The sequence below is a fragment of the Corvus moneduloides genome, chromosome 1 (genome assembly GCF_009650955.1).
Source record: "Corvus moneduloides isolate bCorMon1 chromosome 1, bCorMon1.pri, whole genome shotgun sequence".
Taxonomy (NCBI): domain Eukaryota; kingdom Metazoa; phylum Chordata; class Aves; order Passeriformes; family Corvidae; genus Corvus; species Corvus moneduloides.
The window spans coordinates 90,752,846-90,897,024 of NC_045476.1; the positions used below are offsets into that span (position 1 = coordinate 90,752,846).

The 144,179-nt window shown below is 40.4% G+C and overlaps 4 protein-coding genes across 7 annotated transcripts in view; 1 reads left to right on the top strand and 3 right to left on the bottom strand.

Annotated features, from left to right (window-relative positions):
* Nucleotides 1-1,987: 1,987 nt before the first annotated feature.
* Nucleotides 1,988-59,776, bottom strand: TENT4A (terminal nucleotidyltransferase 4A). Of its 4 annotated transcripts, none has more exons than XM_032118284.1 (12): nucleotides 58,568-59,776; nucleotides 44,839-44,962; nucleotides 43,333-43,379; nucleotides 42,270-42,390; nucleotides 40,640-40,747; nucleotides 39,799-39,927; nucleotides 38,517-38,730; nucleotides 31,926-32,052; nucleotides 25,738-25,838; nucleotides 25,314-25,486; nucleotides 13,804-13,962; nucleotides 1,988-4,235 (listed from the first exon to the last, which is right to left on the bottom strand). In XM_032118284.1, the coding sequence occupies exons 1-12, from the start codon at nucleotides 59,383-59,385 to the stop codon at nucleotides 4,059-4,061; spliced, it is 2,298 nt and encodes a 765-aa protein (XP_031974175.1). In that variant the 5' UTR covers nucleotides 59,386-59,776; the 3' UTR covers nucleotides 1,988-4,058. The 4 variants fall into 4 exon arrangements, with proteins under 4 accessions (XP_031974175.1, XP_031974166.1, XP_031974194.1 ...); XM_032118275.1 differs by having other exon boundaries at nucleotides 1,988-4,238; XM_032118303.1 differs by lacking the exon at nucleotides 13,804-13,962 and having other exon boundaries at nucleotides 58,568-59,775.
* A 19,087-nt stretch (nucleotides 59,777-78,863) lies between these two features.
* Nucleotides 78,864-91,797, bottom strand: SRD5A1 (steroid 5 alpha-reductase 1). The gene is made up of 5 exons (XM_032118326.1): nucleotides 91,415-91,797; nucleotides 88,543-88,709; nucleotides 84,529-84,630; nucleotides 82,246-82,396; nucleotides 78,864-80,104 (listed from the first exon to the last, which is right to left on the bottom strand). Exons 1-5 carry the CDS (start codon nucleotides 91,738-91,740, stop codon nucleotides 80,038-80,040), a joined length of 813 nt encoding a protein of 270 aa, XP_031974217.1. The 5' UTR covers nucleotides 91,741-91,797; the 3' UTR covers nucleotides 78,864-80,037.
* Nucleotides 91,798-91,919: 122 nt separating this feature from the next.
* NSUN2 (NOP2/Sun RNA methyltransferase 2) lies at nucleotides 91,920-112,255 on the top strand. Its single transcript, XM_032118313.1, has 19 exons — nucleotides 91,920-92,133; nucleotides 92,215-92,372; nucleotides 92,563-92,667; nucleotides 92,777-92,882; nucleotides 93,505-93,576; nucleotides 96,153-96,237; nucleotides 97,041-97,233; nucleotides 97,608-97,682; nucleotides 98,771-98,901; nucleotides 101,983-102,056; nucleotides 105,048-105,178; nucleotides 105,750-105,846; nucleotides 106,942-107,117; nucleotides 107,636-107,728; nucleotides 108,125-108,260; nucleotides 109,492-109,572; nucleotides 109,786-109,924; nucleotides 110,856-110,895; nucleotides 111,554-112,255. The coding sequence occupies exons 1-19, from the start codon at nucleotides 92,044-92,046 to the stop codon at nucleotides 111,957-111,959; spliced, it is 2,388 nt and encodes a 795-aa protein (XP_031974204.1). The 5' UTR covers nucleotides 91,920-92,043; the 3' UTR covers nucleotides 111,960-112,255.
* Nucleotides 112,256-136,557: 24,302 nt separating this feature from the next.
* Nucleotides 136,558-144,179, bottom strand: part of UBE2QL1 (ubiquitin conjugating enzyme E2 Q family like 1) — an 18,126-nt gene continuing 10,504 nt past the window's right edge. The window contains exon 2 of the mRNA XM_032118338.1: nucleotides 136,558-137,893. Coding sequence (XP_031974229.1) covers nucleotides 137,762-137,893 — 132 coding nt within the window. The 3' untranslated portion in view covers nucleotides 136,558-137,761. The remainder of the gene's footprint in view (nucleotides 137,894-144,179) is intronic.

The following is a 144,179-nucleotide window of genomic DNA, read 5'->3' on the forward strand; positions in this document are numbered from 1 at the left end:
TCTTTCCTGACCTCACACACAGACATGCATATCATCAGTATGCACTGCACAAGGGCCATTCATAATTTCTTTTTATTCTCAGGCAACAATCCGTCAATAGAAAAGGATTATGAAGAAAGCAAATGGTTGGAGAATCCTTGATTGATATGAAACCAAAAGGCTACTCTGCCATAGACAGCTCTAAGCTAAAACTTTTGCAGTAGCATAACCCTGGGAACTGTGACCAGCTTTAGACAGGCACTATCAGTTAAGGTTCTGAGGCATTCTCTGGTATTTTTCTTCATACAGCTTCCCGATCTCCAAGATGTTTCTTTTCAGGCTTTTCTTCTAAGGCTACTTCCAAAATCCTCCTTATGTGGCACATCTGCTTTCCACACTTCAAGCCCCAATCAAAACAGTGCAAATGCATACAAGCAGCCACCTAATTGATGGCTCTGTCATGTCTTTCAGTTGAAGAATTCAGGTCATAACTTTAGTTTAGTCCAGGTATTATTAAATTTATAACCAGACTTCACTGGCAGCAGTCAGCAAGTAGGCAGCTTCTTGTCCTTGAAAGCACAGAAGTTGACACATTTACTTCTCCACACATATACACCGAGTGATCAGTTGGCTGTTAGCTCACAATTTAGGCTTTTCTTTTACCCACAAGTGATGAAGAGCTCACATTGCCTGAAGGTGTGCTGTATTCCAATGCTACTCTGACTATTGCTATGACCGTTCTCAAGAGGCTGTTCCCATGGCTGAACCAGCAGCACAGTACCAGTAAACACATTTCTGTCTTCTTACCCTGCCCCAGTGCACTGGGATGGAGTTACAGGGAAAGTCCAATGCAACACCAGCATTGACATCTCTTGTAAACAGGAATAGATCACAACTGAGCTCTTTCTATGATGCACTCTCTGGGTCCCATCCCTCCATTCAATTTGCAGTCTCTTCCTTCCACATCTCAAGTCCAGGATTTAAGAAGTCTTTTGAAGTTTTGCCTATGAACAGTGTACAAAATAGTCACTAGGGCTGGGATCAAGGGGATAGCTCAGATTTTTATCAGAGAACAAGGGTTCAAGGGAGAATCCTAATGCATTAAATGCAGACCACTAACAAGGATAGATAGTTGAGCAGAACCTGTGGGAAGAATAAAGCAAAATCATCACCTGGACAGAAAGAGGGAAAAGGTGGAGTCTGGGAAAACAGAAGTTTCAAAACCAATGCTGCTGCACTTAATCTTTGTGTCTGCAGAGATTATATATCCCTCTGTCAGCCATGTCTCACTGGCTAACTGACTTGACAGAAAAAATGATTGTTATTATCAGAGCTACTACTGAGTGGTTATTGTTTTCCCTTCCCACCACTTCTCTGCTTTTCTCCAGCACAGATTCATTAAGATTGAGCAAGTACCACAGACCTCTCTGATTGTCACTCCCTAGCCTTGTGTTGCTATTAAAAACACTTCAGTTCCCTTTCTCAGCATTTACAGATTTATACTAGTTCCTTCCAAAGACCCATTTTTTAAAATTTTCAACTAGTCAGTTGCTGACACTTCAGAGTCCTCTCAGAGGGTTAACAGAACTCCACAAAAAAAGACAAGATACATCCAATCTTTGAGGACGCTGAAACCTAGATGAAGATTTTGAAAGGAATTTAGAAACGACAGGAAGCAACTAGAAAAAGAAGAGTTAATGAAAAGTTAAGATATCCCAAGGAATTAGTCAGTCAATCTCCTCTTGAGAATACTACGGGAACCACCTCCAGCTCCTCTGCTTTCTCATTATCGAGAGATCAAATCCACAACTACAAAATCCATGCTCACTACTCCCTTTAGAAACACATCACCATCATTTGAGGGCACCCATCCATCTTCCAAACACATTTTGAAGGTGCTCAGCATGAACAATTTAAAGTAGATGTTCAAAGAATACATCAAAGAATGGGACAATGTCAACTGTCACTTCATCCCTTAAATTTCCTATTAAAAAAAGGTACAGAAGAGTGACTGGTCTCCAAAGTTTATTAAAAATCAAAGAATAGAAAACTTTACATAAAAATATGTCAATTTTAGCTTCCACATAGTTGTCCACACAAAAAATTTAAACATTTTTTTAAACCTGTAGCACATAACCACAGTGATAGCCAGGCCAATTCATTTGGTTCACCATGACTGAAGTGTTACATGATACCACTTTTCAAATGAGTTTTGCTTTAAAATGGATGCTAGTATAAGACACCAATTAAAGCCTCTGAAGGCTCTTTAATGTAGTTATGCTCAATATTGCTAGTGTGTGAAGACTAAGCAGTACAGGCTCATGTAACAGCCCTTAGATATTATTTATGAATCAGCTCACAATTTTTAGAACTTTTTTTATTGTGATGAGTCTGGAGCATTAAGACAAACTTTCTGCAAACAGATATGCACTACTCTGCTTTGGAATGTTGCCCTCTCTCCCCTCAAGGACCTGTTTGTGTTTGACAGATTCAGTAATAACATGAACTACTTCTGCTTCAAAGGCATACAGCATATTAAAAAGCCTCATGCTTGACACCTCATTTCAATATTCAGATACCAGTTTTAAAACCTTCTCTATCTGTACACAGTATAGATGTCCTGTTAACAGGATTCTTCAGCTTTCTTTGCTAGTGGACTTACATAACTTACCTGTAGTTTTCTGTATAGCTTAAGAACTCTCACTTAAAAAAAGGGAAGTCAGAGGGCATGAGATGTGACCTACTCCCAGGACAACTGTGGTGCTTTAAAAACTCAGGGTTAGGCAGGATGTACATTTTTCAAAAAGTTAAAGACAGTGTTTGTCATGGCAATACACACTTGCATAGTATACCTGTATGCATCTGTAAATTAAGTGCCAGCCACTCATACTGTGTACAACACTGGGCTGTGCTCTCCTGCAACACATTAAAAGATACTTCTTGTAATGCTTAGAGCAGCTGAAGTACTTTTTATATATTTGCTCTTAACAGAACTAATGCATACTACTATACAGATTCCTTAATGGAATCAACATATTTCCTTTCTCCACATTCCTTAAGCCGGGTACCTCTGTTTAATAGTGTTGTTTCAACCCCAACATTAACAGGTTACATTACTAAAATGCATCAAAGCATGTAGTTCACAGCTTTTTAATTTCCTATCAGGACTTGAACCAACCTTTTTCCCATTCCTCTCAAAAGGTTTGCTTCTGGTACTATAAATGTTGGATTTGTTGTCTAGTTAAAGAAAATTAAAACTCATTGGTCAGAGCAAGACAACTGATAGAGGCCAGACAATGAGCTAAAAAACACCGGGTCAAAATGCTTTGGAGCTTCATAAATTCTTAAAACTGTAAGCCAAATCGCACTTTCATTGTGAATCAAGAAGCCTCAAATGTTACCAAATGTCATGTTTATAACACTGCTCAGACAACCTGCCAAAACTATGACCCCAACTTAGATAATGCAACCTGGGAAAGGATCTGTAAATTAAAAAACCTCTTCCCCTTAAATATAACTTATGTGATAATATGAAATTAAATTAAAAATTCCAAGTTATTGCACAAATCATACTTCCAATATTTACAGAGAAAAAAAATTGAGCTTTGGAAGAAAAAAAAAAAAAAAAAAAAAAACAACAAACAGGAGAGCAGCAAATTTACTTTTATGAATTCCCAACTTGATCTGCTGCAAAGAAGAAGAAAAAAATAATAATTCCAAGGGGCTGAAGTTTCCTTCACTTCTAAAATAAAAGAAAAGGAACAGATACAGCCACAGCAAAAAAGCTACAGCATTTGTAAATGTCCTTGCAGTTCTATTGTCAGAGCTGCTTCGGCACTGAATGAACCATTGTGGGAAGGCAGAAAACAAACTTCCACATTTAATAAGGCTTCACAGATAAGCACAACTACTTCTTGAAGATGGATTGAACCACCACACAAAGAAACATGCAAAGAAGTCAGCTGCAGATATTTGGCAACACCAATAAAACGATGTGCTGGACGCTGGTCTCCATCCCTCAAGTCGAGTGGCACTCACTCAGTTTGTCTGAGCAGGGAAGGTCATTTTGGCATCTGCCATTATCTGCTCAGACTGATAGGCAAACTGTCTCTGTGTTTTTTCCTTCTCCATATATTACGATTGTACTGGTGGTGTCCTCGGTTACCAACTGGTTGCCTCATACCTCCACTGCTGACAGGGCTGTAGCTGTTGCCTTGGTTATGAGTTCCTTTCATGGAAAACTTCATTCCACTGTGCTGCTAAAAAAAATAAAATAAGGTAAGCATTCATTTAAGCATAAAAACAACAGACAAAACATATATTACCAGTTGTATTTCCTCAACATATAAGTCACTTCCACAAAGCACTGCTTGAAGCAACTGGTCTTTTCATGTTTGTTTAATTGTAGCTGTGCAAGTCGCAAGGCACTAACAACTTACTAAGTGTTTTCTGAAGAAAATGTCCTGCAAATGAAATGGTGTAGATTTCAAAGTATCTTTAAAACCCTCGGATCTCAGTATGAAATATACTCACTGTACAACTTCTTTATAAAACCAGAGAACTTCCACATTAAATACTAATTGTGAGAGATGTGTCTATTTTGGAGTATCTTAGCAAAAGCATGACCAAGTGAGATACTTAAGTCTTTCAGAAACATCATGGACAAATATAAGGGCATGATCACATGAGCTGATGCATGGGGGGTACAAGTCTGCTTTTCCCATAATCTCAAGTCAGTGACAGGCAAACTAAGTATGTCTTGTGAGGAGCTTGTAAATCCTACTGGTGTGATCATCAGATTACACAGCTCCTAGACTGTACCTCATATGCAGACCAAGGCAAAACAATTAAGCGATCAGAAATACAGCATGACACTTTCTTCAAGGGATCTCCAATAACTTGGAACAAAAACTGCCCAGAAGGTTTAGCAGCAGCCTGAGTAAACCTACCACACCATAAGGCACTACAGGCATCACTATCACTATAGATGTATACACTAAGTTGGCATACAGTAAGTTGGTATGTACTTAAAATAGGTACAAGAGTTTCAGAAGATGAAACTGAAAGACTTCCTAAATACTGAGAACATCAATGCAAGCAACATTTCCTGATGTCTGACAGCAATAACTCAACAGATAACTGATTGCCTGTAGCAAAAGCTAATTCTAACCTTAAGTGATTAAACAGGAACACAGAGCTAACATTTGAGACAACTGCTTAGAACACTAAAGTAGCTGCAGGTATTTCATGTTCTGTATTTCCAAACAAGTGTGAAGTAGAAAGAAAGGAGAACACCAAGCCGCCCTTAAAATTGTATGTACAAAAAAACCCAGTTATTGAACGCATAATGCCATAAGCAACATTTTACTGTCAAACTGTAATTGAAGAGACACTGAGCATCCAGAAAGACAAAGTGGTGAAGACTGGTGTTGAGGAACAACCACAGTTAACTGCAGGGTGGCAAAAAACCTTTAAAACTATTTTGGATTTGTACAGTTTCCTACAGCAACCTAATTAACCATCATGGAACTTCTAAACTCTTAAGATAGATGCACTAAGTATTATCGTAAGACTACCAGTGGCAAAATACTTCAAGGACAAACAAGAAGAGGAAATGCAGGTTGAGACTTTTTCATTAAGAGAGACAACTTCCCAAACATAATTTACTGATGTACATTTCATAAATAGCTTCTAGTAGATGTTTTAGGAAGTCAACATGAAACGAAAACAAAAAACCAAAAAAACAAACAAAAAAAAATTAGAATGTTTTAAATTTTTGGCAAATAGTCCTTCAAGCAAACACACCATCTTGTCACATTTTCCTACGAAGTTTTCTAGTCCAGTAAGTATATCTCTGACTCAATTATATATAAACATTTACTTGAAATGACATCAAAACACTAAAAATGACCCTATAATAGTCAAAACACTAAAAGTAGCCAGTCATCACAGTTACCGTCAACTATATACTGAAGAAAGACAGAGGAAAACTTCAGTATTGCTACTGAACAACTAGAACAAAAGTCTGATCAAGCAGCATACAAACTTCCAGGAACCTTATCCATCCACTTCAGCTGAAAATTTGAAAAATCTGGCAATTTCTTCCTCAATATGAGTGAGGATTCACAAAAAAAAACCACTGGGGACAGGATGACAGGTGACCCCAAGACAACACAAGGAGCACAGCAAGTATGACAATTAAGTGCATCTACCTGTATCCTAAAAGATGTCATACCCCTTGTTTGCTCAAAAGGTAAACAAACTTTCAAAGAATGATAAATAACTGAGACAGAACGTGAACTCTAGCTTGTGATGAAGCATTTTGCATTGTTCTTAGGCCATCAAGATAAAGACTGTTGATCTATTGGACCAGGATCTGAATCCATCAGTCTTATGATTCATCAGCTGAGAGAGGTGCTTAAGGAAGTTGACTCAGGGACCACTTCAGTCACAGATGATACCTTTATACTTACTAGTTCTCAACTACATTTTGTTCACTAGTTTGCTTGGTTTTTTGAAACTGTCAGCTTTTAGCATCTTGCATCCTGTGCTATGGCATTTCACAGCTTAAATGAGCATCACATTTAATTTGAGCCTACTACAGGATGATCTATCAGTTCTTGGGAGTATTGTCATTCTGCTCTCTAACTTTTGCATACACTGCTGACAATTACACAGACCTAGATCATATACCTCATCTTGTCAAAGTTAAACAATCATTCTTTCTTCACACAGAAGCAATTCCATGTGTTTGATTACTATTACATCCTTCCCTATTCTGCTTCCATTTGTGTTTTGACTTTCCCCAATGAGGAAAGAAGCAGCAAAATTATACCCACTGTTGGTGTTCTGCAAAAACATCACGATGTCATCTTTACAAGAAACTGCTGGCTCAGGGCCTACCACTCTCTGCAAAGTTTAAATTATTTCTCACCCTCCTGACACATCACCTTGAAGGGTCCTTCTGCACCTCTTCTCAGGCAGACCTTACAGTGCTTCACACTGCCAGCAAACTCCATCAGGCTTCATCCACTGCCTTTTAGACATTAGGCAGCACAAACTCCACCAGGCTTCATCCACTGCCTTTTAGACATTAGGCAGCACAAACTCCTGCAGGGCTATCCTGGTGACCTCCATTTCTTATAAAAACCGAATTTTAGTTCCTCATCTTCCCATTAGTTAACTGTTTAAAAGGGGACACACATGATTCATTTAGCTTCTTTCAGGATCTTCGATAAAAGGAATTTGCTTCATGTGTTTGTAAATCTCAAGAGGCTGTATCAAACAGCTTTCTCTTGTGCACTAACTTCTGGACATTCAGATGCTCAGGAGTCACACAATCACTGAGAGGTGGCATGTCTGTAAGCAGATGATGGCTAGAGAGAGATCAGGTAATCCAAGAAGAAAGCCCTTCGTCTGTGATACGGCAGATAAATCTTCGATTTAGAAGTTTCAATTTCTTTGGATCTATTTCTCTAGATAGAACAATCTCTCCCATCTTACGACTACTTATTCAACAACTGAATGATTCAATTGGTTTGGTTTTTAGCTGTGTTGAAAAATCTGCTAGATGTGGAGGGAAAACTAAAGAATTCACATTTAAGACAAGCCTGGGGGTGGGGGTAAGGTGCAATCCTGCATCACATACCAGGTTAAATAAGTTTCCAGGAGAAAAACAACAACAGAACATGGAAAAAAATATAAACAAATAAACAGAAAACCCCAGAACTTAACAGGAAATAAAAAAACAGGAGGGGAAAAAAAAAAAGAAAGAAAAAGCCCCAGAAAAATCTCAAGAAAAGAAATTTGGTTGCAATAGACATACCAAGTAATTATTTGCTAAGGAAACCAAACTTCTATTCTTAAATACTGGCAAATTTACTATACAAAACTGCTGACATTTAAAGACTGCCATTATTCAAAAAGAAAATTTATAGCCAGAAATCAATCCCCTACAATTTGAAATAACACAAGTAACATAACAGAGCTAAACTCTAAACATAAACAGGCTTCTAAATCATTTTGGTCTTTTGTTGGGTTTTTTTTTTGCCTGATAGCATTTCTGAAGTAAGACGACAAAAAAAAAAAAAAAAAAAAAAAAAAAAGACAGGGAAATGTTGATAATAAAGTATCTGTACTAAGATTCAAAAGAGATTATACATACAGTGCTCCAAAACAATTGGTAAGTACTTACAGAGGTAAACAAAAAGCTTAGAAAAGGCGTAAGACAGTTTTGAAAGATTACATGTTTACTATTTTGTTGTTAAGAGTACAAGATTAAAGGCCATGACTGAATCTAGTCTGCAGTTGATCAGACTTGTAATCAAATTCATATACCTCAAAATCATTTCATGTGAAATATCAGAGTAGTATTCAGAGTTACCTTAATGTACCATTAATATTTTTAGTATCCCTTAAATAACCTAACATGCAGTCTCAAAATATTTCACAAAGTTTGCAGTATTTCCAAATTCTCTATTATAGGCTTGTAGCACTCACTTGCTCACTTTCTGAGCATAATGTCTGTAAATACACTAAAAAAATTTTATCTTCTTGTTCTTTATGAAATAAATTCATTGTTTTGCAGAGAAATAATGGACAATGACCTAACCAACATTTTAGTCACAACTGCATAAGCAATAAGCCAAGTATTAGGCAACCTAGCCTCATTAAATTAGTTAACAGGATTCTACAAGATAACTGCACATGCTACCTGGGTGTACTCTTAACCTGGTAAGATTTCTGTGTGGTTTAGATATCTAAGCTGAAGTAGAGAAAAACCAAAACAAGTTCTTCCAAAAGTTGTTTAGTACTGACAATCTAGGGAAATAAGGCCCAAAGCACTACAAAGACACTTCTCTTTCTGGGACCTACAGGCCACTTTCAGCTACAACTGATTAGATCTTGAGTTCTGAACAGATTTTATAAAATGAGCCCAAACTCTTTACTGCTGTTATTAAAAGGGGAAAACACCATTTATGGAGATAACTATGTGAACAGCAAAGAAAAGAAAAACCAACATGGAGACTAGAAAGAGCTCAAAAGCAAGAAAAATTGTACACAATTCCAACACAAGAGAACTGGAAAAACAAAAGCTGCAAGGGAGCAGATTATATCAATCCTTCATATCTTATTTCACTTCATTACAGGCTACTGGCAGAGCTACCACACAAATGTCAAGGTTCTCTTCACCTTTCACAACAGGCTAGGCAAGACTAGTATGAGCAGCTCCAAGACAAACTAGTATTTGAGAGAGCAGAGGGCCTAGTCCCCAAAATGAGTGACTGACAGTAGAGACTACTGTCAGCATCACAGTAAATACTGAATTATGTTATGGCAAAGAAAGTAGAATGACACATGAAATAAATACCCTTTTTGATCTTGTCACTACCCAGGTTTCAAAACTGAGGGGCAGGAGTCAAAACAATGCTACCAGAAGACAGAACTCATACTTCAACTTTGCTGCTGTTGTGACACAGGCCATGAAATGTATCTGCATACTTGTCACTACAAGGAACAAGAACTTTTTTAGCACAAAGCCGACAATTTCAGACCTTAAAGAGAAATCTTACCTCACTGAGAATTCCCACTTTTTATTTGGAACAGAAAAACTACTACTACAGTAAGAAAACCTCCTTCCAAATGATGAGGAGATACCAATACAGTACATGTGAAAAAGTCTGCAGAGGAAATGAATGTGTGATCATTCAAATCCATCTCAGTTTGTGAATAAAAATCTGATTACAATGACACTGGAAGATAAAGGAGTACTATGCAAACAAAAGGAAGATATGACTCCTACATTTCCGTAAGTCTTTTATTTATGGTGAGTTTGTTTATGTTTCTAAGAAACTACTATTTAGACTTTACTTTGTCTTTCCTGCAACTCAAAAAGTGCTCAGGAAGCAACTGCCAATGTGGCCAATGAGGCTCTCATACAGTCCTATAGACATCTAGACTGTATGTTTATATGGAGACCTCTGGAGACCACTTAAGCCAACATTCTGTTGTAAGCAGAGTCAGATCAGGTTATCCAGAGCCTGGTCAGGCTAAGTCAGTTTCTATAGTTGGAAGGATAACACCACATAAAGACTGCCTGTATAAATACAGGACAACCTAAATGAAAAATCTCTAGTACTGCTTTCAGCTGAACAACCTCTGAAACTCAGATGCAGTTTTTCCTTCTCTTCTTTTCTTAGGAAAGGAAATAGGACAACATGATGTTTTAAGTTCTGCATGTGTTAAAAACCAAACAATGTTCTGTCATACATGGAAGTTGGGAGTCTGACACTGAGAATCAAAACTCTTTCCGAAATATACAACTGTAGCCTCCTTCCTATGACAACACACTGGCTCTGAAAAATTAATCCACCCTAAATGAGAGCATTCTCAATAAAACAAAATAACAAAAATGTCATTTGGTTGAGTGAAGAAACCTTCAGTACCTAAACAGCTTATAAATGCCATTGAACAAATCAGGTCATTTCTAAATTGAAGCTGACATACCGAAAACCATGGAGAATCGCAATATATGAAGGGAGTTCAGCATATTTGTACACTGGCTAGTTGATGACACCTGCCTTCTCAGAAATATTTGGTAAAGTTCTGCACTGACATGAATTAAAATATGTCTTTACAAACTTATCTTTCATCCAAGTGAACTACACTTAACTGTTTACACTCAGAAATATATTTTTGACTCAAGGCCTGACCAATTTTGTTTGCAATGCTGCTAACCTTTCAGCAATTATTTCAGAGATACTAGCAGTATCAGCTGTACTAGTGAGACAAGGCAACACCATTAACAGTTGTTCTGAATAAAAGCCAACTCTGAAGCAAAGTATGTTGACCACATAAGTGCCTGTAACCCCATAAAAGACTGTTTAAAAAAGCAGTATAAAACTGTAAAAAAGCAGTTTATAAGTTTAAATGTTCCACCTTATTTGGCCAAACTCAAAAGAATCTGAAAAAAAAAGAACTTACTCCCACAAGTCCTTTTACAAGTTTTGACTGTAGTATTTCAGCACTGACATTAAGGTTTCATTTCCTGGTTGTCTCCATAGCAACAAACATATTCCCAATCAGACATCACTAATCTTTAGTGGAGGTTTTCTCAGACACACTAGAAGCCAGCCAGTGCAGCAGAGGGACTGGCTTTAGATACTTTGGAATCAAGACACAACCCCTTGGGGAAAAAAGAAAGCACCTTAAATGAAAGAGTTCTTCTGACCTAAGAAAAGGAAGTTTCTTCTGTCTTCATTTTGGTAACCTAGAGAACAGCAATCCAGCATGAATTAAACTTGTCTCAAAGGAATGGGGAATGTAGTCCCCTCCTCTCCTTGGGAAGTTACCAAGCAAGCAATTTCTGCCCCCTCTACTCATCTGGACATACATGTCAACATCTGTTTTTCTGCTTATTTTTAGTGGGCAGCTTCATAAACCGTTCTGCTCCTCCAAGTGAAATTTCAAACTGCTGCCAGCAGAGTAGAAGAATTATTACCTTGGAAAAATGATGGATGATGATGATCCTGAAAAGCACACAGACCTGTGCCAGGAGCTTCATCAGTCCCTGAACTATCTGGAAATTCTTCAATGCAGTACATAAATAGAATTGGTAATCACACCAAACATGTTTCAAAAATGAAAATACCAGGAAGATTTAGCAGCAGCAGCAAACTTGCCTAGAAGGCTATAATTTGTTCAAAATACAGTTAGTGCTCTTGGCACCTCCTGCTTTTTAGAGTTGTACTCAACACCTAGGTACAGCTTTCCAAGCTGAACTGAGGTGGAAAACGTTGCCAGGGAGAAAGCTGAAGACACCATGCAGACAAATGAATCCCTTTCAAAACTTCCTTCTGAATACGAAAGAAGACTTGCTTTTAAGAAAGTCTAGCACAAGTTCAGATTTATCAGGGCAGGAGTCCTCTAAGATGGCAGAATGTGCCTATTAAGAGTTATAAGCTAGCTGGGTCTCAAGTTACATCAACTCAAAAGAAAAGCCTAATCTAGCAAAGTCATGCTCCAGCAAGTTGGAAGTGGAAAGAAGGTATTTACAGTATTTTGGGTAAAATTATTTCATTTCCTACCTCTGACTCAATCATAAACTTTATCAAAAAAGAACACTCCTACTTCACAAAATATAAGCTTTTGGTAAATTCAATGCAAAAAATCCCATTATCCCACTTCTAAACTATAAGTAGCAAGATATTATTCTGATTTAATGTGATTCTCAAAGGCACATCTTTGTTAAGAAAAGCCACAGAAAAATTCCCACTTTTAAACATGTAAGTACTATAAAACTACTAACAGAACAGTTAACAATCACTTAAAAGGACAGCCAAGGAACAGAAAGCCAGAAAAAGTGCTACAAAGCAGTTGTCTTCCAAGATTCAAAATTCCAACAGAGATCCAAAATTCACACAACACACTGCCTCTTCACAATGGTGGCAAACACTCTGAATGCCAACTTGTTTGGTACTAACAACTGCATGCCTCCTAACTAGCTCCAGGGTACTTCTTTAGAAAAGCAGAGCTGTTAGGGAAAGAATCATCTACACTAGGTTTGTATTTTAGATGAACTTTTAACTTAAAATAACTCTCCAGTTTTATTCTAAAAAAACTTCTAAAGTTTCAGACTGTACTGTATTCACTAGGCAGTGAATATTCACTAGCAGACACTAAAATAGAAATACATTATTCTATTAGCTTCTCACTAATACAACATTTTCTGTGCAGGTAAGTGGGTATTGCCTAGGTGGGACTGAGCAGTAGGGAAAGTAAGGAGGGGAAGAATCTGTGTAATCAGTTAGAACATTAAAACCAAAGGCAAGTCAAGGGAAGTGATCATTTCCCCTCTACTCAGCACAGGTGAGGTCACACACGGAGTGCTGGGCCCCATCTGGGCTCCTCAGGAATCGAGATGTGGACAAATGGGACAAAGTCCAGTGAAGGTCCATGAAGATAAGTAAGTGTTGAATCAAATAAAAAAAGGCAAAGTCATTAAGTTGAAAATGTCTTGGCCTAGATTCCCATGAACTCTGCTACAAGGACTTGGAGAAGAAGGAAAACCTTACAAGAACTTGACCAAAACTAAGTTTCAAATGAACCAGCTCACAGTTTTGTTATCATGTGCAACCTACAATCCACAATTTGCATTAAGCCTCATGTGAGGCATGTTTTACTAATAGCTGTAATTATCAAGACTGAGGGAATGTTTTCCTGCAGAAAGATGCACTGAGGTTGTACCAGAATAGATACATTAGCCAAAAAAATTCAGGTCCCAGCACATTTATGCAAACATTTAATTTTTTGGTAAAAATTCTTGTACACTTGTCCATAATTAATTTTCTGTTCTCTACCTTTAAAATGTATTACAGAAAATTACAAGTATAAGAAAATCTGTTCTAATAATTCAAAATCAAGACAACTAAGTAAGCCTAGAAAGGTTAATACTATTCCTTAAAATTCAAAAACTATCTTACACCTCCACCACATATAAGGTGGTGGGAATTAAACAGCCTAAACAAATACCCCACTAGTTGGGCACCAGGATTCTCAAACACAAAGAGTCAGACACCTGACACTCGTTCTTTAACTTACTCCTAGGTGTCGATGCTGTGGAGGGGCTCTTCTACTCTAAACCCTTTCCCACCCTTTGCTCTCCCCGCACCTCCGACACAGCAGGTGAGTACTTTTATGACCACATGAAGCTTAGCACATGCTACATGAAGGTTATCCTCAGAGGCTTTTAGACTGACAGCACAGTGCACATGACCTACACTTGCGATGTGATCGCCTGCTCGTGACAGAGTTGCTGGCTCATACCTGATTACTGGCGGCCATTATCAAGGTTCTCGGAGGCGCAGATTGGGGTTTACCACTTGGCAGGGGCAATGCGGGTGCTAAACTGGCCATAAGCTGAGTCGGTGCTTGAAGACTGAACTGGTAAACATTAGGAGCTGTGCAAGGTGCTGTATCTGATTCCTTTTGGCAGAGAAAAAGGGGAAAAGAAAAGCAACTTTACAGAAAGTACAGTATATTCAGACTATGCACGTGAAAATGCACCCAAATATCAACTCAAGTGAATACTACAAAACATAATGATTTTTTTCAATAGTAAAAAATAAAATAAAATAAAAGCCAGCACTATGTTTATTTTATACATCCAGCAAAAGTTTAACTGAACCTCTATTAAGAAGAAAATGTCAACAGGTCTATGGCAATCACAGGTCAGTTCCAGTCAGCACAAATCTAAAGCCAAAGTTATGTCTCTACCAAATTCAAATTAAAAGATGAGAACTAAGGCTGGGAAAAAACAGAACAAGAACAGCAACACTGTAGGTGATAGAAGGGCAAGAATTTTAGGTGTCAAGACAGATTCGGTCCCTTGAACAGTGTTCTGGATTGTACTTATTTATATGGCAAAGTTGCTCACTGTAATTGCTACATTCTTCTCCCACCCTACCCAGCAACAGCAAAGTTAGGGCTCCACCTGCCAAGAAACAAGTTGATGCTCTGCCAGCCAAGACCAGTATACACACACCAGTCGCACACACCACTGCTCACCGGGAGTTCTGCTCCCCTCGCTTTCCATCTGAAATCCAAGGGAAATTCTCCAGCGAAAGCAAGATGGATACAGGATAACAGAAAAGATACTGCAAATGAAACTGGTATCACTGATTACTACTCTTCCTCCTTCCAGCCCAATCACCAGCAATTTCAGATGCATCCTAAGCAGACATACTGGTGATGCTAAAGTACTGTGTGTCTGGAGCACTTAACAAGGAGGCAAGCACGGATTCAGGGGTTTACAGGAATTACTTAAGTCTGAAAATACCTGACTACATCAGTTCTTAAATGACCAATTATTTTCTAAGTTGAGAAAGGTGGAAAGCAAGCTACAGCCTTTTAGAACAACTTTGAACACAAAAAAATCTTGTAAAACTTATTTTTCAGCCATAACACAATGGCAGAAGTAGCTTTCCCTACATTTTACTGCTGCTTTTTACCACGTTCTTAACTCCAAAGAATTCTGAACTTAAAGACAATGGAAAAACCTATTCTTTATCCCAAACCACTAGTGTTTTTCCCACTCCCAGCCGTCTGGTTCAAAATATAGCAAGAGATGGGGCTTGGCCAATTAGCAGTTTAGAAGTTACCACATTAAAAGGCATTATTGGCTCAGGTCATCACAGATCTTTACTGTTGAAGTAATTACTGAAGTATTCTATTGCTCTGTCTCTAAAGATTAATTGCCTGGAAGCAAAGAATCTTCACTTAAATCACACAAACTTTAAACAGATCTCCAGCACTAGTACTTGCCCTCACGTGGCCTTGTTTTCTAAATTAGATTCTTCAGTTAGAGAATCGGCTGCTCAAGAACAGAAACAAGAAAATATTTCAAAGCTTTTCCTGGGGAAAAAGCCTATATAGGTGAGACGGACAACTGTGAATACTGAGCAGACTAACCAATGAGCTACTACAAAGCAAAACTTGCATCCCAGCTGAATTGAATACTCATAGTAGAAAGAGCCCTCAATAAAACCAGTCTGTTAGAACAACCAGTCTTTTACTGGTCTCTATAAAGTTGTGCTTACTAAAAAATAAGTTCTAGAAAGAAAGGAGCTGTTCTCCTATTAGTTCAACTAGTGATAAAAGTTAGAGTATGCCTTTGTGAAGCAGATAACAGCATCATGAATTCATCAGAGACACATCATACTCGTAAAACAATCTGTGCAGAAAGTTCTTATTTATGGGATCAGATAATTATTCTTTAATAAATATGTTCATCATAGTGGGAAACTACATGTTGTAGCACTGACCAAAAATTAAGCTTAGTTGATGCCTGGATTAGATGGCATTTTTCTCTTTTACCCAAGCCTACAGTATCAACACTGTGGGAACAGGCTAAGGTCTCCACAAAGACTGGATACTTTGGGTCATGGAATTACTAAAAAGCTTATGAGAAGAGGGGGAAATGAACAGACAAGTTCTAAGCATGCTCACCATGTACCCATGTGCTCAACAGGTACCCATGAGCTAGCAGATGGGATGGAAAAAGGGATCTTATTGTCTAGCCAAACCAATGTGCAAATCCACTGCAATGCAGCCTTCGCAAACCTGACCAAAGAACAATTTTAGTGTCTCCATTCAAAGGATCTCCCCTTTCTCTTCTACTTAGATACAATTAGATCCCTGACGGTGAACACACCTAACCCAGATGGGACACTTCTCATTAGTGAGACTTCTAAGGGGCTTTTGAGCAACAAAGAGTTGCTCAAAAGAGGAAGAGTAGTAGATGGAAGAGAAAAGTGTCATATAATTTAACTGAGATTAGATTTCACCACCAATGAAGCTTGTGTTGCTTTATTTTAATTTTGTAATAGGTATGTTCTTCTGCCTCAAGGGTTATTCACTGAAACATCTCATACAAGCAGGTTATTTCTTTCTGCTAAGGCATTCCTGGTTTGCTAATAGGATTACTGCATGGAGTTGATATCATGACTCCTCAAGAGCAACAAAATCTTTCTGTGAAGAGCAGCATTATCCTTCTTAAACTGAAAGATTAAGATCTGATCAGAAAATTGAGCCCAATGTTAACAAATCTGATTTTCCATATGCACTGCCTACACTGAAGGATTAAATCTTTCTTGGTCTTCTGGACCAGATTCTTAAGTGTAACATGCAAACTTGAAGCACTAAAGAAGTTCAGATGACCTACAAGTAAACACATGGGAGGTAACACTCTCGACACATTAAATACGCATCTGGAAGACAAAAGCTCTGACCACTACTAGGGTGAGGGCTACAGAGGTCACATCAAAAAAGATAAATGTTCACTAAAGGGGTTAAGATCCCTCAACTGATTTTAGCAGATAATGTAGGCATAAAGCTACAAGCTGCACTAAGAGCCAAGATAAGTTCCTGATCTCTTGAATAGTACTACTGTGAATGCCTGTCAGAGTACCTCATCCTGCAAGGAAAGTATCTTCTAAAGATATGCTTCTGGAAACCAAGAAAGACTACCACATGCAGGTGTATCCTCCCGGGACATTTCCATTTTAAAACATGCTCTTTAATCAGTTTCAACTTCCTGATTAAGAACTTCGTACCCAGAAGGAAGATTTCTACTTGTCATAGCCCTGATTACCGAGAACTCTAATTTACTTTAATGCTGGAAAAAAACAAAGTATGGAAGATACCTAGAAACTCAAGAGTTACTGATGAACTTCTGCCTAGACACAGTGAAACACTGCAGTCATATGACAGATGAAGAACTGAAGCAATCTTAAAATGCAGACTTCTCTTCCTGACACAGGAGGAGAACAAAATAAAATCCTTTATTCTTCTGCAGAATGCATTTCCCATCATAAAAAGACCCAGGACCTCATCACCAAGAGAGTATTTACTTGTCAAAAACTCATTACTAACTAGGTCAGGCCATAAGAGGTTATTTCAATTCCATTAGTAACTCAAGGCTTAAGATACCTGGTAAACTTTTTAGTTAACAATAGCTACCATTTCAGAGCTTTCCATTTCCAAGACAGTATGCTTTCTTAAAAGCTGAAGTCACCTAAGACTAATTCATGACCCCAGTTTGTTTAAGTCTGGCTCAATGCTAAAGGAGTCTAACTATCCTAAAGTCAGTATTCAGAAATAAGAACTTAAACAATAGAATGCAAGTCGCCTGATAATGGGATGTATTTGGGTTTTCAGCCCTGTCTCCAAGAATGAACTACAGAAGTCTTGGCAAAAAATCCTTATTGTTTCCACTCTCAAAATCTCTTCCACTAATTAAACAATTTTTTTTTCCTCTTTCCCATAACATTCAGGAGCTGGAAGCTGTGAGAGAACAATGACCAGTACAGTAAAAATCATGTTCCATCTTTGAAAGCAAAGAACTGAAAACTGCTGTTTATAGTTAACACTTTACATTGTACATTTTCAAAGTGTTCCTCTCCTTTCTTATAATTACAGTGATTTAACAGATTACTGCTGCCAGTCTAACTCCTTCTGCCTCTTTTCCCATTCTGGCATTCTCTATTACACCTGCATTAGAATCTGACATTATTATGAGCTAATCCACAGAGGTGAACCACAGAAACAGTAATCCCCTTCTTACTAGTTTTACTTTCTGAATCAGTTCACCACAAGATTAGGTGAACACCAGTGCAGAAATGCTGAAGCAGCTAATGAAAGGAAATTTGGCTAGCAAATACATCCTGTTACTGAATTGGCTTAGTAAAGTGTAAAACCACACTCCTTTGAACGTAAAGCAACACCAGAGAACTTCAGACATGTCATAGTTTGGGGCCATGCGCAGGAGAAGAACTTCAATGCACGCTCTCACTTGAACGGTTTTAGCCCCAGCGTACTTAACTCTGCTTGATAAAACACCGCGCTTCCAAGGTGACTTTATGATCAACCCCCACCCTCAACCCACTTCTTCCACATTGTGTGCCATTTTCCTTCTTGGTAGGTGGAGCCATAACTTCAATTATGGTGTAAATAAAGTAGAATTGAGATGAACAAAATTTCTACTTCTATGGAAGATCACAAGATAATTTGCATCAATACAGTTGCTCCACTTCCACTGGCCAGCCTATAAACAATACAGGTCTTGAGTTGAGGTGAAATTGGTTGGTTTTTCTGCCTTTCATTGCAAAAAGAAATTGGTCATTGTGACTACAGAAGGGGAAAAGTGAAAGAATATAGGACACACAAGCAAACTGAAAAATATGCATCCTCTAAAAGCATTCATGTTTGTTTTACAGAAGGACAACTGAAAACATTATCTAATTAGTATCTACCAGATTAAATACAAGTACAGTACCCCTTCAGTCACAGCTCATTATATCCTGAGAGGTCTGACTGCAAGCTTTTTCCATGTTTTATCAATACTCACTGTATTTCAGATGAGCCATCTTAAATAAAAAAGGCCCCAAGAATGTGTGATTTAAAACTTCCTTTGTTGCCCAATATTTTCATTTCACAGGCTTTCAACTGGTCTGTATTGTTAACAATATAAAAATATTTCCAGTTTAATTTTCAAGTTATGCATTAAATTATAGGACTCATTATGAAAGCTGAACATGCACCATACTAGACTACAAATACTGTATTTAGGTTTTCTTTCATCCTAAAATTACTTAGGTACCTCTCTGGGGTTTTTTTTTCATGGGAGGGAATGTTAAGATATGGCAAGATTACAACTTAAGACTTTGGCACCAGAAACTACTCTGAAGTCGACTCTTTCAAAATTATGTGCTTCTCTCCTTACTTCACTGACCTCACATCAGAAAAATCCCACTTTACTTGCTGAATTACAAATTCCCTCTGCATCCTCTACTGCTTAGAACAACTTATTGAATAAAATTACTTTAGAATTTTGTATTCAAAATTGTGCCTCCTGCAGCTTTGCAGAAATTTACTCTTACTTCAAGTGGATATGGAGAAGAGACTGCTCAAGGAACTGATACAGAAGAACCGAGGAAGAGCACGAGACAGTATAAAACACCACACTGTCAGAGATACAGGTTAAAAACCTCAAAAACAAACATGGGGCCATACAGTGAAAGGAAAATAGGCAAAAGCAGCACTAGAAAAATATGTTCCCTTCTGGTCCACAGGAAGTGTTAGTAATCTGCACAGCAAGAAAAAGAAAAAAGAATGCAGTTTTAAAGGATCTGGGGGCTTACACTCTTAAATGCCCCAAATCAAATGTCAATTAAATGCTTTTCCCCACTAACACCAGGCTGTCCTGCACTTAGGGTTGCCACTGCTTTATTTGCAAACAACCTATCTGCAAGCCAGCACTTACATCTCTCTGAAAACGAAACATTAAGAGGCTTTTTTAAGAGTTTGTCTCTATTTGTTCAGGAAGGGGAGAAGCTTAAGACAAAACTTGCATTATTCTACACAAAGATGATCAACTATTCATACATTTGAACAGTTACTCTGGTTAGGACACAAGAATATTCAGGCATATAGAAAGAAGAGAGAAACGTGTGTAGCTCCTGCTCTCAGGATGAGAATTTTATGTGGCAACCTCCTTTTGCCCCCACTCCTTACACATACAATTTCAACTACAACTCTACAAATTAATCATTCATTAAGATGGATTTAACAAGACTACAAGAGCAGCTGTTACATATTCTGAAGTGTCTGTCTCTCTACTGCAGATAAGCATGCCTTATGCCTGCAAATTTCATCACTTTAAAAAAGCACATTTATCCAGACAAGGTACGTCATACACTCTATTACCTCTCTGTGAATATGGAATCACAATAGTTCCTGCTAATAAACTGAAATTTAGTCTGGCTAATAGGAAGGAAGGTGAGATGGTTGATAAATTCATTAGGCATGTTGAGTTCAAGTACTAAGCCTCAATTACTGTAAAGCAAGTAACAGTTCCAAAAATAAGTGTGGATCTTGTATGCATTCAGCAGAACTGTAAGAATAATGAGTCTTATTCTTATCAGTCATATTTATATATTAGTCTCAGAATGTAAGCATTCAATCAAGATACTGAATACATAATACAATACAGTGACAAGACACATTCACAAAACACTGAAGCTCAGCATATTCTCCAGCTGATGGGGCTGAACCGTGGGGAGATTACGCACTGACATTCTGATGAAAGCTTTTTATAACCCTGCAAGGGTTACAGTTAAAATTTCAAAAAGAGTCTGAAAGAAGACACGGTAAATGTTAAGAAGTTAAAAAGAGGCAAGGACTGTGTCACCTCTAAAGCTAGACTACAGGGGTACCTTTTTCACTGAAACTTCAACTACCTTGGCATGACTGCATCGTTTTGAGAACTCGAAGGTCTTCACGAAATTATCTCATCTTAGAAGCCCACACAACATTATCACCAGAAACATGGAGAAGGTGTATGAAATTTGTTAGAACCAAACTTGTAGCAGACAACTTGGAGTTTCTGTGATGGATATGACATTATCTATCCATAAGGTAACAGGAGAATTTCCTATGAGCCATTTTATCTGCTACTGATATGCAGGCATCACTGTCACATAAAATATTAAGCTTTATTTGGCATCACATCATCAAAACTGCAAAGCAGTTAGCACCAGAAAGTAAACCAGACCAACATGAGACTGCAAAAACATACCTAGGATTATTTCTTACTTGGCAGAGACTGTTGATCAAGCAGTAGATATTCTCTAGCACTACTCTAGGATTTCCTGAGCTAATGAAAAGCATTTTTCCACAATGCTTAAGCAACAAGAAATCCTGGTCACCAGTTATAGAGTGCAGGTCCAGAATGAAAAAAAAAAAAAAAAAGCGCCCAGAAAAAAAAAAAAAAAGCCAAGCAAGCAAGCAACCAACGCAAAGAGCATTTTCAAGAGGAATTTGGTCAATGCTTGGATTTTGAGACTGACATCTCCAACTAGCCAAAACAAGTAGAGAGCTGGGGGTGAACATAGCTCATTCCCATCTGGTTTCAGATTCTCATAACAATCACTTAACTCAGTGTGAAGGTGAGATTTTTTAATGCCAGAGGCTTGTTTTCTGTTGTGGAACAGTTTGATTCTTGCTTCCATACAGTAAAAATTCACACCCTTTTCACTGTCCTTGATGACAAAGACATTTATAAAGCATCTTCCTTTATTCACTTCAACATTTGTTGGATCATGTGGGAATGTATTGTACAACTTACCTGTTTGCAGGAGTGAGGAATATACACAGCATTTTTTCAGGCCAGCATAGGGTATTTGAAATCAGCAGAAAGCTTCATTGAGAGAAGACTTACTACACAGATCAGTTTGATAATTAGCATAATTGAGAAAAATATGTGTACAGTCTAATACGATCTGATAACCAGATTCCTTGTATCCATAAGATTTTTTTAATATGAGTTCTTTAGTTTGCTCCTGATCACTAATATTTACATTCTTCACAGATCCAAGGTAACAAGGCAGGAATTTTAATACTCAGTATCTTGAGAAGAACTGTATTAGAAGTACTGGTGAGTGAGTCAGAGCTCTGTATTGACACGTGCAGTAAGGCAACCCCATAAACTGAACAGGTCTCCCACTAACAGTTACAGTGACACCCGAAGAACAGGCTTCTCTTGCACAAGGTCTTTGATCCAAAATTTACTGGCCCTTTGAAAAGATGCCCTTTGTGGTTAAGATTTTGCAGTTGGCTAAGACACCTACTAAAGACAGCATGGCTAGAATTTCATTGGCCAGAGAGTGCTAGATTAAGGCATTTTGTAAATAGCTTTGCTACTCCGGGAAATCCGTAAAAGGGTACCTTTTGTTCAAATTATGATTTGGTCTCGTTAGATCCAATTTTGGGCTGTGTAGACGGTAGCCCAGAACTGTGTTCTCCTGCAAGCTAATCCTAGATGTACAAACATGAAAGCCAACATCCTCCTGAGTTTCAGATGGTATGCTGAGAAAAAGCACATAAATCTAAATTATATGGGGAAAGAGAAGAAAGAGGCAGTTCTCTTGTTCCCCAGTGGTACCCAAGTTCTCATCTTCAAAAGGTTGCCACCAGTATGGAGAACTCAGGGTAGTAACTGTAGGCTCTTATATTCCTACACTTCCATTTTTCTGAGCATATACAGCCATTGAGAGGTTGGCTTCTGAATGTTAGCTCTGGTTAATGCCAATCCAGTCTCGAGAAAAACATGCTCCTTGTTTTTGTTCTGAAACCTGTTCTCCTGCTGCCAGAATTAATCTATACTCATTGCTTCAGCTGACAGACTCGCAAGTCCAAGACACCAGAACCCTTATCTATTCAGCTGCTGAGTCATATTTACAGATTATTAGTGCAAAATCTGTAATGCTGTCAGAACTCCAAGGAAGCAAATCTTTAAAAACCATAGAGCATGCTGTATTGCAACCAACTATCCAATTATAGGGTTTAATAAAAATTCTAGGATCCCTATGAGCAATACTGCACTGCTCTGATAACGCCTGCACACTCAATATATGCTGCCAATATTGTTTCCAGGACATGTTGACAAACACACGCCAAGACCTCCAGACTTATCACCAGTGAACAGTGATGTGATGATTTCAGAATACAACTACTACTGTGCTGGAGTGGATGGCTGGAAAGGGGCAGCGTGACAAAGTAATGTCACAAGTTTCCAAGTCTATTACCTCTTCCTCAACACAAGTAAGCTGACTTCTATTATATTAGTAGGAGAACTCAGAAAGGACCAGATGCAGCTGATCACTATTACCAGTGAAACTTTAGCAGTAAGTAGAAAAGCAAATACACTATCTAGTCCCTCCAATTTAGCAGATACGATCTTGCACCTCATAAACAGCAAAAGATATTCTGCAGTCATGAAAAATGCACCTCCTGAAACAATGTCTTAATGTAGACTTTGTATATAAGGTTAATAGCAACATAGGGAATAACATCTTGCTATTAAAATAAAACTTTAATTATTGGGAAGAGGTCAGCAAGCTGTAACTCTATGGTCTCCTTGTCACCTGCATTTTCTTTATAATCTGTACCTTGCCTTCAGTCTTCCAGTATCGGAAAAGTTTAGAGGATTTAACTTTAAATAAAAACAGAATCCTTCCCAAAGAACAAGCCTCCCACAAGATCAGAGGTAACACTACATGTAACTCCAAAGTGATGAGATGCACCACATTCATAATTACCTTCTTCTGAAGCTGATAGCAAAGCTCACCACATCATGCCTATTAATACTGCACCAGAAGTTTTGGCACGAACACCAAGTTGGCACACATGCCAGATGTTCCTCTACTGCAACCCGGGCACAGCATTATGCCAGATCATGGCACAGATCACCTGACTATGGCGGAATAGGATTCTCTTCCTCAATCAGGTGCAGCTCAGGACTGCACAGCCAGAACTTGCTCTTCCTCACACATCCAAGTAAGAGTAGGATGAACTCATCAGTCATTTGTCAGAAACCTACCATTCCATTCCAAATTAAGATAACATGCCACCACAGTCTGCTAAGGACATATGACCTGGCCTTTCTCACAAGGACATGGTTTTTTATTTTGTTAGAAAACGTAGCATTTCCTTTTACTTCGTGAATGCCGAAGTTGATTTCAGTTCTATTTTGTTGAGAGCTTTCTTTTCACTTTTCATTAATTTCTCTGGCATCAGGCAATGAAGTTTCACCTTCAACATCAGGTTAAACAGGACTAAGGGGAGTTCATAATGACTCACCACACAATACTGTGCACTCCCAATGTAATAAGGAAATACTTGCATTTTTTCATAAAATTTATTACAGCAAAATCTTTCCCACTGATATACTTAAACCAGGAGCATGGCTAATAGTGTCACTGGCAAGTATCATGCTGTTCTTTGTTCATTAGCCAGATGGTACAACTAAAACATTTGTCCTGTTTACTGAAGGTGGCATAAAAAGGCAATTCAACACCAAAAAAACAGTAGCGTAAAGTAATTACAGGAAGTAACCAGAACATATAATGGCAGTGCTTGTCCCTCAAAAGTTACTAAATTTTTGTTGAATACAATTCCCAATTTTTAATTCCATATTTGACTAGATTTTGAAAGCAGCCAAGAAACAGGTATTTGGACCTCTCTTGGCATCATCCAGTTATTCACTACCATAGTTGACTGCATATTACATCTTGTTCCATCACTGCCTCTACCTACGACAAAATGCTTCAGAAGATGTACAGTGAGCCACTCATGCCTTGTAATGCTGTGCTTTATAATCTGCACTGCCCAATTCTGCACTCATTTAACTTTATACCAAAATGAAACCACCTGGCAGAACCTTAAAGAATCTGGGAACATACCTCAAGAGACTGCAGCCTCCTCTTCCAGGAAGTTATAATAAAGCCCAGCAATTACTTTCAAATAAGGAAGCTGACAAGACTTTATGCAAGTGCCCTGTCACCATTAAAACATGAACTAACTGCTTGGCTGAAAACAATGAGTATTATTCACCTTCACAGCACAATTTAATGGTCATGTTCAATTTCAGGTATGGGGAACAAGGATCAGAATTTGACAATGGAAGATGTTGCTTAATGGAAGAATATATGAAGACATTTCTACTCTTCTGCTTAATTAGCTACTGTTAAATTGGGTTGTTATATTTCCTTACATCTAACTACTACCACAAAGGGTACCAAGGATTTAGGATGGAAATAAGACCCATTCTATTTAATTAGAAAAATATTTAATTTCAGTAATTTTTCTGAGCAGGGGACATTACTGATTTGCTGTAGCGGCTTAGGGATAGTATCACACTAACTGCTATCATATCAACTGAGGCTTTGAAGATAAACTCTGCTACTTACTAGTTTAACCCATTAAAAGAAAAAGCTTACAATGTCACTGCTGGAGAGTGATGACACGGAAGAGGCAGATGAACCAGAGGATAACTGCTGTGTACTGGCCAATGACAATGCCAAGTGTTGATTGTAAGGTGGTTCAGAGTCTCTGTTCTGCTGCTGTTCTCCATTGCAGAGAGCTATCTGGTCTCTTATTTTCAACCTATTATCTGTTAACAGAAAACATAAGTATCATTTAAGAGCACAGAATACAAACACGTGGGCCTTGAAGTCTAAGAAGAGCTGCAGTTTAACAAGCTAATTGAAAAACAGGCTCAGAGAAAACTAATCTTGGGTTAGAAAGTTACAAGTTCCTTTTATTTTTTTCCTGTATATCTGAATGATTAATTTCAAGGCATGAGTATTTTGAATTACATCAAATTCAAGAAAAAATTTTAAGTTGGTTTCCTGCTATACCTACCAAGTTCAGGTGATAAATTAATTTTGCTCCCCCACTTCTTTTTAATCCAGGCCCTGTAGTCAATCACTTCTTGGGTCACTTTGATGATTCTACCTAATGTGCTAAAAAAATTTTTCAATTAAGTATTAAACAAAGACTGTTGGTTACATATTTGCAAGCATTTTAACAAGCTACCAAATTATGCTAAAAGTCAGTTTAAGATATCCCTAAGCAAAGAATCTTTTTGAACCTTCCTTTTTTTAGCACACCATTTAATCCACTGTAGCACCACTTATATTCATATTTTTCTTCTACCATACTAACATGCAAGCAGTGACACATAGGTAAGATTTTTACTCTGTATTTCTAAATGGAGAGCATATTAACTATAAAGAATGTACATGCTGGTAACAGTGCACTTGATAAAAGCAATTTATGGTTCTTGCATTTCTCCATACAGAAAGTTTTTCCACAGAGTCTGGGTTATAAACAGGTATGGGACGCACGGAAAACATGAACATCCCAGCACCATGACTGGCTGTCTGGAGAGAGTCATTCACTAATCCTTGCTTCCAGATTTACAAAACAACTTCAAAGGTGTTACGGCCCCCACAAGTATAAAGGAAGTACCATGGATCGTGAGGTAGTGCAACAAGAAACGGACTGGCTCCAAAACAAGTTAGAATTTTAATAAATTCGTAACAGTAAGAGGCTCAGAGAAAAAGCTTACCTGGTCCTGCTGAACAGTGACCAGTTATCAACAAAGCAGTGTTTTTCCAACACACCTTCCCAACATTCAGCTATTTGAATCGTACTTCTTGAGCAGGAGTGAGCTGTCTTCTTGTTTGAGAGATAAATTTTCAAGCTTTCTTTTCATCAGAGACTAGTCACTGAAACACTAACTTTAAACTCCATGCTCAAGACACATGAAGAAATTACTACTGTACAAAAATGGGCTGTGCAAAGTTACCACTTTGGAACACGTAATGTTAATTTTTTTAATCTTCAATGTTTATATTAAAGTTCATTTTGTATTTTGCATCACAAAGGTACCTGGTACCTGTACTGGAATTTTCTTTTGGTTTAGGTGTACAATGGGAAGGTAGGACATACAAAACCCTAATATAGTTAGACTACCTTTACTAGGTTTCATAGTAACACCTGAAGTAGTGATACTTCTATTGTCCTAGGGATTACTATTTCATGCAAGACCAAACACCACATGTTCCATGTCAGTCTTCCAGCTTTAAAGGCATGTTACTGTTAGTACTAAAAAAGTCAGCCCAGCATTTTAAGCAAACATTGAACCAAATTATATAATCTAAATTACAAGTCCAATAGCTGCAGATGAGCCACCAGGACAGAATGTATGTCATCCACCATTCTATTTATGTAATGTAGATAAAATGATGCATGCTGGAAAATAAAATCTTGAATTTTACATGCAGATTAAAGGTGTGGTTGTCACCACTTAAAAATTAAAGCTCTGGGTTATAACAGATGATTCTTTGGGAACATTCAAGAGCTAAGCAGAGCACACTAAGAAAAGAACAAATAAACCAGAGGATCACATTTTGTTAATGTATGTATGCTCCCATGATGTAGCAGCATTTTGAATACTCAATGCAGTTCGGGTTTCTCAAAAACTAAGTTGAGCAAGAGGAGACAGAATGAAGACAGGGATGACCATGCAGAGATTCAGCTGTGGCCCTCGCAGTTCTCAAGACAGGAATGTCAGTATGGGACTCAAACATGCACCAGACTGGGTCTCTTCAGCACCAGGACAGAGAAGGAAATCTTGCAGTTAAGAAGTTTCATCTGAGAATTAGCCTTCAGAAATAGTTGAGCTTTTACTCCAGGATAATGCATAAATTTAAAACTACCACCAGCTGTGGTCTTAGAACCAGAAAGTGAACACGGGCTGAGTAACATAAGCTGATATATATAAGGAGTTTGTCAAGCCTGATGCTTCTTGGAGAACTTTCCTGGAAGTAAATCAAGAGTCACGATTTCATATACCAGAAGCAAAATGAACAATACAGGTTGGTATTTTTATCAGACTGGGTGACTGATATACTAAAAATGCCTGCTATCAAATAGGCCTAATAGGTGAAGCGACTGCTACACCAACAATTGTGGCAGAGCTGCATGCACAGAATGGGGGAATAAATTCTCCCACCAGTTTCTTTCAAAGAGCATGGAGATCAAAGCCCTAAACTCTCTTTTTTGGTATAAAGGTAGAAAAAAGGAAATTCACTCAGTTATAAGGTCAGGAGTCCAAAGGCAGATCCATGCTACATTGCTTGCGCAGCAAAATTGAAAGCATTCATTATGAGACATCAGAAACTGAAAGGTGATTAAGGTTATACTGACATATAGCAGCAAAGAAGAGGAAGCAAGCGTGATCAAACCAGATACTGATCTCAAAGAACACCATTTCCTATGTATGGGACTCAAGCATATCCATGGGTTCAAAGAACAATTTCTTAAAACAAGTATTTGGGAATTGTGCTTAAATCTGTTTTCAACACTGAAGAAACTTAGGAACAAAAAACCTATTCATCTACCTTGCCTTCATTATGAGAAAATTTCACGCATTTGGGGCTTTTATTTTGACAGCGGCCAAAATTTCTACTAGTGTCTGAGACAAACAATTCTTCAAAGATGCTTGTTTGGAAGACATGAAAAAATACAGTTAACTGGTTAGTAAAATTAGACAGCTCTCCTGAGAAAGATGTCCCTTTAAGTTTTTTCCTTTAATATTATCATACAGTAAGACCAGGAATAAGATATTTACAGGCCTAGCTTATTTTATAGTAAGAACTCAGACGCTCCTCCTTTTACATACTGCAAGACCTTGGTTCACAGGGACACTTTCTAACTCTCATTACACCGCGACTACTGGGCAAATCAATCTTAAGATCGCTCTTAAAAGGATCAGAGTGATGAAATCACATTCAGCAAAACCAAACATGGAAAGCTCCAGTCAAGCTCCACATGAACAGGTAAAAGTGAAAGCATAAGGGGAAATGGCCTCAGGCTGCACCACAGAAGGTTTAGATAGGATATTAGGAAAAATTTCATCAGCAAAGAGGTTGTCCAGCACTGGAACAGGGTGTCCAGGGAAGTGATGAAGTTCCTGTGCCTGGGTGTATTTAAAAGCCATGTAAATATGGCACTGAGGGACAGGGTTTAATGGTGAACATAGCAGTGGCTGGGTTAACAGCTGAACCTGATGATCTTAGGGGTCTTTTCCAACCTGAATGATTCTATGAAAATATCATTCCTCACAGACTAAAGAGGTGAGCTCACTTAAGATGCACACTCTTTCCCAGAGACAGGCTAGGGCCAGAGATCATATGAAAGCTGTTCAAAACACATACTGACACCAATCCTTAAGCAGGAGATATCCTGTCCATAACTGAGCTAGACTCATGTGGCCCTAAATATTAAGAAATCCATCATGATTTTCAATCACCTTGGCTGAAGACACAACACCAAACTTCACCTTACATACAAATTGTACAAGTTCAAAATGGATCAGTCTCTGTTTTCCTAAAAGGAAACTTCTTTTTCCAAGATGACAGGAAGCTGTTAGCTCTAATAAAATCAACCAAACTGTCAATCAAGCTCTCCTGAGCTGTTCTTGGAAGGGGACAGGTGGGATTGACTGGGGACAAAACAGTAAAGTAATTTCTGTAGCTGTAAGAATTACCTTCAGGATTCAGCTGGAAAGCTTTTCCAGGACAGAAGATAGCTTTTAATTCCCACTACATCTCACATGTTCTATTTGGAAGCCTGAATGAAGATGGTAGTAAGAGTGATGTGAATCTATCCCTTATTATTCTGAGGGACTTCCTACTACAGAACATGAAGAAGAAAAAGGCCTATGCTGCTGAAGGAATAAAATCTGACTTTTTTTTCCCCACTGGGAACATCAGAAGCAGCAGTTGTCTAGAAAGCCTTAAATTAACGGAGACATTTGGTCATCTGTGTTGGTCAGACCCTGAAAAAGAATCACAACGATCACCAAGAAAGATGTGAAATCTACTGAGAGTGACATCTATGAAACAGAACTCTGTACACAGAAACCTTCCCTGGAAAGAGGAAATCTGAATTCAAACCCAACAGACAGTTCAAGCACAAACCATCCCACTTAAGAAAACACTGGCCCCAATTAGGACAAAACTCAATAAACTCAGCCTAGGGAGTTCAGCCTCCTGCAACTTCCTATCCTTTTAAGTACTCTTCATTTACTCCTGATCCCTCTAGTAGAATGTCATGTAGCCAGTCCCTGGTCTCAAATGGAGCCCACTGTTTACAGTTACAGTTCTGCTGTAGTTTAACCTACCTACTAACAAGTCTAGAAAAGGGAAAAAATGGATCAGGACAAAGGGCTCCCTGACAGCCAGGCTTTAGGTCAGGCCACCAGAAAGGTCTTTATACAGAGCATGGACCACTCTGCCCCACAAACATACCCGGATTACCCAAGTACATCAAGTTTAACTGAGACCAAACATGGACTGTTGATTTCTACAACAAACTTGCTACCAAACAGCTCATCATCCACTTACAAGCCGTTTGGCACTGACAACAGTGGTGCTAGGGGAAGTATTTGTGTACAGAACTTTGCTGAATGCTGTTCCTCTTGCAAACAAGCCAGTGGCATGATGGGTTCTGACATTCACTGGCACAGACAGCCCAGAACTCGCAGACAGGTTGGACATAACACCTGAACACCACTGCTTGGACTGCTCCACAGGTCTGCAGTTGTGACAAAATTCGAACATTTCCCCAGATACAGTAACAAGTACAAGTCCATGAAAAGTGCATGTATTGATGACACCTGAGGCTCCCATTAAATGCTTTACAAATACACTTTTTGATGTCTGTAGTAAATACAGATACCTCATAAGAGAATGACTGTATCCTTCAGAAAAAAAACAGAGAAGTTAATGGAGGCCAGGACCCAAGACAAGCAAACTTCCAGAATATCCCTAAGTTACTCTATCTGTACTTGGGTAAGAACAAAGTTTCATTTAGTACCAAGAATCGTCAGCCAATACACATTTAACAGTGACCTTTAATATCTTAAGCCAGCAGTCTCAAATGTCAACATGCAACACTGTACCACTCCTTCTGTACCTCCATCACAGTGCGGTCCCAACCTTTGTAAATTTAATACCACTGAAAACCTAAAGGATTTACAGGACTACTATCAGTTTTAAACTCACAAGTAAAAGACTCCATCCACTTTGATGTAAAGAGGAAAACTATTTCACCTTCCAATGACATTAATGCTGGAAGTTTACATCATAACTAGAGTTTCTAATTGTATCAAGATGGTTTGTGTGACACATTACAGCCATCCCTCCCTGTGATTAGCTAGGTAGCTCAAAGCCATTGGGATTTTAGGGAAGTCTCAGGGAAGAGACATCCTTTGATATAGCCCAAATTCACGTGGAGGCTTAGAACAAAAGGTGCTAGAGCAGATACATGAATGGAATTATCACCCTGCTGCCATGCCTTCATTGTCTTTCTCCTCTTCCTTTCAAAAAGCAGAAATTGTGAAGGTGAGAGCTCAGAAAGTACTGGTTGTGTTTCTATAAAAGACACTAAGAACTGCATTAAAAATGGCATGTCTAGAAATATGGTACTTTTAATGGCAGTTCTGAGATTATGATCAAACTGAACTGATTCTAATAATATTTTTATATAGTACTTTGAATTATTTTTTTAATTTTTAAATACACATCAAGTCTTTTAAAACAGCTTATGGGGGCATGTATTAAAAGGGAAATTCTTAGCCTTGTTGCTAGTTTTCTAATTGTCTGAACAAACAATTTGACCACACACATTTCTTTCTGCCACAATACAGACATGCATCATACTAAACATTAAACCAGCAAACCTTCCTTTGAAATACTTTAAGCAGAATGTTTGAGGAAAGACCAATTATGTTCTGGCTCCCTTCCACTCTAACAGAATCTCACATTGGACCCATCCTGGGTTTTATCACACTCTCTTCATTTCAATGCTGCACATTGAGGCATTGCACTCTCACATCCCTGGGCAGCTTAAATTTCTGTGCAGATTTCAATACAGCCACAGTTAAACAATAAATAACAATAGTCCTTTTATGAATCTAGACCCAAACATTCCTAACTGATTACACAGACAAATGGATATTGAAAAAGTGAACTAATTACCTCTCAGAATCTCTATTTGGGTATGATCTTGCAAGTGGTGATACTGCATGGCTAAGAACAATGTAGGCATAATCAAAAACTTGTTTCACTTGCATGGCACCGTAAGAACTTCTGCCAACGTCGTTTCCTGAAATAATGTGACAGTCATCAGATCATCTTTTTTTAATATCAGTTACCAAAAAATTATTCAGACTTAAAGCTCAGAAGCCTTAACAATACAAGCTTAACTCTGTTTAAACTGGTTATCCCATCCTAGCCACATCAGGAACACCTAAGTGTGCCTATCTCAACAAAAGAACTTGACCTTAGGAATAACACTTAACATTATGCATTCAATTTACCACTTTTAAAATACTCACATATAGCATTTGAAAGAAACAGAGCCTAGAGATCAGCTTAAAGCTCTTAGAGCTGTCTTCAAGAGGGAACCTACCAAGCTTAAAGCATCGTGTCTCACTTACCAGTAGAGTTCCTGCAGGCCAAATTCAGTTTAAAATATCACCTGTGTAACCACATTATCTTCATTAGGTCAAACAGACTCACATCAAACCCTATTTAACCTTATCAAAACAACAGATTAAAACCAGCACATACAGATATTTATCTCCACAGGATAAGCCAGTTTCTCAAAAATCTATCATAGAAGATACCAGAAGCTTTTACAGCATTGTTTTTTGATCAAGTTTGTGGCACTCTCAACTGCCCTTTTTTAGGCATTTTAACTGGAACTCTTTCCAAATCTAGTGCCATGTGAGGAACTGCAGCAGTTAGGAACATGCTACACCTTCTGTATCAGTGACAATGTACAAGAACAGATCCCCCATCTGATACCTAGAACGATCTTGCTATTACTAGCAAAAAGCATTTGGGGGCTTTCTGCAGATGTATTTGGCACCAAACACCAAAATTCACTGTCAGCACTCAATTTAAGAAGCAATAAAACTGCTCTCAAATTGCATAAAATACAGACTAGGTCTTGAGTGGGTAGAGAACTGCTTACAGTGAAAGGTTCCCTCTTTCAGAATGATGTGTGAAATGCTGTGAGAACACTAGAAAGGGATGAACCACCAAATATGAAAATCAGATTAGGGCCTATGAATAAAAGAAATCAATGAAAAATCTGCTTTGAAAAACTGATGGGTAAAGGACAGAATCCACCCTTTGGAGGACTAAATCCAACATGGCTGAATTTGACTTTACAGGCACCCTTCACTCCCCTAAATGTTTTGTCCAGCAAACCATTATAGACAAACATGCTGAAATCTGCCATCCAGAGGGAAAAAACACAGCCTTGGTTTTACACATTTTAATCCTTCCAAAATTCTCCAACCATAATGCCACTCTAACAGAAAAGCACAATCAATGGAAATTAACTGAAAACATTACAGCATTTTGGGAAAACAGAATTTTTCCAGTAATTCACATGGTCAAATAAAAATTGATCAAGAAATACTTCCTGTTTACTGACATAACTGAGTATCTTGCTCTGAATGCACTGCTGCAGCATCCAACAGCCACTAGGCTCAAGGTTACAGAAGCCTCTCCAAATGGTTTCTTTACTAATGGACTATTCTGAAGTAAAAGCAGAGTTAAGTGTGGGCCTAGGACAGTGACTCTAGGAGGAAACACACGGTAATGTTCTTCACAGAGGACTTCACGAAGGACTGAGTCCAAAGGCAGCTGAAAAGTGACCAAGATATTTCAGTGGTCACAAAATCAGAACACAATGTTAATTCTACTAGAAAAGTAATGATTAATTTAGTATAGGTTTTTCAGAGGCAGGACACTTGTGTCCAGCCACGTAATGATATTCTAAACATATACATGTAAGAGAATTAAATTGAGAAGCAATACAGAAATGGAATACATACAAGTGGCTAAACAGACATAATTGCACCTACCACTAAATTCAAGTCCATCTATGGTTGTTGGACTTGATGTTAGGGCTCTTTTCCAAACTAAATGATTCTATAAATTCACATAAAACGAATTAAGAATACACACTCAAACAATCTGTATTAGTTTAGTCTAACCTAATTCTAGGCAGGTACATTTGACATATATTCTGCATAAAGTTACACCAAAATGAAGACAGGGCTGCCACAAAATATTGGTTATTCCGTTCATCAGTTGTCGCTACCTCCTCTGTTGTGCCAGCAAAAGAAATCATAAGCCTTCCCTAAACCACTTACAGTAAACTTGGGCAGTTTAGCTTAAATCAATGAAGTTGTATTTTGAGTCTTGATTGAAGCAGATCTGAGAACAGAGGCAGAATAGCTCATGCCATACATAGGTTCTTGGATGGCCTCATTCTGCACTTGTAACTAGTTCATAAAAATGTCTGAATTAACAGGTCTTAATCAGTTATACAGTCTGCAGAGCTTCTGACTTGGGCTGCAGCTGGAGCTACTGTGAACTGCACCTGTCAAGTATGTATAGAGGTGACCCTACCCAATCCAGAAAACAACATATTAAAGAAGCCAGAAGATCCCACATTTGCATTTGCCGTCCTGAACAGATTTTCTTCTGAGAGATCACTCTCATTAGAGAGCCACGTCTTACATAACTGAGCATTCTTCTTTTGTCACAATCTAGACTGATCAGTTAAAGCACGCAACCCAAATGCTGTCACTCTTTAAAAAAATCATACATACTTCAATCCTCAGATGTACATTAGCAGATAACAATGGTGTGTGATTTCATGTATAATTCAATCCTTATTCTTTCTTACAAAGCCTTCATCCCTAAAGGAGCATGTCCAAAATTTCCATCACTTGCTATCAGTATTACCACTCCATCAGGTAGCCTTCCTTTACCTGAAGCAGTTTTAAGAACACGGCCTGAAAAGGTAAAGGTAAGACCATGAGCTAGGACTGAAGCAGACCCATTCATGTTAAGCCATTAGCTAGTAAACAGCTTTTTGCAACATTCAGCATTAAAGAGGTTCTTTCAAATGCTAACTTCAGTGTATCTGTGTATTTTTATAAACACATATGTTTTATGCACACACACAAACATATATATTTGCAGGTTCTAATGACAAATAGCTGATACTGAAAAGCTGCAATGAATAATTTTGGGCAGCTGCTAAGGCTAGAAGAGATAATCTCAATAGATGCTGCCAATCTCAAATCTATTTACTTCCTGTACTTGTGACCTATCAAGATGCGGAAGCAAGCAACACGAAGCATAATAAACTCTGCAAGTTAAAGAGTCTCTTTTCAAAGAAAACACATTGAATGTAAGGTTTAGAACTTTCATTAGTGCCCACAGCAATTCAGGATTAAGAACAAATTGTCTCATGAAAGGAGCAGCACAGCTGGAACTCCAAGTTTTAAACTTGGGTGTTAAAAAGTAGCAATTTAGCTACTCTAGCCACCACCAGTCTGAAACGAGATCAAAATCATTTCCGTTCTGAGCATCAGAAATGACTGGAGGACTTTGATAATCACCTGATTCATAAAGGTATAAAATAACAAGCCTCCCTAACAGTCTGCTGAGTAAGTGCCAAGCTTGTTTTACAACCACAGATTAAAATATTTGTCAACTGCAAACAGTTATGTCTTCCAATAGAGGATACCGCTAGACCAACTTTAGACAAACCTCTTATAAGATGACATTATCTACCCTGCTCCAACATATTCTTGTGAGCAAACTTCTGAGTGCCTGGCTTTGCACTTCTCCTTAATAAATTCTTTTACTTTTTACATATTTTACAAAAAGGGCAAGTGCTTTGAGAAATTGAAATCGTGCAGCTACAATAAGTTTATGGCAACTCCATCCTTCAGATAATGCTAAAAGAATAATTTTCATCTCATTACCCTGTCCTAGGACACTAACTCAAGATGAAAGATCTTAGACTATGTACAAAGATGAAGTATAAACCATTACTTCAAAATACATCACCACTACATTAGTCTGATAACTCAAATCCAGACTTCAACAAACTTTCCACTTGTAGACTTCTAACATCTTTGTTGGAATCTTGGTTCTTAAATCACAGAAATTATCATCTTCTGGCACACAATGAGAGTCTCTGAGGAAACCCCACAGTACCTACCAGAATCTAGGCAAAACCCACTACAACCAATACAACACAATAGCTTGCTGCTTGTGCCTTCCAAATCCAGGAACTAACTGAAGGTAATGAGCAGGTACAACTGAAGTATCACATCCTTCTGATGACACCTTTCATCTGTTAGCCAGACATCACTCACCACTTCTTGCTGAATAAAAACCAGTTCCTCCAACTTAAAGAAATTAATCCCACTAAACATATTCCTGTTCTCTACAAGACTACTTTAAAGCTGTTCTTATGAGTTATACCCTTCAGTATTCCATTGTTGAACTAGTGCATACCCTCACAGGAGCCACTTTTACTCTACTTTGATAATCTTTGATAAATTAAAAAGAAGGGGTTTTTTTTATCCCTGTATTGTCTCGTTTTTGCATTAAGAAGCCATCTTTACAAATATTCTTCCAAGGCTTAACAGGAACTTTAGAGACAGCTGTGATCAGGCTAAAAAAAAAAAAAAAAGACTGAAAAACAAAATTAAAAACTTGTGCATACAGTGCAAACACAGGTTTGCAGGGGTAAAACTCTGCAGCAGTTTATGCTAATTTAAGTCGAGATATCTGTGCCCACGCTTTATCAAAATAACTTGTTCCCATCTCCTTCACAGTACTGCCAGCAATCCTCAGAGTCAGACACTGAGTGGATCTGAACACAAACTAATCAGAGCTGATGACTTGTCAACTGGGCAAGGACCTGAACCCTTGGAAAAGATTTTTGTACTGGGACAGAAGGAATAGCAGAACTAAACTAATTAACACAGTTCTAGACATTACTAACACACGCTTGACAGGTAATTTCAGATACTGCAGGAATATGTGATTAAGTCTGGAACTAAGGAAGCTGTACTCATCAGAACTGATTCAAAAAGTCATCCTATATGTTCTATGTAATTTTCCTCCTAGCTTCATCAGGAAAGTTCTGAAGGTTTGTGGTAGCTGCTAGAAAATATCCCTATGAGACACAGCGGTCAGATAACTTCAAAATATTGTCAGCTTTCATTTCCATCGCCAAAACACTATCTCCTGTAAGAATTACATTATCTCAGCTCATACAAACTCTTGAGGAATTTAATTCTGATCAACTCTTTGATAGCATACAGCTATTCTAAACTACAGTTCTTTGTTTCTGCAAGATTACTGCTAGGAGGAACAGTTCAGATTCCCTACTGGACTTGAAAGTCGTTTTTTTTTTTTCTTCTCCAGAGTACTATAAGCAGTGTTTAAAAAACTGCACAGCACATGCAATTTGTTCTCCTTCAGTCCTCAGCAGATAGAAAGGAACAGAACTGGAGGGCAGTAAAGATTTTTGACTCTAAACAATTGTGGTTCATGCTGCTATTCACATGGGTCTTCAGACAAGTAAGTACACAGTTCCTAAAGGAAATCTCAGTGACAGTGACAGTTCTGCACAATCACACCTATGCCTGGCCAAGTACGAGAGTCATGATGGACACAAACTCAGTTACAAACATATCAGAGACATGGTTAGACAAATGAGTGTCACAGCCTGCAACCTCTTCTGGGGAACTATGAACATTCAGCATATTGAGTATTTAGAAAAGTGCCAGACTTCAGCTCCTGATCCATGGTATTTGCTTTAAAAGTGCTGTACATAAGCAGTCAACACACAAGATGTGACAGTATGGACTTTCACTGCCAATTACATTCCAGAAATGCTAGTGCTGAAGTCCAAATTAACTGAAAATTGACTTTGTTAAAAAGCTGGTTTGGAATTTCAGCTACTTGTGGCAGTCTAAATAGAATACAAACTGAGTACTATAAAGCTGGAAATTTTCCTGAGGCACTTAGCCAAAATTAACCTTGATTATTTTGAGGGTTACTGAATCAAAACCAAATCAAAAAAAAAAAAAAAAAATTGTGTTAAGTACTTTCAAGTGAACATACAACTCCAAAGTTCTGACTGGCATTCTCTAAAGATCCCTGTGCAGCCCAGAAGCCAGTTGTTCACAGCGCTCTCCACATCACGACCACCACTCAGCTGGATTTCACAGATAGCCACCCCTGCTCCTGTGCAGTCTCTGTGGCACTGCCCTGCAGGACAGGTTCTGCATCTGGGGCCTTTCTTTCCCATACATGTGATTTATCTGAAATATGGCACCACAGCCTGTGGCATGAAAAGCTATACCTTCCAATCTCATTCTCACAGCCAACAATGGAGAACTGTTCTGCTAACAACCCCCCTTCCAGGATTTCCTGGAATTCTTTCTTTCACTACCCTCTCAGCGCTGTCAGAGAATCTTATTACATACTCAACACAGTTCTGGATCTCCACAGCATTATGCAACTGTGCTGTTTGCGTGTAATCCAATTTACTCAGGCTAAGAATCTTGGGAGACCTCAGGTCCATACCCCTTAGCCCTCCTACCTGACTGTACCTCTACACCAGCAACAGCCTCTTTCCAGTGCAGCTTCTTAACTCGTTTGACAGACTAACGCAAGCTGAGAGCACAAGCTGAGCCAGATCTCTGGAACACTGCAAGAAGTGTACAGTCTTACCAGGCAGGAGAGGATCTTCAATACATAGCATGGATGGTCTGTATCCATTAGTCATGACTTTCATGATTTCTTCTTTGGCAATATAGGCACCTCCATTTTTTATTCTAATACCAGTTTTCAAGTAGTTAAAATTCCTTCCATAGAGTTCAAAAAATTCTATTAGAAGCATTCCAAGGTTTTCATCAGCTCTTCTGGCATCAATTCTTGGATGTAGCTGTAACACAAACCAGTTTTGCTTATTAAAAATTAGTAGTTTTCAGACCATAATACAGGGCAACAAAAAGCTCTCACTTAAACAGCTAAGCATTTCTTCACATAAGTCTCAACTGAGTCATTCACCCTTCAGGTACTTAAACCATTCTCACATAACCGAGAGGGGGCAGCACTTCAGCAGTATCTGGAAGCTAAAGAATTCCTTCATCTTTCCTCATGTAGTTTTTTGAGGATTAGGGAACTCTTTTCCCTAAGTCAAAAGCAATAAAAAAGTACTGCATACTAAGTTATAGCCTAGTCAGTAACAAAGTGCCCAATTTTTCACAGAAAATCCAAAACTCAATGTTTTCAGAAAGTGGGGAGCAATCTAGTTGCCCCAACTGAAACACAGTTTGTGTCTGTATCTCCACCTATTATACTTGGTATATAAAATCTATAGTAATATTTCAGTCAAAACCACCAGCAGCAGAATATCTAAGTTTTCCACCACAGCTGCTGAGAGATGCCAACCCCATACTTCATGATACCTGCACAAGGCTCACTCACAAAAATATTTTAGAAGTTGTAACTTATTTGTAACATTGTAACTTGGCTATTTCATCAGTCAAGGACAGCATCTGCCAGTCTTAAGGATGTCAAAACCTAACCAACATATAAGTAAAAAACCAACTTGACTGTTGGATTTCATCATTTTAATAAACACAGAAATCAAGTACTCTGCACATGCAGTACCAGTAGTCTGGGAAGCACGAGACAAACTGCATCCTGCAGATTTATGAAACACCATTAAGGTGATTGAGGTACAGGCCCTGGTGTGGAGAGCAATGCACAGCCTCTATGCCTTTCACAAGGCTCCTGCTGCTGTTCCAGCTCACACTGAAAAGATCCTGGATGTTTGAGAGGTAGTCCACAGGATCTTTCAACAGTCAAACACTCTGAGCCATAACAGTAATGCTGAGCACTGCAAGGGGCGTCAGAAGAAACAGTAAATAAAAGGGCATAGGAACAAACCCCAAAAGTTTCAAAAGAAACATTTCAAAGAACAGAAACAAACAGGGAACAGACTTACCTGCAGGAAACTAATTGCCATTAAAATTAGGCTGTAAGAGCTAATTCCACCAGTAAAAACTTCATTCAAATCCCTCTGAAGGAGGAACTGTTTTAATACTAAAATCAAGTAAGGTAGCAAAGAATATTTCTGCAAAGCAAAATAAGTATAATCAATGACAATGTCAACATTCCAAAACAAAGAACTACACTATCTCAATACACAAAGATTCATATAACAGAAAAATATTTTCAGTGGTGTGCTATACAGTGTTTCCACAGGAAGAACTAAAACATGGGGGTTTTTATTCCAGAAACGTATGAATAGACTTCAATTCTTATTTGATGGAAGACCTTACATATCAAATTTATTTCCCACCTTAACAGCAAGATTTTTACATCCTTCTTTGAATGTCAGTGTCACTTACTATACTCAAAGCTTTCACTCTAAATAGTACTTTTACTACAGAGCATAAAAGGAAACTTTTAAGTGTGTAGCTACACAAGAACTGGTTTTTGACAGTTTAGCAAGACAGTATTCATAATGCAGCATCACTTAAATTCAAGGTAAGCAAAACTTGAAAAGATACTTGCTTTAGAAGCAAAGTTGAGTACCTATCTGCAGATCTAGACATGACTGTAAGAAGTCCTTCCACAGTGTACAGGTTTATTCACTCAAACACCTAGCACTCAAAGGGAACACTGAATGGACACCAACAGATAATAAATTAAAACATCCATGTTTCATCAGTATTAATGAAAATAGTCTTCAGCAATAAATTTTCAAGCTGTGCCAAAAAAGGTTAGCTAAGCATCTAGCACATCCTTGGTAAGTAGCATAACATTCACTATATGGCTGATACCTTCATGTATTCCTTGATAAATCGAGCTGCCTTCACACCAGTCTCTACATTAAAACTGATGTCAACTTTCACTTCTGTCTCCTGGTCAGTGAGTTTTATTATTGGTACCTGAAAAGATTTAGACAAGATTATGAATCCCCAGAAATACAGCACTGGTGCTATTCCCTAGCTTACCCAAGACCCATGGATATTAGCAATCCAATGAATCCAACTACCAAGTCTGTCTGAGAGGAGGTAACAATCCTAACCTGACTGAGAAGTGAATGCTTTTTAGGGAGGTGATTCATGTACAACCACATTAACTTACCATTGCCCTGATACTCTCCCATAGCCATTAGCTATCTGCCTTCGTAGCTGCAATAGCAGTGTTTCATACAACAACTTAATTTACTTAATTTAATGACTTATTCCAGTTAATAGGAGATCTTCTAATCGCATAACCTGTGGGAACTGCATTCCTCTGACCCAGCACTGCACCATTCACTTGCTAAACTGACAGAAAACCAGCCTAGCAGAAAGCAACGCCTGTTGGTTTATCAAGATGACCTGGTTCAGTGCAGAGTCAAATGAAAGCCAAAAGAGATAAAGCAAAACAGCCGTAGCAGTATGGCAGGAATAAATTATTATAGAATGATGAATATATAGTTCAGCTTCACACCACTACCTGGAAGGCAATGCCCTACAAAATCATCTTACAATCATAACCTAAACTTCAGCTGATAACATTTATTTTTATATTGAACTCCTCATATTTTTAATCTGAAATGGAAAACCAAAAAAAACCAGAAGTATAGCATCATTTTATATCAACATCAGAAAAAAAAAAAAAAAAAAGGAAGGGGTAGTAGAATTGTAAGCCTAGCCTAGCACCATTTTCCATCATTAAATGGTAATACAGGTTCTGAAAATCCCTATAGTTCTCAGGTAAACCAAAGGCTACCAAAGCTACCGTTATGTACTGCTATTCTAATGAAAGCCACAGGAATATTATGAGCCTACAAGAGGAAGACTGTTTTGGGGACCACAAAACAGAAGTTTGGAATACTCACCTTAGTCCCCTGGAGAAAACATCACTTGCTCATTAACGTAACATTTGCATGCATTAAGTTTTTAACAGTCAACATGATTCAGGCTAACAAGACGGAAGAGATAGTACACATCAGAGTCACAAATGAAATAAAGCTCTCAAGTAGTGTCTTTTGGAAGGGAAAACCCAATGTTAGGTTTGGAACACTTCACTATGCCATCAGAAACAATACCACCTGAAAACCCTGTTGAAAGCTAGACAGCTCTAGTTACTGGTCCATGGCTAAGCCAATTCCTCTCAAAGGTCAGTGGAAAAACATAATGCAAATAGTTAACTTATTTGACTGGATATTTTGCAAATACTAACTTTCAGATCTTTATTGATAATGTAAGTATGAAGTATGGCCTTCGGCAAACACAGTACACAGAATTACCAATGTCAGTGTAAAAGAGCCCATACTATAGCCAAACACATATAGACTACTGAAATCTTGCACAGAGAGCTTAAGACAATATAATTTGCTTCATGAATTAAGAACACTATTTATCACCAACATCTTAAGAGGTCTCTTTTTCAGTTCAGTATTCCAAAGCTATTACTTACCGTAGCTTTGTCAAGTACTTTAATGGAATATGGCTCAGCAACACTGTGTTTTCTCAGTGCTTGCTCCAACAGCTGTAAAGGGGGTCGTTCCCATTTCCCAAAAACAACTAGATCAATATCACTAGACAAAAACAACACAGCACGAAATCCATTAAGTCTAAAGCATAATACACTACCAAAAAATATGGTAAAATTGGCATTCCACACATTACAAGTCGTACAAGGTGATCATTTTGCACTTTGCAATGTAGGTTCCCAGTAAGTTTCTTCTAGGAACATTAAGCAAGAGAGTCCATGGTGTTTTAGGACTCAAAGCAACATTCTAGTTTCCTGCTTCCAGTACTCTGATGAGTTCTTTGAGCTCTTTTCCCTCTTACCTTTCATGCTCCCTCTCCTCTGACTTCCACAGCCCAATTCCATGCCTCACCTATCTACTCACATTGACAGGCATTTTAATAATCCAAATAATTTTATCAGTGATTGGTATTCATAGAAATAAAATTTCCAGTGCTTTCCTAACGAAAATTTAATTGATGTAAAGACAACATAGTCTTTAAGACAGAGCTACACAGGTTTCCACATCCAATTGAAGCATTAAGTGATATAAAATGCCAAATTAAGTAAGACGTTTTGCTCTCCAAAAGGATGGGAATACAGCACTGTGATGGTTCTTTTGACTTTACAGAGTAACTCTGTGATAAAGGACACATTCTCAGTAATTCATCTTATTTAACAAAACACAATCTTTAAAAGGGAAATATTAAACTTTCAGTTTCACTGTATGTTTAAAAAAAAAAAAAAAGCTAAAGACTAACCCCAGGCACAAGGAAGAAAAGGTAATTCACCAAAGGGTCAATAAACAGAGCAGAGCAGTAAGATTATACATCAAATACATACTGCAAATCTTGAAGTTCAAAAGCTCTTCCCTTTGTACATGAAATATTAGATCAACGTTTTACTGAAAGTTTGACAGGTTTTCACATTCCAGTCTAAACTCTTCTTTGAAATTTACCATTTCTCTAAAAGAAGACAAACTTTTATATAAGAGTAAACTATTACTTACCTAGTTGGAAGATAAAGCCCTGTACTAAAGCTGCCAAATATCTGGACCTGAAAAGAACACAGCAGGAAAATATCTTACAATTATGAATGTTCACTTCCTTTTACTTTCACAAAACTTAATACTTTTCTTAACTTGTTAAGGATATAGCCAAGTAAAAAAGTTACTTTACCATATATTCTCTGCACAAACACACTCTTTCTTACAGATGCAACTTTAGAGGAAACTGGGCTTTTTTAACATTAAATAACTACCAATTCAGCTAGCAGAGAATAAATTTAAGCAATCTCTGTTCATTATTTATTTCCAGTTTGACAGAAATACAAGCTTCTATCAATTTCCTTCCCTTCTACTCCTTCCTTTCCTTACAGGACAGCTTCATTGAAATTGGAAGAGTTTAAGGGGAAAAGTTTTCCCTAATTTTTATGTTTAAAAAGCAGCAAGTACGTCTAAGCATACAATTCAGGTAAATATAAATACTCCAGATTTTACTGTTAAGAACAACTACAAAGTAGCAGCAGGTGTTTTTGTGTAGAAAAGAAGGCATGATGAAGATACACCCACAGGCCACACCAAATACGTTCAGCGAGCTTCCCATCTAAAGAATTGAGATGTTCTTCCCTCTCCGATACAGCAGAGCCCAATTTACAAGCTCACTTAGTTTTTTCCTGGGAAACACAGGGCCTTTTCAGAATTTATATTGATTTCCACAAGGTAGAAAAATCTCACTATGAAGGAAAAACATGGGTGAGGATGAAGCAGATGAGCTTTACAGTATTTTTAGCTCAGCGCTGTGGCCTGAGCCCTCACTCTCTGCCATGGAAGGCTATGAAATCACAGTGGTCTGAAACATTTTTCTCGTTGTTAATGACAATGCTGCAATCTGGTAATCACAAAGGTGATGCCAGAAATACAGTTCAAAATACATTCTTTTTGGATGAGCAGACATATTCATTGGGTAACAAAGTGTTAGAAATTACACCAGCTTAGATTGCAATGTATCTCAGGGAGTGCAATTTTCCCACTACAGTAGGGGTAGAGTAATTCCTTGAATGCCAAATTCATGAAGAATACAAAAAAAAAAAAAAAAAATCCGCATTTATTTGCTCTTTTGTAAAATATTTTGATTTACAAATATCCAGAGTCAGGACTCCTTGCAGAAATGGATACATAGGCATTTTAACATTCAAAATTAAATTATCCAGAGACAATCAGTTTAATAAGCTTTTACTTTAAGAAATGCACTACTAAAAGCTGACAATTCTTCACATTCCCAGTTCCCAAAATGAAAAAAATAGTCAGTTCATTAACACAAAATCTAGGTTTGAAATTTCCCCAGGTTTTAAAATAAATTTCCAAATACTGCAAGAGCTGTGATATTAAGTCGATTGCCTTAAACTTGAAGGGTTACCTGTTCGTTTCTAAAACAAAGAAAGATAATAGCAAGGTTAAGTGAACCAAGCTCCACAATTTCCTAGAGAAGCAAATCAAAACTTAAGTTACACTCACATCAGCAGTAGGCCAAAGATCTTTGATGACTGTTTCTATCCTTTTTACCACTTCTCTTCTCATAGCTGCTTCTTCAGGACGAGGGGACATGAAGTCATAGAAGTCAATTATTTCTTCATGTAGTCTAATGGAGAAAGTAGGATCAGTTATAGTGACAACTTATCTATTACAATAAATTTTACAAGAAACAGGCCATAGGCTCTATTTAATATCATCCTTTAACCAAAGATCGCAGAACATTAGCTCTAGTAGACATTTACTAAATTTCTTATTGGCTCAGTGAAGGCCAAATTCAATTCTTAATGATTATTTTCTTTAAAAAACAAAGCTGAGTCTGAAAAACTACATAATGATGCAAATGTGAAGCAGCACAAGACCAACTAAAGTCTTCAAGCAGGTTTATTCTTCCAGCATGTGTATTCTGTGTATGTGGCAGTTTACACAGACTACAAACAGGACACTGGCATTAATGGGTTTTTGCAGAGGACAATAAAAAGGACATTTGAGTATTTCTTGATGTAAAAATGTCCACTTTGACAAATGGAGATTCCTTTGACATTCGAGCCCTTCATTAGCCATTCATTCATATAGTGAGTGACCTTCCAACTGAAGTCAAAGTGAGAAATGTCAAATATATTCTCAAGTGTAAAGTATTTTTATACCAGTGTTACATGAGGAGTCCTGACACTGGAACCTTATACACCTATTAAGACATTGTGTTTCACATCTACCAATACTATAGAACTCTTACTGCCAAATTTGAGATTTCAGGTGAATGTCACGTTTGCCCTCAACAGAAAAACATCAAGCAATGCCAAACAAAAAACGCAAATAACTACTGCTGTGACATTTTTCCAAAACATCTTTTTGATGTTGACATATTTCTAAGATTTCTGACTAACTCACAAAACAGATCTAGTCAACATCGTAGTGAAATCCAAATAGTGACCTAAACTCAAAAAATCAATCTATAGTTTATATACTTAGACTTCCAAAATGAAAATTTAATACATCTCTAGAAGAACTCAACTCTTCATCTGAGACTTTTGCAATTCATTTTACTAGGTAATTCCCCTGCTAGCAGGCAACTTCCAGGAGACCACATGCCTAATTTTTAAGTGTCAGTATTCCTTTCCATACTCAAAGAGATTTTAGCAGCAAAGCACAAAGATGCCTCCAAAAAGCATACATATTTTGAATTACCGTTTGCCCTCTCTCTTACCTTAAACTAAGCCTGGACCCACAACTGAACATTTAACTACGCAGCAGATCTAACTAACATTTCAATTTGCTGATGAATCTACCGATTCCAAAATTTTAGAGCAAGACAGAAAATACAAACTAGCTCTCATTTTGTTTTGTTTATAGAAAGTATGCTTTTTTCTACCTTTCCAAGACAAAATGACCAACGAATAAAACACTTGAATACACCTAACAGCAATGGGGACAAACTAAAGACTGTCTGTTCTTCTGCCTATAATAATCTACTGTAGGCAAATACAGGGTGAAAGCAAGAAAAGGCAGGAAAAGCAAAGAGGCAGCCAGCCTTCCAAGCCCCCAGTAATTTCATCTGGCATTTTTTCAGGTCTTTTAGTCCATTTCTGCTTTGTTATTCATGGCATTCCATGAGAATTTAAGTATGCATCAGAATAAAGAGTGCTTTATTTTAAACTGCTGCATGGTAATGATGCTATCTGATGTTTTTTCTTGGGGCAAAAAAAAAGTTGTTACTGGCAGTTCATCTCAAAATGTAAGATTTCTCAGGCTCTCAATTCATATCCATTTGTCTCTACCAGCAGTAGTTTCCCAAGCTACCAATCCTCATGGGTTTCTGTCCCCTTCCACAGGAGCAATTCCAAAGTTTGATCACTGCTAACCTTCTTTGGCTTGTTTTTAATTTGCACCATGTTTTCTGACAGGTGGGCAGAAACACACACAGAGTCAACATGTAATTCTGCCATTCAGTCCAGGACACACACCTGTTTCCATTTTATTGTCCCTACACTTGTGAGTATTGCTGCTACTTGAGGGTATCTGAGCACACAGCTGCTCTTTAAAAGAGACCATTATGAAGGAGCTTCAATGTGTTTTCTGAACAAAATCACCAACATAAAGCCCACCCACCAGGTATATTCAGACTGAATTATTTTTCTTCAGTCATGATTCTATATTTACTAGAATTTAATTTTACCAGCAGTTTTATAATCTAATGAACAATGAACTCCCACTGCGTCTGTCTGCAGTGAGCTCTAGCTTTCTATTATCCTTTCTATCCTTTTCTCACCCATTTCTTCCCTCCAGGTATTTATGAATACATCGAGCAACAGTCTTGAATAATTCTATTTGTAACCTTCCCTTATTATAAATAATTTATTCTTTCCTTTGGTTATTTCTAAGCAGCTAACCCAGCAACCCTGTAAATGTTTGGTTTTTACAGAGTCTTCAGAAAGAATCTCAAACATTCTTCTAAAAAAAATTCAGCAGTTGTGTTATCAAACTGAACACAGGAATATGGATTAAGAATGAATCCTTCAAGAAAATGAGCCCTGTGAGATACAACTACCTTTATCAAAACATGCACTTAGACCCTTTCTTTATGTTTGCTCATGCAAGAAATGTTGTTTTCTTATAGTATCAGCCCCATCCAACCACTCCAGGTGATCAAGACATTCCTGGAAAAAATGCATTTACAGTAGCCATCCTGTATTAGGGAAGGAGGAGAATAAAAGGGGTCTCTGTCCCCATACGCATCACAACCTCTACCATACACAGCACAGCCTTTCAAAAGCAGCCTCAGTGCATCAGTAAGCTCAGAAAAAGAGCCAACACACAAGTACCGTCACTTTGATACCCTACTGAGCTTCTCTTCAGATGATTAACACCATCACAACTGTTAACCACATCATGAAAGACTCAGAAGAATATCACTCATCACTAGTCTACACCTCCTTCCCTGATCTGCTTTTCAATATGAAGACAGGTTCATATTTTCTACTTTGCTCTGGCAAGGCAGTACTTGGTTTAATGCTTCGATCTGCACAGGACAACAGCAAAGGTCTGGATATCAAAGCTCATTTAGAGTTCAAGCCATACTCATGGCTAATTCTTCTGAAATTCTCTGGCATATATGACAAGACTTGGACGTACAACAGGTGTCATTCTGCTGACTGGATTTACTCTTACTGAAGTAAGAGAAAATTACTCCAGACTCTTACTGAAATTTAAAATTGCAGTTGCCTGGAGTCAAAGAAAAGTTCTGCTGAGAAGTCTCATAAGCCCTTCTCTGACAGAAAGCAATTAGTTCACTTAGCTCTTGCTACATGATCTGTCTTCCCTCAGGTGCCCTTTCATGTCTCTCTGTGAGCCCTACTGATTCTGGCACATTCCTTGCTTTCGATGTGCAAGACTTTCGGGTCTTACTGCATTTAGCAAACCGGTTCTCAACCCTCTGTCTTAACAGACTTCTATTTTGTTTGTTCTTTCCAGTTTTCCTTAACTCAACAGTTTCTACTTCTTAGAGATCATCTTCTTGGTCTATGTCCTTCTGGGTAAGAACCAGTGCTATACTCACAGTCAGCATATGACAACACAACCACTGTAGCATTTTACCTTTTGGGTTTCACCCTGAAGCAGCTTCTCAAAACAGAGATGCTTTTTTAAAATTTAATGTTACAGTGGTTTGCATTTTTTTAAACATCTTTGCTCAGATAAGGTTACTGGAACAGTCACAAAAACCCAGCTCTTATACATATAAAATAAGATCCTGCATGCTATTCAGGACTAATCCCAGAGTAACTTCTCTACTAGCTGAAGGAATAATGTGGCATCTGAAAAAAATAGATAACAGTGGACTATTCAGCCAGCCAATACAGGGATAGTTTTTATTTAAGTATTTTGTCCATGTAGCCTCTATGATTTTCATAAGCACTTCTTAAGTCAGGACTGCGACAGTATTTTAACCATTAGTAAGACAATTTCCATTTGCAGCACATGATGTACATGCAGATACAAGTTAACATCCTAACTTTTTTTTTATAGAACTTCCTTCAACATATGGACAAGTCAATCTTCTCAATTCCCTTCAGGCTTCTTCAAGAATTTGGACTCCCAGCAGCATCCCAGCACCTAACTATCTCCTGTAACATTTTAAGATGCCTATTGTATTACTTTGCTAGCAAATGTAGGCCTTTCAATCAACTTTTTCACAAGACAGTTTTGCTGTATTTACAGAAATCCTGGGAAAGAAACTTGTTGGTAAGCTGTAACTGTACTCTTACCTAATACAAGATGGCAAAGATTAGAATACAGGGATGCAGAAGAGAGGCTACTTGTACTTGCTATATTATTCAGGTTGCTAATTTTAACAGCCTGGAGGAACCTACCATTCACTGATGTTATTACTGCTAAGCACAGCAAGCATCTGCTGCTTACGGGCTGAACTATGCAACAGAATTAACATCTTCTGTTTATCAAAAAATTACCCCTCTTACTGTTTTCGGAAAGGCAGACATACTTCTAGTCTAGGTTAAAATAACACTCAAGTGACATTCTCAGACTTTTGCAATGTTTTTAGTTAAAGGTAGGTTTCTAAGAAAGGAGATCATCCACTTTACTCATTTACTGCAAATATTATTATACACAAGATTAACTTATTACTTCAAGGGCTAACTTCAACGCAGTGAAAAGAAATTCTCAAACATCATCAACAAATTAGAAGGTAAATGAAAAGCTACAGAGACTTTGTTCCCTCAAGTAAGCATTCGGTTCCTTTTCAACATGACTACACTACTAAGCACATTAATTTATTCTAAAGGAACAGACAGAAACATGATTGCATCTTTTATGTGGAACAACTAATGCTTTTTGAAAGCATATTCTTTATTTACTAGAACATTTTTCTAACTGAAGTCTAACACATCATCCAAGAATCCTTATAAAAGGAAAGAATAGATGCCACAGTTAAAGCATGGGGGTCTAACACTAGGGGTGTGTAGAAAAGGGAGGTAAAGAAATGGAGAGGTATAGGCAGCATCTCAAAAGAATCTCTGCTGAAATAAAGGTTACAAGTCATAGAATACATTCCTTCAATGAAGCATGAACTCCAAAACACGTGTGAGGACTTCTCTGTTTCGAGATGAAAAGCACAGCAGTCACTGCACGTATCTTGGAAATCTGTTGAACTGTACCTTCACCTACAACTAGGGCGAAGCACAATTGCATTATCATGGAAATGCAGGTGAAATCTCACACTACAACAATCAAATGCATTCAGTAGTTTAAATCCATCTTAAAGTTTAAAACTAACTAAGGAACGCAGTTCAGTGAAATAAAGGAGAATATATAAACATATATGTGAAAGCAACAATACATTCTGAGACAGACTTTTCCCAGTATGATCTAAGATTAAGACATCTGCAAAAGAGACTAAAATATAATTATGACCAAGAAGAGATGGACTACAACTCTTCTCTTCCCATTCCCCCTCACAACACCCATCAGATGCCTTTACCTTTGCATACTAGTCCTCCTCTACACCAGTAAGGCTCACGCAGTACTACTCTATGCCCTATGCAATGCTCTAAGCTTACAGATGAGAAAAACTATGAAAACACAGTGCTACACTCTCAGACTGCACTGCTGCACCAAATCAGTCTCATACTACTACATTATTCAGACAGCAATTATCTTCATCACTGTAATTGTACAGAAGGCAGCAAACTACAAAGACTGGCAGAATAAAAAAAAAGCTGAACTATATAGAACTTATGAATCAGAGCTGTGAAATGTTTTACAGGCAGGCACCCTAAATACACACTCAAGTAAGGATTGAGCTTACTTTGCAAGTTAGCTACAAAGGAGAGAACGGCAGAAAGAAGTACTTCTCTTCTCATCCACAGAACAAAGAGTAGTTTATAAAATGTATTGTACCTTTTCCTCAAGAGATTACATTGTCCTTATTTCCTCTCTAAGCTTTCTCTTTCCCCACAGTCATGCAAGTCAGAGCCTATCCTGACTTTAGACCAAGTTTCTTGCTATTAGATTTTACCTCTTAGGAACACCTTGACAGCTGATGCACTCAGGAAAGTAAGTTTGTTGGATTGATTCACACTGCAAATTTCCAGATGCAAGTAACAGAATTTGTCTGCATTTTGAAAAAGAATCAGAAACTAATCTATTTTTGCAAAGTACATCAATCCAGTAAAACTCAACCAATTACCTTATTAATGGCTGGATGTACTTTGAAAAAGCTGCATCATAAAAAAATTTTTAAATAACCAGATGTACATCTCCAATCTAATACATGGCAAAGCAGATCCGCTACATAAGCTTCTGAAGTACACTACTCCTGACTTGGACTGATGGACTTCCCTACACCACCAAGAAGCATCACAATTATTTTGTTGCACCAGGGAAGGAGAATTCCATATGTTAAACCTTGGGACTGAATCAGCAAGTTTGCTATGCCAATAAATAGATCCACTAAATCCCAAAATTCCTGCCTTAATACCATTCTTTTCCAAATGCCCAAAGATAGCAAGCGATTAACATCCCAGACAAGTCATTGCAACAGCAGAAACATACTAGTGATGAGAGACTAATTATGCCCATGTAGATCAGGTATTCATTACACCAGGTCAGCCACTGAAACATTAAAGAGAAGCAACTCTTGACATAATCCTGAGCAGCAGACTAATTCAAAATGCACCCATCAAAGCACTACTGGCAGCAAACCCTTCACATTCGCAGTCAGCATCTCTGCAAGGCAAAAAAAACCTAGAAAAGTCTTTTCTGGATTTAAGTACTGCTGCAGTTTGCCATATAAGAGAGGAAGCTCCTTTAAAATCGTCACCAAAAGAACAATGTGTTACAGAGAGTTTTAAAGGTATCACACTGGTTGTTCAGCATGCATCACTTAATCAGGTTTTAGGGGGGAAAAAAGAGCTTTTACTACCTTGTCATAGGATTCCATCAGAAGATGTGTTCAGAAACCCTGAAGTCATGTACAAAGCAGGAAAAGAGGATTGGAAGATTAAGGATATCAAAAACGATTATGAGGAACAACTTAACGAGATGCAAAGCTATGACTGAGAAAGGCTAAACTAGTTCAAGAGCCCAAAAACCTGCTTCTGTTAAGTGCATTAACTGATCAGTACAGAGAAAGTTAGGGGATTCCAACGCATCATACGTAGAGATGCTAGTATTTTACTTTTTTTAATTCCTCAGAGACTTCCCTGATCCACAACTACAAAGGAAGAACTTGTCCTAAACTTTTTAATAGAAAATACTTCACAGCAAAACCTATTCCTGGTAATTCAGTATTCACCCAAAGTCACACTCACTTGATACTGCATTTGTACCAGAACAGTAAGTAATCTTTCTTTTTTTGATTTAAAAGGATTAGCTTTGTCATTCAAAATATTCAAAGTAGCCTAAAGTGCTACAAACGCACAATACAAATGCAACAAATTAATAGCTATAACTGTATCAAGATGCTAACATAACTATCATAAATGGAAGTAGTGTCTTAAAAAAACCCCAAACATTCAGAGCTGCTTGGAAGAATCAGAGAACCACAAAGGAAAATCTGTTATTTTCTTGGATTTCCAAATGGCAATTGACAATGGCCCCACACATCCTTACACAGGCTTATGAAGAAACTAAGCTGACATGGCATGAGGGGCAAGACCCTTCACATAGATAAAGAATTGTTTTAAAAAGGAAACAAGCAGCTGGAACTCTTAGTTTCCATATAAAAGGAAGATCACTAGTGAAGCCTCAAAGCACAAAAACGTCAGGCAAGTCCCAGGTTAGTAATGAGGAGACAAAATATAAGATAGAACAAGATAGCCCAAGATGCAGGAATATTGTGACACTATCACACACAGGTCTGGTTCATGTGAGTTCCAAAGATAAAACAGGACTGCAAAGCATACAAAGAAGACAAACATCTAGCGGCAGGAAACAGTTTCAATACAAGGAATGATTAAACAGACTAGAAAACAACTGTCAGGTGATTCAACCTTTCCTCCCCTCCTTTTTCAAGTCCCCTGCAAAAAAGCACTCATGGTCTGCCTCTGTAATACACAGACCTGAAACTGGCAGCCTCTACAACCCTAGTGACAGCCTCAGGATAAAAAAAAATAAAAATAAAGATCTTTACATAATGCATGGCTTTACTGAGGAACATCTTCCCACAGGTCATTGCTGATCCCAGACCATAAAAGATCAAGACAAGTTCATACACAAAATCTACAATAAGCCTAAAAATGCTCTGCCTATAGCCCAGGTAATCCAAGAACCACAGATAATTTCAAGCTGGGAGATGCTTTCAGGGAATATCACCACAAGCCCACATTGATATATTCTTTTCCCAGTATTTGGCACTGGCCTCTAACAGTCTCCCCTAGTACAGCTGTTGATGTTCTTAGTGCCAACTGTCTCTACCGCCAAAGCCTAACAACTGGCAAAACCACCACAAAGCTGATGCCAGGATTAAACTGCTCCAAACATGGCCCATTCTCCTTCACACACAGATGTGAGCACCTGTCATGTGAGCACCAAGGCCTTCTCATGTTTTACTACTTCAGCTCAGCCTTTCTGACCTCTAGTACCTCTAGTGACTCTGGAGGCTACTGCTGCCAAAACATTCCTTTCATTCCACTCCCCACAGCATCAGTCTCTAACGATACACTGGGTACCCACTTCGCACGGAAACTTTGTGGTTTACCAAGGCAACTTACTTGACCACAGGAAAAAAAAAAAAAAAGAGATGTTCTGTTCTTTTGACAATTCATCCAGCAGCCATCCTGGAACTTTCCTTTGTACCAACCTTCAGGCATGAAAACTATCCATCTAACTACATCCTGATGCTCTCTCCAGAAATTTACTATGACTAACAGGTAACTACTTCCACGCTTCTCCTTGCATACACTCCAGCATATATACTGCCTAGTTCTACCCTGACCCTACAGCCAAGCAAAACAAGAATTGAGTGTACAATGCCAGCACTACCTGCCTCCTGCATTACTACCTCCACTAAAGGTGTCCACCTAGCACCACACATAGCAGACACCAAGGACTGGACAGCAGTGTGGATGAAGCACAGCCCACTGTGTTTGTTCTTTACTAGAAGGTGTTGGAGCAAGGCAGCACTGTTAAGTACAGAGAGGAGTTAAGAATAATCACCCTTGGGAGGCCCCTAAAGCCCTTACAAGAGCTGGACATTTCACTGCAGACAGTAAAGGCTCCAGAGCACCTCCAAAGTCTATACTCTTTCAGCTCAAAGTAGAAGAAAAAAAAAAAATTGCAGAAGAGGCTGACAATGTGGCATCCCCACACATTAATATGTATCTGATGGCTCTGACAGCAGTATAATAATAAGCAAGGGTTGACAAACATGCAACTGAAGCTATGCAGAGTCCTGGATGCAATGGATTTTTAACAGTGCATTGCACTAAACTGTAATTAAATTTATCTTAGTCAAAGTTCTGAAATATATCAAAAATGCAAAAAAAACCCTGTACAACTGGAATTAGAAACACTGCATACAGGTGAAGAAATAAAGACAGCCTAATACAGGCTTAGCATACAGGAGCACCACCACATCCCTGGACATCACTTTCTGTTTACACTATCATTCAGCTGCAAACTGGTGAACACTGAAGCAAGTCTTCTGGGGAAGCACTGTCATAAGCTTACCTTGCTTCTGAGAACTCTCCCCAAGGACCTGCTGCGGTCATCAGGGAATGCTGCCCTGAACCCTCCTTCAGCCCAAGGAAATGCAGAGGTCTTGGTGCTCTTGTACTCTATGGCGGAACTTGTGCGTCATTATCAAGAGAGACTTAAAGAAAACAGCTATATAGGGGAAAAATTGAGCACAGGAAGTCGTCAGACACTATGCAACACTAATTAGTCCAGGCAGAGCCCCATTCCAATGTATCATAACAGTTCTGGTATCCAAACTAATCCTCAACAAGCCAGTTCTGTTATTTCTGCACAGCACTGTAATGTGCAAAGCAGATATGCCAGGTATTTCAGCACTAAGCTCATTCAACATCTACAGTTACACTGAACCTAGTTGAAAGTATTAAGCAGAACAGACTCATACTGTTAAAAATGCTTTAATTCTTTACTTACTTTGTTAAATTTATATTAAGAAGCAAAATTATTAAATCCAGTATGATTTTATACTATTCACAAGCTAGGAGCTACATCTTCAGAGAAAGCACTCTATTAGCTGTGCACCCAAACAAAAGCTATAGAGCCCTTAGCAAAACGTTTAGAATAGCTTGATGCCATATTTTGAAATAGTATTTGAGCATTTTTAAACTCTCTGGATGCTTAAACTACTCAGATATATTTAAGATACTGACTTTACAAAAACAGAAGGTATTTGCTGAACAAAGAATGCACACACTAAGAGGATAGATGCAGTTTTAAACGACACGAGAGGATACTTCACAGTACCAAGAAATAAGTTCTGAACATCAGTCACAACAGTTTGAATTAACCTCATAATATTAAAGGACAGTTCTCTGCCTTGCATCTGAAACCAATCATTTTGTCATCTGTAGTCCTAAACTAAACGCAGACATATAGGAATTTACACTGCTGCTATATTAATCACTCTGTTGAAGCACTGGAATAAATATGGCTTCAATCTCTTCACTCCCTACCTTCCAAAATTCTGTAAAAGCGTAACATGGGACAATCTAGGGCATCCAAAAGCACAGCTTTAGGATGAAATCTAATCAAGCACAGCTATTCACTCTTGTGTTTTATGAGAAAAATTTCCTTTACGAAGGTTGTCATGCTATCAAAGTGGTGAAAGCATGAGTCCACTGGAAAAAGAAGGAATGCTGTATATAAAGCAGAGGAAAACACAGCTTTTATAACATACAGTATTCCTAAACATCACTGCACCTACCATCACAAAGCCACGGACTATGAGCAGTGTGAATAAAACAACGACTTGCAGTGCTACAGACCATCCTCAGCTCTGAATGAGAAAGCAGAGAGAGCACAGTACTGTTTCAAAGCACGCAGGCAAATCATCAGAAGTACTACTGCAGCCTGGGAGAGCACTAACAGAGATTACCCTTCTTACCGTGTTACCAAAAGACAATACAGTAACACTGTGAGCCACTGCATATCACTTGGAAATTTCAGCATGTTGCAGAAAAACATTCTTTTAGGAACGATATTCACAGCAGAGTAAGCTCTACCATTCATGTACAGGGTAAGCATAAGAGCATCTATGATCAAGTACTTCTTCCAATAATCTATGTCCAAACCAGACTGCAGCTGAAGATTTTCAGGATCACATTTTTCAACAGTTGCATATACCAGTACAGCAACACTGACGATGCTCTGTCAACAGATGATGAGTTATCGAAGTGATACTTCAGGACCAGGCTGACAGTTCCAGGGAACAGCAGGCAACTAAAGGAACATAAGGGATCCACAAGAAACTCCTGTAGGGATCTGTCCCCATCCCAGCCTTTTCAGTGCATTTTTATTTGATTTGACAAATAACACACCAGCCAGGCTGAAAAAGTTAAGCTCACCACTAAACAGGAATTACTGCAGAAGACAGATACCTAAATCCACTCCATCAGTGACAGTATTCTTATTTCAACCACACAAGCACTTCATAAAAAATCACTAACACTAAACAGAACACTGTTTAAGAATACACACTTGTCCAAGATTCACCTTGGGTAACAGAACTCAAACTTTAAAGCAGAAACTGCTTGTCATATTTAGGTCTATGGTTTCAAGCTTCATGCTCTCCTTCAGCACTAGTTAGTTCCCTGCTACTTTAAGGAATGCTCTGGAACTACAGGATCACACATGCTACTGGTATCCCACTCCCAGAATCAGGTCCTGCTTTTGTAACAGAGATCCTTGACAGAAGATCAGGAAACACAGCTTCCACTTCCAAAGATATTTAGCAAAAAACTTGCCATTAACACATCAGCAAAAGAACTACCTACATTATGAACTGAACAGTGCAACTGAATCTCAGCTAAACAATTGTGTAGAGATTTTCGATAAACTCGTACTTCAAGCGTGACATAGCCACTATTAAAGGAAAGCCAAAAGAAAACAGAAGAACAAAAGGTGAAAAAATAAAGATATGTGAAAGGCATAGATGGTGCTGCCTAACAGCTACAGAACAGAACTCACAGTGCCTGGATTTGAGTCACGGGTTTGCCATAGACCTGCTGGGTGAACTCAGGCTGCTCCACCTGCCTGGAGATCTGCCTCACTTACACTGACTTGACTTAGATTAAAAAGTTAACTCAGTGCTCTACCACGTCTCTATGAAAGTAAAACAAGAACTTCACACTATTTTAAAGATACTATTGGAACTTCAGACATACAGATTTCTTAGTATAAGACTCAAAGCTCCTAGCGCAAGATGCCTCTTAAAGATTCAAATTCTAGCTTCCTGTAAGAGATTTGAATTTTCAGTGTCAGTCTGGAATTAAAAAGCAGTAGTTCGAAGTCTTGTCCTCCCCCTCTTGAGATTATGGTTTACAAAAAGAGAACTTTAAAAATATCTTTTAATACTTCTTAATAACTTTTAACATACTCAGCACCTGACACAAAAAGATACAACACCTACACAAAAGATAAAAGGAAGACACAGTCCTTAAGTTAAATCTCTCACTTAAAAATCCCCAGCTCATACCCTGTTATCTTTAGCTATTTACCCTCTACAAATACGCTGTGCCTTTACTCCACAGGCATCCAAAGGTCTTGATGTTAGGATGTTCCAAGAAACTATTTTTGAAGTGACATCAGAAATCTGCCACAGTCAGTCAATGTAGCTAGCACTTTTTCCAATAACAAAATAACCTTAACTTTAGAAAGTAACATTTCCCCTTGACTGAATGAAATTTGACAGGTGAAATATAGCAATCTCTAAGAGCATCCCAGACATGCTTTGTTCAATTTCAGTCCCTTCTCCATGCCAATCAGATCAAACTGAATACTCGGCCTTACTAACTACCCATTTATATGAGAAAGGTATGGTTTACAAGATAGGGTAAGATTCATAAAAATGTTCTCTTCAAAAAGACAAGATTTCTGCACAGGTATTGGCTGGCACAACCTATCTTAGAGCTAAAACACACTTGAGAGAAATGTTCTAAGACCACACTGACTTTCACGCCCATCTCAGAGAGAACTCGGCACCTCCCTTTCAAGAGATGTTCCTAACACTCCCGAAGCCAACCAGCTTGCTGCAACCTAAGCAGAGGCATTTAAAAACTAGCACAAGGGTTCTGACTGAGTTCCTCTGAATGGAAGCCTTCCACTTCCCCCTTACAATCTGAACTGACACCTGGTAGCTCTGGCAAGCATCCTCCACCATCCTTGCTTTAATTATTGTAGGTGACCTCTGATCATGGTCTGACAACTTCACCTCTCAGCCTACTACAAGGTAAGGCCTAACCCCCCCGTACCTAAGGGTTCCCTGTCCCTGCGTGAATCGCTGCTTCGGCCAGGAGCCACCCAGCCGGCACAGACCAAGGTGATTTACAAAAGGGCACGAGTTAGTGCCCTGCCATCCCTACCATCGGCCTCCCTGCCGCGGCCGGCTCCAGAGGAGTTCGTGTGACCCCAACCCACCGCCCCCCCGCCCGGAGGGGCCGCAGGAGAGGCGGCCGAGGCCCCCCTTCCCTCGGGGGCTGCAGCAGCCCCCGGGCCCCCGGCTGCTCACCCCTGCACGCCCGGGCTGTATTTCCTGGTCTTCCAGGGGGTGCCGGGGCTCTGCAGCGCTGGCTGAGGCGGCTGCCGCTGCTGGTGGGGGGAGTTGTTGACGGCGACGCCGCGGCTGCCGGAGAGCAGGTAATTCATCCCATAGGTGCTGGCTTTATTCTCCCGTTTCCTGCGGCCCGGGTGGTACTGGTGCTGCTGGGGAGACGCCGGGGGCGGGTGCGGGCTGCGCGCCGGGTGCGGCGGCTGGTGGTGCCCATTCACAGCGTTCACTTTGTTCTCGTGGAAGTTAAAAAACTCCCCGGGTCCGGCCCCGCTGCCCAGCAGCCCGGGAGGAGCCACCGCCACCGCCCGGGGGCCGCCGGAGGAAGAGGAGGAGCCGCCACCTCCGCCGCCGCTGCACGATCCCGAGGAGGAGAAGCCGGGGCTCTCGGTGCCGGACTCCACCGACGAGCAGGAGGACGAGGAAGACACGGAAGGCGACTTCTGCAGCCGCCGCCCTCCCTCGCCGCCGCCGTTCACCGCCGCGGGGCCGGCGGAGACAGCGGGAACCAGTCCGGTCAACAGGGCCGGCGGGGAAGGCGAAGGCGAAGGCGGTGAGGAAGAGGAGCAGCAGGCGCCGGGCGCCCCGAGCCGCACGCAGCCGTGCCCGCGGGGCGGAGAGGCAGCAGAGTCCAGCGCCGGGGAGTTGAGGCAGAGGTAGTGCGGGAAGCTGGCGCCGCCCCGGCCCCCCACGCCCTGCGAGGTCTCCCAGATCTGCATCCACAGCGCATTCGCGGGTCCTTTCTGCTCAGGCTGGATCCAGGCCACGCGGGGATCCATCCACGCCCGCCCGCCGCCGCCGTCCCTCACTGCCCGGCCAGAGCTCCGCGCCGCCGCCCGCTCACCGCCCGCTCCCTCGCTCGCTCGGCCCGGCAGCGGCGCTAGGAGCGGCCCGGCACCAGCGGCATGTGTCGCGGGGAGGAGGGAGCGACGGAGGGCGGCAGGGCGGCCGGAGACAGAGCCGGGCGAGGCGAGCGCGGCTCGGCAGGAAGCGGAGGCGGCGCAAACTGTACCCGGCGCTGCCCGGAGCGCTCCGCTCGCCGTTCCAATGTGGCGTGTCCCCCTCGCCAGGGCCAGAACCGGCACTGCGCATGTTCCGCAGATTTTAAACCTTCACCGGAGACGGCCGCCCTGGCAACCGCACATGCGCGGGAAGCGGGAGGGAGAAGGGAGCTGGGAATGCTCCCCCGCCTCGGCGCTCGCCCGCCTGCGCCGGCGCGGAGCGGGGCGGCCGTGCCTCACGCCCGGCGGCGGGCGGGGCGAGCCGGAGCGCGGTGCCGGCGGCTCTGTCACTCCCAGAGTCGCAGGATTGGTCAAGCGGGGCGGGACCACAGTGGTCCAGCCTCCCTGCTCAAGCAGAGTCATCCCAGAGCACGTGGCACGCGATTGCATCCGGACAGTTCTTGACTATCTCCGGTGAGGGAGACTCGACAACCTCTCTGGGCAACCTGTTCCAGAGTGTAGTCACTCCCACAGGAAAGAAGCTCTTCCTCATGTTTAGGCGGAACTTCCTTTGCATCAATTGCTGCCCTTTCCTTCTTATTCTATTGCTTGGCATCACCGAGAAGAGCCTGGCTCCATCTTCTTGACACCTTTCCTTCAGATAGTTACAGACACTGATGAGGTTCCCTCTCACTTGTCTTCCCTTCATCTCCGTGAGCAGCTGGCGCAACTGAGGCCCTGCCTCTGTGTTGGTTTCTCACAAACACTGCGTTGTCTGACCCCTCCATGCCACAGCTCATCCCCTTGAAGAAGAGTAGCCCACTTCCCACAAAATAAAAGGGTGGATTTTGAGGACTAATTCAGAGAAGAAGCAAGTGCAGGCAGACCTCCTTTGGGGAGGCTGAGCAGCGGAAAGTGTGGGGCTGAGCAGGGCCACTCATTCCCTGGGGGAAAGGGGAGGCGCAGCTGATGCGTCCAGACAGCACCATGCAGTTCATAACCAAGGGAAGGCTCTCCTTGGATTGATAGTGCCAAGATAGCACCATAAAGCACATTTCCACTGGGTACTTCAGTTTTTATTGGGCTTGAGTCTCAGGGACACAGTGCCTGTTCCAAGGGGTGTCTATAATGGATGGGTTTTGTGTGCAGTGATCACTAGGTAAAATGCATACTGCTATTGGAGTGGGATCAGACACACACACCATGATCTAAAGATGGGGTTTAACAGCCAGCCCCCCAGAATCATGTCCATAATGGTTCTCTTTCTAATCTAAGGCCAGTGATTTGGCCTTTTCCTTGAGCAGCTTCAGCATGCATATGGATAAAGTGTCTTCTCCTGAGGTAGCCCCAGAAGCTCCAGCAGTCCAGGACTCCCCAGACTGTTCAACAGAGCCCTTAAGGTAACTTCAGAATAGCACAGAGAAGAGTTGTACGTGCATGAAGACAAATACTATCAGGGAATCCGAGTTAGAAGAGCCCTCCAATGCAGTTGTGTGGTATATCTTGAATGATCTAGCAGAATGATCACTGCAGAAGGTGAGAAAAGGAGAGGTCCCACTCTCCATGATCCTGCTAATTCCTTTCCCTGCTGCCCTGCCCAATCCCTGATATTGATCAATGAGACAATTTAAGTTGTTAATTCAGAAAAGACTGCACTTGGAAGAAAAGTAATAGTTTTCAGCAGTTCATTTTGAATTAGCTTACTTTGTGGTCAGAGCTGGTGCTAAGGAGGGGGTGGAGACAGCATGAGAGAACAAGACTGTCATTTGTTAGCAGAGGGCAGTTGTGTTTGATGCAGTTGTATTCTCTAACTATACCTTTAGACTTCAGAACAAGGGAAACTTATTTAAGGGTGACAGCCTAATTTTTATTATCGGAAGTCATTTAGAAAAAGCAGGTCATTAATTTGTTTTTGTTAAGGAATAGGCCTGTTTTCAGGACTAACTGCCAAAGTACACATAAAAGTACACAATAAAGTAACCAAAACCAAACCACATGAAAGTGCTATTAATTATGTCTCATATAAAAGTATGTTCACCACAATTTCTTACATGGTCAATGAAGTATTAAGATCTTCAGCAGAGATTTCAGCTCGAGTTACTGATAGTAGTCCTTGGTTTTATGGTTCATCTTCCAAAGGATTTTGGATTGTTTTGGTTGGGTTTTAACTGAACACGAAAGAAGACAAATAAACAGGCCCCTCAACTCTGTTCTTTTTATGTAAATGCTGTAAGAAAGAAACCAGGGAATTACACTGTCTCTTTCTTCTTTTAGCCCTGAATACTTTGCATTCTTTCCTCTATGATGGCCTGTGTACAGCAAGGAGAGATGAGGATAGACAGTATTTCTGCAAGCTTAGCTGCTGTGGTGTGCTAGTGGTTGGATGAGTTACTTTGTAGATCGACTATAAGTACTGAGAAGGCTTAGGCAGCTACAGAGCCCACATCTCAACCCTTTTAGTTCCATGTTTTGACTTTCCATACATCCAGTAAAGATCACATCTTCAACCTGCTGAGTTAAAACTCTTAAAATAAAGGAATACTGGTCAGTGTTTTCATAGGATCCTAGAATCACAGAGTGGTTTGTATTGGAAGGAACCTTAAAGACAACCTAGTTCCAACCCTCCTGCCGTAGGCAGGGACATCTTCCACTAGACCAGGTTGCTCCAAGAGGTGAAGGGGGAAACCAAAGAGACAAAATGGCCAATCTTATGGAGACTTTTCCAAGCTCAGCAGTTTCATGACCTGTTTTCTTTATTTCCTTCCCTGCCCTCCTGCCATCTTTTAAAAGAAGTTAGCATTTTCAAGAGGGCCTGATTTCCCACTTTGCTGAAATTATCTCCAACTTCGTTTTGAGGTCTAAGTGGTAGAGACCACTGCCTTGTAAGAAGCAGTAACTCAAAAGCAGCTTTTGAATGAGCAGAGACTCTCACCAATCCCAAGACTCTCTTGGAAGAGGCTAGGTAGTTTCCTGAAGTAGCCATAGAGAGAGTTGTCTCTCACTGGCTTAAGCTGTGTTAGAATTTCTGAAGCTATGATAGTGCTTTGTCAGTTCTTTGTATGGGCTCAAGGCAGCAAATACCATGTAAGTGTAATAGAGAACATGGGGTGGATGGGTGGCACAATGCAATTGAAGGTCCACATTTCAAGAACTTGGAGAAGAAGGAAATCGCTGAGAAATCAATAAGCAGTGGTTTGATAATACTCCAATTAGTTCATCTATCTCATGATGATTTGTCAAAGCTTGTGGCATATCACTGAAATATCTCTGCAGAAAAAGAAGTATTACATGTTTCCTACATAAATGTGTACAATATGAAGAAATACTACCCAATGGTCTGTTGTGGCATGAGGACAAGGAAAATTATCATCTTCTAACATCAGGTTTTACTCGCCTCTGTTTCCAGCCTCTCCAGTAAGAAATCTAAATAAAGCATGTTTGTAATCTTGTCTCCTTAAAGTGAGAATTTCCCTCTAAAAGTAGCAAGTGAGAACTTCCTTTGCAAGGATTAATTTTTTTTTAAGGTCTGGTTGATTTTAATTCAGCTGTCCTTTACTGAATAAAATGCCGCAGTGAAGGTAAGATTCTCAGAACGTTTGAAAGCCAAATACAGTTTGGATCATCTGAAAAATTTTTTTTCAATAAAGCTTCCTTCCCACTGTTGAATTTGTGAGGATGCAGGTAATGAAAAGTCTCCCCCTGCACTTGTCACTGGTGAGGCTGCACCTTGAATCCTGAGTCAAATTCTGAGCCCCTCAGATCAGGAAGGACATTGAAGTGCTGGAGTGAGTCCAGAGAAGGGCAGCAAACCTGATGAAGGGTCTTGAGCACAAATTCCAGGAGGAATGGCTGAGGGCGCTGGGGTTGTTTAGCCTGGACAAAAGGAGGCTCAAGGGTGACATTATCACTTTCTACTGCTGCCTGAAAGGAGGCTGTAGCCCGGTGGGTGTTGATCTCTTCTCCCAGAGCAGTGGCAGAATGAGAGGATACAGCCTCAAGCTGCACCAGAGGAGGTTTTTGTCGCTGTTGTCCCCAGGGATGGTGAGAAATGACACAAGTCCAGGAGCAGGTTCAAAGGCCAGAAATGACTATATTTAATCATATAATTCAGCTTATATAGCTTTGCTCACAAGGGTGGCATAAAACCATTGGATGCTTGACCATCCACCTCCCAGAGGGATTGGCTAAACGGCATAACACCCATTTCCAAAATATTTTCCCAGTGAACCAAAACAAGTCTGTGCAGGTGTGAGATAGAGAGTTAGTTTACAGAACCGTCTTCCACTGTTTCTCAGCTAAAGCATGAGAAAGGAAAACTTCACAAAATGCTTCAGCAGCTGGAAAATTCCTCTGCTCCTGCTCTTGAGCATCCACAGGTTTAGAGTGGACATTAGGAGGAATTACTTCACAGAAGGGATGATTAGACATTGGGATGGGCTGCCCAGGGAAGTGATGGAGTCACCATCCCTAGAGGTGTTTAAGGAAAGACTGGATGTGTGTACTAGTTTGAAAACAAACTAGTGGGAGACACCAAGTCAGAATAACAATTTAATAGGAAAATAAAATAAGGAAAAAAAACCCCAAAAATAAAGGCAGAAAACACTGGGTTAAACTGACAGAGTCAGGATACAACCAGACACCCTGTTAATCAGGGTGGTGGTAGCAGTCTGATAGAATGGTGGCTGCAGTCCTCCTGAAGCAGTGATCCTGTAGAAAAAAGGGTCTGCTCTTCCTCAGAAGGTCCAGTGGTGGCTGTGTAGCTCCTGTCCTCTGGAAATCCAGTGGAAAGGTTGTCTGTGGTGTTCAGAATCTCAGATTATATCCAGGATGGAATGCTTGGTTCCTCCCTCTGGGTGGAGCATCTCACAATGGGGTAACGAGCCATGAGGCCAAGTGTTGATTAGGCTCATTAACAGAAGATAGTCCAGAGGGAGTTATCTCTGAGTCAGGTGGCAGGACAATGATGGGCAATTAACAGCAAGATAGTCTGGGGGGAGGAGGCGAGGAAACACTGCCCCACCTGGTTTCAACAGCTCATGAGGATGGTAATAGAATACACTGCAACCCAGGACAATGTGGCATTTGGATTTTGACCCATATGACCTTGATTCTGGCCACTTGCAATCATACTGCAAGCCTCTGATGGATCACCTCCTTCATGCTTACCATCTCTGATCTCCTTTGTAGCCTTTGTGGCCCATAGCCATTCACTTAAGAGCTGGACTCAGTGATCTTTGATGGTCCCTTCCAACTGAGAATGTTCTGTGGTGGGATGGATGGAGAAGGCACAGAGAGTAAGGCTCAGCAGTATATCTGACCAGACTTGTACCTGATGAAGGCGGGAAGAGGAAAGAACTGAACAAGTCAAGGTCTCAAGCTGGATGGGGGTGTGAGAGAAAGGCTGTCCTGCTGAAGGAGGTGCATCTCTAACAAGTGACCTTCAGAGTGTGCTAGTCACCAGGAGGTAACAGGGAAACAGTTTCCTTAGCTGCACTATCATCCCTTTTTTTTTTCCTCAGTAAATACATTTCTGAATGGGAGAGTAGAGATACAATTTTCATGTCTCAAATGTAGTTGATCACAACAGAGAGGCAAGGAGAAATCCAGAACACAAGTTTCTGGTTGTTACAAGATATCATTTCGGGCATTCTTTTAATCTGTCATCTGGAAATACAAGCTTTTACCTTCTTTAAAATGGCTTGTGTCTCCCATTAAAGAAGGCCTGGCATGAGTAGCCCTGAAGAGGCTTAAATCATGTTATATTTTCTCCCTTAAATTTTCTACTTGGCTCAGTCCTTCCTCTCATCAAGGCTCTGTGTCCTCTTCTGATGTACAGTAAGCATCAGCCAAATTTAGGTTGTTCAGGCGTATTCAGAGCCAATTAAAGTACACAGCCTGAAACAGCTGTCAACCACCAGCCATCTCTTCTTCCCACCCTGTCTTCCCTGATCTTACAATGACTGCCAGCCCTGTGTCAGAGAAGCTGAACACATGATAAATCAGCAGCTGAACAGCTGCAGCTTCCATCCAGGCATGTTCATGCACATGAAAATACTTTTCTAGCTGTGTACATAAAATTGCTGTGTGGTAAATGGAGAAAGCGTGGGAGGCAGTTCACGAGCCGTTCCATTCTGTGCATTCAGGGTGGCATCACAGTGGGAGAGGGCGCATGGACAGCCAGGTGCGATTCTTGCCTCACGCTGCTGGATGTGTGTCAACACTTCTGGTGGGAACTCTGCCTTGGAGACCTTTCATCACTGTGTGCATGGTATGGATGAGCAATACTACAACAGGAGCAAGGTAAGGGTGCCACCTTGACACTCCCACGTTCTATTTCCATTGCTATATTCGGGACTCTGATAGGGATTACTTTCAAAAGTCTGCTTTACTATGAATGTTTATCTTAGCTTATTACACAGAAATTAAATACTTAACACAGCATATTTTTACAGTATTCGTGACATATTTAATTATTCTATATCAAGGATGTTCTATGAAAGTTTTAAAGTTGTTCTTGTGTTCTATTTTGTTTCTTTTTATCATTTAGAGAAGGTTTGGGAGCATAAAGGTTTTGGAAGGTTTGTTTTTTAACTCGGGAATTAGGAATTCTGCCTTTGAGACTTGTCACTTTTCATAAGAGAGGATGTTCTGCCAGCAGTAACACTTAATTAAAGACAAATCTTACAGACTTTCTTTCTTCAAAGCTTTATTTAAACATGAAATTAAATTGTGATAACAAGCACAAAGAGGGTTTTAAGAATAATTTTAGCTGAGAAAATACTCTGTGAGAGAGATGATAAACAAATGAAGTTTATGCTAAATATCTATAAAGCTTTTGAAAGTATTTTTCCAAGTGGAATCTGAAGACTTGTATGAAATCAGATGCTCTGTCTTCCTGTCCTGATTAACACAGAGCCCTGCAAAGGGTTGCTTTTGTCAGAAAGATCACTTGCTTTTGAATGACAGGTTGAGAGAACATATTAAGGAGACTCTCATGAAAGTTCATGGGAATAAACTGGTCAGGATTCCTCCCTTATTTGTGTTTGTAATCTAGGAGGTCCCAGTATCATCTTTAAGTTGTAGCTCTCCAGGCTGCTGCGGAGGACAGCTGAGGGCATGCAGAACATGTTGTGTGAATCCTGGCAAAGGGGAGGGCACTAGCACTAATATGGAAGGAAAAGATCTGGCTAAACTGTCTTCCAGGAGAAGAATCTATACATAATGCATTGTTCCTCCTAGGAACAATATTAGAATAAAAATGCTTTCTTCATATCTGCTGGGTGTAAGCTTTCTGCTGGGGAGAGCAAGAGGGGACAAGCTGTGAGAAAGCTGATATACAAGTTGCTTAGTGAGGATGTGCCCTGGAGCCCTGATCTGCCATGTTAACATGGCATCAGACAGGGCACCAGCTGCTTCTGTACTAAAGCTGGAAGGATCATTTATGCATAGCAGAACGACTGTGGTTAGAATTAAAGTTGCGTCAGGTGTCAGCAAAAACTATCTTTGTGGAAGATGTGGCTCACTTTTATTAGATTCCATGCTAGATCAAAGCCATATTTGATCTTGTACAGATTTCTAGAAGATAATTTATCTTGCTTGGTCAGCTGGCTTAGTATTTATCATTGGCTCATCCTGCCCACTGGTCCTCATCTATAGGCAGCACAGGCACATACCTACACGCATTCGCTCTTTAAATAGAAACTGCTCTATTGCAATGCACCTCCCTCTCCTTCAATATATCTATGTCCTGCATCTCCACCTTCAAAGCTATTATTTTTAACTGTTCTTGGGCCACAACTAAATCACTTGGACATCTCAGGAAGGAGATTTCCAGAAGAGAGGCAGCTTGACGCCAATATAAAACTGCTGACCCGAGCCGTATTTGCATTGGGCCATGGATAAGTTAGCAGAGAAGTACAGAAGATCAAAGGAGAGCAATATTTTTTGGCAGGGTTTTTAGGTAAAGTTGATGTGCAGCAGCTGTAAGATAGATTAGATAGGGACTGATAAGAAAGAGTAATATGGTTTAGCTGGTCCTTTAGAATGAGAATAGGAACGAATATAGGAAAAGCATGCATCGAAAAGAGAACATGGCTGACAATTTCATTTGATGTAGAGAAAGACCTGGACTAGGAATAAGGGAAGCAAAAGAGGTGGAGTGGACAGATGCAGGTGTTGGCCACGGGGCCAGGAAAACTGTCAGAGTGAAGGCTCATCAGTCAGCACACAGATGTCCATTTGCTCTTTGAAGGACCTAAAATCAAGGCCAGGAACCAGAAGAGTATTCAGGCACCTCTTCCCCAGACTCTCTGCCAGCACTCCAACTTTCTTGCACCAAATCCTCCTATGGTTCCTATCCTGTGGTTCAGTACTGGAACCATATAGCACTTTACAGTTTTCTCTGTCTTTCCTGAGAAATAAAAACCACCCTCACCATCAGTTCTTTCCAGTGCGTGGACAGACACTGGGACTTCTCCAGGACTTCTTCAGTTTGTCAGTACCATTTCACCTTGGGACCTTGCACACATGCAGTCCAACAGACATGCCTTTGGGATCCTGAAGGCTGTAGATGAACGGAGCATGCCTGGGCATTCCAACCCCACCTTGTGATTCCAGTGCCAGTATCTGCTGCCTGTGGGTATCAGCAGTGAATCATAGAATTGTTTAAGTTGGAAAAGACCTGGTAGAACATGAAGTCTGATGTATAACCCACCACTGCCAGGTCCACCACTAAACTGTGTCCCTAAGTGCCACATCTACACATCTTTTAAATACTTGCAGTATCCCTTCAGGGAATCAGCTCTTGGTCACTCCACCACTTCCCCAGGCAGACTGTTCCAGGGCTTGACAACCCTTTCAGTGAAGAAATTTTTCATAATAGCCAATCTAAACCTCCCCTGGCACAACATAAGACCATTTCTTCTCATTCTATCACTTGTTATGTGGGAGAAGAGACCAACTCCCACCTGGCTACAGCCTCCTTTCAGGCAGTTGTAGAGAGTGGTAAGGCTCACCCCTGAGCCTCCTTTTCTCCAGGCTAAACAATTCCAGCTCCCTCAGATGCTCCTCATCACACTGGTGCTCCAGACCCTTCCCCAGCTCCATTGCCCTTCTCTGGACTCACTCCAGCATCTCAATGTCCTTCTTGTAGTGAGGGGACCAGAACAGAACACAGGATTTGAGTGCTCACCAGTGCCAAGTACAGGGGGACCATCACTGGCCTAGTGCTGCTGGCCACACCATTGCTGATACAGGCCAGGATGCCCTTGGCTTTCTTGGCCACCTGGCACATGCTAGTTCATGTTCAGCTGACAGCACCCCCAAGGCCTTTCCCAATGGACAGCTTTCCAGCCGCTCTTCCCCCAGTCTCTAGTGCTGCTGCTGTGATCCAAGGGCAGAACCCAGCACAGAGAACATGATAGTTACCTGCAATGGCAGTTTCCATTCCACAGCCATGCAAACTGAGTTAAGGAGTCTGTTCATAATATCAGTCACTAATCTCAGCAAGCATGGGCTTCACAGTAAGTCTACACCTCTGAGCTCCAGGGCTCATGATCTCTATGGACATGCAGGTAACATTGAAGAAACAGCATTCATTTATTGTGGTGAGAGCAGAAAAGGAATGAGGAAGGAGGAGTGAAATTGAAATTGAAACAGATGCTGAAATTTCAGTGTTGAAACAGATTAGGATTTCTGATTGCCTGTGGTTACTGTGCTTAGGTTAAGATAGCAGAATGTTTGGTGCTCCCTCAAGGCAGGTCATGGAGTGGAGCAAGGAGAGGCCACAATTCCTGCTGCCATGTTCCACGCTGAAGCTCCCATGTAGCTTTGTGATGGGGCGGCTTTACTTTTTCCCATGCCTCAAATTCACCACTGTCACAAAGTATCCAGAAGACTGGAAACAGCTCCACGTTCCTGCAGTGAGGGTTCACAGGCTGGTGATCCTCTTCACTGAGTCCTGGTGTCCAGGCAGTTCATTGATGATTCTCATGCTTCTTAGCTGAGTGAGAGGTCTGACAGCCCTGTACCTGGGAGCCTGCCTCGGAACGGTCTGGCCTCCAGTGCTACAGCTCAAATTGAAGATCTTTGCCATGGTTGCTGACAGATGATGCTGGCAATGGGATAGGCTTTACTTGCAGAGTTTCCAGCAGAGCTCATGGTGTGGTATGGACTGATGCCATCAAACAGATAGATATTCATTCTGCTCATAGAAACACAAAGGTTCAGCTGTCTTTTTCTTTTGATATGGTAGCAAATATGCCTAGACCTCCTTCTCATTGGAAACAAGTTAATTTGGACACAAGACAGGTGTGCTTGTGGCTCCATGCCTAGCTGGTGGGACCTGGAAGGGCTCTTTTCATCACCAGGCTGTAGCTGTTTTCTCATTCAGAGTTGCCTGGTGATAGCTGCAAAGTTCATCCCAGCTGGTTCCTCATGAGACGGTGACAGACATGGTCCATGAGACTTATTTTGTTGGATGGAAATAATCTCTTGAGCATGTACTCAGAAGGTGACAGTAATTAACACAATGTAAACACCAATCTTTTTAGGATGATGCAGGATTCTCAGAACCTGGTGAAGCCATGTGGCTACCAGTGCAGGAAGTTAAGATTGGTACTGCCAACAAGTCTTGCGTGGTGGGAGAAACAAAATGCATCGAATGAATCTCCTTCGCAATTCCTGAATCTTATTTGCTCAGTTCATGTACCATCAGTTAATCAGACTGGTCACACAGACAATTCCACAGATCTGATTCTGAGCATCAAGCCATGCTACTGCCCTTTCCAACTGCACACTACATCACTTAGTGGTTGAAAAGTGCTTCTTTCACAACTTTGTTGCCGTTCTACTTTAGATGCTTCTGTTGAGTCCTTCCCTTGTTGATGGTGTAGGTCATATTGTCCAGAGGTGATCCTTTCTGAGAGTAGTGTTCTCACAGGGTGCCGTGTCAGGCACTCAGCCAATTCTTACATGATACAGTCATTCTCCTTCAGCTCGTATGTGTAGATTGATCAGTCCGTCTGCTCTCTAGTGGGGACCCTCTCTTGATCCTTCTCTTCCATAACTTACCTGTGAGAACCATACATAGTATTAAGCTACACCACACACTGCCCAGTGGGATGCTTCAGGAGTTCCATTGCCTAAATCTGTGGCTGACTCTTGGCTGTGAAGTGCAGACCCGTTCAGAGTCTTCCCTTGAACTGGATCTGTTAGGAGTGGACAGGAGAACATACGAGGATCTGTCCTGAGGATATGGAAGCTGCCTTTTTCGCCTTTTGCCCTGAGTTTCTTCCTGCTGTTTTCTGCTTTCAGTATCCTTGTGACAAGTGAAATCCTTTCCCTACCCTGAGTGTGGTATGTTTCTTGCTGAGGACATGTTAACCATACACTACTTGGCATAAGAATTCTGTTGCCTGGTGCTGGCCTGGAAACCATCTGTTACTACTAGCAATGGCTCTGGCACAGGGCTAGGAGACAGGGTGGAAGTGGATTGACCTTGATTGTGCCATTTATAGGATAGACAGCTCTGCCTCAGCATTCTGTACAGCTGCAAAGAACAATTTCTTGACATTTTTACTGCATGGCGTAATTCTTTGCTGGGCCTGATTCAAACTCTCTCATTCAGTTTGAATTTTCTCATTTGGGCCACATGGAAGCCATCAAGAATTATGGACAAAATGTTTTGATCTCACAGAAATTTCATCTGCAGTTACCCACAAGGAGGAAGAAATGGTCTGTGATGTCTCAGGGCAGATCTCATCTATCACCCTGGAAAGTTTCAAATTGGATCTGCTAGAACAAAATATTTACAGTATACATTAAGAAAGATAAAACCTTTTCTAGATCAAGTAGAGCCCAGCCTTGCTGCCAAACAGCTGGCCTTGCTGTTGTACACAGAGTAGGAAAAGGCAGTATGTTTCTCTGGAGGCATCTGTACAGAGGCTAACAAAGGTAAGGGGCCTTATCCCTGGAGACCAAAATTACCTGTAGTCTTCACTAGTATCCATTCCAAATCCTTACTGGAGAGCTTTTCATAGAATTGATTTACTTAAAACGAAAGCCCATTCAAAGGCTGCAGTTTAAAATGCCCGTGGAGACATACTTTCCTAGGCTGAAAATACGGTGTTATGGAAAGCAATCTCTATAAACAATAGAGCTGTGCTTTGTATTTTGTATTTTCCCCTACATCTTATGCTACATCATCTACATATTTAAGTTGCAAATAACTACTAAAAGTAGAACCCTACTCTTCTGGTCAGTACCACCATTTCCCTTTCTGCTCCTCCTGTAAACAGTGCTTTGCAAAAATTCACCAGCACAAAAAAACAATTCTATGAGAAAGAGTTTCGATATGATTTAAAAAAAAACAAAAACAAAAACAAAAAAAAAAACCAAACCAAAAACCAACCAAACAAAAAAACCCCAAAACACAAAAAAGACCCACAACAAAGTAAAGCTTTGCTTTGGTAAGCAATTTTTTCTCCACAGGAGACTCTCAAGAAATCCCTCTTGTGATCAGTTCATGAGATAGTCCATAAATTCACTGTATGTAAAACAAGATTACATGAATAAATCATTGAATGGATTTTTTTCAGGGTGTTGTTGTTTGTCTTTTTGTTTGTCTGTTTTAACTAAGGTGTATAATGAAAATCTGAGACAAGAGCAGCCTAAATATACCAGTGGCTGGGATGGAGCTGCAAGCCCCTCAGAATTTTGCATGCCCAAGTGCTGTCAGCTGTGGAGGTTGAGGACCCAGGGCCTCTTGCTGGATGCCCTCCGTGTCTGAGCACAGTTAATGGTGGGTTCATACTGTATCTCCATGCATGCATGGGCTGGTACATCCAAGTACCAGTGACTGGGGAGACTGGGGAGACTGAGATCCAGACTGAGTGCCTGAGCCCAGCTGCTGGAGGCATCCACTTTGTACACTTGTATTGGCATTTTCCCACAAACAGACTAAAAACTTCCAAAACCAAACAAAAGTTGGAAGCCTCTGAAAGGCTGAATTAAGAAATTCTCTGTGTGGATTTCCACCTTTCCTGGCCTGCTTAGCTGAATGCTGTGATAACAAATGAGGGTCTATGCCCAAGGTGCTGGCAAGGAACTGGTCTAGCTATCAGTAAGTTTGTAGAGGATGGTTCATCTTACTGAGGGCTACCGTGTTGGGAGCTGGAGGGGGAAGAGGATCACAAGCAGGAAGATTAGCACTCCTTGTTGTTCTACATGTTGTGCAACACAGACACAGATGGCTGGTGCAGACCTTTGCTGATAATTTATTCATGCATGTTTGGGGGTGCATTCTTGTCTGCTTCTAGGGTCCCTGAACTGAGGAGAGGACTGGCTTTGAGTGTGCTGCTGTGAGTAACAATTTCTGCTCTAGGCAGTACTTAGAGGGGACTGGAAGCTATGATGCAATAGGTACCCAGTAAGCCCACATCTGTGCAGTGCCACAATAAGACAATTGAGAACAGTGTTAGACTGGATTTTATATGTAAGAAAATGTTAGATAATTACATTTCATGTTTCTAATTAGCCTAGTGTTGATGAAGATACAAAGTGGCAGAAGATGACAGTATTACTCGATGAAAAATAAGGCATGGTTTGTCATCTGCAGTGTTACTTGCAATTTATCTTTTTTTGATCTGATGCAGAAACAAGAATATTCAAGAAGATCTCTGAGGTTTAGCCACAGTAGCAGATGGGGCTGCATCTGCAAAGGAGATTATTTTGTCTGCTTTGAATTGAAATTAAAAGCTGTTGCAATGAGAATTCATCTAGTATGAAGAAACAGGAAACAAAGTACAATTACTTTGGGGTTTTTTACTTTTAATAGTAACCATTTTAAGAGTAGTAATTATATCATATTATTCATTGAAATTTGGAATGTCTACATTGCATGGCAGTTTTAGTTTAGGAAAACCACTTAAAGCAATTGGCAAAAGACTTTTCCAACAAGCGCCATGTTATTGTTTTATTTTGAACTTTTATAAATTCAAACATTGCATTGGGCTTGAATGGCAAGGTTTTGGTAGTAGAGAGGCTACAGGAGTGGCTTTTGTGAGAAGTTTCCAGAAGCTTCTCCCATGTCCAACAGAGCCAATGCCAGCCAGCTCCAATGCAGACCTGTTGCTGGTCAAGCCTGAACCCAACAGTGATGGTGGTAGCATTACTGGGATAACAATTAAAAAGAGGAGAAAAATTGTCCCTGTGTGACTGCAGGTGGAGAGAGGAGTGAGAATATGTGAGAGGAATAGCTATGCAGACACCAAGGTCAGTGAGGAAGGAGGGGCAAGGAGGTGCTCCAGGTGCCAGAGCTGAGATTCCCTTGCAGTCTGTAATGAAGGCCATGACAAGGTAGCTGTGCTCCTGCAGCCCATGGAAGTCCATAGTAGAGCAGAGATCCACCTGCAGCCCATGGAGGACTCCACACTAGAGTAGTGTTCTCTTTTTGCTCATGAAAATATCTCAGCTCATTTTTTCTTGGTCATTTAGATTTCTATTCATAAGACTATATAGTGCTATATGCTGTCTGCATAGCTACTCATATTTTCTAAACTACTTTTCCTAGTATTACTTTATCAGTAATGATCACATACTGCACTGTTTTAGACTACATATTATGGTGAATCTAATACTCAGAGGCCTAGTAAAATCTGTGAGGATTATTTGAAGCATAAAAAGGGCTATTGTCATCCTTGGTTACTGATGTTAGTATATCCTGATGACTCTCCTTTAACACTTGAACACTTTCACAGTACTATTTGGGATTTTCAAGTCAGTTCTCCTGTTCAGATACTATCACCATTTTTCGAAAAGACAGGCAGGGAATGAAAGAGGAAACATATTTGCCTTTGCAAAACATTAAAATCCTACAAATGTGTGCTATTGCACTAGGACGCTTTGTCACAGGGCTTCCTTGCATATTAGCAGGACCCTGGCTCTGCACAGCAGCGGGTTCTTGGTCTTCTGCAGCAAACACAACACGTGGAGTGGGGGCATAACTGGAAGCCTCTTGGACTGTTCACCAGTACTCTTAATATCGATTAAAAAGATTAAATTCCAACCCCATGAAGCAGCCAGCAAGACACAAAGATAGCAGGTACCTGAAGCAGGTTTTGCTTGCTTACCTTGGACTGGCCTTTAGTCTGGACAGTGCTGCTCAATGTCTGAGCCACCATTCACAGATCACACAGCTTTTTCTTTTCTGGAAGGAGTTTATAACTAAGTTTCCAGTGGTTTTCCCTTTCAATAGCCCAAGAGAAATGGGCTGCTCCCTTCCAGAGCAGCTGGAACATGTGGCTTTGCTAGTGCTATCTCTTTGGATCTACCCACCCATGTCCTCTCAGAAACTGGACAGATATTTCCAAAACAATATGTCCAAAGATATGTCCAAAGCAGGGACAAACAACATCACTGAGACACTCTTGCTAGCACATTGGTAATGCATTGTCTCCAGTGAAGCATTACACCAAAGGTTGTACCAAGTGTTAGGTTTTCTTCTGTCTCTGCAAGCACGTAACCTATTGCTTCCATTGTCCACTTGGAGACAACAATGCATCATGTATTAGCTTTGATTTTTAACCAACATGGTAAATCAAGCAAGGCATGTAAAGAATATGTTTTAAGTTCAAGAGCAAGCTTCAGTTGTGCAACTCTTTCAGATGCAAACCTTGGTTAAGGCTTTACCCCTTAGTTGTCCTGCAACAGGAATTTAATAGCTTGCTTACAAATGTTTTTGTGTGGGCACATGAAAACATAGATGGTGATAGATATGTTGCATCACTGCAAAAAGTGGTGCAATTTTACCCTGAGATCTGCTTTCCTCACAAAATGGATGTGTGTGTGAAAGGCTGCCCTGACAACTACAACTGTTGTTGGTAAAACTGAGGAGCATAGAACAGACTCATATGAAAGTTACTAATATATTTCAATCGCAAACAGGACATAAAAACTGTGGTAGGCACTCAGGATCTCCTGCCTGCTGGAAGAATTCAAGTTTATACAACAAGTCATTTGTACACTACCTTCACTCGCCCAGAAGATAGTATGGTGCTGAAGCACAATAAAATAGTTGAAACAGCAGGTGCTACAGTTTCTTCAAGTGAAAAGTGACCTAGCATCAGGAGAGGAACCCAAAGGAGCACCCTCTGCTTGTGTTAATCTTTGCTCTGTGAGTGTAGAACATCTCAGCTACGTACTTTGTTTTACATAACTAAGAATGTATCACTAGGCAAATTTACTGTGTGACTTTTAATAACTGCTTTGAGTGCATCTCATAAAGTTCATGCATCTAGGTCATTCTAATCCAACCTTGTTTAGACACTCCCCTGGATCTCAACTGGGATAATGAAATTGCTGATATGAAAGCCTTGGTCAATCTCCACAAGTTAGACTGGGGATTGCTAACTTTAAAAAAACAGTATTCAAGCAAGACACCACAAATCATGTTTTATTAGTAAGGGATTTGGGGGAAAGGTGTATCAATCTGACTAGAAGTATCTCTATTAAAAATAGCGACAGATATTATACCCAATAGCAAGTATGCATGTTTTCTCCCTCTGGAACAGACAGAACAGAGTTCATTTTCACATTACATATTCTCAAGAAAAATGTTTCAGTATTAGATATTTTCCAACAGAAAAATCTGTCAGAGCTGCTGAAAAGGGAAGGGATCACAAGTGAAGTATGACAAATAAGTGGGATATTGTTTAAACAAAAGGCAGTTCTAGCATTTGACCAAGTTGATCATATGCTTTCACCAACATATCTGGGTCTTGAAATGCAGGAATCACAGAGTTGTTTAGGTTGGAAAAGACCTCAAAGTTAATTGAGTCCAATCTTTAATCCAGCACTACCAAGTCTACCACTAAACCATGTCTCTCAGTGCCACAGCTACATGTCTTTTAAATACCTCCAAGGATGGTCACTCCACCACTTTCCCAAGCAGCCTATTCCAGGGCTTGACAACCCTTTCAGTGAAGAAATTTTTCATAATAGCCAATCTAAACCTCCCCTGGCACAACATAAGGCCACTTCCTCTCATTCTATCACTTGTTACATGGGAGAAGAGACCAACTCCCACCTGGCTACAACCAGTTGTAGAGAGCAGTAAGATTCCCCCTGGGCCTCCTTTTCTCCAGGCTAAACAGCCCTAGCTCTCTCAGCTGCTCCTCATAAGACCTGTGCTCTAAGAACTCCCTCAAATAAAATCCGTACTTTACTTAGGGAAGGCTCTAGAAGTATAATGAGAATATAAAATGTAATCACACAAAGAACAAAACCTTCTGGCTTGGGTTTGGGTTTTTTTTTTGTTCATACAATTAACTAAAATTTCTAAACATGCTGACATTCACAGCCCACAGACCTTAGCTTCTCCTTTTCTGTAACAAGAGAGAGAACAGAAATAAGCTGTCAGACCACCACACTTCAGATCCCATCCCACTGTAGACAAACCATAAATTAACATCATGTGGGCAAACCAACTGAACTTTTAGGAAAGATAAATATTTATTAGCATAGTAGCAGAGCAAAATCGAGGCATCTATACAAATTTGCTGCAAACTATTATAAAAGACTACTGCCTAGAGAGCTACAGCTCTTGAATATACAGAGACATGGTGAACACTGACCTTTCTTTCACTGTTTATTATTAAAAAAACATTTGCCTTTCCAAAAAAGGAAAAAAAAAAAAGTGTTAGATTAGAGTCTAATGTGCTGCAGAAAGATGTTTTTTACTGGTAGGTTGTCCCATTAGTGATTTTTAAACAAATATCCCTGAAGATAAAAGATATTTTGGTGGGTTGACCCTGGCCATATGCCAGGTATCCACCAAAGCCACTCTGTCACTCCTCTCCACAACTGGATAGGGGGAAGAAAACATAGCAAAAGGTTCCTGGGTTGAGATACGGACCAGGAGAGATCACTCACCAAATATTGCCACAGACAAAACAGGCTCAAAGTGGGGATATTAACTGAATTTACTACTAAAAAAATCAGAGCAGGATAATGAAAACTAAAATACATCTTAAAAACACCTTCCCTCCACCTTTCCCTTCTTCCCAAGCTCTACCTCCTCCCCCACAGAAGTGCAGGGAGACAGGGAATGGGGCTTATGGTCAGTTCATCACATATGTTTTCTCCTGCTGTTCAAGGAGAAGAGTCCTTCCCCTGCTCCAACATGGGGTCCCTCCCACGGGAGACAGTTCTCCATGAACTTCTCCAGTGTGAGTCCATCCCATGAGCAACAGTTCTTCATGAATTGCACCAACGTGGATTGCTCTTCCACAGGGTGCAGCCCTTCAGGCACAGCCTGCTCCAGTGTGGGTCCCCCACAGGGTCACAAGTCCAACCATGAAACCTGCTCTAGCATGGGCTCCTCTCTCCACAGGTCTCTGTCACAGCCCTGCTCCAGCACAGGCTTCCCACACGTTCACAGCCTCCTCTCTCAGGCATGGGGACCCTCCACAAGCTGTGGGTGGATCTTTACAGCCCCATAGTTTTCCATGGGCTGCAGGGGCACAGCTCCAGCAGGTGAATCTCAGCTCCAGCACCTGGAGCACCTCCTCCCACTCCTTCTCCACTTGGTGCCTGCATTGATGTTGCTCTGCCCAAGAACATTTTTCTTTTTTTCTCTTTCTTAACTATGTTATCACAAAGACATTACTGTGATTCCTGCTGGGCTCAGCCTTGGTCAGGAACAGGCTGGCTGTGCTAGACAGCTGCTTCTTCTGGCAGCTTCTTACAGAAGCCACCCCTAGCCCCTCACTACCAAAATCTGGCCACACAAACCCAATAAAGATATATATTCACCATAAACTATGTAAGTGTTTAAATACCTTGAGTAGATAGGGGTTTTTGAATCCCACATTTTTTCCACTAAAAGAGATTTTTGATAGGTGGATGATTTAGATAAGAAGATTTTTAAAAAATGCTGCAGAGATGACAGAATTTAGAAATATCCTGATATTTAAGACTATGATTCTAAAATTATCTTCAGAATACTCTTTAAGTGATCCTATTGAACTTCTATTGTCCAATAACTCCATTTTAACATTGAGGAGTAAATCAAGCTCTTCATCATCCTCTCTCCCCAGCAAGCATCATGGCTGTTCATCAAAACAAATCTTACTGCAGTAACTTACTGGAAAACTTAGCATCTGGCAAAATTATATTACCAATTTCTTTTGAAGAACATAACCCAACATGAAAGGGCAAACAGAGCAGACGACACTTGGTAAAAGTTTGAATTCCATTTATTTTCAAATTACATTAACAGCAGAGTTTTGGGGTTTTGTGGAAAGTTTTTTTAGTTCTCCATTTGTTTGTTTGGAATTTTTTTTAATTATTAGAATTTGGTTGTTCACTTCAGGGTTTTGTTGGGGTTTTTTTGTTTGTTTGTTTTTGTTTTTTTTTTTAGTTCTCTTGAGTTGTTTTGGGGTTTTTTTTGTGTCAGCAATTCTAAAAGATTCTTTATTATTACAATCATGCAAAAGACACAGATAACTTGAAAATCTGTATGCTTGGGATCCCCATCATGTTCTTGAAACCATTCTGGAGTCCTTCCTGAGTAAAAGGTTGGGCTATGAGAACTGACGCAAGGCTCCAGAATTTTAGAATATAAAATCATCTGGAATGTTAGCAACAGAAGAAGGAAGACACTTGATTTTTTTAAAACAGCATAGTAAGAAATTTTTTTTAAAATCTCAAGGTTTTTTTAAAAAGTAAGTTAGAAAACATTACACAATTGTTAACAATGCTACATCAGCCTAAGTATCCTAAGACTTCCAAAACCAGTTTAGAGTGAGAAGACACATATTGCATATTGAGATAGCTATCAATTTTAAGAGGTAGATGAAAATATGAATCTATTAGCAGTACAAATTTTATGTAAATATCATTAAATATTGTCCATACCGCATCCCTATATTTGTAAGAGTGCAAAGAGAAGGAAAAACACTGCCTCTCATCTAAAAACAACTATATTTATCTAATTCCTTGGTCTGCATCACCAGCTCTTCTGGACATGCAGGTAGGGGGAATTGAAAGGATTAGTATGGCAAGGAAAAAAATTAAAATCAACCCTATTTGTATGTGTAGCCAGAACACACCATCCAGACTGCAGTGAGGGTGGCTGAGCTCACAGCACAATCCTTAGGACAGCATGGCTACATTGAGTGGAAGCAGCAGAAGCCCTCACAGGCAGAAAAAGAAGCATCAGAAGTCGTGCACAGTACTTCCCACGATGCCAATTCAGACTCATTGCCTAATGCATTTATGAAGGTGCTTCATTGCTAGAAAAGCATTTCTGTTCCTATTCACCCTGTCCATCAGATTCTGGGTTACCATTAAGAGGAAAAAGCAGTAAGTAATAGCAGCACTGATGGAAAGGCTTTGTCACAGTGATGAGCAGAGTATGTTGCTAACCTGCCAGCATCTGTAAAATGTTGGCTGTTACTTAAAGCATACGTCTCAAAGTGTTAAAAGCACAGCTCAGTACAAAAATGGGATGACAATTTTTCTGTCCTTTGGATAGTCTTCAAATTTCTCAAGGTACCATCTGAAAAACAAAGAAAGAAATCTGATGAGTATTGAGTCTTCAAAACGCTGCTGAAGAAATTAAGTAATTGTACAATGCATTCAGTTTGATCCATACATGTTTTTGTCTACAAACAAAACAAATGCCTTTAGAACCTACTCTGGATAGAAAAATGGCATTTACTGCATCACCTTAGTGACATCTAATCACCAAATACAACAAAACTACATTACAGCTGCCAGCAATGGGAAATCAAACCAACAGATGTGGTGAGATCAGTCAGGGAAGGAATAGCCCATTCTTTCAAAAAGTATGTTGTTACACATCGTGAGTGTTTTTGACATTTCAGAGGGAGAAAAAATTAAATCAAAAACATGTTATTGCATAATGACTTCACATGGAAGCAAGAGATACTTCACACACTGAAGTGAGAGTCCCATTCCGCATAGAAACGTCTCCAGTTCCAGTTAGAATTTGGATAGTCAAACTGAACATGACAAACATTACACTAGCCTCATTGCTAACATCCCTCAAAGACCATCACTATTTTCAGATACAGACAATTTAAAAAAGAAAAAAATGTGGAGCACTATCAGATATTGTGTGTTCACCTTCCATAACAAGCACATTTAGTCCCATTTTTGAATATTTATTCTTCTGCTTCTCTGAAATAAAAGAGCTAAAGTTCACCTGTGCTCCTCAAAGGTGCAGATATTCTCAATATCAGTAGCTAACTGCAGGATAAAGCTGGAATAAACAGAACAAAACATGCAGTGCACGATAACCTGCATCTAGGGAATACCATTATTACCCTATTTAGTCATTTCAGTCATTTATTCTAAGTTTTTTAAACTAAACAAACTACACTAACATGTTTCTTCACTTACATGGATTTCTATCTTTAGTAGCTTGGAGCTTTTTTCCTGTACCACTCTTCCATTTTTATGCATTTTTTCCTTTAGTGTAAATAACTTCCATTAACAACATTTAGCTTTTCTTGATGTTCTGAAAGAGTGCCATCAAGGCTTGATGGAGACCAGCCATGGAATTTGAACCTGAAGAATGTAATGTACAAGGAGAGGCAGGAGAACCTGTCATTGCTTCCTCTGGCAAGGAGGAGACACTCAGAACTCAACTGGATGAGCCCAGGGCAACTGGGCATTGCCTTGTGGTTTGTCCTGGATGGAGCAGCCATACCAGTTGACTGGACAACCTTCAAATGCTCCTCCCAGCTCAAGATACTCTGCAACTCTGCTCACTAATAGCAGGTGATAAAACAGGAAGAGATGGGCATAGGCAACAGGTTTAGAAGGCTCAGGTTGGGTAGTGGAAGAAACTTGTTCACTGGGAGGGTAATACAGACCCAGAACATCCTACAAACAAGGGGAAGGAAAACCTCTGTTTCTGGAGTTTTCCAGGGCTCCACTAGACATAGACTTGGCTACCCTCACAGGTGGTGAGTAATTTTTTTTCAACCCATTTCCTCCTTAAATTCATGTTTATTTCCTCTTATGCCACTAAGCTTCAACATGAGAACCAAAGCAGGAAGCTGAAAATGACCAAGACAAAATTAACATGCTCAAGTTCTTTTAACCATTCTATTTCTTAAAGAGAATCCTTTCAGGAAATAAGTGTCCCCAAAGTATGGTCCCTCTTGTTAGCAGGAAAACCACATTATAAATACTGTACCTGGGCAGTCAGAATGTTTAGAGCAGAGATTTTATTACATATCATCTACCAGAACTGTTTTCATGTTGTCCATATGCTTGATTATAGACAATATGATACAGACATCACTATAAATTGTGCCTGTTAAAGACAGCTTGAGTGACTTTCCAAATTTTAATATTACAGAAACAGGTTTGAGAAGGGAAAGTACAGTATTTGATTAATTAAGACAATATTGCCAAACTTGTCTATAATCTTTACAGATCCAGGATGAAGCATCTTCATTTAAACATTATTTTGATGACCTCACTGAACTGTGTGTTTATGCTCTGTACTATTCTGCTGAAATTCTCCAGTGCTTAATCTTCTCAGGGTATTCTCTATCATATTCTTCCCTACAGCAGCAGTCTCTTTCACAAGACTTGCTCTGCAACATCCCTATAGGATGAGGCATAATTTGTGAAATGGAAAAGCAGTGTGGCACAAACACTTACTTGTGGTGTTGTCTTGCCCTTGAACCCAGGATGAAGAGAGTACACAATGCAAATGCAAGGCTTTCAATGGTGCAGCAGGCAAGGGCAAACCCAAACCATTCCAGGATCTCTCCAAAAAAGTTGGCTCCACTGACATACTCAAACATTCCTCCTGAAAGCAGGACAGAGTTATTTCAAAATACTTTAATCAAGATGTCCAGTGTTATCTTTTCTGTACATCAAATAGGAGCTATATCACCAATGGCTCTATTTAATCTTTAAGGGCAGTGGAGGCAGCATTTTTCAGTTCAAGCTATAGTATGAAGGATCACTTCAGACTTCATTCTAAGACAGACCTTTTGTAGCTCCATTTTTCCTCTTTCATTATTTAAAGAAAAGATGATTTACCAGCATCAGAAGCAAGTACATGCCTTTGCAAATAATTATGTTCTTTGATCATACACTAAACCTTTTTTAAAGTATGTAAAAACAGAAGACATACTCCTCTTGAGTCCCAGAAAATACTCATAGGGTTAGTTATCCTACAGTTTTTCATTTCTTCAAGTACTTTAGAAATCAAGTTAATTATGAACAATATTATTATGAAGTAAAGTTCCAAATTTATTCTCTAGCTTACAAAGTTGTTGCACTTTTGTTCCCATTCCTCATCAGATCTGCTGTTTCAACCCTTACACTCAGTGAAAATTTGGCAGTCTGTGATAAATCTGTTGTACAGACAATTGTGCATAAACAATTGGTACTCACCTGCTGGGAATTTTATAAATCAAGAATTTCACCCTAATTCCAAAGTCAGTGTACAAATTGATAACATCTCAGTATGTGCTTTACTAGTGGGACTAAACAAACAAGTATTTGGTGAATGTAATAAAGGACATGTTTTGACCTTGCTCTAATTACACTACTTTTGTGACAGAAGAAAAATGAAATTCTAGCACTTCAACTGGGTAAGCAACACCAAAAAGACCAGCTCCTCCTGATATTGCAGCAAATAACATATTCCCTTCAGAACTTTTTTGTACGCTGAACACAGTACAGTATGTTCATATTCATTTTTCACATGAGCACTTCAATTTACATCTATTAAAATTATAAGTTACCTTCTTGGTGAAAAATAACAGGGTACCTTATATATCTTAGTTCTTACAGTTTTCTTAAAAAAAAAAAATTAACAACCAAGAAAAAGCAACAACTAAGAGAAAAAATGTGGCGAGAGAACAGAATTCAGAGATACTATTATCTTTCTGCTCTCAGTGAGTGTAACTTACCTGGAAGAGAGCCTGTTTCCAAAAGTGTCAATAACCTTAACACTTAACACTTCAATAGGCTCCATAAGAAAGCCTTTCATATTCTCCATTTTCTCATGAAGGCCAGAATTTATAATGCCAAATTCATTTGGATTTCTGTCCTCTTTTCCCTGTGTCTCCCTTTCCACAATTATTGCTGCTCTCAGATTACTTTAGGTACCTCCCTCTTCATCTATGAGACGGGTCACATGCTGAGTACTTTCTGCGCTCCCTTCCTGCCCCCACACTGGGTTGATAATTTAGGTCTTTCTTCTCCACCCACCTGCTGATTCTCTGGAAAGTTGGGCAATGCTGTTACATTTTTACCCCTTTTTTAAAATATAGCCAACATTGGTCAAGAAACCCAAAGATTTGCACAAGCCAAGTGATACCATCAAACAGATTCCTTACAATACTTGGCTTAAGAGGAAAAAAGGTAAGATGTTTCTCAAACTATAAAATCACTTCCTCAGGTAGACAACAAAATGTTATTTCCAGTTGCCTCTTATATCATAAATTACTATCTCCTCTAAAATAAACCAAGCTTTAGATTCATTTACACATAGAATCTTTTTAGGTTGGAAGGGATCTCTTGAAATAATCTTGTCCAACCCCCACTGTTGACGCAGGATCAGCCAGAACAGGTTGCCCAGGACTATGCCCAGTCTCGTTTTCAGTCTCCTTACAATCTCTCTGAGCAACCTGTTCCACACCTGTGTGTTTGACCACCTTCACAGCGAAAAAAAAAAGAAAAAAAAGAAGTTCAGATATAATTTTTTTTGCTTGAATTTTGTGTCCATTGCTCCTGGTTCTGTCACTAGGCACCCCAAAGGACAGCCTGGTTCTCTCTTCTTTGTTCTCTCCCATCATGTATATATAAACTTTGGTAAGATCCCCCTGAGCCTTCTCTTCTCCAGTCTGAACAGTGCAAGCTCTCTCCACCTCTTGTATGAGAGATACTTCTTTTTGTTGTATTAATTTCTGTACCATTTTTACTTACCTCTTGGTATCTTGTAACCTGTTTCCCCTGGTTTTCTCAGATTCCTGAGAATATGATCAGAATGAATATTGATGGCCATGCCAATCAACCACCCTAAGAAACCTGAAGAAAAATATTGAAAATACTATATTAAGTGCACAGTGTTCCTTCAGAAAACACATTACAGTCAGATATCACATTAGGCATATTGTCTCAAAGCAGTAGTAGTGTAAGCAGCATAGACAGTTCTGGTGACATCCTGCACAGTCCCACTCCCACACTGTGCTCTTCAGCTAGTAGAGCTCACAGTACCAACAGCTCCCTAGAAATGAAATGGCACTGTAAAAATGAAGTTTATTCTTATGTTGCAAGACGTATATAAATGTATGCATGTGCATATATGCAGATATAATGTGTATGTATCCCTAACTTGCACAAAGAAAAACAAATACGCTAAAATTTTAAACACTGAAATAAACAGCCATTTTTAATTTTCCCAGAGGGACATATCTTAGCCCCACTCTCCTTTTACGTTTTTACTGATAGCATATCAGAGTTTCCCCAACAGATTTATGTGCAATAAAAGGAATACAGCTGTGAAGGAATTAATGTACCATCTACTTGTGCCGTTCAGCAAAATTGTTTAGCCATTTATAACAGCCTTTCACAGAAACTGAGATTGTTGTAACATTCTGCATCCTTATGTTGCCATGAGTATGGGATAAATCAAAAGGAATTTATGATTGACATTCATTATTTTGACCCCTTGGCAATGTGTCACCTATGTTAACTTCCCTTGAAGGCTCCCTGATGATAAGGAACAGATAAGATCTGTATTTTGAGGTTAACCAGTGCCTAATCTCAGATTCTGTGATTAGTCTTTCCAACAAGATACAATCATCTGGAGCATCTAAATGCTTACCCGTATTAGGAGGGACACTGGTAACCCACATCCCTTGCCTACAAGATTATGCCCAGATATGGACAAGCATATGTGCTCTTCAGGTCTGATGTGTGAAGAGAGCAGAGGTGGTACTTGTGCTTAATTGCCTGACTGCCAGATAAAAAGCTTCATGCAACAGATGAGGTCCTGATGTTCTGTCACCTGCACCTTGTGAGTTGCAGGTGCTGCTCTGCTTTGCAGAGCTGCTACTAAAAAAAGTGGTTTGATGCACAGAAGAGTTAGCCATCAACATTCGAAGGAAGCAGTTGAGTTGGGACTTAAAGGAGTAAGAAAAAACACAGAATACTGCAAGGGGTTTGGAGAAGCTAAAGCAAGCAAAGGAAGAAAGGAGTTTCCAACCAAAAGTGCAGATAGATAAGGAAAGGACACGAGGGTGAAGCACAGAGGTGTTGGTGTCCCTGTTTGTAGCAGTCACCACTTCAGGGTATGACCAGCTCTCTTGGTAAGTTCACAAGCTTGTTATTGGCATATAGGTGTAAGGTTCATGCTGAAAGATTATGAAGTTGTTCTTGGTTTGCAAGCTCATGGTTCTGCATCTGAAGCAGAACATTCTCATTTCCTCTGAAAATGGATATGTTCACTGCTCTGAACTAAACCAACAACCAGTCCAGAGAAACCATGAGGAAATTACATCAAAACCATATTCCTGCTCCAAATCAATTGCTGGTGCAGATATTATATAGTTTGTCTGTTTTGGGGAACAAAATAACTTACAAGGTTCCACAGTCAGAGAACAAATCAGTTGTTTGCAGTCTCTCACCATGATAGTTAATCAGGCTGCCTTCTCCAAATTTCTATCTTCACTGGAAATTTATCTCATTTCAGCTTCCAGCTACTGAACCTTGGTGGGCTGCTACTTGTAGACACTCATTTATCTTCCACATGTAACTTCATACAGCTTAAGAAATACCTTATTAACTACCAGCAAATATGCTTTCTTGCTATTGTTATTTTCTAATATTCTAGTAGGGTTTTTTTTAGTAATTTTAAACAGAAGCTTAAAGACAGTGTCAGATATTTTTGAAGTACTAGAACATAACAGTCCAGTTGTTCAGGGAGTACCCAGTGTACAATACTTCACTTGGGCATTTGCTTTGATCAAAGCCACAAACATAAGCTGCAGGTATTTGGAGATGCCCAGCTGGAATGAATACCAAATAGCAACTATAAATTGCTAAGATCCAATTATGTCGATATGCACTACAAAACAAAAAAAACTCCAAAAGATATTCTAATTACAGAAATAATAATAATAATAAAAAAAAGGTCTTCAGTTTAGCTGTTAATGGGCATGCCAAATTTTATCTCAAGGTCTGTTGTAATTACAGTCTCAAAAAATCAGCAGTGGTCACACTCTTAAAGTGGTTGATAAGTATACCAAGAATCTTCAATTTCTTAGTTTTCAGGACAATTTTTATTGACTTACAAAAGTCACCAAAGCAACACTTATTTACTTTAGCAGTACTAGAAATATACATAAAAGCATATATTTCAAACTGGTATTATTTGGCAAAAAACCCCCCAAACAAACAAAACCACAACAAAAAACACAAATACAAATCAAACTAATTCATACACAGAAGTATTCATAACTGAAGGCAGATGAACCTAACTATTGTCATTTATATATTTGCATCTTTCAGATATCCTTGAAACTTAAAAAAAAAAAAAAACCCGCCCAAAAGAACTCAAGGAAATTTGAGCAACAAGTCTTATTAACTTTTTTTTTAAAAAAAGATATTTGAGTAAGGAGGAACTGATTTATGCTCATTAATCATGATTTGTTCACAGCACTGCATTGAGATATCTTTTGACTAAGGACACTAGATATCTTTTGAACTAGGACACTGAAAGAAAATTCTGCCTGGCTTCAGTGTCTTCAACAGTTTTGATCAACAAATCTTTTAAACTTTTTTTTTTGCTGGATTCCAATTTAAGGAGAGTGGAAACTTGAAAGTACCAAGAAGACTTCAAATATATTCTAGTGCCCTCTGAAGTCATTCCCTTGTACCTCAATTTCTCTATTTTTAGCACACAAGTAAAACTGCCTCCTAATCTTGGCGAGAGAATCTACTTAGATGTAAATTTCTTCACCTTTATATTCATGACAGCATTTAGCACAGTTGTCCTCTATTGTCATCCACAGTAACACTGGAATAGAGACAATAAATTCTTCTTCTTGATGTAAAAGGCTTGAGAAATCCAGGAGAAACACTAACTTGCTCTGGCTACAGAATAACAAAAAGAAGGGTACTGACTCAGATCAACTATCACAGTCCAGTACTCTGCTTTTGACTGATAAGGCAAAATATTCTGGTTTATCTTCAGAGGAAAATGATCTTTCTGTAAAGATTTCATTAGGAAATGATACTATCATTTTGACAGTGGGCAAAAGTAGATGCCTAGGTAACAAAAAAGTATGGTAAACAAAATACTTTGTCATTAAATATCTTAGCCTTTTAATCATATCCATGGCTTCAAGTATAATGTAACCTCACTTCCCGACTGGGAGAGAATGATTAACCCCTCCACCCCTTCCTTGTGGGGCCAGCTTGGTCATTTGACAAAGCCAGCCCCCAATTAGAAGGGCAGGTGGATTGGTGCCTGTGTGCATATCCAGTGTAGATATCCTGACACCAAGGACTTGTAGCATTTGCCATGGTATGTCGGTAGTTAGCAGCTACCCTTGCTAGTTTTTTTACTCCATGCATTTGTTTACTTTAGTTTAATCTACATGTTACACAAAAAATCTTTGCTTCTTCTAAACCTGTATGCTGCTGGTTCCACGTAGGGGCTTCAAGTTACTACATCAAAAGAAATACACGACCCGGATTTACTTGGGTGTTAAAGAGTAAAGATGACAACCGGCTCACCTAGCACTGCAGAAAGAAATGTCAGTTCACAGCTCTAAAGTAAAAAAGGCTAAAAGGCCTCCAGCTACACCAATAAGAAAATTATGAGAAGACTTATAAAAAGGCATTGAAGATACTGTAAGAGCACAATAAAAAATTAAGAGCTATGAAGACAGAGGAAAATTACACCTGATGTTCTCATACCATGATTTAACTCACCTGTAATGAAGCATAAATCGCCCAACCAGCCTGGAGGGTAAGTTGCATAGGTGGTTAAGCTTCGGCCCTGCAAGTATCCATTGAAAACACAGAACAGAAGCGCTAACACAAAAGTGAAAAATGGTGTTGGTTTTCCTTCACGGATCAGAAGAGGAAAGATGAGTGCCCTATAGTAAACAAAGAAAAGAAAACGTATTGTATTAATCACAAAAAAAGATAGTTTTGAAGTCCAAACACTGTCCACACTACCCTACTTTTCAAATTCTCAGCACCAGTCCTTGGTGCCTGTTTGAAAGGATAGCTGCGCTTGCTTTAACACCTAAAACATTCTTCTTTTTTTTTGCCTAATTGGAATTACAAGATCAGTCCTCTCTCCCCACATGGCAGAAATTTTGGACTTTGTATCCAAAGCAATTACTTTGGTGAGAGTAGTAAAGGCAACTGATATTAAGCACAGCCCATTTTTGTCCTCCTTTGTTCCTAAATCCTCAGTTGTATCATCGAGCTTTCTGAAATGAGCTAGGTCTCAAGATCCCGCCACCAAATTCCTCCAGCACTTCCAGAAAGAAAGTCAATCCCCTTGAAATTAACCTAAATGAGATCAGTTTCCTCCCTACCCCTTAAGTCAAAACAATTATTGCTTCACCTCGACAATTTTGGTGCATTCTATGACACCTCTAAAGACGTGACAAACCCACAATTGCCATCCCATTTGGGAAAGGAATCTTGATTGCTTTTCCTGGGGGATTATGCAAGTAAACAAACTAGCTCCAAACAAGAAGAGCAGGTGAATATTCTTGTGCTCTTTCTTGTGGAACTAGGCAACTCCCAATGGTCTATTGATTTAATTATGATCTATAATGATACAGAAGCAGGATCACTGAAGCCTGAGCACTCTTCACGTGTTTTCCATCTACCCAAGGACGACTGCTTCAAAATAATCTTTCCAAAGGAACCACAACTCTAACAGCTTTCAAGAAAGAGTAACAAATTCACTACAGGATTATTTAAAGCCCACTATGCTACAACAAACAGAACTAGATAACAGTGAAACATAGATTTAGAAGAAACGAAGATTTTAGTCATAGGCTAGCTGTGTTGAAATTAGTTAGAATAGGAAGGAATTTGGGCCCAGCTAGAGTTAATTAAAATAGTTGAGAGAGCTGGACCTGAAATGGGTTTTAAGATGTTGGTAATTGATTACCAAATAACTGATGATCTGTCATTTGTATGTTTGCTTAGCTGTGCTTAGAACGAGGAACAGAAACATTGATAAGTTGGTGTAGGCAACAAGGAGAATTACCAATTTCCTCCCTCTGTGGGAACCCGTTCAAAAGTCACGCAAGAGGAAACTTAGAGGTCACTAAAGTAATTAGGATTGTTAAAGCTCAGAAAGGCAAAAAGGTCAAAATGAGGAAGATGAGTTACTCCATCTTTCTTGGGACCACTGACCCAATTCAAGATCACCGACTCAATTCAGAACACACACTACGCATGCTTAATGACATGTAAGCTCATTTCCATATGAAGCGGAGAATGGGAGGTGTTAATGTTATGAATATACATTTGTATTTTGGATATTCATAATATTTCAGAATAAAAGGTATCATGTTTGCTTGTATCACGGCCTGCGTCTTAGGGAGCTATCCCAAGCAGTGCCTGGCACCAAATAAAACATGCACTTTCTAACTCTAAACTGTTAGAGAGTTTTTGTCCATCTCAGTTGGATATCGATATTAGATCGATATTCATATTTTGGTAAATCAACAGAGGTCTCTTCCAGTCTACATTCACCTACAGAAGAATCCCTCAGGTTTGGCAATAGCAGTAAGCAACTGGAAAAAAAGAAACTGCAGCACAGCTCAGCTTTCTGTACAAACCATTGCATCGCATTCCTAGCTATTCCCAGACATCAAGGATCAGTTAAGACCCCATACCAAAGCTAATACCTTTATGCTTAAGAACAGAAAAAGGGGGAGCAAAGACACAGTTCCAGGTTTTCAAAGGCAGCCTCCACATCAGCCACATGTCATATACCTCCCCACCACAAGGCTGTGGAATATGCTTGGTCAAAAGCAAGAGCTTTTCTCGATAATCACCAGAAAATAACAACATATCAGCCACAAAAGTGGCTTAAAATAAACCTGACAAATCTATTGCTCCCGTCTTGGTGGCAAATTTACTTGTGGAGTATGATCAGTAGCTACTGTCCATGAATTGAAGGGAACAGCAAGATCGCACCTGGTCTCCAGCTAAGCTGCCTTCTCCAAGTACTTTTACAAAATACCTGAATACTGTTGACTACCTGGCAGCAAAGGGCACTCGGCCTCGGCTTTGCCAGTATTTTAATGACTCATTGGATGCGCTGAGCTGGAGGAAATCTGCATCCAGTCCAACTCCTGCAACAAACAGGAGTTGAAAGATAATGTTGAGCAATATAATTGGAAAATAGCTATTGTCTCACAACATCAAGATTGTATCAGTACACGGTGCTGAACTTTCCTTGTTGTAACACTGTGACCGTAAGACAGCCTGGTCAATCCATTGCTGAGGCGGGAGTCACCATGAGGCACAGCAGCAGCACAGGGATGGAGCGGCACGCTGAGCATCGCAGTGCACAGCACAGTGCGCACAAGGCAGCCAGCGTCGCATCACCGCGGCTGTTTACCCGGCTCCCGTAACAACACAGACTATCTCAATGTAGCGAAGCAGAAGAGACGTCAGTAACTATTACATTAAGTAACAAACGCTAATGACAAGAACCTCAACCCCTTCGGTCGGGAAGCAGCAACCAGGCATTTCTATGAAGACCGATCCCTTCTCCTGTCCCCAGCATCGCAGGGTGCCCCCACCATCCGCCCCAGCCCCGCACCTGTGCGCGTAGTGCAGGAGGAAGCAGCCCAGCAGGACGCGGTTGGGCCGGGCGGCCGCGACTGCCCCGCCGCAGGCGGCGAGCCCGAGCGGGACGAGGAGGGAGGGCAGCTCCTGCAGCGCCCAGGCGGGGCGGGCGGGCAGCAGCCAGCCGAAGCGCCGCGAGGAGTACCGGCCGTAGGGCATGGGGATGAAGCAGAGCAGCAGGGCGGAGGCGGCGCCCAGCGCCACCAGCCCGTAGGAGAAGAGCTCCAGCAGCCGCCGCTCCTCGGGGCCCTCGGCCCGGCGCCACAACGCGCACACACCATCACCGCCGCCGAACCCCATGCTGCTCTGCCGCCGCGGTTCATCCGGCACCGCTAGTGGCCGCCGGAGGCGTGCCCGGAGGCGTGCCCGGCACCGCCCGCCCGTTGTGGGTGGGGCCGAGCCGCGCCCGGCGCTCGGGAAGTTCCGCCGGGAAGCAGCGCCGGGAGAGGGCGGGTCTGCGCGTGCGCGCCGGGAGCACGCGGCAGGCGCGCGGTCCCTCACGGCCGGTCGGGAACGGGAACGGGAACGGGAGCGGAGGCGGATCGGGAGCCGTGCTTCCTCACGGCGGGGCTGGTGGCGCGGCTCGGCCGCCGCCTGGCTGCCATGGGCCGCAGGGCGCGGGACCGCCGGCGGCAGCAGCAGCAGCAGCAGCAGGAGCGGGTCGGCGGCGGCGGCGGCGGCGAACACCAGGCGGTGAGAGCCGGGCCGGGTGAGGTGAAGCGGGGCGGGGAGAGCCGGGGCCGTCGGGCTGATGGCAGCGGCGCTTTTCTTCAGGGCTGGGCCGGCGGCTACCCCGAGATCGTGAAGGAGAACGAGCTGTTCGAGCGGTACTACCGGGAGCTGGGCATCGTGCCCGCCGGAGAGTGGGACGCGTTCATGGCGGCGCTGCGGGAGCCGCTGCCCGCCACGCTGCGCATCACCGGCTACCGCAGGTACGGGCTGGGGGCTGCCGCGGGGCCGCGCTCCCGACAGCGGCTGCCAGAGCCCCTGGCGCAGCGGGAGGTGTCCTGCCCACGGCAGGGGGGTGGAACTGCACGATCTTTAGGGCTCCGTCCAACCCAAATCCTCCTGTGATTCTGTAATTCTCCATACGGTGTCTCTCCGGGTGTCTCTCGCATGCAGCCACGCCAAGGAGATTCTCCATTGCTTGAAGGAAAAGTACTTCCGAGAGCTGCAGGACCTGGAGGTGGATGGCCAAAAAGTCGAGATGCCGAAGTCGCTGAGCTGGTGAGTGATGTGGAGGCGAGATAAGGCATTCTGCATGTTCCCTGCATCCAGCATGGCTCATCGGTCTCTTTCTTTTGCCTCTGCCCTTTTCCTATCTCTTTTTCCCCAGGTATCCTGAAGAGTTAGCCTGGCACACTAACTTGAGTAGAAAAATCTTACGCAAGTCCCCCCAACTGGAGAAGTTTCATCAGTTTCTGGTTAGCGAGACAGAATGTGTAAGTTTTTGATAGATCTTGATTTTTTTCTGGCATATCCTGAGTAATGCTGTATTGAAATACATTATGAAAGATGGAGACTCTACCTTTTCTTGCAGAAGTTGAGTAGCTCAGAAGAATCTGGATTTTGTGTTGCAGCTGTCAGTGATGCATTCCATGATTCTGGCACATAACTGCAGCTAGAAATTTTTTCCTAAACTAATTGCATTTTTTATTGTTGTTTGGGGGTGCTAAAATGAGTCCCTGGAAAATAATCAGTTGCTGTTAGAAACCAGATGTTTAAATCCGATAAAAAGTGCTTGCATGTGCATGACAACTTAAGTGATGGATGTTTGTCACTTGATTTGAGCCAGTTTCTCCTCTCTTTTGATCAGAAACTACAGAATTAATACAATTGGAGTAAATACGCAATTATTAGAAATTACAGTTGGGTGAAATACTGTGATTCTTCTTTGCTAAATTCTAACAAAATTTAATCCTAAGTTTATAGTAGTGTGTTTCCGACTGCTTTGTTATTTTACAGTTTAAAAGTTTTATTTTTAGCAGTTTAAAAGTTTTATTGCAAAAGAAATGCATTCTTTCATGGAATAAAACCAAATTTAATTTCTTTTTTCCTTTCAAGGGAAATATCAGTCGCCAGGAAGCTGTTAGTATGATCCCACCTCTGCTGCTTGATGTTAGCCCTCATCATAAGGTAAGTGTAGAATATAATGTGTACTAAAGCTTGTTCTGTGAAATGAGCTTAATTAAACTACAGATCACATCAGGAGTGCCAAGGCTGATACACGGTTCTGTTTCGTGTTGTTATGTTTATGCTTTCTGCACATCCACAGGAGCACTCAACTAATGTTCAGGTCACAAACACAGTATCAGAGGAACATCTGCTTTCTCAGCTGTATGTAATGCCCTGCAAAAACCACTTAGGTTTTAAGCAGTTGCACAGTCTTATTTTTCAAAGTGTAAATGTGTTTAGCTGCATCTGAGTTATGTATTCTTGTTTCAACCTGCATTTAAAGTTGGATGACTGTTTTCAACTTCCTCACTCCATCACACTGTGAACAGATGTAGTTTTCAAGGTGTAAGTGATAATATTATCTACCAGGTAGATTTAACTCCTCTGTGCCTTTTGAAGAAGCTGAAAAGTTCTACTCTATAAATCAGTTAGATGAAATATTTTGGTTGAGCTGAAACGTGCTGCTGGTGGTGGCTAAACACTATAGGGTGCTAATTTTAACTGAAGTGTCTAAGGAATGCCCATGGTATTTTCTTATGGCATGCCATAGGAATGAGGATATCTGCTAGCAAACTTTCTGTTTTAACTTTTGTGATGTTTTCATACTCTGTGCTTGTTTGCAGACCGAATCTGTCAGGCGGTGTTACTCTCTTCTCTGTTAAGTTAATGAGGTAGTTGCCTTGCTATCTCAAGCAGCCATGTTGTCTTCTTCTTTCTTAAATTTTCGTGCTGTATCTTAAACTTTTTAGTTTATCAAACTTCCGACATATGTTTTAAAGACTAGTTTGTGTGTACTTGTTTTTATATTAACGTTACTTAGCATATATAACTTTTTACCTTGTTTTGTCCTACTTTCACCCCAACCCAGTGTATGACAGCTGTGGCTGTTTTATGTGAGGCAAGGTCTTCTCATCTCTCTTAAGCGCATAATGGATTGAAAGACTCAGTCCTGATGTGTCACAGGTGTATTTTGATTTTTGTCTGGAGTTGAACACGTAGTGAACACATTCGTCTTAATGTAAAACACAAATTGTGGGGCTGTTTTTGCACACACCTTACATTGTATATGCCAAGATAGCAATATAGAGGTTCTACATTAAATGGTTAATTTGGGTACGTATTTCAGCATTTTCCAGAAATGCAAGTAAGATTTCACAAATTTGTTCATAAGTCAGATTAAGAATAGGTTCTTCATCCTCTCTTGTGCCAAAACAGCAAATGTTTAACAATGTAACGATGGCCTGACTTGTCAGTTAGAGCCTTTTATAGTCCTTAGCGCCTTAGCTTATGAGGTGCTTGTTAGGACCAGAATTGCAGGTTACTTTTGCTTAACCAGCATGTTCTGTATGTCATTGCTAACATGCTGATTCCATCTTCTACAAGGATCAAATTAATGATGGTCAAACTTCCAAAACTGTGTTCGTTTTTAATCTATTTTTCACAATTTAGTTTTCCCTCACCATCAGTTTGCTGGACAGTTTTAGAGCATGCTTAGCCTTGTATATTCTTCATCATCTTTTGCATTATCTGCAAAAGCAGAAAGCAGCATCACAGCTCTGACTTTAAACAGCAGATCTTGCAGGGTGTGTTTCATGATGCGTTAGCACTGCTGCATGACAGCACTTAGCTCATGCTCTCTGGAGCTGTCTTCGTGTTTCTCTGGGGGCTGTCTTCTGGTTTAGTCTTGTTCATGCCATGGGCTTGCATGAGGATCTGAGCGGGTCATTCCCATCCTTTATCCTGTTGCACGATCTCAGCTGATTTCTACTGGAGCCAGAGGTCCAGGAGATAGACATATGTTTCTGAAAATCTCTAACTAGGCAGGAGGAAAGACTCTAAGCTTCCTTGCTTAAGAGAACAGTGTGAGATGTCAGTTGGTTTGCTGTGGAAGTGACTCTACCAGTGACTCACACTCCAAGCTGGTGGTAAACTAGGAGGGAGAAATACACATCAGTTTAGGTGTTGGTGTCTCTGCTGTTCTGTTCAGCTGACTCAGGGCAGTTCAAACACTTCCCAAGTGCTTCTTCCAAGACAGAGAAACAAGAGGTTTATGCTGCCTTCATTTTTTGAAAAGGAAATGTGAAAGGAGAGAGAGCAATTTATTTTTACAGAATCTATATAAACAGCTGTCTCTAATTAATTTAGTGATAGTTTAAAGAAAAGTACTACTTGCTCTTGAGTATAACTTTGCCTTTAATGTGTGTGTGTATATGTAAAATTCCAGTTAACTTCAATTGGAATTGCTTGTGAGCTGATAAAAAGATCATATCCCCATATCTGTATCCATGTTCCTCTTTCAAATTTTATTTCAGCCGATGTTTTTGTTCCCTACAAACTAAAGTTCTTTTTATATTTTCGACCTTCAAAGGTAAAGCATACAAAGAACAGAACTGTACTTTGTTTTTTCAAATTGGTGTTCAGAGCAATTGTAATTCTGCATATTCAAAAATACTTAATTTAAACAGGAACACAGTAGATTTCTCAAGTACTTAAAAAGTACAAGGCAGGACGGTTTTTTTACTTTCTTATGTTTGTAGATTCTAGATATGTGTGCTGCACCTGGATCTAAGACTGCACAGCTCATTGAAATGTTGCATGCAGACATGAATGTTCCTTTTCCCAGTAAGTCTGGAAAACTTTAAAAACTTTTGTGACTTGGAATTTCTGCTTTTTCTTTTAGCAGATTGTTTTTAATGTCACAGATGAGTAACTGCATTTAACTACATATTGAATTCCCAAAGGGGTTCTTATGAGATGAAAGGTACCCCCCCTTTGATTTGAAACATCATGGGCTTCCTTTGCTTGAAAAAGAGAGATGAATTTTATGTATCTTTACAGTTCAGACTACAGTAAAATATGATTAGAGCTTAATTTCTGTATATAAATCAGGTTTATTTAGTAGATGGTGGCCCATGAGGCTCTGTGGTTTCATGGTATCCTGCAAACACTGGATTAAACTGCTTTTGACTTAAAGCAATTGTGATATTTATCATTTTTGTAAGCTTCAGAATCTTTATTTTTGGTTAGATGCTCACAGAAAATACTGCCCATTGAAACTGTAAAGTTGTAGAAAGTGTGGATTCTTTCTGTGTTCTACTGAAAATTTGCTGATGTAGGGATTCTTTGGTGACAATGGGGGTTTTTTCTGTTTACGGGTTTTACTTTGAAAAGCTGGAGGGCCCTTGACTGTGTCTTACTGCTACTGGATGGGAGCTAAAACTCTTGAGACTATGACACCTCAATTAACCTTCAACATATTTTAAGTTACTTTATGCTCAGTAAGGGCTCCTCTATTCATAAGCAGTCTTTTAAGTAAAAATCTCTAGTGAAAAGTTTACACAACTCTCGAAGATTGGGTAATAAACTATGTAAAATTATTTAGCTGTTGAATAGTGAAGCATTTTCCCACTATTTTATTTTCCCAGAGGGTTTTGTAATTGCCAATGATGTTGACAACAAGCGCTGCTATTTGCTGGTTCATCAGGCTAAGAGATTAAACAGTCCATGCATCATGGTGGTAAATCATGATGCCTCCAGCATTCCTAACCTACAAATAGATGTTGATGGAAGAAAAGAGATCCTCTTCTATGACAGGATTTTATGTGACGTCCCCTGCAGGTACTTTGCATGTAAATTTGAATACATGGATTTTAGTGCTTTAAGTGCAGTGCTGAATGTTTTGTGTTACTGAATTGTGCCTTTTGAGTAGGTTAGTGAGTTAGGGTTTGTAGTAACTTCCTAATGCCTTTAAAGTGTGGGGATATGGTGAATTTTTTCATTCCAAGTGGTCCTTAAATTTGATCCGTTGAAGGGCTTCAAATTTTGACCTTATACTCAGGACACTGAAATACAAAGACAGTGAGGAATCAGAACCGTGTAGGAGAACTAGTTACAAGGGAGAGGGACTCTTATTTTTGTGCTGCTATAAATGACTTGGATATGGAATGAGTTTTACACGCAAATAATACAAATCTGTTCAACCTCTGTTGCAGTGGAGATGGAACCATGAGGAAGAACATTGATGTGTGGAGGAAGTGGACAACACAAAACAGTTTGCAGCTCCATGGGTAAAAAATGCTTATTACACATCTGAACTTTTCATTTTTCTCTCCTTTTTTTATATCTTTAACATCTGCATGCATTTGCATATTAATATATGACAAAGCAGACACTAAGAAGAGTCATTTTTCTCTCAAATCAAGATCTTAGTGCTGTTGAGAGGAAATGTAGGGTTTCAGATGTGAGGAGGGGAGCATGTGAATCTAAATTGCTTGTATTGTTACGAATACCTGACATTAAAATATTCATTGAATTGATTTAGACAGGGTAGCTAATAAAATGGAGTAAATCACTTGGTTGGGATTCTTAGCATTTAGGCAGGTAAAATACTGTTGGCAAATACACTAAGTTGTAAAATTTAATAGTGATATTTTGAAGTCTTTAGGCTACTAGAGATCATACATAAATGGTTCCAGTTACCTGAGATGGATTTAAGTAAACTGATGGTGAATGAGTACTTAGCCTAGTACAGGCACATGGTAAAATGTAGTGATTGCAACAGAGATGAAATATCTCAGAGCATTTTCCTGTATTTTTAACAAGCTGGAGATGCCACTGGTTGCTGTGACTCAGCTGACTATGACTTCTTGGCAAATCATTCATTATTGCAGGTTTCATTTTTGTTGTAAGTGTGCAGGTACGGTCTAAGCTCATGGCCTGACTCAGTGATACCTTTCTCAGAAAGCCACTGTTAGCTAAGCTGTGTTTTCCCTAATATTTGTAATCATCAGATTACTCCTCATTTTAACTGGATTTCTGAGAAGAGTCATGTTTCGGGGTGTTATTTTTCTAGTGTTGAGTACTTTATAATAAAATTGATGGTGCACTAGAAAGAACAGAAAAAAAATAGAGAATGTTATGTTCAAAGTTATCCTGATCTAATTGCTGTTTTAATTTAATAGGTGTCATTGTGAGTGTGTCTGCAGTATGGACTGCACTAAGCTGACTTAATTTAACACTGACTATAATTTGTGTACTGCTGACAGCTGTAGAACTCCCCAAGTGCTGGCTTAGCCCAGGGACAGTTGTGTGTCTGCAGTAAAGCTTCTTTTGGGCTCCTGAATGATAGCTGGCTAGACCAAGAGTGTTCTGTTAGATTGCAGTTGAGAATTGCAACCCGTGGTGTTGAACAGCTGGCAGAAGGTGGGCGAATGGTGTATTCCACGTGTTCCTTGAATCCCATCGAAAATGAAGCTGTGATCGCATCTCTGCTGGAAAAGAGTCAAGGTGAGAATGCGAGCTTGAACAGAGTGGGGAACTCCTTTCTTTTTATTTTTTTTTTTCCCCTTCAGCCCAAAAAAGGATACGTGTATGATGGTACTAGTGATAAGCTTGGTGTGGATAATACACTCCTAGTTTGCAAAACTACGGAAATTTTTTGGTACCAGTAGGGTTTCATTAATGTTGCTATGAGCAGTCTTCTGAAATGGGTGAATCAGCTGCAAGTACAAAACCTGAAGAGTTGTGTTAATGATACAGAGGACACTTCTACAGATCAGTGGCATTCAGTCTCTGTTATCTGCTCCCACTAACTGCTTTCACTGGTTGGAGTCCATGTCTGACATTCATAATTCCTTTGGAAAACTCAGTGTGGAACATTGCTGCTGTTCACTACAGGAGTAAAAAGCCCGGTGTGTAGTTAAGCAGTTAGAGCAAGGTAATTGTACACCATTAGGTGGGAGCCACTGATACCTTTAGAATCCTTTGACCCACATTTTGATGTGCTTGGAGTTTTAAGGTGTTTTAACTCATGGGGTTTTTTGCATTTTTCACTTGCATTTGAAGGCTGACATTACAAGAGGTGGAAAAATTGAGATGAGCTGGGAAGCTGCACTGCATCACTTTGTGATAGGGTTTAGTAGCCCATTTCATAGCTGGTGTGTACTGTTTTTTCTGAATCAATAACCTGAAATTTGGAAACATCTAATTAGATTTGTTATGAAAAGTTCCACAGACTTTTAAGTTGAGCCTTTTACAGAGCAGAAGCAACTCTGTTGCTCCTGGAGCTGCACTTACTCTTTAAGTTGGTAGCCTGTTTTGTGTAATGTTTACTTTGTACCAGTAACTATTCTGGCCCCAAATTATGCATGAAATTTCATCATCTTAGAAACAGCACTTGAGCTGAAGTGCTTGTAGGTTAATTAGGAATTGACTATTTAATTTCTACTCCTGTTCTGCTGTGCACTGCAGCAGCCTCACCTCAAGTCCTGTGTGCAGTTTTAATCACTGCAATATAAGAAAGACACTAAACTATTAGAGAGTGTCCAAAGGAGGGCGACAAAGATGGTAAAGGGTCTGCAGGAAAAGCCTGATGAGGCTGAGGTCACTTGTTCTGTTCAGCCTGGAGAAGAGGAGACTGAGGGGAGACCTCATTGCAGTTGCAACTTCCTTGTGAGGGGAAGAGGAGGGACAGGCACTGATTTCTTCTCTGTGATGACCATGACAGGACCCAAGGGAATGCCCTGAAGCTGTGTCAGGGGAGGTTTAGGTTGGATATTAGAAAAATGTTCTTCCCCAAGAGGGTGTTTGGGCACTGGAACAGCTCCCCAGGGAAGGGGTCACAGCACCAGCCTGACAGAGTTCAAGAAGTGTTTGGATAACACCCTCAGGCACATGGTGTGACTCTTAGGGTATCCTGTGCAGGGCCAGAAGTTGGACTTGATGATCCTGGTGGGTCCCTTTCAACTCAGCTTATTCTGTGATTCTGTGAAACAACATTTTTATTTAGAGGTAGTTTCTTTGGTAGGCATAGACACATTTCCAGTAAATTATAGTATGCTTGGCTTATCTAAGGCCATATTAAGCCAGCATTAATTTTAACAATTACAAGATTGGAAAGCATTAAGAACTAGTTGGGATAGGAGCAGAAAAGCAGTAGGATGTGAAGGCCAGCAATTGCAGCACCTGGGGCAAATTCAGTACTTTGAAGGAAGGGTCTTGACTGGCTGTGATGTTCAGATCTAGTCTCTGCCCTTGGAGGTATTTTGAGGCCTACTTGGAGGCTATGATGTGTCCCAGCAAGTGCATGTTAATCCTTGGAACTTGAACACCGGTGTAGCTAAAGAAGGTAGTAGTAAAGAGGTTGTGCAGTGGTCTGCAAGGGGCATTGTACCTCAAGAATTAGTTCAGGTCAGTTCAGAAGGTTTGTTGGTACTTTCTAGCACAGTGTTGTCTTGCTGCTTGTGAAACAGATGAGAGATTGCTTTTTCCTTAGGGATGAAGGAATAGGGAGAAGGTCTTTTTGTACCCTGTAGCAACTACTGGAAACTGTAGTACTTCTGACAAGACTCTTTAGTGCCTGATAAGTCTGATGTAGTCTTGAGACATAGCTGAAGTCATGCTGTAGGGAGGCAAGAGTATTCAAAGGATGGATGCAAAACATCAAGTGTAATCACATTTGAGATGTCATTTTTGAATTTGTCTATGAATTCATACATCACCTTTTCATTTATTTAAAAGACTTGCTTAAGCTGTCACTGTAAGAGTAAATGGTTATAGTCATGTAGAACAGGTTGATAAATTGTGTACAACATCAGGAAAAGCCTACCTGACTGTTATATAACTTAAGTATTCAGAATCGCTGAAAAGCAATGTTAGAAGTTATTCTTCTCTAGGGAGATCACCTATTTAAACAGTAAATTTTTGTATCATTCTTTCTTGAGTTTGGACAGCTTAAAGCTTTTCTTCAGTAGATTAAACTATACTCTGTTGATGTTTCTTGTAGTAACTTGTCATATTTTAAGCATAGAGTCTTTTGTCCTGTTAGTGTTAAATAGTTTGGAATTTTCCTTTCCAGTTAAAAAATAATAAATTCTCTTTCCTCTCTCACTGGAATATATTGAGATTGTAAGTCCTTGAAACTAGAACATCATAGGCATTTCAGAAGGCTTAGTTATACCAAAAGTAGTTCCCTGAAAAATACTTAATCAGTGTAGTAAATCCAAATACTAACTAAATGAGAATAAAAACTTCAGTGATTGCATTGCTTAGAACATTGATGTTTTATGATACAGGTCGTAGAATATTACTCTGCAGCTGCTACAAAAAATATCTAACTGTTACGTTTTGGTTAATTTCTAGATTGCAACTTATGTAGTTATTATTACCAGTTCTTCTCAGCTAATTTGTTAATGTGCATGGTAGAAGTTGTATATATAATATACATATGTATAATTTCTTGAAAGTTTTAAAAAGTAGTATTCTTAAAACAGTCTTAAAACTTTAAGGAAAACTATTTTTGTAAAAGTTAATTGGCAACACAACTCTTGAACTCTGTTTTCAAGAACGTTTATATTCTTGGGATTTCAGGTGCCTTAGAACTTGCTGATGTCTCTTCTGAGTTACCAGGTTTGAAGAGGATGCCAGGAATTACAAAATGGAAGGTATTCATCCTGATATTTTTGTGAAGTTTTTGGTCTGTGGTAGAGTATTAAATAAGGGAAATTCAGAAGTGTAACATTTCAGAACATTAGGTTGAGCTGGATTAATGGCAGTGATTTGATGTTTAGGGGAGAGAGCTAAGCTGAAGGTCTTTGTGGAGGGAAGTTCTTGGCTCCTCATCTGCTCTCCTCTTACCTCTAGGTGTCTTTCCTCTGTCTCCTATATTTTCTTGGTACAATTCCCTTTTCTGTTGTGTGTATGTGGCCTGTAGATGGCAACATGATTTCAGCCACTTAATGTTATTCATCCATCTCTGTCTTTACAGTCTGTGAATGTTAGATTCTGCATTTCTTCAGCTGGTCCATTTGAATCATTTGAAAGTGAAAGCTGTGAAATTGTTTCTGCAAATAAGCTGTAAAACCTGCAATGTTGTGACTAATCCTAGAATATTAATAGAATCCTGTATTTTGTTCCAGGCCTTAAGTGATTTCAGTTCTGGAAACAAACTAGTAGGGAGGGGCAAAAAAACCCAAAGCTGCTTCATCTTCTTGTTATGAGTATAGTCAAGAAAAGTAGAAGGCCATCCTAGTAGGAGGGAAAGAAACTGATTAAATTTTAATTATGAGTGGGTGCCTTTGCAATGCCAGTGGTGGTTCTGTCTTACCATCTCATTAATCTCTTCAATGGCAGACAGGTTTATGCCTGTGTGCAGGCTAATGAACGAGATGCAGGGAATAAAGATCTGTTTATGTTCTGCCACTGGAAATTCAGCTTAGAAACTAGCTGATTTCTTTCTTCTTACAGTTCCTAAGGTTTACTCTTTATGCTTGTACCTGAAGAATAAATGTAAAATGCATAACTGTGGCTCTGTGATCTTAATTTTACCTTTTGTTGGTACTCCATAAAGCCACTAGATATATATTTATATAATGATCACTAAGAGTATATTGTATTCCCTGTAGCATCTATTTCTCTGTTTGCAGTTGAAATATAAATCTCCCTAACAGGTTTTAAAAACTAGTTTGACAAAATGTGTTGAAAGTTTGCCAGACTTGCTTCAGCTCTTATTTGCTGCTACTGTGTATTTTCAGGCCTCACTGGCTAGCATGTCATTGTGGATGTATTTCCTTGCTTTGGTGCTGTTTTTACTTGGTGTTCCTGTTTACTTGTTCCCTGGTGCAACATTTGTTTTCTGGGAGCTATGTAACTGATTATATTGAATATTCCCAAGCATCAGTTGACTGTAAATCTCTGGAAACAGCAAAAACAGAAATAAGGTTTCATTCAAGGGACATTTGGGTGCCTGGAAATAGCATTCTGTATTCCCTCCTTATGCCAGATGTTGAGTGAACTCCAGTGAATTGTTTTGGGCTTGGAGGAAGACACCTTTTTAGCTCTAGATTTGGTCATCTGCTTCTGCAACACTTTTACTCTTCCTTCTGCCCTCACAGGTGGTCAGTAAAAGTGCAATAGAAGAGCGTTCAGCATGTTCTTTGGTGCTTTGTCATTGTACCAGTCACACCAGCCTACCAGTTAGGCTGGTAAACCAAAACTGAACAGCACAGGGCTGCTTGGCAGTTGTTATGGTAAAACCAAAATAGTTCTAGATTTTTTTTAGGCTTCAGTTATTTATCACTCCTATTGTTGGTTTTGCTCAAGCTTGAGTCATGACTTCCAAAGAAGAGCAGTTCAGAAGTACAGTCTGTCTTGTCTCCATCTAGCACTATGAAATGTAGCATATTTTGACTTGAAATACTAATCCTGTAAGTACAGTAATTTCTATTTCAGGAAATGTGGAAAAGCACAATGTGTGATTTGATCCGTGGCTGAGAAGTGCCAGACTTCACGATACTGAAATCTATGTTCCAGATAAATGTTACATTTCAGTTTCCACTAGAACACTTGATTAAACTTTCAAGACAATCACAGTGAGAAGCATGAAATCACTTCATCATACTTGCCAGTCCTGAAGTTGCCATCAGTGCAACTTCTTTACTTTTTTGCCTTAACAACAAAAATGGGCCTTCATTTCAGTGATTAATTTTATGGATTTGCCCCGTACACCCCCATTTGGGACTTTTCTTCCAGCTTTAGCATTCAGTACAAAACCAGGCATCTAGAGCTCTGAAGTCAAATTTTCCCTGGCTTATTTTTTCACTTTGGTATTCTTGATTGAAGAGCATTCAGAATGCCTTCCTATAAAAGTTGTGGCTCTAACCTTTTGCTTGTATCTTAAGAGTCCATCAAAAGCTTTGACCCTTAGCCAGACTGAGGTGATGTTATGTCTACACAGTGTCTTAGAGCAGATCTATAAATATGTTCTGAGTTCTGAGTAAAGGTAGAGAAGCTATAAAATTCATGGGGACATGGTTCTTCAGCAACTCTCCACAAAAGCATCTCTGTCAGTGAGCTGTATATGCCCCTGTCGTGCGGCTTTCTGCCTACCAATCTGTTGTGTTGCACTCTTGCATGTTTCTTGTGTAATGAAATTGAGATTCCTCAGTTCTGATCTTTACTATACTGCAGTAGCTCTTTTCCTTTGTATACTGCTATCCTATATTCCTTTGTATACTGCTTGGAAGCTGCCTATAGCAGAATGTTTCACAGCCAGTCTCATGGAAAAAAAGGAGTAGTGTATCCTAAATCTGATGGCTCACCAGTCTTCTTATAAATTTCTCCACTGTCCTTCCACTGGATTTTGGTGGTTTATATGTTTTAGCAGTTACCAGAGATCTTTGTAGTTGGTTCAGCACCAGTCTGCACTTTGACTGCATGCTTTTTGCAGCAAAGAGCTGCAGCTGGCAAGAATCTCCTACACTGAAGTGCACACGTACCATGCGCAAGGAAACAATACGCTTTAAAGAACTTAATTTTCTGTACAAGGAAATAAGTTCTCTTTTTGGTGTCTGAGCCTTGGTTTGCAAATATTTTAATTAAAACTTGTAAAATGGTGACCTCAGTTCTTCATAGTATTTATATTTACTCCTTTGAAGGTGATGCTGAAAGATGGGCAGTGGTTTGAAGAGTGGAAAGATGTGCCTTCAAATAGACAAACACAAATACGTCCTACTATGTTTCCAGTGAAGGATGAAGAGAAGCTAAAGGCAATGAATCTGGAGCGCTGGTAAGTTTTCCCAGAGTAGATCTTATGAGGATTTGATGTAACGTGTGGTTGTGGGCAAATTATAATTAGATCAGAATAGGAATGTGTAGGTCTGAGTATATTTTGATTGCTTCATATGTAATGCCAGGGCACAATATTTAAACTCCAGTGAATCAGGAGAAATTACTGCAAGTTGTGTAAGAGGAATAAATACCCACATGAAAAGGTCAAATTCTTTGCATCCAATAGAGATAAACAGTCAAAATTACTGAAAAAGTATGTAAAACTTTTATCAGTTTAACAGTGTGACTTGCTATTAAAGGCTTTCCATAGCTATCCTAAAAATATTGTTTAGAAATGAGTCATTAAAGCTCAGATGGGAATGGTGAAATGAACATGTCGCATTGATGCAAGTCATTTTGTCAAATTGCTCTATTTTAGATCCTGTTTCTAGTTTGATAAATTAAATCTGCACAATCCTACTACGAATACTTATCCTGAAAGTAAATATAAATATGGGCCTTCTAGCATTTTGTGAGAGTCCAAATGCAGCTATGAATATGCAGCAACATTTTTTTTCTTTTCTCTCTAGTCTTAGGATATTGCCACATCACCAGAACACAGGTGGCTTCTTTGTGGCTGTGTTGATAAAAAAGTCTCCAATGCCATGGAATAAACGTCAGCCTAAGGTAACTTCTTTTAAATTATCTAAAATGTTAATTACTAATAATGTTTCAGGAATTTTTTTTCAAGTTTGCACATAATAGACATAGTGTAACTGTTCTGTATCTGCCCTTCAGTTACAGTTGTTTGTCAATTAAAAATAAATTCCTAAATCCATGAAGCACTTAAGAAAAAAACCATGACAACTTTTGAAATAGAATAAAGAAAAAAAAAGAAGGGGGATTTTGAAATTATAGTAAAATAACAAGATAAATCTTGACCCTAAAATTAAGGCTTTGGAAGAATTACAGAAGCAGATTATATTGGATAGCTAAAGCTGTCACTTCCTTCAGCTGTGTGTGGTCCCCTCCTAAAGGCTTTTTTCTGCTGTGTTGTAAGCTAATTCTGATTTGAGTTTATCTTGCTCTGTGGCTGGTTGCTCAGGAGTGATTCACTAGCAGATTAGCAGATCAGCAGCACGGGGAATGGATGTAAAACTGTTTGGAGCAGCAGCTTCAGCCATCTGCCTTTAATCCATTTGTTGTCAATTGTCTTTAAAATCCTGGCAACAGGATTTTAAGTTGATGTGATTTATTTGATCTCTTAGATTGTCATGTCCATAAGAAAAACTTCTTGTGTGAATCCCTTTTAGGTGTTTATTTTATTTGCTTCATTAGAACTATTTATGAGTAAAACTTTTGTGGCAGTAGGGAAGAAGCATTTATTCAGAAGGAAGCACCCTCCAAATAGTTTGTGCTGTTCTAAGCTGAACATCGTAGCACTCTTACAGAAGGTGTACAGCAGCAGGATGTGTGTCACTTTGAGTGTTAGGAAGAAAACAGCAGATCCTGTTTTAAAATAGTCTTCTCTGAGTGCTTGAACATGATTTTGTAGATAGTACAAAAATACCTTTCTTGGACAGTTGGTACGAAACTGTCCGGATCAGTACTAGAGGTAAATGCAATTTGTAGTGGTATCTTGATCTAGTAATCAGATTAACCCCCTGAATGGATCTGTTTAAGCACTTGTATACAAGTTGACAAGAATTAAGCACATAGGTGCCTTCTGTTACAAGTTGGACACCACTTCTGCCTTTTTGAAAATACTGTAATTTCAAACAGGTTCATCAGAAATTACCACAAAGAACAGGGGATACTGAAGTGACAGCAGCTAATTCAGATAATGGTTCTGACTGTATTATTGAAGAACCAACACTTGCTGAAAATGAAGAGTCTAAGAAAATGCAAGAATTGCAGAATTCGGACACTGAGCAGAGCAAAAAGGAAGGAGTATGCGGGTAAGGACCACATCTAAGTATTTGTCTTGTGACAGTAATTGCTGAGTATTCTGTAGTTCTTTTGTTATTTAGAAGTCGATCAAGAAAAACTAATGAATTCATTCAGTTGTTTTGCATTTCCATGTTTTCTGTCTTGTCTGTCTTTCGTTCAGCAAGTTTGGAAAATAGCCAGTTTTCTTACTAGCATTCGTAAAGTCTGTTAGTACTTTCTTCTCTGTTACAGAGAAAAAATACTTTCAGAAGTTAACGTTTGGAAGATCTTTATTGTCTTCACAAGCACTCCGTCAGAAATCTCTGTTTACTTGTTTTTGTGAGTTCTGTTTCAAAGCACTGCTTCACATCCTCATTTTAACAAGTTAAATTGTGTGTAGTGTTACTGAAGCACAAGAAAATGCCAGTATTCTGTTTGCCATACTGTTGTTACAATAAGCCAAGTGTTGACTAAATGAACTGAATATACTGATTTTATACCAAGTACTGTTACTGAAATTGACAGTGCAATGTTACTTTCTTTTTAGACCACCACCATCTAAAAAAATGAAGTTGTTTGGTTTTAAAGAAGACCCTTTTGTGTTTCTCCCTGAAGATGATCCACTGTTCCTTCCTATCCAGTAAGAAAAAAAAAAAAAGTTTCTGTTTTGGCAGTAAGATTCCTATTAGTTCAGGAATATTAGTAGTTCAAGTTCGGTTCATCACAAAAGATGGGTCTCGTTGGTCTTGTATAAGGGTTTTTGCCTGACTTTGCACCAGGGCCCCCTCTCCTCAACGCTGAAATACTTCAGTAAAAATAGCCAACTAGAGTTTGCACTGGAAATTTTCCAGTATGTCTCAGTGTCTATAACAGCTTGTCTTTTCTGATGTCATGCAGCTTAGAAAGTCTAATCTTTGTGTTCTGAAGCCAAAGTGCTAAGTGTTTACAGAGATAGCTGGAGGAAATGGGCTAACCCATGCATTTTGAGTATGGGATTTTATTGCTCAGTTAATCAAAACAAGTATTATGGCCACAGGAAGTTTTACGCATTGGACCCATCATTTCCCAAGACGAATTTACTGACTCGAACTCAAGAAGGAAAAAAGAGGCAGCTGTACATGGTTTCTAAGGAGCTAAGGAATGTGCTTCTGAACAATAGTGAGAAGATGAAGGTATGGTTCATAAGCATCAATGGATATCTCCTTGAACTTGCCAGATGTACTGTTTACATAGAGGATTAGCCCTCTGACAGGCTTTTTTTGTTTTTTTAAGTCTGGATTAATGTTTTCCTCTCTGTCCCTCCTGTGTTAGAGATGAAAAGTTGACTCTGAGAGGAAAAGAACAGTCTCTGAGATGAAAATCAGTGTATTTTTGGTGGATGAAAGAAAAAAGTAGAGAGAGGGAATATATAACTGCTGTGTGTGTGCCAGCATTTTTATGTAGTCTTCAGGTAACTTTACAAGTTTACATTGACACTGTTGTATTTATGAGCCCCTTAATTATGAAAGTATTAAGAGCTTTGAAAGCCTACCAAAAAGATAAGTTCAGCTGAATTATTTACTGGCTATGTTACATAGAGACGTTGTTTCAAAGTAATTTTAACAACTTAACGTTTTGGAAGTTTGTTAAGGTGAATGATTGTGAGATAATAAGTAGTTTTCATGAATTAAAAGAGAATTTTTTTTTTTTAAAATATGATTCCCTATGGAAAATGTCTTGCAAATGCTAAAGATTTGTCTCAAAAGTCATTGTGTAATTTTGGTTGGAACGAGGTTATCTAGTCCAGCTTCCTTCCTACAGCAAACAGAGCTGACTTCAAAGCTGGATCAGATACATCCTGGGGCCTCGTCCAGTCAAATCTTGAAAATTTTTGAGGATATTCAGTATATCTTTGCAACAGATCTTTGGGATGGATAAATAATTATTTTTTTATCCCCCATGCAGGAAATGGCTAAATAATTGACAAAAGTTTAAGAAATTTGTGCATTATATTAGGTAGGGAGACTTTGAGTACCACAGAGGATAGATATAGTGTCCAAATAATTAATCACTTGTACATTTTTGAAATCCTGTCTTTGACTGACTTTCCCAGAATCACACAGAAAATTCTTACTCAAACTAAAGTTAAAATTAGATATTCATAGTTTGTTGCCCTCATTTTAAGACTGCCACTTCCTCACACTGTCCAGTTTTCAATATGGAAAGAAGTAAAAGGCATTTTATATTGAGAGAGCACCACATTTTTATAGCAGGAGTTCCTTTTTCCCTTGGATGAATTTTCACATTAATTCAGTGTCCAGTGCGAATGAACTTTTAGTCGAAGAGTTGAGGAAAAAACAAGTTCAGAGGGGTAATTTAGAATTTATACTCCCTACTGATGCTTCTTGGCTTTGCTGTTTGCAGGTTATTAACACAGGGATAAAAGTCTGGTCTCGCAACAGTGATGGTGAACAGTTTGGATGTGCATTCAGATTAGCACAAGAGGTAATTGCATAGCACTGTGTTTTCAAAGGAGGTGCTTTAGGTTTCTTCGAGAGCGTATAAAACAGCTGGTATTAACTTTGTCAGATTAATGGTAATTTACATTTTCGTATGGTTTAAAATGTGAAAATTGTTTTCTGGTATTAGGTTTTTAACATTTTTCCTTCAGAAAGTAGCGGTTGAATTTTGAAATGATTGTGTTTATTTATTAAACAGGGGATTTATACTCTGTACCCGTTCATTCATGCAAGGATTATAAATGTCTGCATAGAAGATGTCAAAATTTTGCTAACCCAGGAAAATCCATTCTTAAGTAAATTTAGCAGTGAAACACAGAAGAAAGTCAAAGACATGGGTAAGCCTGCTAATTTTGCTGTCACAAAATTATTTTTATACTTTACACAGAAGACTATGAAAGTCCTGTAACATAAACAGTGTTTGCTAAAAATTTTGACTAAATTTATCTTAAATATAGTTGTTAGGTAAGTAAGCATTACTGAAAGCCAGTGTGCTGCTAGATACTGTAGTCCTTTCTGATTGCAGCCTTTAAGGTTTTGAGCTTTAGAGAACAGAGGAGTTGCCAAACTTATGACTCCTGCAAAGCAGTGCTGTGAGGCAGCGTTTAAAATATCTGATGAACAAAGATTTTATATACGCTTTTGGTTTTTCTGCCTGTTAGTGCTCCAGCTGAAACTGTTTGTTTGTCATCTGCAATTGCTTCTCATGAGCTTATGTATGACTTACTCAGATTTGATTTTCTTAAATATGGGGAGCAATGTCTACTCATATTAAACTTTTATTTCCTCTACACTGGATGCTTCAAGAAATGAAAATTGGTTTTCAGCCTTCTGTTATTGTTTTATTTCCAACTCATTGCTGATCCTTGTACTTCCATGTTTGATGAGAGAAAATGAGAAGAAGAAAATATTATAAAGTTTGGGCTGGCATGCTCTTATGTTGTTTTTAATTGAGTAAAAGTTCCTTGCTAGATTCACTGAGTAAATTAATCCACTGTGTGGGTTTTGTATTTTAACTTGTTTGTTTGGGATTTTGGAGGAGGCAGAATTGGCAATTGCTTCTGTAACTGTATAAATACTTTGGTTTGAAAAGAAAGGGAATAAAATCTGGTATTGTGAATAGTTCAGTGTACTGATGTAGATAACTCTAGCCATGTCATGCTCTGTGGTTGTCTGAAAACTTGTTTTCTTGAGCATTTTCAGATTACAATCATTTTATCATCGTACCAAGTAACACATCTGTTTTGTTTTTGTTCCCCTTCCCTGTAGCGATGGGAAGTATAGTTCTGAAGTACGACCCAGACCCTGAGTAAGTAGATGTGTTGCTTTCTATCTATGCACTTTTAAGACCTGGACAAGAATTTATTTTCACTCCGCAAAAACAGAAGTAGAGGCCTAGAGATGCAGTGAGGGAAACAGTAAAGCCAGAGAGGATACAGAGAATATGACAAGGAGAGAAGCTGTCTTGTCTGTGAATTCTTAAAACAAGTGTAGAATTTAGCTTCATAAAGGAGAGCTGGTAGTTGTGCTAGAGGTCCACAGTTCTCTGTGTGTGATTTATTTGTTTGTTTCCCTGTAAAGTCCAGTATTTGGAATGGGAAAAGTTACATTTTATTGTTCCTTTTTGTGGACAAAGTAACTTCTGTGGACAAAACTCTTGAGAACTTTTTAAATGTAAACTTTCATCTTGTTCTTCCCTGTATTAGTTTTGAAACCAGAGACAGAAAATTATTTTGCTTGTTGCAGAAATTTAATAGCTTTGAGGTTTTGGTTTTTTGGCTTGCTTGCTTGCTTGTAGACAAGCAGGTACCTGTGTAGATGTTGAAGTTAAGAACAATGTACTTCCATCTTCTGTGAATAGTTACAAAATGCATTCAGTGTTAGAACTGAATAGGTATATGGCTATAAAATGAAGTTTTGAAGATGAACTTTCTCATAATTGACTGAACTTAATTGTTTGTTTGTAGAAAACCTCATGATCTTCAGTGTCCAATAGTGCTGTGTGGTTGGCAAGGGAAGACTTCACTCCGTGCCTTTGTGCCCAAGAATGAGAGACTTCATTACCTGAGGATGATGGGAGTTGAAGTGTTTAAAGCAAAGAGGAAAGAGGAGGAAGTGGAAAACAAAACTGAGGAAGAAGTTCAACACAGACTGGCACAAACAGAGGAAGGAATGGATGTGGAAGATAAAGAACATGATTTAGTTACAAAAATGGAAGCAGAAATAGGTGAAGAATCTTCCCAGAGTCCTGTGGAAAGCAGTGCTATGGAAATAGAAAATAAAATTGAGGATTTAGATCAATCTAGTAAAAACGCCAACGCTCATGTAAGCCAGGAAAGCAGAGAGACGGATGCCAGTAATGTGAAAGATTAGGTTTCTTTCTGTATTGCTTGACAGCTTCCATGAGGCTGACTTCCAGACTTTTGCTTTTAGCATGAAACTGTATTTTAAAATTTTGGTTGGAATGGGATGTTCCTCTTTTAAAGTTTCACCTATTTTATATTTTAAATGAAAGCTATAAAGAGATTTCTCTTCAAATGTGTCTTCTTTTTACCATTTTAAACTCCCTTTTATTGGTGGATTTCTGTGTCTGTTGCTGGCAACAGACCAGGCACCAGTGAAATCTAAAGCCCGTATTTTTAATGGAACAATGGTATGCACAAATGCTCTGCACGTGTGTAACTGGTCAAAAATTCCTTCAGAAGTAAAACCTGGGGTTCCATTCAAAGCACATAGATTCCAAAAACACTTTTTTCTCCTATGATTGTTTACCCCACCTACCACCCAGTCTGATTATTATTGATAACTGCAGGTTCTTTAAAGGATAAGAGAATCAGTGTGAGTATCCATGCAAATGCACATACAGGATATCTGACTGACAGCCCGGTTATTCAAAATAAAACCATGTGCAGCACCCTGGAAAAAAAAAAGCAGAATGCATTTTACCAGAGACTGATGTGTGAGGTTCTTCAGAGTGATAAATTGCTTGACAGAGCCAGCTAGTAAATATTGTTAACTAGATCTTCAGGTGTGCTGGGCGTGCCTCAGACTTCTGTCTTGAAATGCGCCTGGGAAGAGTCTGACCGTCACTCAAATCTGCTGTGGTCATCTGTTTCTCTGTCAGTTCTTCAAGGGGGAGTCATCTATAATTTTTGCAAGATAACTTGTTTATAGCTGAAATAATAGTTTAAAAAAAAAAGCACAGTGGTATATATGTTGTTGTATAGTAGATGTTTAAAAGGTTATTTAGGTCTAAAAGGTCAATTTATTTAATCTGACTTAGAAACAAAAAAAAGTTGGCTACCTCAGAAACTTACCTTATAAATTCCATCCTTTGTGGTTTAGTTTCAGCACTACTGTGTACTTTTGTCAAATTGGTCTGAAAGGAAAGTGACCAGCATTATAAGGTATTGTCCTCCTCTAGGACCATAGTGATGCAAATATTTCTTATGCCTGTCAAGCGGAATTTTACCATGTGTATTTTTATTGATGAAGTCTTGTGTGGCTTGGATCCATTTGCTGTACCTTGCTACAAAAGACTTTTTGATGTCTGCCCTTGAACTACTTCATCAAAGGGAGAATTCTTGAGGGACAGACATAAAAGTGAAATAATGCCATGTCCTCTGATATTAGTCTCGTGCAGTGAGGAACCATTGACAGGACTCATTTTCCTCTCGAGAGTCCATAAAATAGGTTAATAAAAGATCAGTTCTTGCCCTTGTATTTTGCTAAGGTTTGAGTTTGTTCTTTGAGTCGAGAGCTATGATGGAACAGGTTCTGTTTTAGCAGCTCCTTAGGCTGAAGAGCAGCACAGCAGAATTTTCTTTTGAGTGGACGTGTGTGTGAACCATAATTTTTAATTCTTAAAGTATATGAGGAAAAAGATTTTGCAACTTGAAACTTCAAGCATGAAACTTAACATTGGTTTTCTTATCTTCACATTTATTCTGGCATATTGGGCATTCAAAAATGGAAGAAGGATGGAAAGACCAGTGTCACTTATGAGTTGTAGTCTGCAGTACTCAGCCCTGATGATGATTTGAATCCATCTAATCTTTATGTTCTGATGATCTCCATAAATTATCAAATGGTCAAGTGTTAAAACCTGTGTGAAGAAACTAGAATTTGGTTTGAATTATGCCTGCTGTAACTGTATCTGCTGATATTCCTGAGCAGCAGTTTCAGCTTCCTTTCAGTCAGTGACTCTGCTAAGGATACAAGTTTGACAGGTTAAGCTGAGAAGAGTACTTGTTGATATAGACAATCCAGACAATTAAATCAGCAGAAAGCAAACTATAGAAAATGAACCGTCCTGATTAGGTTTTTTTGACTGAGCTTATGACTGGCAGACTAAAATGAGAATAGGAAGCTTTTATCTGGGAGCTAAAGAAAAGTAGGTTCTTGGATCATAAACTGACTGAAATTGGGTATGACTTAGACTTGTAATAGAGTAAGAGCCCATCATTTAAAATCCTCTCAGTAGTCCCATTTTCCTGTGTTATCTATGAAATTTTGCTTTGCTCTTGGCTTTTTGGAGGTGTATTTTTTTTGCTGTCAAGTGCAAGTGGGAGATTTCAGCTGAGAAACTAGGGGTCTAATTTTCTTGTGCTGTTCAGCAGTTTCACTCTATATCTCCAAGCAAATCCAGAGATTGCAGATTTATTGTATTTTTTTTTAATACTGCGAGTTTCCTTAAACCAATTGCTCTGTCCCAGTTGCTCTTGCCTTGACAGCAGGAAAGGAAGATGCCCAAAATTGTGTTGGTAGTAGCTGGAAGCACTGTCCCACTTTCCCAGGCTGAGAGCCCGATGAAATGGGTGTGTTCTATTTGTCTGTCTCTGCTGAGCTCTCGGCTACTGCGGCTCTGATGCGCAGGTGGCTGAACCTCTGCCCGGGTGGTTGCTGCAAATAATTTAAAAAGAAGACAAAGTGATAAGCAGTCACGTTAAGCTTGAACACAAATTATGAAGTCTGTCCTTGTAAGTAGTCCCTATTAAATTTTGTGTGATTTCTCTAGTTAGCATTGCTGGTTTTCAGAAACACAGGACTGTAGATGTTTGCACTGATGGCACAGGGTTTTATATGTGATAGTGGGGAAAACAGAAAAAATTTCCTGCATCTAAATGAATAGCCTGATGATGTGCTGCACAGAGAAGTCCTCAACTTCCGATAACTGCTGGATCCTTAAAATCTGTTGACTGAAAAGCCTAGAATGCTAAGGAGAGAACAAAATGCACCACAAGAGATGCTTTTCTTCAGCATTTGCCTGATGTTAGTCATTTGTTACTTTTGGAAATTTGTTAGAATTTTCTTACTTTAATTTGCTGCAAAATTGATATACCATAGCCTAGTGCCACTGAGGTGATTTTTTTTCTTTTTTCTTAAAGGTCCAAATCCTATTAAAAGTCAATGAGGCTTCTCAAAGTATACAAACCCCTTGAAAAATTCCTGCCCATGAATTTCAAATTTAGACCTAACAGTAAAAGGAAGCAATTTAGCTCGTGTAACAACCCCTTTTTGAAGCTGCGGCAAAGGAAAATCAGAGCATTTCGTTTTTCCAGTGGGAAAACTCCATCCCTGAGAAGAATCGGTGGCGTGCTCGTGCTGCAGTGCTGCCGGAGCTGAACTCGGCACGCTCTCTCTCCCTGCTCTCTGCCCAGGACAAGCCTTGTAAACAACCCCCAGCGAAGCGGCGCGGACACAAGAGCAGTTCTGTTATTCCCGACAAATGTCCCCATGAAGTTGGCCGGCGTGCCCACATGCCTTTGCCGCTGGGCTTTGCAGCTGGAGCGCGGCGAGGTCGCTCCGCACGTGTGGTGCGGGGCACGGGCGGTGTCGGTGGACCGCAGACCCTGCAGCATCCCACACGCACCGGGGTACGCACCCTGCCCGCACCTTTCTCCCTCCAGGGGGATTTGCCACCGCTGTGGCTCTCCCTTGTACCAAATACATGGTTGTATTTAATTGTATTTAATTTATTGCTCCGTGTTTTTTAAACAAACCTGAGTATTGTTTTTTGACTAAAATCTGGCTTTCTTCCTAGGGTGTGGCTGTTTGTGTTACAAATTTAAGTTTCTTCTGCACTTGGTATTTCTATTCAGTTAACATTTAAGCAGGCTGTTGGCTACATGGGTGCTTGCCCAGGTAGCCAAATTTTTTCTTTAAATGAGTTATCCATGCCTGTCTTTGGCAGGATGGATAACTCCAGTCACTTCATCACCAAACCATCACTTGGGAGCGTGCCTGTACACTCCTGCCTCACCTGAATACCTCCTTGTGTTTCTGATGTTTTGCCTCTCTCTTCCCATTTTCCATTTGTCATTCCTTGAAATTACAGACTTCTCCCTAATTCTCTTCTTTGTGTAGCTCAGATGCTTTCAGGTGTGTTAACAATGGACTTCTGCCTGTTCTCAAAGGGAAAACTGATATGAATGGTGGCCAAAACTATTCTTACAATTTATGTAAGAATGGGGGTAAATACACCGTGATCCTTGCCCAGAATATTCTTCCAGACTCCAGGGGCTTCTTGGACCAGAGATTATGTCTTTTGGGTTTAATGGTCCTTTATGTAATTGCCCTCCATAAATTTGCTCCCTGAGACCATGTGGACTTTTAGCTCTCATCCTATAGCAGGGAGCCCCAAAATCCTACCTGCTGTTGTGTGAAGTAGTACTTTAGCACCTCATAGGTTTGTTCAATGATCCCCACTTCTTGCATTGAAAGCAACAACAAGCAACTGATTGCTGACTAGTTTCTTCAGGACACTTGCGATTTATTGTCTTCTGTCATATCCCTTATCAGTCATCTTTTTTTCCAAACTGAGGGGTCCTACCTAACTTGTTTATTCCCTCTATGGGGACTACTCTAGACCTTTCATCATCTTTATCAAAAGTTTCTGACCTTTTCTCAGTTTTTATTTCCTTTTCCAGGGGGAAGAATTGCACATGGTGCTTAGGATATGGCATTTGTGGAAGCATGTGCTCACTGTTCTGTCCTGTCCTCTGGTTAGTGATTCTTCATGCCACTAAATATTAAGCTGAAGTTCCACTGGAATTGCTTGTCATAACCTCATTATTGTGTTCTGAGCAGCAACGGAGAACCTGGTGGTTTTTACATGTGCTGGTAGCATTATTTTTCCCCACATAAATCACTTTTGTCTGCATTGAGATTCGTTTGCTGTTTTATCACCCAATTGCCTTGGTCTTGTAAGGTCCTTCTGCAATTCTTTGAAGCTGGACCTAAACCAGTAGTTACTTACTGAATTGTATCTTGCCCAGAATAGTTTTCTGGGAGTCTGCAGGTCCTTAGTAGCTCTGAAAGGATCCTAATCTGGCTGTTTTGTTATGACTAGGTCACACGAGAGGAATTTCATATCAAAATGCTGATGAGCAGGATGACCGAGCCCAAAGTGACTATAGCATTGTCTTTCTAATATTTAAGTAATTAAATATATGTCCACAAAATACTCTCATAGAATGCCTGTTGTCTGGAAAATACCAGCTTATCGGAGGGGAAAAAGGTGTCCTTAGGAACACAGCAATCAGACTTCTGACAATTTCCCCTGAATCTTTTTCCAGAGTACATCAGCCTAGAAAACTACCAAGGAGGGTCTTGAGAACCACCCCCTAAACTCCTCTATGGCTTCTCAGGCTTCAAATTCACCAACTAACAAGGTGGTATCCTGTACTTTGTGTTACCAGGAGTTCTTGCCCTTGTAGGTCTGGATGTCTCCCTGACCAGCTGTTAGTCTGGTACACCATCCAACTGTGTGTCCACATTTTCAGCTGATACTTTAGGGCAGTGAAGAAGGAGTTGGAAACAGCCTGAAATACTAAAAATGTCTGTGTCATTAGTCCCTAGTGACTTTTGAAGTCGTTTTACCCCTTAGAAAACTTTGCATTTTCTCTATCTTATAATTTCTTAATTTTTGATCTGAGTATAGAGAGACAAGTGCACTTAGCTGATCTGAAATGGTCTTCACATTAGAAATATTTTTCTTTTACACCTTAGTAATATATTTTATACTGGGGTTTAAATTCGTTGCTGCAAAATCAGCTTAGGCTATCTGGATTTATATTTTTTATTGGTGAAAATACTGTAGAGCTTGTGACAGGTGGCAGATTGACAGCCTTGAAGTTAAGCTGATTGTTCCATTATTTCCCAGCATCTTTCAGCTTTTTAAAGGCATCTGCTCTTTTCTAATCTCCCATACTCGGTTTTTCAGGTGATTGCTAAGTCTTCTGAGTCAGTGAAAGCTAATTCCCTAGGTGTCCTTTGATGATGTTTATCAGGCTTGTCTAATTTGTGAAGTTGTCTAATTTAGTTAGGTGTAACTTATTTCATTACTCTCTAGCTTGTTCTTCCTCTGGTCCCTAAGAGGAAGAGCATTCATTGATACTGTGTGCATGAACAGCCTCATTTTATTAAAGGGCTAGGTCATCATTTTAGATACATTAATTGCTGTTAGAGAATGCAGGTTCAAAAGAGCTAACAGGCAACTCAGTTTGAAATCATCTGCTGATCCTTTTTTCTTGAATATATTTGTCAGCATTTTCCTTGTGCCATTCAACAAGGTAAAAAACTGCAGAGAATGGTATCTTGTTATCCTGAAATTCTCTTGCTAAGTTGCATTTTGCAAAGGCACTTCTCAGGGCAAAGTGATGTGACTCGCAGCAAAGGATACAAACATGCAGCAAGGGATGCTTCACAAAAGGAGCTGAGCACTGGGGCAAGTGGCCCAGAGAGATATGGATCTCCATCCTTGGGTATCTTCAAAAGTTTCCTGAGTGAGGCCCTGAACAAGCTGACCTAGCCAGGAAGCCAGCTCTGCTTTGAGAAGGGGGTTGGACCAGCTCCCTTCCAGAGCTGATCCAAACCTTAGTCTTTTTCTGATTCTAGCACCTCTTCCCAGGTGAGCGCCTTCAGCCACAGCCCCCTGAGACACTTTGCTGAGTACACTTTCACCCACCCTCTGGCTCTTCAGACATGGGAGTATTGCATTTAGGGATTAGGGAAGCACCTGTACATGTCCAGCTCAAGTGAAACCAGCCTGCGATGGCCTAAGAACGCAGTTAGTGGATCCCCTGCTGACTGTGTACAGTAGGCTGGTATTGCCAGTGCTTTTTATTTTCTGTAATTCAAGCTGATTCAATGGAATCTGTCAAAATGCAGGAGGAGTAACTTCATGGTTCTTTCAACTATATCATAAATCAGAGGATAGAAGAGTTGAAACAGCTGATGAAATTGTTAATGTTAGATTGCTGTGGTAAAAATGAGACTCCATTTTGGTGGCATTTTGTGCCACCACCGTTACTTCAGGAACACTGCAGACGTACAAGGCTGGGGACTTGTGTCCTATGTTCCAAAATGCTGCATTACTGGCTGAGGAGAGCTGCAGCACATGAATAATGTGAGGCATCTACAGATCTGAATTGTTCCTGTTTTCATTAAGTCATATGTTCAGCTGTAAATGTTATGTTGTCTCTAGAGACAGAGGATGAGCTGTACATAATGACTGTGAATTTCAGATAGAAAGGGCAGATCTGAGCAGTTTTAGAACATTTTTATTCCCTCAAAAAAAAAAAATTAAATGAGGGCATGATTATCTGTTTATCTGGTTACTAGACAGCACAGAAAAACCTATGCCCCCTTCAGTTTTGGTCAAAGGATGGCCACCCACCCAAAGAAGCACCAGCCCAGGCCTGAGCTTTGACCAGGGGGGTTTGTAAGACACTGCTCGTTGGTGTGCGGTAAAATCAGGTGGTGCAGGAGATTCAGTTTCTTCATTACCTCAAAAAGGAAGTGATGGTACAAAAGGAATGACAGCTGTGAGGCACTTGTCCTGCTAGGACTCCAGCATGTTCCAAGGAAGTTGGGAAGAGCCTCTCTTGGGAAGAAATACTGGTGGAAGTTGTTGATAGCAGGCAAGCAGTTTTTCTTAGAAAGAAATGTTCTGTGGGGAGAAGTAATACATGTGTGTGCTGATGGTCTCCTGTAGGTCACACAGGACGTCAGCCAGTCCCGTGGAGATATTTCTGGTGCTCTGGAACATCTTAAAGATGGTCGGAGATGACATTAAGGCAACTGAGCAACTGACCCTTACTTGCCTGTGGGTGGGACTTCAGTGTTTAACTGAATTGCTTCTGATATTAGCCAATCTGGGTTTTCTTTCTGACAAAAAAAGTTGTTTGGTGGGGTGGTTTTTAGTTTTTGGTTTTGGTTTGGTTTGTATTGTTTTGTTTTTTAATCAAAGCCTTCTCAAGCAACACTGGCAAAAAAGGGGAGAGAAAGAGAAACCTAGAAAATGTGTGTCCAATAACAAAAGCAGTCATCACAACTGATGAACAATTTATTTGATTCCTATGGAGAATCCAGTTATTCTGCTTTTCACATCCAAACAGGATTTGAATTTACATCCGGTGATCGGAAAACTCACATAATACCTCATTCAAAAGCCTCCAAAAAGAACTAATTCTTTAATGTTTTCCTTCCTGTGACATATTGCAACAGGTCATGGATGTGACACACTTTGTTAAAGAGCTGAAGTCATACAAAAGGGTTTGCAGGGTTAAAATAATATGAAATCTCTGATCATGCTATTACACAGACTGTGCTGTTCCCTTGGAGAAGAAATAGGAGGGATAATGTAATACAAATGGTGTGCCTAAACAGAGGGAATAACATTAACATTTTGTAGTCCAGGCTGCCTTGGTCCAGGGCTGGGATAACAGGGTGATGCTATTGACCTCCAGGAACGACATTGAAAGGAAAGCTGAACTCAGCCTGATTCTTTCCTGAAGTTTATAGAAAAGCACATTAAATCAGATTTAATCTGAAAAGGTAAACATCATGAAACCGGGTATTTCCCTGATATATTGTTTGTAGCACGCCAGCCATCTACAAAAAGCTGATGTCATTTTCTGTCTCTCTAGATTAATTTCCGGGCTGTGCTCTTGAGGCAAACGAGACCGTGTTTCAAATCAACTCCGTTCACTAAACCAAGTGTGTAGGACCATGGAAACAGCAGAGCAGGCTGGGGTGGAAGGGACTTGGGGAGGTGGTGCAGTGAGCCTCCTGCACCATGAAGGGCCAACTTCCCTGGTTGTTCAGGGTCTAGGTGAGTCTTGGGAATGCCCCAGCGTGACTGCCTTGCTGGGCAGCTGCTCCAGTGCTTACCTGCTCCTGTATGGAGGCCATTCAGCAAAATACGGCAAAAAACCCAGGCAGCTGACCCTTTCATAGAAGTATGGAATAATTCAGGTTGGAAAAGACCTCTAAGATTGTGAGTCCAACTGTCAACCCAGCACCACCGTGTTCACCACTAAACCATAACCCCAAGTGCCACATCCACATACCTTTTGAACACTTCTAAGGACAGTGACCCCACCACTTCTCTGGGCAGTCCATTCCAATGCTTGGCAATCCTTTCAGTAAAGAAATTTTTTCTAATATCCAATATAAACCTTCCCTAGAACAACTTGAGGCCATTTTCTCTTGTCCTGTCACTTGCTACTCGGGAGAAGGGGCTGACCCTCACCTCACTACATCCTCCTTTCAGGCACTTGTAGAGAGGGATAAGGTCCTCCCGAGCCTCCTTTTCTCCAGGCTGAACAACCCCAGCTCCCTCAGCTGCTCCTCACAGGACTTTTGTTCCAGACTCTTCACCAGCTTCCTTGCCTTTTTCTGGACATGCTCCAGCACCTTCTGGTAGTGAGAGGCCCAGAACTGGACACAGCGCTCGAGATGTGGCCTCAGCAGCACTGAACACAGAGGGACAATCAGTGCCCTGGTCCTGCTGGACACACTGCTTCTGATACAAGCCACCTGTGCACACGCTGGCTCATGTTCAGCCAGCTGTGAAACAGCACCCCCAGGTTCTTTTCTGATGGGCAGCTTTCCAGCTACTCTACCCCAGTCCTACATGGAGTAATACTTTATACAGCTGTACTGAAATACTGTGTTTTCCTGAAATGCTGTAGATGTGTTTTAATATAAAAAAAGAGAAAAAGCACAGTACATAGGAAGACAGAGAGGTCTCAGTAGGAGATGAGTGATTACCAACAAATTACCGTTGATTTAGAGAGGGAATATACGGACGATAACTTTTGTCAGGCTCACTGCTGAAACTGCCAATAGAGGAGCCCTACTGTGAGAGAATGAACAGCAGATGCTAGTCATAAAAACAATATAAAAGTCTGAAACAGCTGGTAAGGACAACACTTGACTTTATGGCTGGTTGCGCCAAGCACAGATGCCAACTACTGTTTCTAAGCAAGATGTGAGAATAAGAATCTAACAAATGCATTGTGATTACTGGAAATCACTGTATTTGCCTCCAGCCCCCTGACTGGGATCGAAGGTCTCCGACAGAAAGACTGGCTCTGGCTCTAGAGCTGCTCAGCCCCTTCTGCCTGGAAGATGTGTCCTACTAGCAGCAAATTGCTCTCACGTATGGTAAGGGACGCCCAGAAACAGCCTGCCAAGAGAAGCCAAAGCAAAGGCAGCCTCTGAGAGCAGCTTCACAAGCTCTCCTTTTGTCAGTGTTCTTTAGAGGGGTGTGACCTTTCAAAACCTCTGCCTCCCTGCACCTCTGGAGGATGGAGGATGTGTCTGGAGGAGCGCAGGGTGCTGAAGAAGCCCTGAGTGGAGCAGTGTGCCCGAGCAATGCTTCCTCAGAGGTAGGCGAGCGGAACCATTGTAAATGCCAAGTAAAAGCTTCTCACTTCCATAAGCGCTGCGCCCCCGCGGTGCTTTCCTGGCACAGGGGAAAAGCTTGTGTGGCGTGGCTGTGGATGTGCTCTTAAATGCTGCGTGCCTGCTTCTTCCCAGAAGGGTGCATCCATTCACAAAGGGCTTCCTAGCAGGGAGGTGAAATGGGCAGCGAGCCCCCAGGGAGGCTGTGAGGCAGGGAAGGCTTCAGGGAGAAGCGATGAACAGGACGGGAAGTGGGAGGGCAGAGGATAAGCACTAGGAGAAACTTGGGAAGCTGGAACAGACTGCTGGGAGAGAGAGGAATCCTGCAACATTAAGAATAACAAGCAATTTAAAGTACTGCAGCTGGCTGCGGGTGAGAGGAATGTGTAAGGGTTTTGAAGGTCAAACATCTGATGTTAAAAGGAAAAGAAGCCCCTGGGGAATTGTGTGTACGCAGCACAGCACTGGAACTGCTGCTTTCCAGGACTGAGCAACGTGATGAAGCACTGATGCACTTACTGGCTGCGGCTCCGGAGGGAAATGTGTCCATGCAAGAGCTGCTCTCCCTGGTGCTTGAAGGGAGCAATTAAGGCCATTGCTAGGCAAGTTCTTAACAGCAACCGCCTCTGCAGACAGTATTGAAGAGATGCCAGTTCTGGGCTCGGGAATGATGGTAAAGTCTTGTGAGGACGGGAAGTACCAGAAAAAAGTGGTGAAAAAATAGGAGGCACCAAACCAATATGGCATATAAAAGAGTAGCCTGTTCCAAAAGACCCAGTTGGTTTGTGATCGAGAGTCTGGAAGGGGCATAAGCTGGACACTGAAAGGGTGCAAATAAAATTATATCATAGTATGTAACACATGCTAAACCTCAATGCACACCTTATATCCAGTGTTTATTAAATATATATATACTCAGATTACCTTAAACGATTTAGATTTGTGTTAAATGTTTATATTTATATAAACTTTAAATCTATTACTTTGAAATTTTACTGATTATTGATAAGCTATATGTATTTTATATTATAAATTATATTACATACACTATGTATATGTATGTTGTTATAGGTTTGTATAACAGTGTATAATACACGCACATGTTAGTATAATTATATAATATACTATGGGCTATCAAATTACATAATAACATGTCACAGATTTTTTCACAGAATTATGGAATGGCCTGGGTTGGAAGGGACCCCAAGGGCCGTCTTGTTCCAACCCCCCTGCCATATGCTGGGACACTTTCCACTAGACCAGGTTCCTCAGAGCTCCATCCAACCCCGACTTTGAACGTTTCCAGGGATGGGGCATCCACAGCTTCTCTGGGCAACCTGTTCCAGTGCCTCACCACCTTCACAATAAAGATTTTCTTCTTAACATCTAATCTAAACCTATTCTCTTTCAGTCTGAAGCCATTTTGCCCCGTCCTGCTTTTGTAAATAGCTCCTTTCCACCTTTCTTGTAGTCTCCATTCAGGTACTGGAAGCTTGCAATTAGGCCACCCTGAAGCTTCTTTGAATTATTATGATTTATTATATAACACAATGTAAATAATTTTTCTATTTACATTATAGAATGTATAAAATGTATGCATAATATTGTATTATACAATCTATGTGTATAAATAATACATAATACATAAAATAGTATCTATTACATATTAGAAATTAATTTCTCACTGTCACTGGAGACCTCTGCTTGGTGGGAGATTCTGTGAGGATAAAACACTGAAATGTCTACCTTGAGACACAAACTGGGGAAGTGTAACCATTCTTCTTTCTTTTTGACCTGGTTTTATTCACTTCTCACCAATGCAGGCCCCTGTCAGGGGTTCTTGTAGAGAAGACAAGAGCCAGCAGTCATGCTACTAACTGGATGTAAGGAAAAGGGGAAACTCCCAGAGGGCAACTAAGCACTGGAACAGGCTGCCCAGAGGGGTGGTGAAGTGTCCACCTTTTGAGATATTTGGAATTCAGGAGGACAATGCCCTGAGGAATCTGACCTAATGTCCCAGATGATCTTTTTTGGAGCAAAGGGTCGAATGAGATCATCTCCATTCCAGACTGAATCATTCTGATCCCCAGGACAAGACTGACTCTCCCTTCTGAGCCATCAGGACACAGAATTAGATGACTTTCTCATCCAGCTGGACAATTAATTTGTACTGATCTCAATATTTGTAAATTACATCAAAAATACAAACCAGATGCCTCTTTCAAATCTTGCCTAGCACAACATAAAGCAGTTGTTTTTATTGCACATCATGAACACAGACTGGAATTTGCAAGTAATATTGAAAGATTTTAAGATACAATGTATAAATATCATTAGGCATTCTTTAGGAAAAGCCTGTATGTTGGTAGAGCATGTTCTGAGTCTTCAAACGTCCTGGCAAGAAAGTTACGAAATAGCCAAAGCTGTCCCACGCGTAACAATGTGAAAACTAAGATTCCTTTTCAATCAGCTATGAGCAGAGGGATCACAAAACCAAAGCTCTAGCTGCAAAGTGAGCAGCTTTGATGAATGTAAAGATGGACATGACCCAGCACTGTGCACTCACAGCCCAGAAAGCCAAACGTGTCCTGGGCTGTATCCAAAGCAGTGTGGGCAGCAGGGTGAGGGAGGGGATTCTGCCCCTCTGCTCTGCTCTGGTGAGACCCCACCTGCAGTGCTGCATCCAGCTCTGGGGTCCCAGCACAGGAAGGACAGGGACCTGTTGGAGAGAGTCCAGAGGAGGGACATCAGGATGATCAGAGGGATGGAGAACATTTTCTGTGAGGAAAGGCTGAGAGTGTTGTTGTTCAGCCTGGAGAAGAGGAGGCTCTGGGGACACTTTATAGAAGCCTTCCAGTACCTGAAGTGAGCCAGCAAGAAAGCTGGAGAGGGACTTTTCACAAGAGCATGAAGTGATAGGACAAGGGGGAATGGCTTCCAAATGAAAGAGAGTCGATTAAGACATAGGGAAGAAATTTTTTTATGATGAGGGTGGTGAAACACTGGCACAGGTTGCCCAGAGAAACTGTGGATGCCCCTTCCCTGGAAACACTCAAGGTCAGGCTGGACTCTGACCAACCTGATCAAGTTGAAGATGACCCTGATCATTGCCAGGGGCTTGGACTAGCTGGCCTTTAAAGGTCCATTCCAACTCACCCCATTCTGTAATTCTGTGACTACCATCCTTTTCAGCTGCTCCCTAAGGGTACAGACAGCTCTGAGGCAATGCTGGTGCCTTCTGGCATCCTTCAATGAAACACCCAGTGCTGTGGCATTTGGAGCAATCTGGAGAAGCCATCATGTCTTCAGAATGACACACGGATCACGCTGAAGTTGACATCAACTCTTACTAATTTCCATAAGGCCACTTTCCACTTTCTGAAATAGTTGGGTCCCTTTACACTAAGTTAAAGGTTATTTTTATTTGAGTAAAAAGTATGCTGAGGACTAGTGCTGATAAAATGGATGGGGTTTTGTTGTCTTTTTTTGGGGGTGGGGATGTTAATTACTTTTGTATCTGAAAAGGTGAAACTTTCTTTTAAAAAGAAAGGTTCAATGCAAAGTGTTATGTTGCTCAGGAAGGAAGGAAGGAATGGATGCATGACGGGAGGGCAAAGTATTTCCTGGGAACCGAGATTTAATTGTGTGGATCCCTTTTATGGATGTTTGCCTTACTGATAGAGAGTGACAAAAAGAGAAAGTGCAGAAGGAGTGACATGAGGGTGGTTGCCTGTCTCAGCTCAATTCATTTTCTTGTAGCTGATTCTCTGAATTTGCTCCCTTTGGCTAGATCAGTGACATCTTTGCAGGTTGGTCTGTGTTAACTTTGCTTTCCTTTCTTCTCCCTTACCCTGCCCTACTCTTCTCCCTCCACTTCTACCTCAGCACAAGGAATCTGGCAGGTTTATCCTTAGGCACCAGCAGATGATTCATTTAGAGAAAGAAAAGAAATGGGAAGGAAAAAAATCTCTCTTTTCCATAGGTAGCCTGTAGACAAAGAGACGTCTCTGTTCAAGGAGCTTTGAAATAAGCAGCAGTCTCCTACTGCTTATTTCCTTCTTAGATGGAGAAGCTAAGACTTTGTGTTTTCTTACAAGAGTGTGGATTCCATCAAAGATACCTAAATGTTCTCTTCCAGATTGAAAAAATTAATTTAATTGAAATAATTTACTACACTACATTTTGACTAGTTGCTTGAGTCACAGAGGATAATCTCTTTACATTACAGATGTTGACTAAACTTTGCCAGTTTTGTCATCTACTGAGCAATGGCATTCCTGGTTTGGCAGGCTGTCAGGGAACCAGGGGCAGGACAGGTCTGTGGAGCTGGAAGCAATGCACAATGGCAGGGGGGTCTGTTTAAAAGAAATGTTTTGCCCTTAGTGTAAAACTAGCCTCTGTAAGAAGTTAAGGACATTCCTAAGGATCCTTTGAAGACACTTTTTATTGGAAACAGGGCAGTCCTATCCTTTCACTAGTTTCTGCTTATGTAGAGAAAAATCTGGCCAAATGTTTAAAAAACCTTCTGTGCTTTGCCCACGTCAGTTTAAGCCGGATATGCCAGCTGTTTACTTTCATGAGTTAATGAGTATTCTTAAGCTTTTCCCATTTGTTTAAGAGCATTGGCATTAGAGGACAAAGGGATGTTGGTATTGGGAAATCGAAATGCTGCTTCAATTTCTCTATTATATTAGACCTCTTCTTACATGTCATGCGGCAAAATCTCAGATCACTTGACAAAGTGTCTTGAAGAAAGAATCTATTTCTTGAAATTAATTTCAGTGACAGAGATGAGATGACCTTGTTATAAACCAGGGCTCTCTACTCTCAGATTCATACATTTAGCTCCAAGAAGAGATGGCTGCAGAATTGCTCTGATCCAGCAGATCCTAACTTGAAGCCACACAAAGGCTGCGGCATGTTTCTTTGTGGTCATTAAGATAAACACACACTTCAATTTACATTTTAAGGACAACTTTCTGCTCTCATTCCAGCTGGTACATTGCACAAAACTCCCCTAAAAACATAGCAAATCAAGTATAGCTCTGCAATTACAAGTGCCTGCTAGCTGAGGATGCAGGGAATACGCTACCATTTGTGAGTTCTCTCCCTCCTACCAGCACTTTTATATTTAAAAGCAGTCTGTACTGGCCCATAATGGTGTCACTCACAGGACCCCTTGAGAACAATCCACTACTCCAAATCACTTGGAAAAACACTGGGAAGGTGGGAAGGCATATTTAACTGAATAGCTGCTCAAGGCATGTGAAGTAATGTAGGACAAAGAGCTATAAAGAAGAATTTTCTGGTCATTTTTCAAATATCTAGGCAACCCCTGACTTCTCATCCATCCCTCTTTGGCTTCGTTTACTGGCAGGAATTAATGTTCTTCTCTGTTAACAGAAGATTTCAAGAGAAACCAACAGCATAAACTGAAGCTTCTCCTTCAGGAGGCTGCAATAACTTCTGGTTCTTTTCCTCCCAAAGAATCTGTTAGCTCTTCCAGGAACACAGTCAGTAGGTGTACTGGTGAAGGTGTTTCTGCCTCCTCCTTTGCCACCCTCACCATGGTGGATCCTCACCACTCGTACCCTGGTTTGTCTAGTTATATTTATGCTTTTTCCATAAAGAATTTACCATGGGTATTATGGGCAGCACCCAGCTGTCACTTTTTGAGAGCTGGTGCATGAATTGTAGATAGCTCCAGCTAGCAATGGATGAGTCATGTCATCTGTCAGTGAAATTCATGTCACAAAATACTTGGACTCTTCAGGTTACTTCCAATGGGAAGGAACCTTTAAATTCCAATTAAATTCAAATTAAATGACAATACAGAAAGAAGAGCAGAAATGGCCCTAGATAAAGTTGTTATTTCTACCCCAAGTCCTGCAGAAGATGTCTATGTAGTTATGCCCCAGGTCTGAAAACCTCATGGATGTTATGGTCAAAAGAATACCAGAACAGAGTCTGTTTCACCTTTGGTCTTGATTTGGGTCCAGGCTTTGCCTATGTGTGTGTATGTGTATATATATATATAAAAGAAAATATCAAATAAAAATACATATAAAAATTAAAAATACATCAGAGATAACTGATTCCCCTTAGAGCAACTGTTCAGAAAGTCAGGATGAGAGTCAGATCTTTTCTGCATGGTGAGGGAGGGGAGAAGTGACTCAGCACAGATGCACCTTGTTTGCAGGAGCCCTGTAAAGGCTGGGCACCACTTGTGCTCGCCGAGAGCAGCAAAACTGCTCTTGCAGTGCTTAACACTCAGACTGACGGCACTTCCAGTATGACTCCATTTTTCGAGAAGCAGAGGATAAGGGAGCTGAATCACAGCACTATTCACTGTGGCAACGTTACCAGCTGTGCTCTAGGGCTACTCACTTGGAATACATGAGCCCTTTGTTCCATCCCTTTGTTTTTCCAAGTGCTCTGACTGCCCTTGCGAGGAAGGGGTACTTGACAACACAACTTTTATCTCAGAAATGGGGTCAAAATAAGTGAAATCAGAGGCAGCTTTCGTATTCAGGTGTGGTGATGTAAAGCATACAAGGAAGCAGGCAAGGAAAGGTAAACCCGGGTCCCCACACTGCCTGTAGAGCCTTTGACCCCACAAGGTGGACAGTGGAAGTACGTGAATTGACCAGACTGGGATCTGTTGTGCAGCCGAATGTGGACATCAAATGCAAAGCAGAACTGTACCGTGACATGACCTGGATGCAGGACTTGAAGAAACACTAAGAAAGTTTGCAAACTACACTAAGGAGGGACTCCCTCAAGGGCAGAGAGGCCCTGCAAAGAGACCTTGAAAAACTATAGAGATGGGCAATCACCAACTGTATGAATGTTAACAAGGTCAAGCATCAGATTCTGCACCTGGGATGGGGCAACCCTGGATGAATGTACAGACTGGGGAATGAGATGCTGGAAAACAGTGCTCCAGAAAGGTGCCTGGGGGTTCTGTCCAAGGCAAGTTGAACATGAGTCAGCAGTGCCCTGGCAGCCAGGAGGGCCAAGTGTGTCCTGGGGTGCATCAGGCACAGCATCGCCAGCCGGGCAAGGGAGGGGATTGTCCTGCTCTGCTCTGCACTGGGGCAGCCTCACCTCGAGTGCTGGGGGCAGTTTTGGGCACCACAATATAAAAAAGACATTAAACTATTAGAGAGCATCCAAAGGAGGGCTATGAGGATGGTGAAGGGCCTGGAGGGGAAGCTGTGTGAGGAGCACCTGAGGTCACTGGGCTTGTTCAGCCTGGAGAGAGGAGACTGAGGGGAACCTCATTGCAGTCTGCAACTTCCTTGTGAGGGGGAGAGGAGAAACAAACACTGATCTCTTCTCTGTGGTAAACAGTGACAGGACTGGAGGGAAGGGCCTGAAGCCGAGTCAGGGGAGGTTTAGGTTGGATAATTAGAGAAAGATTCTTCACCCAGAGGGTGGTTGGGCACTGGAACAGCTCCCCAGGGAAGTGGTCACAGCATCAACCTGACAGAGTTCAAGAGTTTTTTGGACAACGCTCTCAGGCACATGGTCTGGGGGTGTCCTGTGCAGGGCCAGAAGCTGGACTTGATGATCCTGGTGGGTCCACTCCAACTCAGCATATTCTGTTATTCTACGATATGATATATTACAGGAGAAAGTCCCTGTCAGAAATGTCACCAAAATCCTTTTCTCCTCAGATGTTAATTTGCAGATTGTTTAGAGGAGGTAAAATTAGGGCATTATTGAGAACAGGGGCTTAGTCCCTAAGAACTCAAGGATAGCTCACCTTAGCAATCATGAACACTTGCACTGTGACACAGCTTCAATTGGAGTATCTTGCTTTCCAAAACTTAGCGATCTTTATTGCAGAAGATCCCCACTGCAAGCTCCAGACTTGCTTTCCATGGTTTCTACGGAGGAAGTATTTTTCAATCTTGCATTGCAGGAAAACAGACAACATGACAAACCTTAAAGTTCTTCAGGGAAAGACATACATTTATATGGGAATTATTTGTAACAGTGGAGTCGTAGCTGGTGTAGGTATGCAAGAATTTTAGTGTGAATTAGTGACACCTTCAATAGGTGTTTGTACAACTTCATACTCCAACATCTATGCAGTGAAGTTAAGAGCACAGGGTGCTTGGAAGGGGATACTTTACACTTTCTGGAGGTTAGCAGCTTTATGAATCAGGCATGTTTTTGGCTATAAAGTTTGTTTTCCCAGTATCTCTCAATAGCAGAATTTTATAATACATGTAACAGAGTCATGGAAACATTTAGTTTGGAAAAGACCTATGGAGTCAAAATGCCTGCTTCAAGCATGGATCAGGTTACTCAGGGCACTATGCAGCTCATTATGCAGCTGAATCCCAAAAATCTCCCACAGTGGAGATTCCATTATTTCTGGACAACCTACTCTAGTACTTGCCTGCTTGCGTGGTTGGAAAAGGTTCTTCCCTTCACCCAAGGGACCTTGCTTCCTGCAATTTGCATCTACTGCCTCTTGCTCTTTGCTCACGGCAGAGAAGTGGCTTCATGCATCTTCCCTGTAATCCCTCTCTGGGTAGTGCAATCCCTTTCTAGCAGGTAGTGACTTCTGTCAGCCCCTTCTCAGCCTTCTCTTCCCAGTCTAAGCACAAGCTGCTCTCTCAGCCTCTTCCTGCACATCACAGGCTCCAGACCCTGACCCCTCTTGGTGCCACTTCAATTTGTCAAAAAATGCCATGTTCTGGGGGGCCAAAACTGGACATAGTCACTCACAAGTGAGGAAAATAATCACGCTCCTTGACCAGCTGGCAATGCCTTTGTCAGGGCAGCCCAGTGTGTGGATGGTCTTCCCTGAGACAGGGGTGCAGTGCCGATCCCTTGTAATTCCTGTCTTCCCGGGACTCCAAGTTCTTTCCTGCAGAGCTGCCAGACAGCTCCAGCCAGTCCTGGTCAGTTGGGTGGCTCCATTTGAATACAGGGTCTAATGCCTGTCACCGGCAAACTTCATGAAGTTCCTGTTGGCCCATTCCTTCAGCTTCTCCAGTATCAATCACTCCTCCCAGTTTGCTGGGATTATCACAAATTCTATTAATACATTATAAAAATATATTTATGTAATAATCAAATAATTAAAATCTCATCCAGTATAAGGCATTACCTGTGTTGTATTGTTACTATGCATTTCCAGAACTAAATGATGCTGGCATAAATGGTTTAAATTTTTTGTAAGGATGGTCTGCTTTCATTCCCAAGACACATGCTAATCCATGTCAGCATGGATTTTGTGCTGAAATTGAAGTCTTGGTTTTGTTGAGGAATATTTAGTGAAAGTCTGCAGATCTTGCTAATGCAAATGGCAAGTGAAGCACTCATCTAAATCACCCAGGCAACTAGATTTGGTTCAGTTACATTTCACTGATTTTTGCCAAGAAGACCTGCAACATACTTCACATATCTCTGTTAATAAACCACGAATAATTTCAAACACAGGAGGTCACTGAATAAGAAAATACAAGAATATTTGACAGCAAAAGATAGTGAATGCTATGTGTGGTGGCAAACACTGAGTATAACGTGCAAAGTTTTCCGAGTGCAAGGAGTTATCTCTGAATTCCCATTTGGTGAAACACAAGTGCAATGAATATTTATTGCCCCCTTATTTAGCAGCATGAACAAAAGGAACTGTTATAAATAAACAAACGCTATGACAGTTCCACTGCTGTTAGCTTGACGTTCTAGTCTGCAGTCAGTCAAACCAAAAGACAAAGCAATCAGCGAAAAGACGAAGTCAAACATCCAAATTACAGTGGTTCTATTTTTGTGTTAGCTACCGTCATCCCTCATTTGTCCATGACTTGTGCGAGGAAGCTGCTGGTGAAATTTGACAGGCGTCAGCATGGCATTTGCGTGCTTCCAGATTGAAACGAAGGCTTTTAATGTAAATTTACACAACTTGCTTCATGTTTCCTTAGCATATCAGTAAAACTTTGACGGGGGTAAAATTTACAAAGCAGAGCAATGTACACTTCAAAGGATGCAATTAAGTAGTCAGTAATGTGGGACACACACACATGACAGAGGCAGGCTGTCTTTTTATCTTCTTGCAGTGTCCTACTGGTGACTGTCCCTGCAGTACCTCACCTTCACCCTTTGATGTAAGGATGAAACCACCTGTAAAGCGCAACTGTTCTGATAATAGCAGGTGACTCACTTCCAACCTATTTGTGCTCAGACCTAGTTTGACAGCCACTTTATTCTTCAGAGCCAGCAAAGCAAAACTTTAACTGTGTCACCAACTTACATGAAAACCCACAGTGTGTATTTAGTAACCCATCTGCTCTGCAAGCAGGAACCTGGGTCAGAGGCATACTGAACCCTTCGATTCAATCCAAGTGATATGCATGTTTGTGAAGTGTTTGCAAGGTCAGTATCTGAAAACAAGACAGGATGCACACTGTCTAGGTAAGCTCAGAGGCTTGCTGCCCCCCTCGTCCCACAGCAGGCACTTTGTAGGGCAGTGCATGCTCTCAGTGCATGTGCGCAGCCCTCTCTGTCTTGCTTGTTCACTTAGATCAGGGCTACATCTTCCCCTCAGGAATGCACTGGGAAGGCTGGAGAAGATAATATCCAGGAGTTTTACTTCAGCATTGCTACTGAGCGTCATCTTCTGAAATGTGATGTCTGTAGCAGACCATTTAAGTTGGTGCTTGTCAGGGAGGGAAGACATAACTGGAAAATTATATTGTGCCACCAATTGTATTGGCCTACTTAACTCTATTGTCTAGATCACAGCACAGTGTGAGAAGAACTTCTTCACCAGAAGTTACTTCCTGCATGGAAGAGACAAACTTTTCACACTGACTCTATGCAAATGCTTCCCCATGTAATTTCAGCTAAGTTTTGGGATGCCTATGCATGCATCACATCTGCCTACGTAACACTGACAAGTGAATCCTCAGTGCGTCTGCCAAGCTCCACACCCAGGCATTCAGCTGGAAGTCAGTTATCCTCTAAAAACTTCTCCAACAAGAAGTATGTTCATAGTCAACCACCTCACTGGAGTCATGTAAATTACCACGCTGATCATACTGCCAGTGGAGGATGAAGACACTGTGGCTCCATGTGGGTGCCTGAAAATCTTGAAAAAAAAGTAAATGAAAAAGTGGAGAAGAAAACCCATTTAATTTAAATTAATTATTTAAATCCCAAAGCCAGTTAATTCTACGGTATTTTACTCTGTACAGTCAGCCTATCAAGAAGAGATTTCTCTCCACTGCAAGTTCTTGTGGAATGAAAAGTGCATGCACATCAGAGCACTGGCCATCATTGCTTGGCAGTTGTGACTCTCAACGTCTTTCTAAATGAGTTTTCTAAAAGTTTATATATATATATATATGTTACATTGTCATATCACATGTATTTGTCATACTAAGAAGGCTTTGTTCCAACCATGCTATTTATGAAAGAAGCTTCATCTTAGGGTCTTATGTACTGCTTTGGACAAGGATAATGAAACGAGTCTCTTTTTTTAACATAGGACAGTGTCACAGCACCAAATAAACAGACCATGCCTATGATCTTTCTCTGGGCTCAGGACTGAAGTTTAGGCTGGAATGAAGGAGAAACACTCTGGGAGAGAAAACAACGTAAGAGGTCTTTGACTGCTAAGGTTTTGACTGTTGAATTTTTAGGACCAATTTCTCACGACATAGAAATACATTCCCATATAAATCATCGATTCTGTTCTTTGTGGAAATCTTTCAGCATTTAGGTATTTAGCTTTCTTCCTTTATCATAAGGTTGGTTGCTTTGCTCAATGCCTGTATTCATTCAAGCAGCTTTTTTAGACTCAAAGAAGATCCTCCAAAAGGATATATTATAAAGAAGCCAGGAGGTAACTTCCCAATACAGCTTCACACCTCCCCAGATGATAGTTTCAAATTAATCATCTGTTCTGGGGACAGCAGATGGAAAATAATGTTCCTGATGAAATGGGTCTAATGAGAGCTGAAGGATCTGTGCTGACTGCTAATTTTCAAGAAATCCTAAGGAGGCTTTTGATTGGATAAATGGGGAATATTGAGCTTTGCTGTCTGCAAAAGAAATCCTCTCACTTTGCCGATATTGAGGAACTTTGACCAAGCAGATGACTGTCCAATCTGTTTTCATTTTGGCCTCCTGGAATTTAGAATCTGGGAATGACACTTGGGTTTATTTCTCAGTCACATAAGAGACATGAAGGCCTGATTTAAGTTCCACAACACAGCTCCAAATCCTAACATCCTTCTTCTCATCTGCTAGAAGAAGAGAACAAGGAAGGAGCTCTCACTTACTGGGATACAAACAAAAAGTACATTTTTGGATCTTAGGTACCTGGAGCAGCTCTGCAATCAGTTCCTGCAGTATGTCCTACCTAAACTGCTTTTTCTAATGCTGTGTTGCTTCCCTGGTTTTATACCCTTCCATTATCAGTCTTTTTTTTTTTTTTTTGTCCTGTGTTTCACCTGCCCAGTTGTATCTCCTCCAGCCCATACTTTTCCTTCTCTCTCTCTCTGTCAGGTCTTCCTCTTTTCCTTCCACTCATACATCTTTCCTTTCCCAATTTTCTCCTTCACTTTTCTTTTAGGCTTGTCTGTTGCAGAGAAATTAGCACCTGTCTAGCATGCAGCTAGACAAAAACCATGAACTAATTTTCCCCTAAAATAGATCAGCTCTCTTTATAGATCTCTTAATTAACCACTCTCCTAGCCATCTCCCTCCCTCCCTCCCTGCTCAGAAGCACAAAGCTACTGTACTCCCTGCTGTCCCCTTTTTCCTGCATGCCCCCAGCACAGGCTGCTCCTGCCACAAACCATGGTCTCTTTAATAGCAGCAGTATTATTTTTGGTGCAGCAGGAACTTCATCCTGCCCCAGTTCATGCAGTGTACTTTGCCTTCTTTCTTCCTCGCACGATTTGTTGCTGCAGCTTATCATCACACGTACTCTGCTCCCCTTCTGCTACAGCTTCAAAGCACTCCCGATTTTTTGATTTGCCTCTCCTACTGCTCCAAGACGCTGACTGATGCAGAGAACCTCCTACATCCAGAAAGTAACTGTGATTTTTAGCGATGATGTTTGCTCTAACTATTTAAAGCACACTTAAGAAGACACATAATAAGTAGGTTTGAGGGAAGTGGTAGCAATCCACCCACTACGTTCCTTTTAGCTAACCCTTTAATTAAATATTAAAGATAGGGTTCTCAGGAAGATTTAAAATAACCCACTGACAGAAAAAAAGAGACAGGTTAAAAAACAGCAGAAAATGAAATAATCCCCCCCAAAGACTTACCACACCTTCATGCTGTTTTTAACATAATTTTACTGTGCTGGTGAGGGAAGAGCTTTTCTGAAGGGAAATAAACCTTATGCTTTCCAGGGCTAGATCACTCTCTGTGTTCTCAGGGAGTCCCACTAGGGATTACAAATTATTTGGTGCTTAACATACCAGTTTCCTCTCTCATAAGGGAGAGCAAAGAAAGTTTATAAAAAATGAGTAAGTGAATTACTTGAAATGTTATTCCTCACTCAAAAGACACATTCTACTGGTGGATGCACAGAACTGATACGCAGTTTGAGAGGAAAAGTACATATATATACACTGCTTATAGCCTTGTCTCCAAGTATAAAGCAGAGTGAGATAAATGACAGCAAGATCTGGGCAGATTTGTGGTATGAAACATTTCTCTTTGTAACTGAGTTAAGGCACACCACAAATGGTCAGAGGAGAAAGAGAAGTGACTACTGATGGAGATCAGAAGTGCAAGAAACCAAGTATGCCCACAAAACTGAGTGGCTCTGACCTGCATATTCCTTTTGGTGAAGGCTTTGATTATTTCTCTCTGGATCTAGCTGACAAAGCTCGACAGCCTAACTGAGCAGTGTTTTTGCACCAGTACAGCAAGAATATCTGCTCTGCTGCTTCTTCTCTTGTGCTTGAACTCCATTGTCCTCCTTTTATTCTTCTATGCTGCTTGTAGTTTTAAATCAAACTCCAGACCCCCAAGCTCTCTGTATAGTCTCCAGTGTTGCTGTAATACAAACAGAAACTGGTCAACCATTTCGATTTGCTCTTGTGTTAGCCATATAATGGAAAGTGCTTCCAAATACACACGGCTTCCCTCCTCCTAATCAGTCTTACAATCGATACTGTCCTACTTTCAATTAAAATACCACCACAACAGATACATCTATATGGCGCTTAGATTGCCACAACAGAAAATCTATTACTTTGAATACAGAAGCTGGCCAAAATGATTGAATTCCTGAGGCAACAGAACGATACTGGTGATTTTATTCAGCACATGTCCAATATGATTTTCCATTCAGAATCCACATTTTTTAATGCTTTTCTATACCATTCTTAACATTACCTTCAGCTTTTATGGAGTCCCTTAGAAAGTTGTTTTTTTCAATTTGTTTACCAGAAAACTTAAATTTCAATGATTAAATAATAGGACATTTATATACATCAGTGGGTTTTCTCAGATACTGGGCTCTAAGTACATACAATGTCTATTGAGTGAAAATAAAAAAGAAAAATTCCAGTCATGCAAATCATCTTACAAACCGTTATCCATTTGACTTGAAAATTTTTACTCTGTTACTGGCATATAATTTCAAAATTAAACAAATAAAATTTTAAGGTTGCTTTGTCCATTTCCACTCATTTGTTTTGCTATTTTGAAGAACTGACAGGCCACATGCTACTGCAGAAGGTACCGGCAGGGTAATCATTGTTCTGCTACCACCGACCAACCCCTCTGAGCCCTGGCATGGATGTGTTTTCAAAAACCACCTAACCTTCAGCTAACTGCACTGGTTTATTTCTGAACAGCACATCACAATATCAGCACAGAGAGCACATTGTAACCGGTTGGGTGATTCCACTTAATAATTTTTCAACACTAGGACCTTTCAGCATTTAAATTCTGGTTTCATTTATGAATTAAAGGTCATATATAGAGCACAAATGAGGTCTAAATTTAGTCACAGCAGACCACAGTTCCACATAAAGACAAATCTTCAAGTTATGTTGACCTGCTAGGAGACAAAGATAAACAGCACAGCAAACATGTACCTGCAATGCACTGCTTCCCTATTAAATATTAACTGTTTCATTTACATTTAAATGAACTGAGCAGTAATGGATAGACTTTCCAGTACTGCTGTTTGGTGCTGCTGTCATGGAAAGAAGCTGAAGACAATGTGGGCTGTATGGGGGCAAATGACGCAATCTCAGCATCCGCTCAAGTGACTTCAATGATGACCATTCTCCAGTCTTGAAATATAATCCTACACAGCATTTTTTTTCTCTCCCTCTGTAAACACATCTGTTCATAAATAACTTAGATGTCTCCTTGACATTCATGGTATGTAACTGAAGCTGAAGTAGAAAAGGATGGGCGGTGTACAGCACTGAGGAGATGTCACAGTACTTTTGTTCAGCATTTTTGTCAAGTGCAGGTTGCTAACATCAGCCATCAGAGACGGGTGGGGTGACCCACCCATATTTTTCATGGGTCTTCACCAAACTCTTAAATGTTGCTTCAGCTTCCTTTCGACTGAATGACTTTTTTGATTTGCCAGCTTTTCTGCAGATACGGCCCTGCGCCAAACACAAAGAGAAAACCTTCATTAGAGATGTGAACGCGCATCTGGAAACCACAGCTTAACTTCTCAATGCATCAGCCCGAGAGACATTCACTTACGGGTACCAGCAAGCACAGTTCCCCAACTTGAGCAGACAAATGGATTATTAGAGATGATTTAAAATTATATTCAGTGAAGGGGTAAAAAGAAGGAAAAAAAAAAAAAAGGCATCTGCCGGCCTGTTTCCTCCCGGCGAGCCCCTGCGCTGGCACGCTGCCCTGCTTACAGCAACCCGCGGCCGCCGCTGCGGCCGTGCCTTGGGGCTCGCCTCCCTCTCGGCTGCACCGGGACCTCCAGCATTCCGTGCTTGGCGGGAGGACCCTCATGCCCACCCCTGCCACCCCTCCTGCCCAGCCGGGGGCAGCCCTGGCGGACAGAGACTGCCCGGGCACGGCTGCTCTCAGCGCTGCCCCGCCTCACCCCCGCTGCCACCGCGGAATCACATCCATCCCACGGAATCACATCCATCCCGCGGAACATACTCCGCTCCTCTTCCTCCGACCTGACCCGTGAGAAATGAACAGCTCCGCCTTTTTTAAAACGAGTGCCTTAAACCAACTTGCTTCCATCTTAAATCAAAAGTTCTGATTTGTTTATTACACCTTCATGCCAAGTTTGATAACAAATGAAAATATACCCACTTGCATATACTGCATTTTTATTACTCTGCAATTAGATATTACCTCTAACTGCACAGTCGTATAAAATTCAAATCCTTGTTTGGCGGTAGAGAGACTTTTACTGAGTTAACAATAGCTTACCTTATTTTTCACATTGGTCTGTGTCAATTACCAACCAACAGAGACAGAAGAAAGAAATACAGCTACAGATTAATACCACTCTGCAACAATTAATACCTTTAAAAAATGAATAAAATAAAATACATATCTTTATAAAGTATTTATGCCTACTGGATTTGTTACAAAATAGAAGTTTATTGAAGTCACTAATCTAGTAATTTTAGTAATTGTTTGATAGATAGCATGAAAGCCTTTTTAATAAATGGTATTTGATGAGCAGATACCGTATGACAGTATTACAATTATTAAGAACAAAGTTAGTATGTTCTCATTCTTTTCTGTTCAAGTCAGTATGTTGTCATTCTTTTCTGCTCTTTAGCTCAAAAATCATCTTTTGCTTCCCTGATTTTAGTGTCAATTTTGAATTCAACCCAAAAACTGGCATTGGCAATAGCATGCAACAAATACTGAGAAAATAGTCACCCATATGGAGGGAAAAAAAGGGTGAAAATGGGAAAAAAGAAAACAAAATCTGCCCTCAGAATATCACATTTACTTTTATAGACTAAAAAGAGTGCGATTAGTCTGCAGCATGGACAAACAATTTCTTACTAGAAAGCTGTCACTATATTGCAGAGGCTCTTTTGTGTTCAGCACTGCTCCTGTTATAGCAAAACTATGCACACATGAAAGAAAAAAGCAGTTTCCTACTCCTGCTTTAACAAATCATTTTTTGGTGCAGTTTGAGTTCTCTCTCAGAGCATACTTTAACCAGAGATTATGAACACCCTCCAATTCCCACCTCAACTTATTCACAGTCAGTTTATACCCATTTGGTTTTCCTCAAAACAGCTATTTTACCTGTCGATGCTTTTCGTTGCCTTTCTCCCTGGCTGCCATTTACAGACTAGAAATGTATTTCCTCTTTAAATACCCCTTGATAGAGCAAACAGCAAGACACCTTCTACATCTCACAGATTTAGCAATTAATATGTCCCAAATAAGGATGATCAGAATGGATTTCAATTGAGCCCCAATCATAAATTTTCTTAGAAAATGCTCATTTTTAGCTGTGACAGATGGAATAATTAAATGAAGCTGGGTAACATATTTTTAAACTTGTATTGAATAATTATCATACATAATTATATCATATATAATTATCAATCATAATTATTCTGCAGGAGTATTTTTGTTGTTACAAAACATTTTGTATTTTCTTCCTAATCTGAGGTTTTGTTGGAATCACACTTAGAGAAACACAGAGAAAGATAAAACAAGGTGCAACAGTAGATTAAATCAGCACAGAAAAGGCTGTCCTCAAAATCTCACCGATGAAATACTTTCAAAAGGAAATATAAACTTACTCTGCTACTTAATTTCTGGATTAGATCCATTTTCCATCTCCTGTGTTTTGCACATTATTTTTTATATTTTAAGGCTTTGATACCTTTCGGAATTATATGCGTAGTACCTAGGACAGTATGATTCACATCTTCCCCAGCTTTAACAAAGTATTAATACTAAGCTGTACCTAGAAATAGGATCTTTGCATTGTGAACAGCTCATGTTTGGTGCTGACTATGTACGGCTTTCAAAGCAGAAAAGTAAGAATCCTCTGGTGCTGTAATGATGTGGTAAATATCATCACATCACGTAAAATGTTACTAGAGCCATATCAGATGAAAGGAGCATCATTTCATGAGTTTATTCTGAAAGCTTTCTGTTATTAATGCAACGGATCATTAAATCCACTTCCACTCTGGTACCATATGCAGGTTGTATTGTGAACTGCATCATCAAAGACCAGCTAATTCTACCCCGCTGTAGTCCATGTATTTCTACACTTATACAGAAACTATGGGTGGTATGGTCAGCACTGTCTCTTATTAACCAATATCCTGTCAGCTGTATATAATTTGGATAAAATTTAATCTCCTGGATTGCAAGTTTCCCTATTTGGTGCCTCAAGTAAACCTGGGGTAAAAAGAAAGAAGGCTGGAATTTCAGCTGACAGAGTTCAGATGCTTTCAAGCCTATACTTAGGTGGTATCTACTGTCTTACTGAGTTTTAGCTTTTTGCCATTCCCAGAAAACTCTTCCCAAGTTTAAGAAAAAAATGTAATTTTGGACACAATTACAGAAGAAAGTGTCAAACATGTTACCAGGCACCACTACCAGCCCTGACTACAGTTTATTTTCAGCCTGCTACTTAAACATGCAGTCATTTTAACTCTGGACAGGAGCCTGTGAGCTGCTGCATTCTGTAAACATGATAGTGATGGTAAATACAGTATGTAAATATGTGCTGTCCACAGCTCTGCTGCACACAACTGCATTTTGACCAATCCCCAAACTACATGCATGCGTCACTACTGCCAGGGTAAGGAATACAGATCATTAGCATTGCCGATGTTTTGATGTGTCCAGCACCACATCAAGGAAAGATATCAAACTGATATCTGAACAAGATCAAAACATTCCACAAGAGGTTAAAAACAACAGAGAAAGCCCAAGAAAGCCTTTCATAAAGATATCAGTGTTGACTTCAGCTCTGAGAAGTCACACCAGGAGCTTATTTAAATACTTGCAATACTTTCAGACACTCACGGAGTGTCTTTCATAAAGGGATAACTGAAAACCTAATTAAAGAGTTGGAGAGAACGTTTCAGATTTTGCCATCTGCTGTGACTTCATGTACTTATCAAGATATAATTTTAACAAGCTAGAAACATATGAAAGGTGAAAGCAATGCCACAGCACCCAACTGGTTTTTGCAGCCGTGTTGAAGCGCAGGGGGACGTGTGCTGCGCTCAGCCTCCTCCCTCGCTCGTGCTCCTGCTGCGCCCAGCCAGCGCGGCACAGCGAGCAATCCCCTGCCGCTCATCCAGGCTTTGCCCGAACTAATGAGCTTGCACAAACAGCTGATAAGCATCCAGTCTCTAACCCTGATGATGGCGGGCAGAAAGACCTCCTGGAACACGAGCTGCTGTGGGCATCCTTCTCAGGATCCTGGCTGAACCGAGGGACCAACCACTCCCTCCTGCCACATTCAGCAAAATACCCAAGGTGAATCTCATGTATGATTTGTCCCCCTGTCTTGGTGTCAGTTGCAATAGAGATCATTTTCTTTGGTTTGGATTTAGCATGAGAATAATGTTGGTAACACCCTGATGTTTTAGCTGATGCTGAGCAATGCTCACACTAAGCCAAGGATTTTTCACAGTGCCTTGTGCTCTACCAGTGAGCAGGTGCACAAGAAGCCAAGAGGGAATATGGCCAGAACAGCGAGCTGAACTGGCCAAAGGGATGTTCCACACCATGGAACATCATGCCCAGTATATTAACAGGGGACAGTTGGCTGGGAGGGGCTAGTCACTGCTTGGGGACAGGGCTGGGCATCTGTCAGTGGGTGGTGAGTAACGTTATTGTGCAGCACTTGGTCTTCCTGTGCTTTTTTGTCTCTCTCTCTCTTTGTAATTACAGTTGGGGTTTTTGTTGTTATTATTATAATTATTAGTATTGTATTTTACTTAGTTTCAATTATCAAACTTCTTATGTCAACCCACAAGCTTTTACTTTTTTTTCTGATTCTCCTCCCCAGCCAGCCAGAGGATGAGGTCAGAGAGTGACTGTGTAGAATTTGGTTGGCAGCTGAGGTTAGACCAGGACACATTCACATCTGTGGACCTCTGTGGGCAAATCTGGGAGCTTTTCTACTTCCAAGTGATGCCACAGTAGTCTCTGTGAACACATCTCCCCTTCATAATGCTCTGTGACACTGAAGTGCACCCTCAAAAATACTCAACAACTATTAGCTCTTCAAAATCCGTCAGTACCGCTATCAGCAATGTGCCATGTCGATTCTTCCCCAGCATCGCCAGATCAAAGTTCAAAGAAAGAGTTAAGTCCTGTACAGAATCCAAATATGAAGCCTGAAACTCTTGAGACCACTATGACCATGGATCTGCCAACACCTGGCCTATGGTGTCATGAAAAGCAGTCTTGATATTTCTTCTGGTCTTTCCAGAGTCAGGACGGCCTGAAGAGGATTTCTCTGGACACCGTGAGTTCTCTCTCTTGTCAAATCAATGATAGTAGTTCCCAGATCCAAACCCAACAATCTTAGCACAGTTCCAGGTGTGCTTCCATGTGTGTCCTGTTGGCACTCCCTAGAAGGACAGCACTATGTAACGGAGGTCAGCTTTCCACAGGATCATACAATCACCAAAAGTATTGGCTGGAAGGGACCTGTGGTGGTCTCCAAGTCCAGCTTAGACACTTGGAGCTGAACTGCCAACACAGGTCAGCTGTGGCACTGCACAGCCAGCTCCTGAACCCTTCAAGGTTGTAGTCAGTCCTCTCCTGATGCCACTTCCTGCTATATTAGGTTCAAATTTTCAGAGATTTATTGTACTCAGCCATCAGCCCTTACAGGACTGATGTTGTTGTGGAAACAATGTAAGCCCCTGTGGTATGGATCTCTGAGATGTCACAGCAAACCCTTCAGTCACATCCAGACTTTTTTACCTGGACCAGCTAACAAAAAGCTGTGTACATTTCCAGTAGTGCACAGCTAAGAGACTCAGAAGCAGGCAAACCATCACGTTGTTAGCACAGCTCTTAACACAATTTCCTCAGCCCTATGTACTTTCATTAGTCCTGGCAATGCAAATAACTCTGGGTTGGTCTCCCAAGGGCAAATCATATAAGCCTTCTGCACATGGGGCTAAACTTGGCCCATCCTGTAAGCCAGCATAAGGATACACGGATGGCTACCGTTTCCTTTTCTGCCTCCATCTCTTAACAGATCGCTGTAGCAGGCTCTGCTCACCCATCCCTAGGTAAATGTCAAGAGACAGAAAACAAGCAAAGAGAGAGAAGCACACAAAAGACTACAGGAAGTCACTGTGCCAGACATGGTATCTGTGGCGATCCGCCCATGGACAGGAAGATGATCCACAGGGATATGCCCATTTTCCAAGTCTGTTGTCCCAGGCCTCTCCATGGATGACACAAAATCTATGGATTTCCTAAATATTGAAGCATGCTATGAGTTTCTGGTATGTAGCACGTTCCATAATGTGCCAGTGACTAATGGCTTTGGGCCCCAACTGTTCTATGCAAACAAATATTTTCCGATAAGGAACAGAGGTACTCAGTGCTTAAGCCTGAACCAGCCTTATCCTAGAATATTTAAACAAGCTTTCAGAGGAAAATATTTCCACTGGCTTTAGAGAGGCTTTCAAAAGCAGAGCGATGCTAAAGTGAGCTACTGTCATGCTCTCAGTGCACTGATTGCAATGTGTCACAACATCGCTCTTAGAGCGCAATATACACAGTCTCTCCCCCCAATTACATGGTTTATAATTCTTTTCCTTCGTGTACTGATGAGGCACAGTTAATCATGTCTCAAAAACTGCACACAACTTATGCTGTATTGTATATGATTATTAGCTATAGCTAAAACAAAGTGGTATAGAACGTGATACAGACAAATAC

Coding starts and splice junctions, on each gene's coding strand:
- TENT4A (XM_032118275.1), bottom strand. CDS start 59,385: ATGGATCCCCGCGTGGCCTGGATCCAGCCTGAGCAGAAAGGACCCGCG. Junction 44,963..58,567: donor TACAGCCCGGGCGTGCAGGG/GTGAGCAGCCGG, acceptor TTTCTCCATTAG/ACTACATGAAGAAATAATTG. Junction 40,748..42,269: donor AAGTACTTGACAAAGCTACG/GTAAGTAATAGC, acceptor AAATCTTTTCAG/GTACCAATAATAAAACTCAC.
- SRD5A1 (XM_032118326.1), bottom strand. CDS start 91,740: ATGGGGTTCGGCGGCGGTGATGGTGTGTGCGCGTTGTGGCGCCGGGCC. Junction 84,631..88,542: donor CGATTTATGCTTCATTACAG/GTGAGTTAAATC, acceptor ATTTTTCTTCAG/GTTTCTTAGGGTGGTTGATT. Junction 82,397..84,528: donor AGGTTACAAGATACCAAGAG/GTAAGTAAAAAT, acceptor TCCTGCTTTCAG/GAGGAATGTTTGAGTATGTC.
- NSUN2 (XM_032118313.1), top strand. CDS start 92,044: ATGGGCCGCAGGGCGCGGGACCGCCGGCGGCAGCAGCAGCAGCAGCAG. Junction 92,668..92,776: donor ATGCCGAAGTCGCTGAGCTG/GTGAGTGATGTG, acceptor CTTTTTCCCCAG/GTATCCTGAAGAGTTAGCCT. Junction 105,179..105,749: donor GCAATGAATCTGGAGCGCTG/GTAAGTTTTCCC, acceptor TTTTCTCTCTAG/TCTTAGGATATTGCCACATC.